This window comes from Euleptes europaea, chromosome 4 (genome assembly GCF_029931775.1).
Source record: "Euleptes europaea isolate rEulEur1 chromosome 4, rEulEur1.hap1, whole genome shotgun sequence".
NCBI classification, from domain to species: domain Eukaryota; kingdom Metazoa; phylum Chordata; class Lepidosauria; order Squamata; family Sphaerodactylidae; genus Euleptes; species Euleptes europaea.
The window spans coordinates 68,081,079-68,225,257 of NC_079315.1; the positions used below are offsets into that span (position 1 = coordinate 68,081,079).

Sequence of the window (144,179 nt, forward strand, 5' to 3'; positions counted from 1 at the left end):
GAATCTGGACAAGGGCAAGGAATACATCAAGCCCAACATAATCCAGGTATTTACAATTGCGAACTTGTCATGGAAGACATGCACAAAGGACCTGGAACTGTGCAGAGAAGATGCTGAACATCAACCTTCTTGAAATCAGGGGAATTAGACTGGCTCTAATTAGATTCAAGGACGTGATCAGGAACAATGATGTCTTAATAAGAACATAATAAGAACTTGACAGCACTTAATACACACACAGAGAGAGAGCATGCATATTACTCCCATTCCGTAGTTACTCCATTGGGATGCCCATCAGTTACAGGATTCAATTCAAGGCTTTGGCTGTCACCAACAAAGCCCTTCATGGCCTTGGATCCTCGTATGATTACCTCTCCTGTTATGCTCCATCACAACAGCTTTGTTGATCTGAGCAGGGCCTTCTGTAGGTGTCACCCGGCAAATGGGGAAGATCAACAACAGCTCGTACACATGCATTCTCTGTTGTTGTCCCACCTTATGGAATGGCCTTAAGCAATGAGCTGTGTTTGTGAATAATAACCTGAGGTCCCAGAGTCCTCTCACAATGCAGCTTTCCTCAGTAATTCAATCAGACGCGCAATCAATATCATCAAGCTTCTGTTTAGCCTTTGTCAACCCAGCCCAAGCCAGTCCTCCTCTCAGGTAATTCAATCACCCCACCTAGATTGTCGTGCTGCACCCTGACCTTGCATGCCCATGTTTGAACTTCCACTTTAAATGCTCATCTGTTTGAACTCATCCAAAATTAAAATGCACAATAGTAAATAAAGCTCTGTACCTCTGATCTAAATCTGCTGCAGATCCTAATCACTACACAGAATTGAGCCAATGGCAGAATTTCCCACTGAAGTTTAGCCATTTCAGATCCTGTAAAAAGACATGTCAAGACCTTCTAACTTTGTAGTTGGTTCTGATTCTGGACATTCTTCTGCTGAAATCATTAGATTTCCAGCCCCTTCCTAAACCTTCTTCCTTATAGTTGGTTCTGTATTCAAGTCTTCTTTACCCCAAATTTGCAGTTGGCTTGCTGAATCACTAAACTCCCTTGTTACACATTTAGACCTGCATCTCTCATCTGTATTCCTAATTTAATAGTTAGTTTTAGATTATCCTTCTCCCACTCTGCACCACAGCACATCACTCTCTTCTCTTCCAGAAAGGCAACATATGATTTTCCTTTCTCCTTTTGTTTCTTGTTGGACACCTCATTTGCTAGGACTACATTACTGTATTGCAACATTGGTTTATATTTTTGCTTTTCTTTGTATTCAGTTTGTCTCGCTTTTTATCTTATTAATGGAATATTTTCATATTTGAGGTTCTCTCTCTCTAAGGTTATTTTTTCTAGAAATATTACCCCAGAGCACATGTATAATGCATATAGAATTCTCTGCACATGGCAGACTGGGCAAGGTCTGATTTGTGTAACAATGGATCTTGCTCACCCTCCCACCCTGTCTGTCTATCTGTCGGTCTGTCTCACTCTCGCTCTCTCACACACACACTGGCCAAAATAGAGGAGAAGGATAATCATATAATTTGTGTTCTATGGTGTAGGGCAGGGGTCGGCAAACTCATTAGTCAAAAGAGCCAAATATCAACAGTACAACGATTGAGATTTCTTTTGAGAGCCAAATTTCTTAAACTTAAACTATATAGGTAGGTACACTGTTTATTAACTTAATAAACTTTAATTAAAGTTTTAAGTCTTAATTAAACTATAGGTACACTGAATAAAACTTGATATCATACTTAATAGTGATCTTATTTATTGATAAAAATTAAATTGTAAGTCCCTGCCATTTCCCCCTCCCCGTCTGGAGTCCTCGTCTGGAGGCCTGGTCTACCGCCATAAAAGCCTATTGGTAGACCTGGCCTCCGGCTGAGTCCCATTGGGAGTCCAGGTCTACCCATTGGCTTTCTTGGCAGTAGACCTGGCCTCCGGAGGCCCATAGATGCCAATGGGTAGACCTGGCCTCTGAAGGGGGACTTTTTCCCCTCCTCGGAGTCCAGGTCTACCGCCAAGAAAGCCAGTGGGTAGACATGGCCTCCCAATGGGACTCAGCCAGAGGCCAGGTCTACCAAAGGAAGCCTGCCCCGCCCAACAGCTGATAGACGGGGGGGCCAGGAACCACCGAGCTGCCTGCCCAGCAATTGCGCGGCTAGAGGGGAGGGGAGGCTTTAGCCTCCCAACCATTGAGGGCAAGGGAAGGGGGACCCGGCCATTCTCCACGGGGGAGAGACAGCGCGCCCGCTCGCCCGCTCTCTCTCTCTCAGGCGCGCCGGCTCCGCAGCCCGGCTGCCGGCGTGAGTGGGCGCAAGAGCAGGGGCTCCGAACCAAGTTCAGAGAGCCGCACTCAACGGGCCAAAGAGCCGCATGCGGCTCTGGAGCCACAGTTTTGAGACCCCTGGTGTAGGGTTCATCTGTTTTGTGCATGCAACAATTAGGGTTGCCAGGTCCCTCGTCTCTACCACTGGAGGTTTTTGGAGGAGAGCCTGAGGGCGGGGTTTGGGGAGGGGAGGGACTCCAACGCCATAGAGTCCAATTGCCAAAGTGGCCATTTTCAATTGCCAAAGTGGCCATTTTCAACCTCACTGAGGCACGGAGACCCCGGACGGGTCTTATCACCTCCACCTTTGAGGCTTACTAGCCCTTGAGTAGGAGGAACCGACTGAAGAAGCTCCACTTCGCGAAACGATCACGGATCTAGAGGGGTCGTCTCTTCGTTTTCATTTTCTCTGTTCATTTTTCCTCGCTTGACTTGTGGATACGAGGTCCGTCCTCTGCCTACAGACATTTTCGTTTCTATTTTCATTGGGATATTAACAAGAGGTGACGTAACCTCTGTGTTTAACCAATTACCGGAACTTACCGCCGTGAGGTGACGCTACCTTTTCTTTTGGTCTCCAAGGGTAACGTTCCCGCATAAAGACATTACAGTTCTGGACTTGGGTGATATGTCCCGGTTGGGACTTTTCATTATTTTCTACATTTCTTTTGGTTGCATGTTGTAAATGTGTTACTGGCTTGTTAGCTCCGTGTAATAACCTGTATACTAGTTAGTAAACGTTACTGACTGATTCTTAAGAGCCCTGTGCTGTTTATCTTTGCTAATTACACTAGTATCCAGCACAGTTTCCCTGTTTGGCTTAGAATTATTCAGTACCTGGAGGTTGGCAACCCTAGTAACAATGTGATCATCAAGATGTAGCTGTTTCTGTGATTGTATTCCTGAAAGGAACATTATTTATAGGCAAGGACATTTCTGACATTTTTACAATGAAAAGGAAAAAGTGCTCTCTAGTGAGGAAAAACTTCGATAGTAACATATGGTCTATGGTGACATTGAGCCAGATTGCACTGCACCCTTTCTTGTGGTGAAAAGAACCATAACTAAGAGCACTCATTAAAAAACTGTGGAGTTAAACATGGCCAACTCAAGGTTGAATTGTGGCCAAGGTGAAAGTTTGCAAGATGAAGATTGCTGTGATTTCAGATTAAGGCATCATGTTCTGCTAAGGGTAACTCAATCAACAGTATGCAAGCAATTAAAACCATAGACCTATACATGAATAAGCTGGTAACACATTTTCCCCAAACTGAGCCTACAGGTGGGAAATCTGAGAGAGTAAGAGAGATAGAGTGAGAGAGAGAGAGAGAGAGACCATTTGAGTAAGATTACAATACATTTTGATTTCTCTTCTGGGAACCAATAAAATGCAAATATGTATAAAGTCCAGGATTTGCTCATAATGGATTCAAGCCAAACCAAGGACATTTAAAATGCTCTGAATGGCTTTTTCAATAGTCCCTGATTATTCTGAATGATTCTGCTCTGCCATTGATGAAAAGCTAAATACAAGATCCCCAAGTAGGCTTGAAAAGTTAAATGCTCATATTCTCCTTCAGTCACACTCATAAAAATGAGATGCAAAAACAAACATAATGCTGCACATCAAGTAGACCTACTGCCTGTGCTAAAGCTCTTTGAAAATGTCATATATTCTGAATAGTCAGGTTCATTCTTATGGAATGTATGATTAACAAGGTGACAGAAAAGTACTTTCAGAAAGCCTTTGAACCCTTTTAACATCTCACAGGTGTCAAATTATGAACAAACCCTGTTAAGTTCAAACTGAGCCCACTCCCCGTTTAGCTCAGCAGTTGGAAAGTCAGATCAGTGACAAGCATTTCTCACCATGGGGCGTAAAAATGTGACCTTGGAAGGGAGCCAAGTCTATGGGCAAAACTAGCAGAGAGAAATGTAGTAGGATTCCTCTTCAAACATTAGTCAGACTTTTCACTAGTTTCCATGACAAAGAAAGTCTGGAAATGTCAAGTTCTTCCTACCTTTCTAATGGGCTGTTTCACCTATGGAAAATTGTGGAGTTGAGGAAAAAGCCCAGAACATGTGAGATAATATTTTAAATTTAAGTCAGCCACAATTCAAAATGAGTACAATTTTTCAAGTTACGTTTAGATAGTACAATGTCTGTGTTTCCCTCTAGTTTCTGCCTCCTAAGAAACATGAGATTCTGAATGGTCTTGAGTTACAGGTATCCCTTAACCAATTAGTGTTATATTTACAAAGGTGATCCAGTGTTGATTTACTGCCTTGACCTTGGAGGGATGCATGTGAGCTTTAAATATTTTACAGTGTTATTAAATTGAGGACAGTTTAAACCAAGTTTAGTGCCTGCTTCAGGTCTCTCCCCCTATTAAGATTGCCTGCAATATCTGCAGATTGGCCCACACTTGACTGCTAGATAGATAGATGTATTAGTTAGAGCAGGAATTGAGCCATTCCATAAACATATCAAAATTGATCTCAGGGGAAAAAATGAAAAACAAATCATCAATGTACCTCTTAAAGCCCAGTATACAGTTATTAAAAGGGTGGTTGTGATGGAGAAATTGACCCTTTTAATGTTTATGGAATGGCTCAATTCCTGCTCTTCCATCAAATTTACAGGGAGCATACATTCCCAGAGAATTCCCTATTTGGACACTTTGGTCTATCATGGTAGTGAGGGCAAACTGGCCGTCCAACTATATCGTAAACCCACTGACAGGAATGCATTATTGCATTTCTCCTCCCATCACCCGAAACATCTTAGACATAATTTGCCTTATGGGCAATTTGTAAGAGCTAAAAGAAACACCACTGAAACTAGGGATTATTTACAGACAGTGGGGGATTTATCAAAAGCTTTGGCCAGTAGGGGTTACCCTCCTAAAATTATTAACAATGCCCAATCCAGGATTAATGGAGTAGATAGGCAAGATTTATTGTATAGGGAACCAAGAATCAGGAACGAAGTACAGCCAATTACTTTTGCTTTTCAATACACCCACTTATCTGGACATATTGCAAGCATCGTGAAAAAACACTGGCACCTTTTGAGGGAGATTCCAGGATGCGGGGCTCCGCCCCGTATAGGCTTCCGCAAAACGCAGTCTATCAAAGATAAGATAGTGCATTCAGATATATACAGGGATGTTTCAGGCAAATCTATTGTGGGACACTATAAGTGCCATAAATGCATGGCATGTAATCTATGTCTTGAAGTCAAAGAACTCAGGAGAACTGATAGTGATTTTGTATTCAAATTGCAGTCTTTTACCAACTGTGACACGCGTTTCTGTGTTTACTGTTTGCGCTGCCCGTGTGGCAAATTTTACATAGGCTCATCAATTAGACCAATTAAAATGCGCATATTGGAGCATAAATCCAGGATACGGGCCAAGATAGTATCTGCCCCGGTTGTAGAACATTTTCTCGAGATGCACCATAATGAAAATGAGCTTCGCTACTTTGTAATCTGGCGACTGCAGAGGAAACGTTTCAATATAGGTGACAACGAAAGATTGTTAAGGCAGAAGGAGGCTTTCTTCATTCACCTTTTGAACACGATGTCTCCAAATGGATTAAACCTGGATAATGATTTTTCTTGCTTTCTATAGGGTAAAGCCGATGTTAAAATGCTGCTAAAATATACACTGTTACTTTAAGAATTCCAACCAACTACCCACCACAAATTGCATTATTGGGGTTGCCAGTTTGTGACCTGAAGCATTACTCTTTACCCTTAAATGGTGGACTATATGGTATTATACTAGGATTGCCAGTTTTAAGGTTGCCAAGCTCCAGGTGGGGCCTGGAGATTTCTTACTTTCTATAGGGTAAAGCTGATGTTAAAATGCTGCAAAAATATACATTGTCACTTTAAAGAATTCTAACCCACTTCGGGGATGCATCATCAGCAATACCTGGGTTTTCCTATGTATCTGATTAAGACTCTGTTCTAGTTTACTAGCTGCACTATGTGATGTACTTTACTGATGTCTGATTGCTCATACTTACCCTGTGTGGGAAGGAATGATGAATATGTAACAGCACTTTTGTATTGTAAGTATATTGTATTGACTCATTTTTAATAGTCATAATCTTTATATATTTATATACTGATGGTAATATATTAATTTTTAGAAGAACTGAAGAAAGATTTCCACTGCTGTGGATCTGAAACGGCCGTATCCATCGATGATTGTGGCTCTATATGAACTTTACACAAGGATTACAATATTAGCATTCATTTGGTACTCAGTTGAGACCTTTGGAACTTCCTCTATATATTTGTGGTACTCAGTTGAGACCTTTGGAAATTTCTCTACATTTTTTGTGTGAACTGTACATATTGTATATAATTGTGTTGTATATAAGTCACGTATATGGTCTATGTTTCACCTCAGTAGCTTATAAATATTTGCACTTTGTGTATATACAGTTTCCTGTACTGTTTTTCTAAACCTTTTGGTACAAGTACAGAGGTGCCGTTTTTCTCCCAGTACCTGGAGGTTGGCAGCCCTACACCAACATAATGATGTGGCTGGATTTGTTTCAAAAGTCTGGTTAAGGATTTCCAAATAGTGGAGAATAAAGAAAAAATGATATAATGTAATCAGCAAGAGAGTAAAAAACAATCCATTAGAAAGCCTGTGTAAAAAAGGCAGTAAATAATTGATTTGTGAGAAAATATTTGTTTCAGCTGTATCTGTTTATCTGAGATGTTAATTTTGTGCTACGTATTGATGTGCAGAAGTGCTCTTTCTTCCCCCTGCTTCATCAAAACAATCCTTTACTATTACCGTAAGGCAACTAATCAATATCAATTAGTATTAATCATGTCACCAGGTTTGTGTTCTTGGTGCTCATTTACCCAGGAATAAGTTGAGGTGTTTCAGGTTATAGCTTAGGACTGTCAGTCTTCTCCCCCCTTTTCTTCCTTCCTATCCCTCTCTGGCTCATCAATATCAAACTATTGCCTCTCTCCCACTATAGTTTCACAACTGATGTCACTCTTGTAAAGAACTTAAAAAAAAAACTCCTCTCCCTTCCCACAATTTACCTCATTTTAACCAGTACTAAATCCCTTCTGTTTGTACCACCCCTTTCCCATAATGCATAGCACTTTATGGATGATGATCCCAACATCACTACTCTCTGTCTACTCCCATTATCAAAGATAACATTTACACAATGAATACAATATATTAAGGTGGCTTTAGGCAGCTTGTCATGGATATCACCTGAAGGACCACTTCCTTCTGTTCCTGCCAGCCTACCAGTTTAGATCATCTTCCCAAGCCCAGTTCTCTGTGCCTATAGCTGCAGTGGAGAGGTGGGTGGCTATCAGAGACACGTTTTTTTCCCAATGGTGGCACCTCACCTGTGGAACATCCTTCCACCTTGAGGCCCGACTGGCACTGTTTTATATTATTTTATTTCATGCTGTTTTATGCCCCTGGCTTGCTTTATTATTGATAATTCTTACTGTTGTTTTAATGATTTTATTGTATTGTTTTCATTTTGTGATCTGCATCAAGCAGATCTCTTGAAAGGTGGCATAAGCATTTTCTAAATAAGTAATAAGTAAGAAATGTATGTATGTATGTATTTACAGCATTCATCTGCATTAAAAATAATGAACAAATGACCCATAAACCCAGCCTAGATATAAAACTAGCATAAAACAACAACAAGCAGCCTAAAATATCTTCCTTTATAAAACAGTTCTCAGTAGGGTTGCCAGTCTCCAGGTGGTAGCTGGAGATCTCCTGCTATGACAACTGATCTCTAGGTGAAAGAGATCAATTCAACTGGAGAAAATGGCCACTTTAGAAGGTGAACTCTAAGGTATTATGCCCCATTTAAGTCCATCACCCTCCTCAAACCCCACCCTCCTCAGGCTCCACCCCCAAAATCTCCAGGTATTTCCCTAAGCAAGCCATAAAATTATAAAAAAGATGGAACCCCTCAGTTAAAAGCCTTAATGACTGCTAGGCAAGCCTCAAGGCTGAGGGTGTGCCAAAGGTAAGGTGCCCCCACTGGAAAAAAAACCCCTTTTCTGCTTGCCACCCACCTCACCTCTGCAGGTGGGGGAACAAAATTCAGGGCTTGGTAAAAGGATCTAGTGGCTGGACAATACAGAAGGAAATAGCCCTTCAGTTACCCCAGACTCAAGCCATTTATGGTCTTCAACGTAACAACCTCCATTTTATATTTCTCGGCACAATTCAATTACGTGTGCCGGTCTATTATTCCTCAGGATAATTCCTGGTTATTTGGGGAGATATAGAAGTCATGGTGCTACAGTTCTACGCACTTAAAAGATAACTAGTCACCTAAAGATTATTATTCCTTGTTGCGAAAAGTGGCAAACCTGCAACTCTGTATTTGAAAGGCAAAACTTTACCCAGTCTGACTATACAACAAACAATGGGGAAAAACAACTTAGTGATAGTGTTACAAACGCTGATGGGGAAAAAAATGTTAAGATCCACACACCTGAAACTGAAGTTTTATTACATAGCAAAAAAGAGAGAGAGAGAGAGAGCCACATAGCATAAAATGGTCAGTACACAACAAAGCCATGCAAAGGAGACAACTATGTACATTCAAGTTTTCCTCTGAAAGGCCTGGATTTATGGTGGTTATGACTGTTTTAGAGTGTGATCATTTTCAACTATAGAAGTTTTGAAATGAGCCTAGTGAGATGCCTGCATAGATGAAAATTTAATAGCTTTTCACCTGCAGCAGCTGCGCAACTGAAGAGCTTCAACCCACTGTAAATATAACAGCTGGTCCAGTCAGTATTCATTTATAGAATGGCTTCTTATAATACAAAGTAACGCTATAAGGGTCCATACAGAAAATGCATTATCTACTTCTGTAGAACCAGTAGCAGTACCTATATACATTCAAATAAATATGTGCTTTCCCCAAAGCCACAAATAATCAGAAACATCAACACAATCTTTCACAAATGGTTTTCCCTGACTATTTTGTATTCCTTTTCTGTCCACACTCCATAAATCCCTCATGATAACATGTATTTTGGAATAGCAACAATTCTTCCCTAACTGCTAGCTGAAGTCAGTCAAGCAACATGGGGATTATTTGGCAATTGCTCTAACATGAACTATGTAAACCATTTGATAGCCAAGCTTTATCATGATTTATTATCCTCATTATTATTATTTTTACATTATGCTGTGATACATTTGTGCTGATATGACCCTGTCGATATGAAAATGCTACCTCAAAGGATGAGGAAACCATTACCTACACACTCATGTTTAACGATGTTGAGTTGAATCCCATGATCAGTGGGTGCAAGGATTCTCAGGGCCAAGGGTCCTGGTTGTGTGGCTGCAGTGGGGAGAGCTCCGTGGAGCTCTCCCCATTGCAGCCACACAACCAGGACCCTTGGCCCTGAGAATAAACTTTCCTGGGACTGGAAATGAGTGGAGCTCTGCTTACACAAAAGGCAAAAAAGGGCAATCTCATTCTTTTCCCTCTCCCCCCTACAGCCACCTGATCAATTTGGCTATTAGTACAGACAAGTCCTTCAATCCTAGAAATAAAGATTCCCAGGATTGGAAAAGGCTCTAGGATGGATGGGAGGAGCCAGGCGGATCCCAGACCATCAGTGCATCAGATGGCTGTGTCACAGGCTTTGACATATTGGAGCACATTAACATGGTATTAATGTTGTACATGTGCAGAATTATTCAGAATATAACACAACTACACATACAAACTACAAGGTACACACATACAAACTACAAAAGATATATAGCAGAGGTTTAATTTCCTTTTAAAAGAAGGAAAAATAGTCTTTGCCATAGAGGCTTCTGCTCATAATACACTGTCAAAGGTTACAATGACATTGCAGATTTACCATAAGAATATTCTGCTTATTTCCAAAGACCTTTCTCAGCAGTTTTGATAATGAGAAACCATTTCTTAAAATAATAAAAAAGTCTCATAAATGACTTCAAGTATACTCAGGTTCACTATGCTATAATGATGTAATGTAAACAATATATTGTATTTTATGATTTAAACATGCAAACTTGATGCTAGAAATTAATGAATGGGTTCATTCTAAGCGTATTTTTCTGAGGATGAGAATGATACTAAAATTGAATATATAGAGTGATCACAAAGCTCAAAACCGATTGTTTATAGTTTAGCAAAATAGCCTGTTAAGGAAGGAAGTCCTCATTTGGTAATGCAAAGAGAGGCCACTGAGCATGTGCAATAAAAATGCTGACTGCTTGAGAATTAGTTTCTCAATTAGTTGAGAATTAAAGGTGCCTGAAACAGTATAAATACAGGCACAGAGAGGCTAGAACTTCAGACCTCTCTCAGAGGGTCTCAGAAGAGGCAGTTGGTAAGTATGGCTTTACAAATATATTATTCTAGAATGTGAATTAGATACTTTGAACTAAATCAGACTTCTTTAACTGTTATATTTTAAGTGTTGGATTTTAAAACTGAATAGTATGTAGAACTTGCTTGCTTTACTGTATACATTGTTACTGAATATTAAGACTTTGTAATACTTGCATATACACAATTACATTGGAGTACATCAGTAAAAAGACTTACTTTTTAAGTGAGTAAAGTAGTTAAGTCCTGCTTAGTAGGTGACTATCTGAATAAGATAACGTACCACTTCTCAGGAAGGGGTCAATTCTAAGAGTATAGTCACTCGAAAGGCACTGACCTGCTTCAGCTGGCAGAAGCAGATATACAAGCAGATCGACCTCCCATTAGTAGTTGGCTATGAGCCTCTAAAGGACAATGCAGAGCGTTGGGCACCACATGGATGAAAAGCCCTGCAACACAGGTAGCTGTACCGAGGATGAGAAAGTGGGGGAAATGACTCCCCTTTCTTGTGCAGCCCACTTTGCAAAGCAGATGGGAGGAGCCATGTTGTTCATTTTTTCCCTACATGGTTCTCTCTTTTCCTATTTTGACATTTAAATCACATAGGTGATGCTAAGAGAAAATGAGTAAATGACCCAGTGAGCTTCATGACCGAATGGGGAATTTGTATCATTCAATCAATCTTTATTTTACAGTCATTTGACCAAAAGAAGGAATTCGTATCTGGTGTCTCAAGTAATAGTCTGACACTCTAACCAGTGCACCATGCTGGCTCAACTTCTTTTTTATCATTATGATCACAGTTACAACAAGAAAGTCCATTCACTTGCACTTACAGTCCAACCAGTCCAAGACCAATCTGAGGCTCAATTTGTTGAAAAGTCAAAATAGGCAGAAATGCTTAATATATCCGATGATGCAGAACATGTATTTATGTATTTATTTACAAAATGTATAACCCACCTTTCTTCTCAATCAGGGCCACCAAGGCAGGTAACAGTTAAAAACAGAGCATTATAAAAGTACATCACAAAACAAATTAAAACAAAACTAAAATGCATATAAAAAACACAAAGACAGCAATGCAAACAGAAGGCAGAAAGGAGGTGTCATTGAGGGAGAGCCAAACGAAACCCCAAAAAAGTCAATCAACTGCAGGAGACAGTGATAGAAGGAGCAGATGAATATCGTTGGGGAGGAAGTTCCATAATTTTGGTGTCATGACTGAGAAGGCTCTCTTTTCAGTTGGTACCCATATAACCTCAGAAACTGGGGGCACCCAAAGCACGGCCTCAGAAGATGATAGTAGCCGTCACATATTTTTGTATGGGATTAGGCCATCCTAAACAGTAAGAGCTTGAAAGGTCAACTTTAAATATATACAATGAATGCTCTCCCCCATACTATCTCCCCTGAGTGCCTCCTGTCACAAACAATGATCCAGACCATTCACGTTTTCAGTTTTAATCACCCTAAATCAAGTGCCTTCCTTCTTTAAAAGGTCCACCTTCAGCTTTAAGAATGTAAGGCAAGTTGTATTTCATTTATTTTTCTTCACCTTTACACAGGATACTGATCAGTACCCTTTTCCCACAGATCCTATAGAGTCTGCCATGGCTAATGTGTTGATGAGAACACTGAAATCAAGGGTAACACACTTAAGATTTCTTTATTTATAGTCATGACACTTAATGCCTTCCCATTCTAGTACAAAACTCCAGTTTTGAGACTGTGTACCTAGTGTTGTGATTGAGAGACAGGACTGAGATTCTGTAGGTGTACCACCACCCTGCTGTCCAACAGTCACGCTGCCTGAGCTGATAGAGGTGGTCTCAGGGGTGGTGTAGAAGACAACTAGGCTGGTTGTCCTAGGAGACTTAGACATTTGTGTCAAGGCTATCTGGTCAATAACAGCTCAGAATTTCATGACCTCCAAAAATCATGGGCCTGTCTCAGGTAATAACTGTTCCTATCCTTTGTGCAGGTCACACTCTTGATTTGATATTTTCTTCCGGGCAGGGAGAATGTGATCTGAGGGTGGAGTATTTGATGGCGCTCCATTGTCTTGGACTGTTTGCTCAGGTTCAGACTTTCAGGGATACCAAGACTCGACATGGATGGGGGAATCTATTAAAATGATTCACCCCTGGAGCCAGATAGATCCAAATGGCTTTCTGATGGTTCTTGGGAATTTTCCTTTTGATATGGTTGGTACTCCTGTCAATGCCCTGGCATGCATATACAGTGTTTTCCACACAGGCTACTGCTTCCACACAAAAAGGTCTGCCATGTCATCATATCTTCATACAAAGGCACAGAATTCAGGTTCTAACTGGCACTAGTGAATCAGTCAACATGATGTCTCAGAGTGCCTACAACAAAATCCCTCAGAAGCCACCGATGCAAACCACAACTGTAAAGATGAAACTTCACAGCTGTTATCAACAAGTGGCATTTTCCAAGCTCAATGTCCCTTTAAGGATTTCTCTATCACACACCCAGTGTATGCAATGGCCAGGTGTACTGATACACTGGTTAGTTATGATACAGCTAATGCCCGCTAGGACTAATCACAATGACCAGAGCTATACAGCCTGATGGACTCTCTCAAAGCCTCCAAGCTCATGAAGCCCTATTTCAAGGAAATGGGAACCTTCATGACAAACAAGTAAAAGTCCACACCAATGATACTGTTCGGCCAGTAACTCTTCCCTTCAGCATCAGAAAATTAGTTGAAGAGCTATCTCATCTAGAACATCATTAAGTGTGTAGGTGGTACCATGCCTTGGGTCTCTCCGATATTAGCAGCCCCCAAACCTAAATAACCAGGTAAAATATGAATTTGTGTGGATATGCACCTAACCAGGCTATCAAATGGGAGAGACATATTACTCCCACTGTGGATGACATCATTGCAGATCTGAATGGTGCACAATTCTTCTCAAAGCTTGACCTCAGTGCTGGTCACCATCAGCTGGAGCTTCATCCTGAGTCCAGATATATCAAAACTTTTTCAACACATGTGGGACTTCACTGCTGCAAAGTGCCTCAGTTTTGACATCTCCTCAGCTGCAGAAATATTTCAGAATGTCATCCATGAGGTTGTGGCTTGACTTTCAGGGAGTTTGAATGTAAGCAAAGATCGTTTGGTATTTGGTACCACATCTGAAGAACATGTCATGCACCTGGCTGCTTTTTTACAATGAATGTATGAGAATAATTTGACACTAAGCCCAACCAAATATGACCTTAAAACACCCGCCTTAGAATTCTTTGGATACATCTCTTCTAAAGATAGCATTTCTGCTTGCCTAGGGGGAAAAGGTGTTGGCCATAAATAATGCTGCCATATCCACAAATCCTATGGAAGTTCCCAGCCTGCTAGGCCTTGCAAACTATTGTGGTAGATTCATACCTAGACTGGCCACAATTTCATAGCCTCTCCAGCTTCTCACAAAGAATGACCAACCATGGGAAGGGTCAGAAAAACATCAAACTGCTTTTAATGACTTAAAGAATGCAAATGATGTAGTCATGTCATATGCTTTGCTGCACGCAAAGAAACTGAACTTTTGGTAGATGCCATCCTTGTTGGCCTGGGAGATGTTCTCACACAGACTGATCCCATATGGTCATATTTCCATCATTGTCTATGCCATCGAAGTTCTCTCAGCCCCTGTATTCTGAAACAGAGAGGGAGGCTCTTGCAGTGTCTAGGCTTGCTCTCATTTTCATCTGTACGTATATAGGTGTCCATTCACATTTATAATTGATCATAAGCCTCTAGAACCCATGTTTAACAATTTGTCTTTTCAGCTACTTGTTCACATTGAAAGATGGATGCTCAAATTGCAAGGATATGTCTACAGAATTGTTAATCATCCTGGTAAAGAAAATCCAGCAGACTATTTTTCAAGACATCTCATATCTGCACCAGTCAAAAATCATGAAGTTATAAACACAGCTGAAGCACATGACAACTTTCTTCTCTCACATGCTGTCCCCAAAGTTCTTTCTCTTCAGGACATAGAGACTGCTACATGTGCTGATTCATGAGTCCAGATGATTGTTAAGATTTTCCATAACGGCCAATGGAAAGATGTTCTAAATAATCTACAATATTTGACTTCTGAGAACCAAGCAATCATCTGTTCTTTCACTACTATTAGGAATGAACTTACTGAAAACAACCTCCTCCTTCCAGGTAAAAGGTTAGTTCTCCCATGTTCACTGGCTCGTGAAGGTAACCAAGGAGCAGCTTTGTTAAAAGAGAAAGTATGGTTTCCTGGAATCAATAACCTCACAGAACAACAAGTAAAAAAATATATATTTCTTATTTATTTACAGAGTTTGCATCCCACCTTTCTGCCCTTACAAAGTCCACCAAGGCGGCTAACAATTTAAAACATACATGAGAAAATACCATTTTAAAACAAACAAAATTACACACACCAAACACACATCATTAAAACAATTAAAAACAGAGTTAAAATACAAATCAAACATAAAAATAGCAATTAAAACATTGGTTAGGAAGGAGGGATCACTGAGAGAATGCCAAATGAAACAAAAAAAAGAGTATTCACCCATTGGCAGAAGAAGCAACAGAAGGGAAAAGATGAATCACTCTGGGAAGAGAGTTCCAGATCGTTGGTGCCATGACCAAGAAGGCCTTCTCCCAGGTTACCACCTGCCTAATCTCAGAAGGTGGGTAATCTCAGAATCTCAGAAGCAAAGCCTCCAAAGATGACCATAGTGGTGGGGCAGGTTCATAAGGGAGTAGATAGTCCTTCAGGTACGCTGGTTCCAAGCCATATAGGGCTTTGAAGGTCAAGACCAGCACCTTGAATTGTGCACAGAAACAAATTAGGAGCCAGTGTAGATGGACCAAGACTGGAGTTATAGGGTATAACTACCATATAACGACCCCCTCCAGTCATTTAGCCAGCATCCAGAAAACGCAGGCAAAATGCATGGAAACGCGCGGGGGGAGAGAGGCAATTTCTGACAGTGGGAAAATGCATGCATAATCAAAACAAAGCCCTGCAGTAATTGGGCAGGAGTGACCACGAGAGAAACAGCCATGCATGAAAGGCCAGTGTGGCCTGAACTGTGAATGTAGGTATCCATAGATCAACCCATACTTGAGAAATAGCTATATAGATGGATTTGTGATTCTGTCCCCAACTGACCCTCAAGTAGTCATGTGCATCTTGAAAAGATAATTTTCAGAGAGAAAAGCATGACAAGATGGTGATCGTGGCTAAGGAGTTTTCAGGCAGGTGTACATTGGATCTTGAAATAAACTGCATAGGTGAAAGCACAATGCAAATACCAAAAGGTAATATCCTAGAACACCTTTCACCTTAACAAATGCCATGGGAAATCAAGCTTCATTACTATGTATCCCTCCATCAGATGGGGCCAGCTGAGTTCAAGGCTTATCTCATTTGGCTTCTATAGGGAGAAATTCCCTCTGGCATTTAATAATGTTGTAAGCAATGGATCACACTTCACTTCTCATCATTTCCTTCCATTACCCTCCCTATTCATCTTTCAAAACCAAGGAACCAAATTGTCTGGGGGAGGGGAGGGGAAACATGCTATAAAAAAACAAACCACAAACTTTCTTGGAATAAAATGAAAACTAGGATCTTAAATTTCTAATGTGTTTTCAGATAGGATTCAACACATTAATACCAATTGCTAAATAGTCAAGTATAACTTAAAAGCTGGGAAACAGAATTTTCTTTAAGCAGCAGCTGTGAACAACCAACAGTACTATTGCATTATCTATAACTTCAGTCATACAAAGCTCGAATGTTTCTTGATGTTGATTTAGGCACCTGACAGATTACAAACTCTCCAAAAAATGGACTCTCTTCTCTCCTTGGCCTCCAATTAGCTAGAAACACTGTGCACCTTCAGCTTGAGTGTTCAAAAACCAAAGGCAGTAAAATTGCTCTTTTGTGGTGCCTGTGGTATATTTATTGCATACATTACATTGGAACAGTTTGCTTTTTAAAAAAATATGTATGTGTTTTTGTTTAATTTTATGGGGTAGAGTCCTTGCTTAATTAGTTCTCTTTGTTCATTAAAACTGTAGACTGCATAAGCTCCCTAGTCCTGAAATTAGTTGCTCCCCTCTTTGTGTCTCATTGGTAGTAAATGGATGTTAGCTCAAACACACCTATCTCTGCTAAGAGCAGAAACCTGAATGAGTACCCTATTCTTACCTGCAAGCAAAAGAGAACATCACATGATGTCAGAAATGGTTTTGTTTGCCCTTTGGGTCTCCAGAACTAACATCAGTCATGGGAACAATGGCTGAACTACATTAATATGCAATGAAAACACCCAGTGGAAATTCCTATCAAAGAAACAGGAGGCATTTGAGAAACTATTGTTCCGCATACCTGCAGAACTTGATACACCTGATGAGGCAATCTCAAGGCGGATCTCTGATTAAGTTCCACTTAATCCAGCAAAAACACTCCAGATATTGTCATGGTCCAGCCGGGTCCAGGGGACACTGAGGACTCCTCTGATGAAGAGTCAGCCGGCAGCCCTGGCTTCGATCCCCAGCCTGTGGCTGAGATTGTACAGAGAGAAGCCGCCCCTGCGGGGCCAGACCAAGACCTGCATCCAGGAACTAGCACAACCACCCCTCAACCCTCCAGCTCTGAGCTGGCTGCAGAAAGTCAGCTGCCTGTCTGCTCACCCCCCTCGTCATCAGAGCCTCAGGAACAGCAGAGGCGGCAAACACATACGGCCTTAGACAAAGTGCCCGCCTAGCAGCTCAGTACCGACCCAGCACTGACAGTGGGGATGAGTGTTTGCAGGAGCAGGTCTGTGGTGGCTGGCAGGTGGCTGCCTGAGTGGCGTCCTGTTTGTAAGCAGCTGGAAAGGGCGTAGCTGTGTGGCAGCAACACATTTATCCTCTCCCGACCTTGCTCTGAACTGTTTGCTTTATCTGGACCTCGGCTTGAACCTTCGGACCTGGCTTTTGGTATACCCTTGGACTTGCCCCTGTGAGGTTTGAAACTGTTCGTTGTGTGTTGGGGGCTCCTGACAGATATCCTTCCAAAACCCTCCGGCTAAAGGTTTACAGACTGAGAGTGGGTAGGTGGGTGGTCAAGCCTTCTGCCAAATTTAAGAACTATGTGATGGGTTAGCGGTAAAGTTGAACACCATGTGAATCAAGGGCTAGTCACCCCTACTTCCGTATCTTTGTCATGTTGAAGTAAGTCCCAACCCTTTATTTCAGAAATCTACCTGGCTGGATGCCTCTGCTCGCTCCGACACCCTCCCCCACTTCTGCCTGCAGGGTTCCAGCCATCTCCTGGGCCTCCCTGGAGGTCTCCACCCAACTTCCTGCTTCCATTTCCCTCAGCTTGTACCCCCTTTTGAGGTCATGAGCCAATGGTACAGTCCCTGCTTGACCACAAGTGGCATCCCATCACTTCTGGCCTGGCCATGTTTATATCTAACCAGGCCAGTCAAAGCACCCAGCCACTGTCCAAGACTTTGAGACAGCAAGGTAGACTTCCCCTGACTATGGAAGATTCACTGATTTAGCAATTTGCAATAATCTCTTTTCCTTTCTGTAAAATGTATTGAAATGTATTAGGACAGCAAGGGAATAGCTTGTTGCTGGGCAGAATATCTCTGTGTGTCTATGTCTGTAGTAATTGGGCAAGAGTCATGAAGGGTTACAGTAAACCATAACAAGAACTGGGTGAAACTGTTACTCTACTGCCGCCTCAATGTCTGGAGTGCTATCAGCCTACCCTGAATGTTGATGGGTTGTCATATCTTGAATTTGGATAAATATCTCTCCCTCAATACAATCGGGGCTCAGAGATTTCTGCCCATTAGGGCCTCTGAGTCAGCAGCTGCAAATAAACTGTTTTCTTGAAATAACGATCTCGGGTCTCTCTCTCCCCCCATGAACCCTTGTTTACCACATCAACTTGCACACCCTCCTTCCTTGCAACTTCTTCAGGAGAAGTAGTCTTTAAGTGGGCCCAACTTCCTTGTAATTCATACAATGCAGAAATGAAGCCCAGTGTAATTGGTGCCAGATCATTGCTTGAGCCTAAATTGTCTTAAAAATATAGTAGCAAGAGGCCAACTGGAAAATGGCAACCTTACAATAGTGCTCTGGTGAGCTTCTCCACTTCCTGACTTGCATCCAGTTGCATAGCAATACATTTTTTCCCCTGCAGAGTTATCTAATATGTTTAGTTTGGTGACCTATACCTAGGAATTGTGGAATCTTCAGAAAAACATTTTCAATATATTAATCTCTTTTCTATGTTAACTTTATCATTCTAAACATCGTCCTTGACTTTAAGGCATTTGAACACAAGAAACTACCTTATATTAAGTTAGAATATCAGTCCATCTAGCTCAATATTGTTTCCTCAGCAGCAATCACCTACTATCATTAACTGAAATTGCTAGAGACTAAATCTAGGACTTCTTCGTGTGAAGCATGTACTCAGACACATAGCCCCCAAGGGAGATAGGCAAATTGTTCAGTTGTTTAGCAAATTTCTGTAAGAAATAAAGAATGAAGTTATAAGCAAGACTACTGTAATTGCTGGATACAGATTCTGAAAGATACCACATAATACCATATACTCAGCCTTAATGTAACATTGTTTCTACTAATTGCTTATAGTGATACGATCATATCATTGTTTCTGATTTTAACAGTGGAATTAGCATATGGCTCATTAAAGCCACCAAAATAGATATAATTGCTGTAATTGCTTAATGAATAATAGTCAGGGACTTTATTACCTAATATTATCTCTAAGGACATCTCCAGAGGACATCTCTAAGCAAGTTATTATACTGTGAATGAGACCTTCTGATGAGATTTCTCTAATTTCCATGCCTGACCTCCCTCTCTTCTCCTCCTGAAAATGGTGAAATTCACTATTTTCTAGGATGCCTCATTTTAGGACATACCATATTGAGGTTATCATTAAATACATTAATGAAATCAAAACAAAGTAAATATATTGTAGTAAATATTTACAACAAAAATTATGTTTAATGTTAAACCCCTTCTACTATTATTATAATAAGCCCACTGTGCCCATATCCTGTGAATTGCCAGCAATGTTTAGCTTGGTAAATACCATGACCAGTAAAGATCCAGTATGGTAAAATAGGTGGATTGTGGCAAGAGTTCAAATCCCTATTTGGCTGTGAAGTTCATTGGATAGCCAAGGGCAAGTCATTATATTGGATCTGAAAACTCCCTACTGCTAAGTGAGTTTTCTTGTTGGACAAAACCTTCTGACTTAGTAGAAGGGGAGTTTAAAGTAATCGCCAGGCCTCTGATTTATTAATTTAGTATGTTTTTGTCCCACTTTTCTCTCCAGTGGGGACCCAAAGCAGCTTACAAAGTATTTACTTAGAAACCAATTTACATAAAAGATCCATGGGCTTCAGCTCGCACCTGGCTACATCAAAGCTGCAGCAAGAGAGAGCAAAACACTCAAGCTGGATGTTTCAAGATGGCAGCCATCTTCCCTCAATTCCCCCTCATGCTATAGTTCCATAATGCCTAACTATAAACAACAGTTCAGATGGAGACAGAACTATATTGCTCCAGAGTACAAGTTGGGAATCTGCAAAGTCTCACAACACAGAGATTAATTATATATGGACTCAGGATAATTCCATGTTCTTGCAATGAAATACCAATTGACATGAAGAGAAAAAAGGATGATTCAAGAACCATTTGTTTGCATTTCACCAAATAGCCACTTTCACATAGCATTGATCTTCACCATTCTGAACACGTGTATCAACAGGGGTATAACATCCAAATCGCAAGATGTCATAGTCCCCCTGTGCACCACATTGGTCAGGCCCATCTGGCATATTGTATGCAGTTCTGGAGGCCTCACTTCAAAAAGGATGCGGATAGAATGGAGTGGGTGCAGAGGAGAGTGATGAGGATGATCAAGGGCCTGGAGACCAAAACCAAGCCCTACCAGGAAAGGCTGAGGGACTTGAGAAAGCTCAGTCTGGAGAAGAGGAGATTGAGAGGGGCCATGATTGCTTTTTTAAAGTATTTGAAAGGCTTTCACTTAGAGGAGGGCAGAAGCTGTTCCTGTTGGCAACAGAGGATAAGACTCCCAATAATGGGTATAAATTATGAGTGGAAAGGCTGCAGGCACTGGCTGGACATTATGAAAAACTTTTTTTTTTTTACAGAAAGTTTAGTCCAGCAGTGGAATTGACTGCCTAGGGAAGTGGTGAGCTCCCCCTCACTGGCAGTCTTCAAGCAGCAGCTGGACTAACATTTGTCAGGGATGCTTTAGGCTGATCCTGCATTGAACAGGGGGTTGGACTAGATGGCATATATGTACCCTTCCAACTCTATGATTCTATGATGCCTCAATCTTTATATTAGAATCATAGAGTTGGCAGGGACCACCAGGGCCATCAAGTCGAACCCCCTGCACAATGCAGGAAATTCACAACTACCTCCTCCCTCCACACCCCTAGTGACCAGAAGATGGCCAAGATGCCCTCCCTCTCATCACCTGCCCAAAGTCACTTTTTTTATATAATTTTTTTTATTGCTTTTTCCATAAAATACAATCTATCTTATTCGGTATTCCATAAAGTTTATCATTCTATATATCAGTAAATAACAATATATAGCTTAATGCATACCTTCATTAAGTACATATAATAATAATTTCGACTCCCCCCCCCCAGTTTCCTCTAACCTATTCTTAATCTAGTTACTCCTTTATAATAAAAATTGTCTATTCACACTAGTCTGGTATATACTTATTTATAATTCTCTATTTGTTTCTAACATCCATTATATACCCATATCATATATAACCTAATCACTAGTTTTATCAATTAAGATTAAAAAGGGAAAAAAATTAAAATGCCATTAGGTTACATAATAGCTCCCAAAATAAGGATAGATCTATAAATTCATCACATTAATAAGTATGTTAAAAAACTCATTATTATTCTCCCACACCTCCCCATTCTCCCATCATTTCAATACCCTCCAACCCTTTAACCCTTCTTCTTGAACGACTTTTTCTGTCTAAGATTTCCATTTGTTTTTTTCTTGTTTTCTTGGTATGGTCTTTTGGTGACCATGGTGTCCTGTTACTGCATCTTGCAAACTTGAATTTTCATCTTGTCGTGCTTCTTCTTGTCCTCTTCCTTGGATGGAATCCACCAGTTCTTTATTTCTTAGTAGAAATTTTTCAACCTCTGCCAATGAGTTGACAGCACATCTGATCTGTTTATAAGTAAAAGTAAGACCTTGTGGAGTTAGCCAAGCATACTTTATTCCATTTTTTCTTAATATCATAGTGAAGTCTTTGTAAGCGTTCCTCTTCGTAACAAGGTGGCAAGGTATATCCTTTAGCAGTATCAATGGTACGCCATCTACTGAGAGAGAATTATCAAAGTGGGTTTGCATGATAGTGTTCTTCATTCTGAGATCATAAAAACTAATCACAATCTCTCTTGGCTTTGATTTCTGCATGTTTGGAGACGGGGACCCTGTAAATCTTTTCTATGGCTGATTTAATTTTTGATCATTTATGTGGAAAATGTCAGCAAGTGACTTTACCATGGTCTCTCTGGTAGCTCCAAATCTTTCTGCGAGATTGCGTATGTGTAGGTTAGACTCTCTCGATTTCATATCCAAAAATGCAAACTGGTCCTTCAGAATCTCTTCTTGTGATTGTATTTCTCCAATTTGTTTTTTATATTCCTTAATTTCCATTTGAATTTGTTTTTGCTCATTCTCCACTTTTTTTACGTTAATTTCCATCTCATTCATGTCTGTTCTCATTTCCTTCACTTGGTCTTTAATTGTCTTAATCTCATTTAGAACATTGTCAAATTTCTGGTCAATAAGTTGAATCATTTGCTTTGTTTGTTTTTGAATTTGGTTGTTAATTATTTCAGTGTGCTGTACCAACATTTGCTCCAGTTCTTTGTAATCCATGGTTCCCCACCAAGCTGATTGTTGCAGGGTCGGGTAGTTTTAATGTAACACAAACCATAAAGTTTCTAAGTGCTCTAGATAGGTTTAACAATACATCCGGTTCTTTTAGCAAAATCTCTCTCTCAAAGTTAAACGTGGCAGGAGGACTTCTAAAAGCAAAAGTGCATCAGATCGGAAATAAATCTTCGTCCCTCCCCCTTCCAACTCAGAGCCTTTAGTCACTGCATGCAGTGTCACTCAAAGCGTCTGTTGTTATGTCTACCCGTAAATAAGATTATAATTCCACAATCAGGTTAGCAAACGTTCCTTTTTTTCCAGGTTATTTCATGATCTTGGGTGGGGGGGAGGTGCGGGTTCTGTAGCTAGTTTAGCAGGCTCCTCAATCTTTCATAATTAAAAAGTAAACAAAAGGAGTTTTTGGCACTTACTCAGGTGTCGGATGCCGGGGTTTCTGTTTTTTAAAATATTTCAATAATTGGTGTTTGGTAGAGGAGATCCGAGCCTGGCTCCATAAAGATGCTCATGGCGATGGTTTCTTCCTTAGCCAGTGGGACAAACATCCAGATCTCCCCGGGCTTCGTTCCCGAGGTAAGTTTGGGAGTCAACCACACTTCGCGACTGCAGGAATTTCCTGCTCCACGTTCCACCATTTAGGAACGTGTACGGGGCACTGGAAGAGTGTCTCTAGGTTCTCTCAAGAGCTCTTGAGAGAAGATGTGCTCGGGTCAGCCATCATACCGGAAGTCCCCAAGGTCACCTTTTAACCACCTTTTATCACTGAAACTAGTATTTAGCAACATTACATTTTTAATTGTTTTTATAAGTTTTATCTGTGTTTAGCTTGTGCTCTTATGTTGGTGTTGGCTGGTCTTGGATTGTAATAAATGAAATTATGACGATGGTTGCATTTGACAATGATACTGTGCTACTGATAGAAAGTGAAAATTCAGATAATACAATAAAAGTGAAAATACAACACAATGAAAATTTAGAGCAGTGATTCTCATGGAGTGGTTTGTAGGGTTGCCAACCTCCAGGTGGTTAAAAGGGGGGCAATACTCTCGTGCTGTACCAATTATCAGCTTCTGTTTTGGTGATATAATCTAATGATAAAGCTTCCTGAATAACAGTATGGATAATGGTAGAAACAGAAGAGGTAGGGTCGTGGAACAATTTTAAGTAAAAGTTAGTGTCTCATAACTGCCGAAGGCACTCATTGACATAATCTTCGGTATTTAAAACCACTATACCGCCACCTTTATCCACTGGCTTAGTAGTGATAAGTGGATCTTTCGATAATTTATCTAATATTTCCCGATCTGAGGAGTATAGGTAATTACCACAAGGTTTCTTCTACTTTTCTAATTTCTCGATATCTTTCATAACTAGTTGGTGGAAAGTAGCAATCAAATGATTCTGGCTAGGTGGCAAGAAAGTAGATTTGGGCTTAAAAGCAGAAGAAGCCCTGTTATCACCCTTGAAATAATCTTTCAACTTCAACAACCTAACCAATTTATATATGTCAATACGAGTCAATATGAATGACTTTGCCAAATTTGTAGTTTTGTATGTTTCTATGTAAAGATGTGGCACATTGTTTTTGTGGCTTTAGGTTGAAGTTAGGTGTACTTAGCAAATCAGGACTTTGAATTGCACTGTGTTGGTAGTATAAATAAGAGTAAAATACATAAATAAATGCTGCATTATCAGTCTTTATTGTATAAACAAAAAATCATTCCAAATATTGATGAGCCATAGCGGCTGTGATTTTTATTCATCCTCCAGATTTTATTCAATCTCCTGCTATTACAACTGATCTCCAGCTGATAGAGATCAGTTCCCCTGGAGAAAATGGATGCTTTGGCAATTGGACTCTATGGCATTGAAGGCCCACCCCTCAACAAACCCTGCCCTCCTCAGGCTCCACCCCAAAAACCTCCTGCCAGTGGCGAAGAGGGACCTGGCATCTTTAGTGGCTTGGGAGTCCCATCATGCCATCTATGGCTCTTCTGAGCCCTGTTCCCCCATGCAGCAACTGCTCCATGTTTCAGGAAAGTAGGCAAAACCTTGCCTGTTGTGGCTGGCTTGTGGATGGTAATTGGTTCCCACCTTGAAGCAACTGCACCAGTTGACAGCCACCCTGAGATGCTAGTGCATACACCTACTCTGTTTGTGGTGAACACAATATCAGGGTTTATGTAACTCCCGCAAAATATATCTACAACACTGCAAAATACAATATGATGATATTGCAAGTAGAGCGGACACTTATTTTTGCCTGTTAGAGCAGTTTTGAGGCTCCTGCTATGGCAAAATCTCTTGGGTATTTCAATGGAATCCCAAAGATCTGGAACACATTCAGCAGTCAAAGTGCCCACCACAAATAGGGGAGTCATGTGAGCCAGTAGTGCTACAGATAAGCAGCCTCACATGTTTTTTTAAAAGGCTGGAGATACTGAATTACAAGCTATCCAGTCCCTCTTGTGTGCGTCAATCCTTTTCATTAAAAATCCCAGAATGGATGCAGAGTTCTGAAGGATGCCTAAAGTTAATTTAATGTTTAATTAATTCCTCTGATTTCACATAACAATGCATGTTCAGCTAATTAGAATTTCAGACTGAGTGCTCATTTGCATATATTTTTCATGATCAAAAAGAAATCAAATAATAAATTTCGTAAGGTGCACCATTTTTCTCTAACTCAATTAAAAAGCAAAGATATAATATTTCTGATGAACACAGCAAGCATTATTTATGGTACAGAATATATTAACGACTGATAACATCCACGTTCCTTTGCCTTTTCAGAAGAATGTAACCAAAAACTAATTACCCTGTAGAAAAATCTTTTATCAACTTCATACATTTTTCTGTGTAATCAACTACTTTAGACAATGAGGATGGGCAATGCCATCAGGCGCATGACAGAAAGCAGCTCCTATTTTATAGACAAAACACAATGGGAAAAGTTGGAGATAGTTTGTTCCATTTTAGTTGCGCTTGCCATTTAGCAAAGCACATATCTTCAAAGTGTGCCTCTAAACTTTGTATTCAGTTGCTTGAAAAGCTTTGCATCTCTCTCTCACACACACACACAGCCTTCACAACTACATCTCACAAAGCAGTGCTGCTGACAAAACCCGTATAGATCACATGAATGTGGATCAGAGGTGACACTTTTCCTCTGTAGCAGCCTCCCTAAGGGGAAAAAATGCAAAAGAGAAAAAGGTCACTTGAAAGATCTGAAAAAGGAGGGGGCATTTTAGGGGGGGATGAGAATATAGCCTTCCCCTGGATAGCCTCTGTAGCAGCACTTCCTTCATTTCTTCCCTTCTTCCAATTCCTTTGGAACTGGCACTTCTTCACTAATAAGGCAGTTGCCCACCCGGATTTTTCTACAGCTACAGCCCTCATTATGTATGGGTGTGAAAGCTGGACAATGAAGAAAGCTGTTAGGAAGAAAATAGATTCCTTTTGAAATGTGATGTTGGAGGAGAGTGTTGCGGATTCCGTGGACTGCCAAAAAAACAAATCAGTGGGTTATAGATCAAATCAAGCCTGAACTGACCCTAGAAGCTAAAATGACTAAACTGCGGCTAACGTATTTTGGTCACATTATGAGAAGGAAAGAGTCACTAGAAAAGACAGTCATGCTAAGAAAAGTTGAGGGCAGCAGGAAAAGAGGAAGACCCAACAAGAGATGGACTGACTCAATAAAGGAAGCCACAGCCCTCAGTTTGCAAGATCTGAGCAAGGCTGTCAAAGATAGGACATTTTGGAGGACATTGATTCATAGGGTCACCATGAGTTGGAAGTGACTTGACGGCACTTAACACACACACACACACAGCCCTCATTGAAACTTGGTTTCCCCACTATGACCTCTTCTATTATATTCTTATTCTATTTCTTCCACACACATTTCCTATTCTGGCTATGGTGTAGGGGTGTGCATTTGATAAAAGCGAACCAAAAAAAGCTGGTATTTTTCAACACTTTTTTTAACCGGAAAAAAATGGCAGTTTAAGCTGTAGCTAGCAATCGTGATCTTGAAAAAGCCAACCACCCCCACCACTGTGGCTTTTTCCAGGATCGTTTCAGGAGCCCCAGATATAGCAGTAGAAATGGAAGAGATCCCTTTAAAAAAGAAAAAAAATTGCTTCGGTTGGCACATTTGGCCAGGTTGCCTACCTTTCCTCAGCTCCATTGTAGCACATGGGAAATCTTTCTGGGGGGTGTTTTTTAAGGTAGAAGCACCAAATTTTCAGCACAGTTGCTGGAGTCTCTCCTTAGAAGCATTCCCAAGTTTGGTAAAGATCAGGTCATAGAGACCAATTTTATGGTCCCCCATTTTTCTCCTTTGTTTCCAATGGCGCCCTCTTTGGGAGCCCATAAAATCGGACCCCCTGACCCAATCTTTACAAAACTTGGGAGTTCTTCTAAGGAGAAACACCAGCAGCTATGCTGAAAATCCGGTGCCTCTACATTAAAAAAACAGCCTTCCCAGAGCCCAGGATTGATTTCCCATAGGCTATAATGGAGCCAATTTTTTTCAGATTCCCAACACTCCCTCAAAAAAAAATCATACTGGTATTGGAATTTGGGAATTTCCAGGAATCCTGAACATTTTCAGCTCAAATATATCAGGATCCAAATTTTCTCTTTGCACACCCCCAGTGTAGTGGTGGTGGTGGTACTAGCTTTCTCTTTTATAAATTCTGCCTGTTTCATCCCCTGCCACACTGTAATTTAACCTGAAGTTTATTTCCTATAAATCTACTCCTTCCCTTTGGGTATATGTGCTGCCTAATATGGTCTCCTGCCATGGCGTGTGGCTCGTCATTCTTTTTCTTAAAACTTCCCACATTTTTCTTTAGCATTTTAACAATAAGTAGAAGTTTCCTAATGACTGTGAGCTCTAGAATCCACCTTTAGGCTAATTTGCCCTTACTCCAGAAATAATCTTTGATTTTTTTTTCTTCCCCAAGAACTTCTCTGGCCTCTGTTCTGTGAAATTCTTTTTGTGGAGTTCCTTCTGTGGAACGTTGCCTTATCTCCTTCAACTGCATAGAATCTACTTTCCTCACACTTTGCATCGTCATCCTTCCATGACCAGATGTTCACTAATGTAGTGGCTTCCTCTTTTATGACTTGTACCCATTCCTATGATTTTGCACCTTCAATATTCAACTCATCCCTGTCCTCTTTATCAAGGCATTTGTTCCACTCTTCCTAAAAATACTCTAATCCTGAGCCTTGGCTCCACATCCTTGCCAATTTATTTCATGCATGTGTTTATACACCTTTCAGAAACAGAAGCTGGCAGATTTAGTCTATTATCAATTCACTGTATCTTCCCATCATGTTTTATGCTACACAACCCTATCATCACCATCCTCATCCACACCAACTGCAGAAGCCCTCTGCATCACTTGATGGCCCACTGCACCCCTCCTTGTTTTTAGTAAACAAATTCAAACTATTAATTCTGCTCTTCTTCACCTACCAGTTCACCCTTCTCCTGTTCTCCATCACTTAACAATTTGACTAACTTGTTGCCTTGGCCTAACCCCTCCATGCAGACACCCTTGACCTTACACACACACGCTTTCTCCTCCTCTTGGCATAAAAAAATTGCTTCTCTCCTCTGACCTCCTTCCCCACTGCATTCAAACATGCTACTATTTTCCATGTTCTCAAAAAGCCATCCCTTGACAGGTACCCTTTCAATTACTATCCTTGCTTCTTCATTAGGTATCCATGACTTTCTTCAGCTGGTTCTCGTTTGAATTGTTCATTTAATATTTCACATGAGATGTGTCACCCCTGTATCTTATCTGTATTTGGAAAATTTCTATGCTGTCACTCCAGGAAACCCACCCAAGGCAACTTACAAAATATAATAGAAACATAAATCATAAAAGATTACAACTCACTATTCAAAACGCAGACATTAAAACAACATAAAACATGAAGCAGCTTAAAACATTTCTTAGACTAAAAACCAGACTACAAAATGATGTTAAAAAGATCAACCCCTTAGTAAAAAGCCTGGACAAACAAATGTGTTGGCCTGGAGCCTAAAAGAAAGTAGTGTAGGCGCCAAGTGGGCCCTCAAGTGTAAGGGTATTCCATAGGTGAGGTGCCTGTCAAGGAATTGTACCTCAGTCCCTTGCTAACATTTTGGTTCACTGTGGATTTAACATCAGGAGGTTACTCTGTGACATCTGGATTGCTCTTCTTTGACTTGCAAGGCTGAGAAAGTTCCATCTCCAGGGGAGTTAAGCCAGCTATCTCCATTTTATGGTTATACTCCCTAAACTGCCAAGGCCACCCTCTCAATGAACTCCACACCACACCAATGAGTTCAGTGTCACCCACGGACTGGCAGGAATCTTGGAAGTGCAGCCAGGGATTCACACTAGTCTGTTATACTGTGACCTTTTGGTCAGATGGCCGAAATCAAATACGTCATTACTTTAATGTTTATCCTTGAGAACTGATTGGGTTATTGAACTCAGCTCACTCTGAATTTCATAGATCAAAATGGCTACTTTTGCCTAAGCAAACCATGGTGTCCTGGCCTGCTTATCGGCAGTATGGCCCATCACTCTGATCTTTTGATTGTTCCCTAAGGCATGATGCTGGAACTGTGAATCCTTGAAACTCTGAAACTTGGACTGTGATACTATGCTGGAAAGGAGTTCAGCTTTTGAGAATCCTTTTGGAAATTGGAAACATAATTGCCTTGCTTTTTGACATTGCCTGGCCTACATTTTTGCCTAAGTTTGAACCAAAGCCTTAACTGTGTAGTTAAAGTTTGCATTGTGTGTGTGTTAAGTGCCATCAAGTCGCTTCCAACTCATGGCGACCCTATGAATCAATGTCCTCCAAAACTTCCTATCTTTAACAGCCTTGCTCAGATCTTGCAAATTGAGGGCTGCGGCCTCCTTTGTAGAGTCAATCCATTTCTTGTTGGGTCTTCCTCTTTTTCTGCTGCCTTCAACTTTTCCTAGCCTGATTGTCTTTTCTTCTCATAATGTGACCAAAGTACAATAGCCTCAGTTTAGTCATTTTAGCTTCTAGTGTCAGTTCAGGCTTGATTTGATCTATAACCCACTGATTTGTTTTTTGGGCGATCCAGGGTATCCGTAACTCTCTCCTCCAACACCACATATCAAAGAAGTCTACTTTCTTCCTATCAGTTTGTATTATAGCTTTCTTATTCTCTGTGTTTCGCCACTCACATATTTGTCTTGTAAACCTGCACAGTTTTTAAAATAAACTTCCGTAACGTTTGCTTTTGTGGCTTATTTGACTCTTCAAGGCTTCAAGCAGGGTTACCAGGTCCCTGTTTGCAACCGGTGGGAGGTTTTGGGAGTGGGGCCTGAGGAGTGTGGGGCTTGGGGAGGGACTTCAATGCCATAGAGTCCAATTGCCAAAGCGGCCATTTTCTCCAGGTGAACTGATCTCTATCGGCTGGAGATCAGTTGTAATAGCAGATCTCCAGGTAGTACTTGGAGGTTGGCAACCCTAGCTTCAAGTTAAATCTAGTTCTTTGGGCCATGTAGTCCACCTACCAGAGCCTTGTTTTGTGTTACCCACACTGCAGTTATCCTACCTCGCAAGGTCAGTTTTGCTTATTAAATCTTGCAAAAGGTTGGAAGTTTGCTCTTTGGCTTCTAACTGACTTTGAGTCTTGGAAAGAGCTGGTGGAACCCTGCTGGGCTGTGAGCTCTATTCCAGACTTGATAATTGTGTGTTTGCCACAAACCTAAAAGAGAACTCCCAGGGCAGGTTGCTCTGCAGCTTCTCCGCAGTGCCACTACTGAAAAAGCCCAGAGGGTGTTCTTCAAGTACCCTGGTCCCAAGCCATTTAGGGCTTTAAAGGTAAGAACCAGCACTTTGAATTGTGCCCTGAAATAAAAGGGCAGCCAGTGCAGATCTTTCAGCACCAGAGTGGCATGATCCCTGTATCCCAACCCAGATGACAGCCTGACTGCCACATTTGGAACAACTGAAGTTTACAGACCATTTTCAAGTGCAGCCCCATGTAGAGTGCATTGCAATAAAGTAGCATAGATTAAAAGTGATGATGATGATGTAATTGCAATCCCCAAACAGAAAAGAAATAAACATTAATAAATGTAATATGCAAAGTCTCAAATGGATGGAATAAAGAGCTAAATGTCCCTATTTTGCCAAAACCATTTTAGGGTTATGACCCTAAAATTTATACCTGTTGTTTCTATAGCCCTCAATTTATGACTTATTCAGCAAACAATTATTTAGGATATACTGGCGACTACAATGCCTTTTTCGTAAAGGACTAGGTAAAATGTCTGCTGGTTTGTAACTTATAAGACATGCCTCTTAAACATATGCTTTAGGCCTGTCCAGTTATTCAGTCTTTTGGGGAGGAAGGAATGACTCAGCAATTTTGTATTAGAATATTAAGAACTTAAGAAAGGCCCTGCTGGATCAGACCAAGGCCCATCAAGTCCAGCAGTCTGTTCATACAGTGGCCAACCAGGTGCCTCTAGGAAGCCCACAAACAAGATTAATTGATCTTTGAGCAAGCCTATGTTCTTTTAAACTATTTACTTGTCTCCTGGAGGCTGATGGTCAACAAAAATGGATCCTCCGCCCCCCATTTTTGCCGTCAAGTAACAGCTGGTTTATGGCGACCCCATAGGGTTTTCAAGGCAAGAGATGTGCAGAGGAGGTTTGCCATTGCCTGCCTACGCGTCACATCCCTGGTATTCCTTGGAAATTTCCCATCCAAATACTTGCTAGGGTTGAGACAGAGAGTGTGTGATTGGTCCAAGGTCACCCAGTAAGTATCCATGGCAGAGTGGGGATTCAAACCTGGGTTACCCTGATCCTAATCCAACACTTTTACCACTACACCATGCTGGCTCTCTGGGCCATTATTGTTGCTGAAGGACTTATATTACAACACTGGAGAGATAAATGTCTACCTCCCATAGGGTTGCCAGGTCCCCCCTCTCCTCCGGCAGGAAGTTTTTGGGGTGGAGCTGAGGCATGGATCGTGTGTGTGTGGCCACGCCAACACAATCGCATCACTTCCAGTTTACACCCGGAAGTGCCGCATTGCAATGGGCCTTTTACCACTCAAACTCCCAGAAGTGCCACATCACAAGATGCCTTTTACCCCTCAAACTGGGAGTTTGAGTGGTAAAAGGCCCAATGCAATGCAGCGCTTCTGGGTGTAAAAGGAAGTGACGTGCCACAGCGTGCAGGCGTGCATGCACACTTGCCCACCGACCCTCAGCTGGTGGGCAGGCAGCTGGGTGGATTGGCGGGATTTTGCCCGCCACCACTAGGCACTTGACAACCCTAACCTCCTATAATCCAATGGATTGAGGACCTTACAACATTTGAATGTATGGCATATACATGACAATTGGGCATGGACGTATTTTTAGATATTTGGAAATATAACCTGGATGTGATCAGAACATGGATCACTGTGGCCAGAGCATGATTTTGAGGAAGCTGGCATAACACCTGCCGCTGATAAAAGGTACCATGTACCATGGAGGAGACTTTGGCTTTCAAATGTAGGCCAGAATCCAGCAGCACCCCCAAGCTATGAACCTACTCCTTATTATCCCATTGTTCCTCTGAGTTGCCTCCCTATGTATTTTACAACAAATTACTGATCTATCATTCTTGTTGCCCATTATCCATCACGGCCTGCTCTTGATGTCTTGCATATCTGATTGCTTCTTAATATCCCCTCTCATTTCCCACTCAGTCTTAAAGTGGAGACTAGGAAAAATAGATCAAATCTGAAACACTAAAAATAAAAGAAATACACTTAATGTGTATTTCACTTCTTCTGCAGATGAAAGAAAAAAGTATTTTCTGGGATTGTGGGAGTTTCTACATTTTTATGTTAAAGAAGGGCATAGCAAAGGCAAGACCACAGATCCCAGGCAGGCAGACATTAAAAGGGAAGAAGAGCTACCATGCTATTTCAAAATGTAATTATCCCAAGAGTAGTGATGGACATACTCGACAATCAAATTCCTCTACCAGGCTGAAATTGGTTTGGTGTGTGCCACTACATCCAAGTTGTCTTTGAATGCATTCAGAAAGTGCTAACAAGATCGGGGAACCAAGTGTAAAATTAAAATGCTGGTGCCTCTTTCTAAGGCTGGGTGAACTTGACAGAAATAAAAAGAATCTTAACCAAAGCCCAGTCACACAGCAAGAAAGCACTCATAAATTCTCCTTCTAGAAAATACATCCGTTCAGCTCCAGGTACCATGTGTTGTATGGTCAGAAGAAGGTTTTGCAGACAAGATAGTTGTTGATCCATGGGCACACATCGCCACACATATAGCTCACAATCTTTGTGATGCGATGACACAATATACATTTGTTTCCAGTTCTTACACAGATGTAATGAGGTACCTGGTTGTCCTTTCTTTTTCCAAGAACAGTTTAGTGCCTACTCTAATAAGAGTCAAAGAAAGATATGAGCTTTTCATTTCTCAGAAATAAATGTTCTCCACAAAGGACAACAAGCCCAACATGGAGCAAACATTTCCAGCCAATTTCCTGCCATTTATATTCTGTAAAGACTTTGACAATCAGTTAAAGAGAAGAGTGATAAAATGGGTTGAACTTTGTAATGTTTACCAGATTCAAAGTACAAAATCTGTATAAGCCACGATTTTAGGGACAGATAGCGAGTATGCAGACTAACCTCTAGGTGAATTGATAGGGTCAAGGAAGCATGTAAATGGACAAGATGTAAATGTAAGGGAAGAAGTGTGACTGTTGCGGGAAAAAAAAAACAGGACTTGTTTCTGAAACCACAATTGCTATGCTCACTAAAGGGTGTCGAACATTTTTGTTTGGATATCATATAGATGTCATTTGGTCAGGCTGGACCATGTGTACCAGCCCGCAGTGGATTCACCAGCCCAAATCGTTCCTGGGGGGAGTGTCTGCCTCAGCTGGCAAGCCCACAGTGGGCTTGCAAACCCAGATCAGGAGTGGGGGATGGCTGCCTCGGCAGGCAAGCTCACAGTGGGTTCACAAGATCGAGAACGGGGGTGGGGAGGGGTAGCTTCCTCGGCTGGCGAGCCCAGTGTGTACATTGCCCTCCCCAGGAGCCCCTGACTTCACGGGTGGCAGGGAATGGTGATCTGCGCACTGGGCTGGATCCCCGCTGCCTTGGCTCAGGGGCCGAATAGCAGCACTCAAAGGGCTGGATCCAGCCCGTGGGCCTTATCTTTGACACCCTTGGACAAGACCATGCTTTTAAAGTCTATGCTTTTAAAGCTCTCTTTTTCAAGTCTTCCAAAAACTTGTGATATTTTGCTCTTCTGTAAGGACAGGAAAATGTTTTCTTGAACCAATCTGTTAACTTCTGACCCAGCAAAAGAAAACTGGTTTTTGTTTGCTTGTTTTAGCTTTCAGAAAACATGAACAAGATACCTGCATGATCAGCCAATGGCAAGAGCCACTACTTGGAGTGTGCATCCTCCCTCTTCATACCTGAATACTATGCCACTTCTTCTTTTACATTAGGCAAACAGCCTAATGGATGGCACAGCCAACTTTATGAAATACCAATTGAGTGCTGTAGCCAAAGTTCAAACACATTTTTCTGCAACTTTGACCTTAAGTTTCAGAATTTGAGTTTGGAGTTTTTGAAGTTCAAATCCCCCCTCCCCAAGATTCTGAGAGGCCAGTAGCATTTTAATTTTTTTCTCTCTTTCAACAAATCGACTCCCAGTTGCAAAGGCAGTGTGGGATACAACTTTTTTTGTGGGGGGGGGGGGATAAAACTAAAAGCCAAGCACTCACGCTCACAAAATTACTTTCAGTTTTCCAGTGCTGGGTTAAGTCTTGATTAATTCTAAGACAATCAAGTTTACAGCCTGCTTAATGAATACACTGGCTGTTTTAGATAAAACCTATAATTCCATAGGTAGGAATGGTGAGAACACAAAAACTGACTTCGTTGCAAGTTGGAATGAGGGCAACTGGCTTGGAAAGGAACATGTTCCTTTCCTCATTCAGTACTGTCTGAAAGCTCTTTGATTTGATTTATTGAATTTATACCCCACCCTCCCCGGCCGATGCCAGACTCAGCGCAGCTTCCAACAAGAGTACACTGTTATAGATACATCAAGACATAATGCATTAAATTAAAAACTAAACTCATTTTAAAACATACAAGTGCCCTAGTTTAATACCCCTGTAAAATACACCAAGGAGGTTAGCAACGTTAAAATTCTGCAAGGCCAGATCCCTCCAAAGAGCCCACCGGCCAAGGCCAGGAGGGCAGACAGTATCAGAGATGGAGAAGGTACCCATGAATTCTCTGCAAGCTTGCTCTGGTTCTGACCTGACCCCTGTGTCACCCATGTGGACCGAGAGGGGATTCGCAGGATTGAAATATCCCACGGGACTAGGCTGCAGTAATAACCAACACTGAAAGAGAATCCCCCCATCTTCAAAGTTACAACCACCAGGATGCACTTCAAAAGTGTTCTGAAACCTGAGGAACCAATTAACCTGTGCAGCCCCTATAGGTTGCTTCACAGTTTCACGGAATCATGACTTAGTGGAATTGAATCAACACCAGCCAATAGAAATGGTATCCACGAGATCACAGATGATTTTATTTCACATAGCACATGGCAAAGTTTAAATAGCTCACATATTCAAAGCCAGCTACGACCTAACAAGTAGGAACTTGTTCCCATCCATTTTTAATATGATTCCTTACTTAATAACGAATGCACCAGTTGTCACTGAAGTGCAGGTAACTGCTGATTCCTAAGGACAGCTCTTAGGTGCAGTGAAATCCTCCAGAATATCCTAATGAAGATCAAATCCACTGTCTCAGAGCCAGCAGCATGGAACTGAGGTGACCCTAAGAAACATATTATGAGCCTTTTCACTTCTATTCTTGCATATTATTTGAAGGGTATTAAATGGGTCACTTAAGAGCTGTAATTCTTCAATTGGCCTGCTGAAAATGGAAATGAATTTCAAAAGCCTTCCATAAGACCATAACGACAGTCTACAGGGGAAAGGCACAGAGCTCTTTCTAGAGACAGCAGGCAAAACTTATTTGGACAAATTTACCAATTATTCAATAAAAAAGCTTTTTACATACAACTCTAAATCATTGCATTGCTTTCTTCCTTTAATAGGCAGACACTGCAATTTAAGAAATGTTCCTGAGTTGAATTTATTAATGTTTTTGCACACACTGCATCTTTCTTTCTGCTTATATAAAACATGCCTCAAATGTTGCCCCTTACAATGGTATATCAAAAGCTTGCAAGATGAAAAACTTTGCACTTAGGAAAGCATGTCATGGCTTGGATCCAAACATTTCCAAAGTGGAAAGATTTCCATCTGCAGAGCACGACTTTCTCACCTCCGCCCCTCTTGCTTCAGCCCAACATGCTCCCATGCTGTTCTTAAAAGGTAAAGGTAGTCCCTGTGCAAGCACCAAATTATTATTGACCCATGGGGTGACGTCACATTCCAACGTTTACTAGGCAGACTATGTTTACAGGGTGGCTTGCCACTGCCGTCCCCAGTCATCTACACTTTACCCCCAGCAAGCTGGGTACTCATTTTACCGACCTCGGAAGGATGGAAGGTTGAGTCAACCTTACCTGAAACCAACTTCCTTTGGGATCGAACTCAGGTCATGAGCAGAGGTTGGACTGCAGTACTGCAGTTTATCACTCTGCGTCACGGGGATGCAAAAAGATGTAAAACAGAACATTAGCTAGCCCCCCAAACCCAATGCCATTCTGCTACCATTCCCCCTGCCACCCCCATCTTGATGCTGAGACGTGCTTGCCTCCTGTGAATAAACAAGTTTCTGAGCAGAACAGAAAAAGCAGAAAACCAGAACAGGAAGTAGCACCACATCTGATATCATCCTATTAACTGGAGCAGAAAAACAACAACTGCTGGAACATAAAGGCCCTGCTGGATCAGACCAAGGCCCATCAAGTCCAGCAGTCTGTTCACACAGTGGCCAACCAGGTGCCTCTAGGAAGCCACAAACAAGACGACTGCAGCAGCACCATCCTGCCTGTGTCCCACTGCACCCAATATAATAGGCGTGCTCCTATTATGCTCCTGGAAAAGTCCAACATAACCCAAAACTGACACTTCAAACTATTAAGCAATGACCACCAAACCTCATCAACTGGCCTTTCCTCACAACAGACTGTTACAATTACCACAGCCAATTACCACTCACAGGTTCTATGTCTGTGATTCAGATGTCTCCATTCAAGTGCTTACCTTTATATAGCAGTTATTATCCCTTTCCCCTTTTAGAGACATCCCAGTTTCATCCTATTCTAGCTCATGATCATCACTATCCTGGAAACACATCCGGTCTCCAGCCTTGTCTCCTTCCGTTCCCAAACTACCACCTTTTTTGCCCTACATCAGAAGGATCCTAGACCTGTATACAATTATAGGCATCAAATAAAGGGGACCCCTAAAGACTTCTGTATGAAGCAGATTCAACAGGGTGCTGAGTATGGGAAAATCATAAGAAAACCTGAGAACCAAGCAACCAACTCTGAGAGGACCCAAGTTAAATGATAGCTGAAGAGGCAGAAGGCAAAGTTTTGGGTACCATGAGGGATTTTTTTTTAACCCATTGGGAAAAACATTGAGTGTTAAAGAAGAAGAGTTGGTTTTTAAATGCCAACTTTCTCTACCACTTAAGGGAGACTCAAACCGGCTTACAATCACCTTCCCTTCCCCTCCCCACAACAGACATCCTGTGAGGTAGGCAGGGGCTGAGAGAGCTCTAACAGAGCTGTGACTTGCCCAAGGTCAGCTGGGTACCCAAGGTTGAGCAGAATATATATATATATATATATATATATATATATATATATATATATATATATATATATATGTATATATGTATATATATGTATGTATGTATATAAATACTAAAAATATAATTTATTCAAAGTGCTATGTAAAGGTTAAAAATATTTAAAAACATTAAAATAGCACAATGGCATTTCCTAGGGATGATATCTGTAACCACATACCAAACGCGTTTCTGCCTATTGGACCTTCATCAGTGGTTAATAAAAACTGCTCTACTAGGTTGATACCTGCACACATCGTATATGAGAGACATATACAAACCAGTATTACAACTAGAACCAATCGGGCCAGATGTTTGAGTAATCGGTAATAGATTTTACAATCTATATACGTGACATGCCTGGTTTGATTTGAACTGTTTGTATATGTATTTATTTATGTCTGTAAATGTGTGCAGGCTTAACATGGTTTTTATTAACCACTGATGAAGGCCAATAGGCTGAAACACATTTGGTATGTGGTTACAGATATCAACCCTAGGAAATGCCATTGTGCTATTTTAATGTTTTTAAATATTTTTAACCTGTACATAGTGCTTCGAATAAATTATATTTTCAGTTTTTATGTACATATATATATTTTTTCTTTCTACCCAACCTTGGGTACCCAGCTTCTATTTTCAGGTTGAGTTTTATTCCCCCCTTTTTGCTTCCACTACTTGCCCAAGGTCATCCAGCTGGCTTCGTGTGTAGGAGTGGGGAAACAAATCCAGTTCACCAGATTAGCCTCCACTGCTCATGTGGAGGAGTGGGGAATCGAACCCGGTTCTCCAGATCAGACTCCACCACTCCAAACCACCGCTCTTAACCACTACTCCATGCTGGTTAGACTAAAATAACATACCTTTGTCCCCATCTCTGATCAGCAGAAATGAATAAAAGAACAAGAATGAGGGTGGTATCAAAGTATGCTTGATTTTATCATGTTTAGACTGATATAGAAATATATTAATTACATACATTTTAACTGGAATACGTTCTGAGGAACAAATATAAAGGCTCAGATTGAACATTAACCTGTCACAGCCACATCAGCTATTTCAGCCTAAAAGTACCAAGGCAACTTGCACATTAGTGGTAAAGTCTATCAGAAGGTATCTAATGCAGAATTTGCATAAGGTTTTAGGGTGTCATTCTGTAGAGGGAACTGCTCCTTTCTTCTTCCTAGGCTAATTCAATCCAGCAGGGAATTCACAGCTTTGCGTAGTCTTTGAGAATCGTCTCCAGTTTCTGGCTCAGCATGATGTTTCCTTTAACTTTGAGTTTTCCAGAGAAGAATGCCTACAGCAAGAAGAGGGGGGAAACAATTAGACAAGTCAGTCTGCTCTGTCAGAGATGCTTTTTTAAAGCAGTCACAGGAGAGACTTTAATTAAGTACCAAGTGGAAGACCAAACTAAACACACACACAGAACCAGAGGTCAAACCTACTGAAATCACCAGGATTCACTTCCTTCAACTAAATGAAACGAACACAGTAATTTTGAACAGTCACTTGCAGGCGTTCTAAGGTGTTATGCACATTGCAAAAATATAATTGGGACTACTACAGAATTTCAGCATGTTCCCCCAGTACCTTCAAAAAACAAAAAGGTGACAGGAAACACAGCACATCACCAGATTCATACCCTCCAATTCGCCCTTGAATTCAGCATCTCTACGGTTAATGGGAAATGTAAAGCTAACCAGCCAGTTGAATCCTGTCTTGCTGAATGCTCTCATGCAGTTGCAACTAGAGGCTTGACTGCGAAGAGACACTTTTTTAGCAGGTAGTTCAACCATTGCAATTAAATGCGTTACGATGGCCTGATATACACCACACCTGAATGTAAGACTGCTTCCCATGTCATTTGATTAACATCTGGATCAGGCCTATTAAACAATTAGCTGTTGTCAAGGCTGTAAGCTCCCCTCCAAACCCAAGAATGACCACATTGCTAGGCCACTTAGACTAAGGAATATTCTGGTCCAATCAGGGTTGGGTTAGTTTAACCAAGTTAAGAAGCTCACAGGAGAACCTGAGAAAGGCATGCCAGGTGTAGGGACATAAAGAAACAAATGGGACAATTAATATATTTTCTCCTCCTTTCCCATTCCCACCACCTATATACTCCATTTGCAATCACTATGTGCTGATTCCATGTGGACCATGAAATTTATGCAACTATCAATGAAAGTTCTGAAAACATGGGAAACCCCCAGGTTTCAGAAAAATTCAACTCTGTACCCCCCAACCTTGCTAGTGATGTCTGCACATGATTAAAAAAAGCTAACCTCCCTCCTTTAAACATGGTCTTGGTTGCCATTTTGGGTTGCCAACCCACTGCTAGGGTGAGGGGTAATATCCTCTCCTCCAAGCCCTCACACTGAATCATTAGCCAGGTGGCCTCTGTTTCAATTGTGGCTGCCACAGCAATAAAACTATGCTTGAAGTCTCAAGAGATCATGCCTTATTAACACAAAAGCTTGCCTGAAACTGCAAATTGGTGGCTGGAGGTGATAGCCAGGAAGAAGATAAATTAGCAGCTCAAAGGAAAAGGTGACTAGAAGAGAGAGTGAAGGGGAAAACAGGATTGCTCTTTCTCTCTGATTCATCACAGGTTTCCCAGTTGTAATAATACAAATTTCAGTTTATGTTCTTGCACCATCTGAGAACCATTTAATCTAAAGTATTACTTAGGCATTATCTTTTGTAGTTTATTTATTTTGCCATCAAGTTGCAGCCAACTTATGGAGACCCCATAGGGTTTTCAAGGCAAGAGACATTAAGAGGTGGTTTGCCATCACCAGCCTCTGTGCAGCAACCTTGGACTTCCTTGGTGGTCTCCCATCCAAACACTAAACAGGGCCAACCCAGCTTAGCTTCCAAAAGCTGATGAGATCAGGCTAGCCTGGGTTATCCAGGTCAGGACTTTATAGTTTTACTGCATGTCAAATCAGCCCCATCAGAAAATGAATGTCCTGTATCATAAAAATGTTCCACTACGCAACCCTCATCAAAACAAAACTTTAGGATCCAGAAGTGAGAATGAGCTCTAAATTCACGTGGAGCTCCTGCACATACTGGCTTGCTTATTCACATCAGTAGAAAAGACAACTTTACATATGTTTCTTTGCGCCGTCAAAACTGTCCACTCTGTTGAAAGAAAAGAAGGGAGCACTTACTGCAATAGTTTTGCTGTTGATGAGGATACTGCCTTGTATTGTATTGTACTGCCTTGTTGTTATCTTCAGGGGTATCCAGTTCATGAGGCACACATTTAGTTGTCCGCATATGAGCAAAGTTGTAGCATGTGACTTATGAAACTTTCTAAAAAATCTATTTTAGCAGAATAGGAATGATAATAATGTTGTCCAAGATGACTAACAGTTATACTCATGGAACATGAAGCTACCCTAACTGTTTTGGGGTTCTTTCCAGTATTTCTTTAATTGCCTATTAACTAGATCTTGTACTGTAACATTTGCATTCAGGTTAACAGGCAAGACTTGACTGCTGCAGTGTTAACCAGGTCCATACCTTTTGTGGATTGATGTTGCCAAGTACCAGGTCCATGAAGTCTTCATCTGACAAGGTGAAAGTGGTATCTGCTTTACCACGGACGGGTCCTTGATATAACTCTCCAGAGCCATTCTTCAAGTCAATGGCTAGAGAAATGGAAGGTTGAAATAGGAGGACAAAACAAGAATAAATGGAAACAGTACTTGTTATCTCTGTCTAGTTCATCTGCGGCAAAAAAGGACAATTTAATGGAGAAAAATATAGGTGAAAACAATTGCATACACAACCAGGGAAAATATATCCTTAACTTGCATTTGAATTCAGATGTGTTTAAAATATTTTAAAACAATGGTTAAACTTGAGTGTAATATTAATCTGAACAGTTCGAAAACTGCAGATCTCAACAGGTTCGAAGTGGGGAAACTATTCCCATTAGCACCTGGAGCAGATTTCTAGCCATTAAGTTCTTAAATTATTTTAATTTATTAACACAGAACTAATAAAATCTACCTAATTATGCACATCCTGTCCAATCATTACAATTACCCGCTGTGGCAAAGCTCTTCTGTACAGAGGCTGGATTTATGAGACAAATACACCTTCTGAATCATCAACACAGCACATGGGTATTTTTTAATTTCATTCACAGTATGACAGACATTTTCCATTTTCACAGTATCCTGCAATCCACCTCAATTAAATATCTGAATGAAGAGGCTAGGCACATGCTTCAATCACTAATTTATTTGGGAAATTCCCTCTGTTGAAACCACTGGTTAGAGCCATGAAAGTGCATATGGAGACCTCTACATGTAGTTTTACAAAATTTATTCCTTTAACAGTTTGAGATGTGATACAAAATGGAATGGTGATGGGGGGAGGTATTGCTCACAGAAAGCAAATGAACGAAGAAACAAACAAATTATGGGCGAAAACGCATGGTCGCTTTAGCCTCCTTTACTCTCTGTTTCAGCCAGGATTCAGCGAAATGCATGCGTTCGATCCTGGCTGAATCCTGGCTGAAACAGAGAATAAAGGAGGCTAAAGCGACCATGCGTTTTCGCCCTGTGTGTATGCATGGAGACTGTGTTAAACAAAATGATCCCAAACCTTGAGCAACCTAAAAGCATTAAAAAAAAAAAAAAAAAACAGAACTCACAAAAGAGCAATACAGTTAATGTGTTGGATTCAGTGACTACTTTCTGTTAATCGAGATGTCTTGCTCCAATGGAAGGTGCCTTGTTCAGGCCGAGGACTACTATTAATTAGCAGAAGGGAATCACTGGATCCAACCCAGCAGCTATTAAAAATTAGGTTATTAAAACCACTTAAGCACTTTCCTAATTCAACTTCCAATTATGTAAAAGTGATCCAAGCAAAAGCAATAGCTGTCCTAAAAGGGATCGACTGCTGCAGCATTTTCACAGACTACACTGAAGAGCCACCTAGGAAACTCATCTTTGATTAGCACTCTGAAGTACTGGTGGATCATGATGAGGGAAAGACAGAATTTACCAACTTCCTTTATCAAGAGAGCAACATATCTGTTCAGAAAGGTGATATATATTGCTTAATACTGAACTCTTGTGCTTGGATAAAGGAAGTCCACAGTGTTAAAAAGATTTTATTAAGTATTCTGTATCAGCAAATCCAGTAGAAAAGCTGGATTCTTTCCTCAACAAAGCAATGACAGCGAAACATTGCAAATAAAAATATTAATTGCCCTGGTTGTAAGAAGGTGGGAAATTCCTATGAACTTTTGCAAAACAGTTACTGCAAGAAATGATTGCAGTGTTCATTTAATCTTTTTGTGATGTAAATCAAAGCAACATTTCTTTTCAATATGATCCATAGCTTTCTTTCGCATGCAGATGGATCGTTTTCATTTAACAAAAACCCACTTATCGAAGTGTTACAATGTGCGACACTCTCTTTCATAGTGCTGTTTTGTTTTCAAGTATTATATTTCATGCACACCATACATCTTAGCTAAGAATCTACACTTTCTTTAGAAAACAATTCCTCAAAGTGTCTGTTTTCCCAAAGTCCCATTTCCTGCACAAGATGCACTGCCAAAATGATCTACTACAAAACCTATAAACTGTCAGGCATCATGTTGCTTGAAATGGAGAATGTTACGGCAAGATTTTGTTTTGCCAATTGATATTCACATTTTGCAAATTTCCATAGCAGTGTCGTCCTCTCTTTCACCCCTCACAGAGCGCAAAAACCCATTAAAATGTTTGAACGCAGCTATATTTATTATTTCATTTATATCCCATCTTTCTCCACAGTGGGGACCAAAATGAGTTTATATCATTCCCCTCTCCTGACCCCAGCCCCTGCCTTGTGCTAACAGAAATCAAGGCTGGCAATACTATTGTAGTTGCCTAGCGACGGCCACTAAGGGGATTCATTTCTTAAAGCTAAAGATGCTTCTATTCTTTTGAGGAGCTAACCTCCAAGTATGTGTGTGTGTGTGGGGGGGTCCCCTTAAGATTTCAGATTTTTGTGCAAAGCTGGCACTTTTCTCAGGTTTGTTGAAAGAGCTGTCTTGTCAGTTCATGGCTCCAGTCTCCAGATTTATGTAACCTCAGGTTTGGCCATGTTGAGAATTAGATATATTGACAAGCGGGGAACCCACAAGGAACTTGTAGAGGGGCTATCCCAACCCCCCTGCCTTTGTTTTATTCCTTCACCTCCACCTCTTCTCTGTCATTCATCTCCCCTCTCTCTTTCTCCCCAAACCCTTTGTCCCTAACCCCCTCTCTTTCTTTCTCTCTCCACCCATTCTCTGTTCCCCCCCACACACACCTCCAGCATCCCCAGCTTGGGGGGAACAGTGACGCCCATATCCTCTCCACTGCCTTCTGCATTTCCAGCTTGGTGGGGAGTCAGTGATGACATCTGCCTCCCCCCTGCCTCCAGCATTCCCAGTTTGGCAAGGGTGACAATGGAGACTTCTGCCCCCTGCCTCCTCCAGCGTTTCCAGCTCACGGGGGGGGGGGGGAGCTGTGGCAACTACTACACCCCTATGCCGTCTCCAGCATTCCCAGCTCGGGCAGGCAGCAACGACTCCAGCGTCACCTTCCACCTCCAGTGTTCCCAGCTCACTGCTCTGCCGACTTTTCCCACACCCACCGCACTGTACTCACCCCATCTCACCCTCTCACTGCTTTGCCTGACTACCCTGCCTCTTCCTCAGTGGTTTGCCTGCTTGCCTACCCACCACTATTCTGCAGACCATCCTCCTCGTGTTGCTGCCTGTCTCGTCATTTCAGCCTGATGCAGGCCTGATGGGGGGGAAGGGGGGAAGAACTGGTGAGGTTGCCTCTTCTGTTCCAGACCAAAAGCCAGTTTTTGGCTTTTGGCCTCTGATGCACCATCATGGTGAGCGGCTTTTCCCCCACCTCAGATGGGGGGGGGGGAGAGGGAGTCAGTTGTAGAAGGCAAATCCAAGAGAGGTGCATTTTGAGTACAAGTGCAGACAAATATTCCTCTGTTTTAAGTGACCCCCTTAATCCCCCCCAAGGTTTCCCATTTTTCTACAAACCTGAGGGGATCTCTCACAATCCATGGATTTAGATATCCACAGATAGGGCCACATTTCACTATCAGAATATAAGGTGATGATCTACAAGAAGTAATCATCCTACAAGGATGGTTTTAAAAAGTATTCATATGATAATATAGCCACACTATTAAAAATTAAGACTTCAAGCTGATGGGAACTATTTATGGTACACAGATGGTTTAGCAGTAACAAGTGTAACAATGCAATCTTGAGCAGTGTTACATACTTCTAAGTTCATTGAGGTAGATGAACTTAGAAGGGTATAACTCTAAGACTGTGCTGTGAGTATTCTTGAATGCAAAGCGCTCTGAACATCTGAAATGCATTCTATAATTGCTAAGCAGTCATGTCTTGATTACCACATCAAGGTCTTTTCACAAGACCAGTTTACCCTAACGAATACTGGAGACATATCCCCCCACCAAGTATGCCTCTAGATTTAAAGAGGGAGAGGGGTGAATGTGTCTCTTTATCTGATCTCAGATTCATTCCATGCAGTCTGTAATGGAAACCTTATTGTTAATCAGTGAGCTGTTACCTTTTATGGGGGGAAAAAACATCTCTTGCTTCCATTGCAAACATAAATTCCTGTTCACGCATCCCAACAACTGAGGGCTAGTAATGAAATGAAGAGGCTGGCTTGATATGAAATGGTATGAGGGAGGAGGTTATAGTCAATTGCACAAGCAATAAAAGCTTTTTTGGCACTTGTGAATTTGGAAAAAATAAAACCATTGGCCGTGTCAACCTAAATGGCAAATCATTTCCCTTCAGAGCTGCTTCATATCCTTCTTTGTTTGACATTTATCACCCTTGGACACTGGCATCTTCATCTAAAGCAGTGGTTCCCAAACATTTTGGGCTACCACCCTGTTGGTTCCACAAACTAAACCCCATGCCCCCTCCCCTATCCTATAAAAAGCTTTATTCAAAATAGGGGGTTGCATAACTCACTAAAGATGATAATAACAATAAAATTTCAAAACAGTAACAATTAATTGCACATCTATTCTTAATCAATTTAAAACTTTTTAGTTGAAATTTATTCAACAAAACGGATGAACTTGATCCAGTGGTACCAGCTCTTCAAAGTCTGGAAAAAAATTCTGATAGTTTCCAGCAAATTTGCCAGCATGGTGTCATAGCTTGATCCATTGTAAATTAGTGAATAACACAGCTGAAGGGGCCCACCTCTAGCACCCCCTGCTGCCCTCTTGCCTCTTAGTGCCCCCCTAGGTAATCCCACCCCCAGGGGGTGGTACTGCCCACTTTAGATTCTAAAGTTTCAGTTGGCACCAATAGCATCAATGAGCTGTAGGGGTCCAGAGTAGATCTAGTGCTGTCAGCTACTGAAGACTGTACAACAGCAGAAGGGTGGGAGGAAAGTGGTAATTAAAAATATCAAAGCCAGGGTAAGCACAGCTGTGACACAAATTTAACAAAGGAAGAGGGCCTAGCAGGAAGGCCAGGAAAATAAAGCACACTGTCAGCTGAGGCCTGGCAGACCTCTGTCTACTTGCAAACTAATATTAACTAGAACCTGAAGAGAGAAGCAGGGTGAAGAAGAGATCCTGAGAGCCAGAAGCCCAGTATCTTCAGAGTTAACTAAAGGCTTGTGACAAAGATGGTTTGTCGACATCTCTGTTGAAAAAACCATTAAGATTAGAAAAAAGTCTTAAAACAAAAGCTACAACAAAATTTAGCTAGCTGACATTTCTCCATCTAATTGTCACTGAAGATCGGGGGATTCTACTCTCTTGAACAGGATCTTTAAGATTATGAAAAAGGAAAAGGACCCTGATAGCTTGGCATGACTGGAACAGGAAGAATGCTGAGTAACAAGGTCTCATACAGTCTATAACAAGACTGAAAGTCCCCAGAAATGTTTACATACTGTGATCAAACCCTAACTATAGCCTATGCAGCAATTTTGTTCTTCTATTATCCCACGAGAACCACTGACCTATATGGCTTTAGCATTTTGTGAGCATGTTTGTGTGCGTAAAGTTTTATCAAGTTGCACCTGACTTTACTAGCACACGTAAGGTTTCAGGTTTGAAACCTCCCTCTGCTGAAAAAAGAAAGCTTACTAGGTCAATCAAGATAACTGCAGTAACCATTACTTGCTTATTTGAAATTGACATTATGTTGTTTTTATTTTTGTATTAGAATCAATCGCTTATTGCTGAACAGTGGGATTTCTGAGGGGGTCATTTTATTTTCTTCATATTGTTCAGAAGAATAGGTTATTTGTGGTGATTACTATTCACCAAACAGAGTCCCAAAAATCTGGGATCCAAATCCAGATTCAGAATTAATTAGTCCAAAATTAATCCAAATTTTTTGACGTGCACACCCTTGCTACTTCTAGAAACAAAGGAAAGAGATCCAATGGACTCTTCTAAGTACAATACAAAACGGAGTCACCTGTTGCCTCAGATCCAGTGCTCCCTCTCTAAACCTAGATAGAACTCCAATAAAATAGTTCCTTGAATTACTTTCTGAATAAGTCCAAATATTGTAGAGTCATGTTCTAATGACACATTATATATCTGTAGCCATGGATGTATGTTACTTAAATGAAAAACTCCTTTTAAGCACAAAAATGTGTGTGCTTTTCTTATCCAAGTGCTTCATAGAAGATAATGTGACTTCTGTTTGCAAAATGAGGAATGAGTTCTATAGTGTCAAACATGTAAAATAAAAACTGTGCTCCAGGGTGAGGGAAAGGGGCAAGAGAAACAACAAACAAAATAAAGGCTTGTATCTTATGAGATCTATGACTGGAGCTTGACAAAAGGGACTTCCCAGAGCTTTCTTCCCCATTGCAGGCCACTGGGACTACCCTAAAAATATATTCCTGTGGGTCAGCAGACTCCCAAGAATAGCATAGGAGGGAAAAGTGGGAAGTGGAAACTGGGAGAAATCATCCCCACATCCTCATCCAACAGAAATGACTTTCTGCTGTCAGAAATGAATGGAAGGATACCAGCCAATTATACTCAGCATTTCTATAGTGTCTGAACCAAACACAGAAAAGCCATTTAACCAGAAACCACAAGCCTCAGCAGGACTGGGGAAAAGATGTTTAGTTTTGCTGCTTCGTAATGAACACACATTGGTCAGGGCTGTCCAGAGTTTTGCAAGTCCAGAGTTTTAAAAGGTATTGTAAGCAAACCACCAGGCTATAGTAAACAGAATGAGAAAGTTGCTGCTGGGGATTGGCAATGGGAGGGGTGAGTTAATGAGACAAATGGTTTACTTGCATACTTCTAATATACCTTAGTCTTTAAGAAAGGCCCTAAGCAGATGCATGAGAAAAGGGGGAAGGAGGATCTTACACAAGGCATTTGTAACAACCTAACTACTTAGGGGTTTTCCTGACCCAACAAGCCAGATAGATGGATCTTTGAGAAGGGAGAGTTGGTTAAGGGTCAACAAAGCCCAACTGAACAAAAGCGTTGCTACCATACCTAGCAAACTAGGGATTTGAGCAACTAACAGCTCCCACTTCATTAAGGAATGCTATAAGGCATCCTATAAACTAATTAAATCTATGGACTTACTCCACTGCACAGCAGTCTTGTTGTCCTTAGTGATGTTCCACTGAAATACAGCATTTACTTTCTTCACCAGTTGGTTTCCGAGTTCTTTGATGCGACGACCAATTTCTTCAAACACAAGGTCACTCTGCAATCCTGCTGCCTAATACATAAATGAAGAGGTCCTGAAGGATTTTACACTACCCTCGCCCATATTCTAGTGTTCACTGCATGTGATAAATTCTACACTCTTGGTTTATATAATAATTTTATGGCCTCTTATTAGGACATCATAAGCAAAGAGAAACCCAATTTTAGAAAATATGCTGCCATTTGCCATACAAAGATGCATACAAAAATACATTTTGCGTACAAAGATGAAATGGCTTGGAGCTAATGACAAATTATGTGAAATTAATGTACAGCTGAAGCTCTTGACAACCATGCAGCGGTTAAAGGCTAAGAATCATGGCCAACCCATAATGGGCAAGTATTACTATGTTTAAACGGTCAGAAATTACGTGCTTTAATCCCCACACTGCATAATATGATTGCATAGTGCAGTCACACAATTTGGTGTCGGATGCAAACTAGGGCATCACCAAATTCTCTACTTTCATTCAGGAAAAATTCACATTCCTAGTACTTGTAGCTGTGAAGATAAATGTGAAAGTTTGTGGGGACAAGGCCGGCTGAAATCTCAGAAGCTGGAGGGGGCAGACTGGAAGCTGAGCAAAATGTCCAACAGTCAGTGTCCTGTGTGAGACTTCATCCTACTCATCTAAATGACAACCCAAACTGTGCAAAATAAGCTGTCACTGGCTTGATTTACATCATTTAGATGGCAGAATTTGGTTTTTTTTAATGAAAAACTTGGGCCATTAGTGTAGAACAGCAGTTCCCAAACTGTGCTCCTCTGAGCACTTGGTGCTCCGCAAAACATCTCCTAGTGCTCTGTGAAGAGACTGGAAAGAAAAATAAATAAAATAAATATGACAAGATCTAAAAGTTGTGAATATTTGCAGCCATGAACTGTGTGTAGGTAAGTATCAAGTAGAAATTATTTAGCTCCTGCAGTGTACTGTGAAGCAGTAACTATAAAGGGCTAGTCAGAGTTCATTGTGCCAAACTCAAAGTTTGCCGCTGTTGCCCATCATATTGGTCCTATAGGTGCAATATGAAAATTATTCCTCCGTGACGAATCTCTCTCCTGAGAAGTGCTCCATGACTCAAAAAGTTTGGGAACTGCTGGTGCAGAGTATTTATTTTAACCTCAGAAATCTGAGTCCTGGATCGAGGCCCACTGGGAAGCTAACATTGGCCCTAGGGAAAATGGATCACAGCGATCCCCTTGCGCTTCCTTTGTCCACTTCTCAGCCCACCACTGGCTAAGGAAATGGCTTGCAATTCAATCCCGTGTGTGACTCCTCAATAATAAGTCTCACCATATTCTATGGGGCTTACTTTCCAGAAAAGTGTGTGTAGGACTGTGCTGTAAGGCACGGAATAAAATGGGACTAACTTCTGTGTTTGCTTTATAAAACTATTCTGCCATAATAGGAAACAGTGCATAGGCTGCAAAATGATCACTGCAAAAGAACAACCCTAGTTTCAAAAACCAGCCCATGCAGCGTTTTTTGTGTTGTTTTTTGCAGATAAACCAGCTTTGGATAAACACGAAAATACACACAACCCACACACAAAGAGCAGAGGGAAGGGACTTGCACTCCAGTTCCTGCTGTCCCAGCTAGCTCTGCAATATAGGGACTGGGGAGAAACAGCAGAGGGAGAGGGGGCAACAGAAATTCAGCCAGTGCTGGAAAGGCTGCAGACGGCACAGGCAAGCCTAGCTTATGGCTTGCAGGTAAAAAAGGAAGAGGGCAGCCTGCATAGCTACCCAGAGGAGATGGAACAGCAGCAGGCTAGGCCAACAGCCTCCCCACTCAACTGCTCTTTGTGCAAAACAGCAACACAAGAGAGAAGAGAGCCATCACTGCCTGGGAACACATGAAGCTGCCTTATACTGAATCAGATTCTTGGTCTATCAAAGTCAGTATTGTCTACTCAGACTGGCTCTCCAGGGTGTCAGGCAGAGGTCTTTCACATCCCATGCTTGCCTAGTCCCCTCCATAGCCAGCCATTTAAAAAGCCACCTTTAAACTGTCTCTTCTCTTCAGGCAAGAGGGTAAAGTCCAGAGCAAGCTGAACTGGCCAGGGACTGGCTCTCTTCTCTTTGCGTCCAAGTGAGAACCCCACTGATGGAGGAGGAAAGGGAGCTCAGGTCGTCTCACTAGGAATTTCCCTGGGAACTTAAGTGCCCTTGTACTGGATATATCACACTCACACACAAATCATGCTCCCTCTACCTGAACAGGCTCCTTAGCCAACGGTTGATCAGAGGACGGTGTCAGATCCACATAGGCTCCTGCAATGGCAACCTCCCCAGTCTCTTTGACCTGTAAGTTTTCCCCACAATGTCAATGGGTTTTTAGCCAACACAAAAACAAGGCTCATAAACAAGTACAATAGTTACACTTTGCAACAAATGAAAAAATCTGCTTTGCAGAAAAAAATCACAGGCAGGAAATCATAAGGCTCTTATAAAAATGAACAAACAAAAGAAAAGGAGGCTTGAAAGAATTAGAAATCCTCAAGCAACTTGTCCTAAAACTAAAACAATTGTACTTGCATCTTTCATAGGCATGAAAGAAAATATCTAAGAACAATTAGTGACAACCTTCTGGTGGGTAAAAACCACAAAAACAGTTCCAATTATTTCACATATTAAATGCAGATTTTTCAATGAAAGGGCTACACGTTTGAGCCAATCTCAGTATTATTTGTCGGAAATCACATCAAGGGAAGGCTGCCAGCATTGAACGAGCTTTAGCTATTTAATTGAAATCTGTTTTTTAAACAGAGAAAATGTTATTTAAAAAAATTACTGTAAAAACTATTGAGCAACAGTCATTTTCTAAGTTTGCTTGCTTGTTATGGCCTTTTTATGAAACATTAAGGGGGGGGTAAGGCAGTGAAGAAAAAGTAAGATCTTAGACTCACATTTTTAAAAGATGCCAAAGGACTCAAAGCCAGGGGCAGTATCAAAAAACTCTATTTAAATGCATTTTGAAAGACACCAACAAAGGCAGAGTGCGCTTTTTAAAAAGGAAAGTGTTTCAGGCACATGAAACTTAAGATTTTGAACAGCCCGTCTATTTCTTTTTTCCAGATCCCAATGTTTGGGTAATGAGAACTTCTGAGAGTGGATAACCGATCTGGAGCAAAGAAACTGCATTCCAAATACTATGAGGGGCACTACACTCTTATGTGTTTCTGGATGCCTGTAAAACAGAACTATTTCTACTATTCCATCGACAATGACTCCTAAACCCAATCAAACCAAAGTCATACTTGCATTTTTTTTAAATCGCCAGAATACAAGTATGTGCGCTTCTCATGGCAGTAGACAAGGTCTCAAACAGCTTTTTAACTGTTCAATAAATAGAAATATTAGCTAAGCGCAACTGCAAATGCTTAATCTCCAAAGAAATGAGTGGCATTTATTATCCCCCTTATGCCTCAAACAGCATCTCAAAACACCTAAACACTCACCCTTAAAATCTCTCAAGACCAGCCTTCTGCTTCTAGCAAACCACTTACTTTTCACTCCTTACTGAAACAAACTCTAACTTCCTGTAACTGAAAGGAATGCACATTTTACTCCTGTTTATGCCTGCTTCCACCACCCTTGTGACTTGGCTCTCTTATGCCATATTTTAGATTGGAAACTTCTTGGAGCAGCAATCTCTCTCTTGGTATTCTGTTAAGTGCCTCTCGCACTGAAGGCACTGCACAACTAATAAAGAGTAATAAAATCCCAGCGCACGTGCACAACCATGCCATCCTTTGCAGGCTGTTCTTATTCAAGCCATCACAATTCTGAACTTCATGCTCTGACCTTAGTTTGAATATGAATTCTGTTGCCTTCCTTCCACATCTCTGTTTGCAAAGTTTGCCCCGGAAAGACTGGTTTTGCAAAACGAATCTATCAAAAGGAAAGATTAGAAGCATTTGTTTTATTTTGAAATAAAACACAACTGTATTGGAGCCAGTCAGGTCAGTGGAGCTCTGCTGATTAAATGGAATTTTCCCAGCTTCTGCTGCAGCCCTCTCAGACCCCAACATCCTGCTCCTGAGTAACGGGGAACCCCCAGGAAAAGTGCCAGGGGCAGGCTGGGATCTGCACAGGGATGGGGGAATTGGAAAAACTGGCCCCCACCCCTTCCCACTGACAGAAACACCATTCATTAAGTGAAAATGACCTTTGGATCCTGCCCGTTAAAAACCATTCACACCAACTTTATCACAGCTCTCATACATGCATGTATTCTCATGCAAACAACAAGGCATAATGCACATTACAGAAGTCAAGGTGAAAGGAAAATCTAACAGATGTGGCCTATTTGGGAGATTTTTTTAAAAGGTCATTAACAACAATGAAGAAGAATCATATGCGGAGTCAAGCTGACACTAACTGAATTTGTTATAATACCTTGTTTTACACCTACATCTCTCAGATACTGTGGATGAAAGTCATCAGCACTCTAAATCCAAAAAAATATTATTCCTGTGAAAACATACACACCTTAATTGCCTTGAACCTGGCTGCATCGTTATTTGCAAAATGTTTCAAAACATGCCTGGCAGCAAATCCAAAAGAACAAAGTCCATGCAATATGGGCTTCTGAAATCCTATTAAAAGAGCACAAACATAATTGTTTCATTTCCTGTTTAACATGTTAATATTACACACAAATAAACACAAACACAGAAAGGATCATGTGTAATTGTTCACACACACACAAATATTTATACAGTGGTGATCAGAAGCACTGGAATAAGCAAGCCTAGGCAAATGAAAGAACTGTTCACACAGGATAGCAACAAGAAAACCGTATGTGCTAATCCCAAAGCAAATGTGGATAAAGGATATGTCAAATAATTGATGTTTAGATAATCAGCCACAATGGTGGATGCAGAATGGCTGAAGTATGAAAGAAATGCTAAATTTCAGATTTAAATATATTCTATTGGCACCAAAACAGTTCTTCCTATGACCACTAGATTGGATGTTTTTGATAAAAAATATCCAAGAACAAACATCGAATGTCATCAAACACTGTTGCGCATTTAACATTCTCCAAAATCATGTACAATATTGTGGTAGTTCTCCATACCCTCCACAGACAAGAGTAGCAAGTGACCTACTTTTGCTGTTGATTCAAAGGACAGCATTCCAAAAACAATCCCCACGTCAAATTTAGCAAGCTCACGGAACATTTCAGCTTCCATTTCTTAAACAGAAAGACTCCATATGCCACATAGCAAACCATGTTTGAAACTGAAGGAACTTCCAAAAATTGTTTACAATATGGTATAAAGGTCCACTGTTGAATGGGGGGGGGGAGGTTCTGCTGGCCATACTCACTATCTTAGAAAAATCTACAAGTAGGTCTCGGGAATCTTGCTGCATAGCAGGACACATGACAAGATTCTTAAGGAAGTGTAATGAAATATACTGAAAAGCAGCTACAATTTGCACCTGAAGTGGCAAAATTAGCTGTTGCAGATTCATGAGATTACCATCTCTTCTTAAAAAGTTACCAGCCTCAATCTTAAAAGCTTTGGGGATTTATTTTCACTTTTCTATCAACCTTCAGTTCTCAAACACTAAAACAACAAAAAAACCTTTACTTATTTCATGAAATCCAGTAGAAAGGGCACTTTACAGCTTACCCCCAAGAGCAGCAAAACCAGGATCAATGTGTAAAGGATTCCAGTCCCCACTAAGCCGATATAAAGCAGCCTATGCAGCAAGAAAAACAAGACAAGTAAAGTTAGCAGAGATTAGAATAACCCTACAGTTTTATGATGTTAGTTACTACCATAAACTGTGTGACAAAGCACACCACTGGTTTTCCACTAAAACACTGGGGGTCAATTTCAGCCACGTTCCCTGCCAAGGGAGGCAGGCTGAATGGAGATACAGAAGCTGTAGACAGGCTTCTCATTGCCCTTATTATTCTGGTGTGGCACTTGTCCATTCACATGGAAGGAGAAAAAAGGAAAACAGCGGTTATGCCCTCTGGTGATGTCTCCGCATATGTGTGCTGTAATGCAAGCTTCAGCCAAGTGGAACCAGTAATAAGATGATTTCTACTAAACATGCCGAGAATTGCATCTGGACATGAGTTAATCTAAGTATTAAAGATACTAAAGGAAGAATTCAGTACACTAGGAAAAACATCATACAGGAAAAACTCGTTGATCAGAGTATTTTTTGGAGGGATCTTAATGATAGAAACAGAGGACCAAACTGCTGGTTAAGCGCCACAATTTTTTTAAATCAACTCTCTCTGCCATAATTATTTACTGAGATGACATAGATAACAAGCATATTTTTGTTATCCACCCTAATTTTTTCAACCATGAAAAATCTGCAGTTCACAGAGATGACATGGTCCTTTGAAGACAATTTGGGAGCTTCAGCTGATTCAATATGTAATGATTACGCTGCTAGCAGGTATCAGTTACAGGGACTACACCACATTTTAAATGACCTACTTGTGAAATACTTAATAACTTATTCCTACTACAGTGTCACCCTCATAAAGATTGGAGAGATAATCTGGACAGTGGGCAAGAACTGTGTGTCAGTAGCAAGTTCCGCAGACCAGTCACTCCCGCCTTCCCTCCTAACAACAGGTTTCATCTCCTCCTTGATACAGCACCATTAATACACTTTACAAGAAAAACAAATTTGTGGCCACTTAAGATGTTAAATTTAAAGGGGGGTGAGGAAGAAGGGAAAAGCAGGATTAACCAACAACGGAAGAATCAAAGAAGAATGTACAGTGTCCTACAGAACAGAGGTGTTTTATACATTATGTATAATGAACTGACAGATTGGGAGAACAGAATTCTTGACTGTAACACTTCAGCCTGCAGGTGAGGTATTGTTTCTTTGAATGAATGTCCCAGGTACAAATCTCCTAGCATGTACCCAGTTAAACCAAAGACAGAGAACACTATACTAAATCTTTCTTCCTAGCTTATTATGATTAAGGAATATTTTACAGTAGGGGGGACATTTTGAAATATAGCCACTACTTCCAACAGGCAGGTTGACGTGGTATAGCCCAGGATTCTACCCACAGCCTACCACTCCATTCTGCAGTGTACAGAATAGCTACCCAACCTGGTACTTGTGTTGAAAGACAGGAAAGAGAATTCCTGAATGACCTCAAAAGAACACAGGGAGAACGTGAAAGGTAAGCTCCTCACACTGGGGCTTCTCAGAGAGCAGAGGAAAAGCAGCAGCTTTCACTCTCCTGAAGTAACTCGTGCCCAAGGGCAAAGATTTCACACAGAAATGAAATCTTCAAGCACGCAGCTCAGACTGAGGACAAGAGCTGTGTGTTAGGGATTCATATATTACATTATTAGAGAAGGAGAAGCCGGAGGGATGCTTGCCATTTCCACACCAATAAATACTAAGCGGTTCATTCTTCGTCCAGTGTGTTCTGCCAAAGCAAGCATTTGAACCCGAGCCATCACAATAAGCATTTTATCTCCAATTGGAGAGGCGATAAACAGACACAAATGAGCAACTTGGGTAAGATTAACTATCATTGTTTCACACTAAGCATGCATTTAAATTTTTTGGCTAAGATACTGTTTAAAGTGTTCTAAATTAGATTATGGAAATGCACAATTACACAGCCAAGTCCTACCTGAGGCACTCTCTCTTTATCATGGTTTCTATTGGTGCTAGAAACTGCTGCTCTCAAAGATGATGATACTGACAAAGAGTAATCAGCAAGAGCTGAGCAAGATGTAACTTGGAGTTTATGGGAAAAGTCACAAAGGAGTATAAAATGAAGCAACCGTCTCATTAAACAAAAAAAGCTTTCAAGAATTCGAATTTACTGAAGATGCAGTTAAATGAAGATTATTATGCCTCTTGAATGATATACTTTTACTCCTTCAATTCTATTTAGATACCTGAAGGACTCTGTAAACTAGTTATTAGAAATACTTCAATGTGTATCCACTATTGCTAGTATGGCTATTGGTTAAACAATGGATGAGTTTTTGGATGTGGCTGGACAGATAACTTCATAGAAAATGTATGATACTTTGAGGCACGGGAGAGGTAAAACAGCATTTACAACTATACGCTTTTTAAAAATCTGTATGACTCGTGTTGAATTTGCATGTTGTGAAATTCTTTACCCTTTCACTGCTTTGATGTAAACATTTCAGCATTCTTTGAAATATGCACGTCACACACCCTCTGTCATTTACTATTAAAAGTCTGGCGTGTTAACATTTGCACAAGGACAAATTCAGTAGTAATGAGATCCTGCTATTCAATCATATTTATAAAATTTCTAGCCTACTGCTTTCTTTCAAAGAAAAAGGAGAGGGGGGAGAAGCAGCACACTTGAAGCATGATGAGTGATTTTCTGGAAATAAAACTAGTTGTTATCCTAATGGTCTTTGGATGGTTTCCCTCTGATTTTCTTTTACAGCTCTGTTTTTGCATTTCTCTACACCTAAAGGCATGATCTGGCCACAGCGATCCATGCTCTGATTAAATCCCGGTTAGATCAAGGTAATGCACTCCACTTGGGGCCACCTTTGAAAACGGTCCAGAAGTGTCAGCTAGTCCAAAATGCAGCAGTCAGACTACTGTTAGAAGCTGGATAAAGGGATCCTATCTCGCTGGTGCTGAAGGAATCTGCAGTGATTGCTCATTTGTTTCTGGGCATAATTTAAAGCGCTGGTTCTTAACTTTAAAGCCCTATGGCCTGGGGCCATGTGAAGGGCAGCCTTCTCCTGTACTGTCCACCCCCACCCCCAGTTGAGATCTTCCTCTCAAGCTCTACTCTCTATGCACCTCTGTCAGAGATGAGGCGGGTGCCAACCAGACACGGGGTTTTTTTTAGCAGTGGTGCCTCACCTGTGGAACACTCTTCCCCTTGAAGCTTGCCTGGTAACTTCACTCCATTGGGTAAACAAATGTTTTTATAATTTGTAATTAATCTTTAAACAACATTTTTATAGTGTGCTTTTATCCTGCACACTATTCAATTCGCTTTAAGCTGCTGAGTAATTTATGTCTTTATGCTCTGGCTAGATTTATTTAACATTTAATGGCTTATTATGTATTATTTTGTAAGCTGCCTTGGGCAGGCCCCCTGGAGAGGTCACACATTTTCTAAGTAAACATCAACATGTATTTGTATTATCAGAATTTCACACACACACACACACTTACTTCTTATTGGTTTATCTTTTAGATACATTTTGCACCCAAATGTATCTAAGGATATCACCGCATTTCCACATACAGAGCCCCCCTTCCAAAAAAAACCCTGAGATGTGATGGACTGAGCAACAGTGACTTGCTCAAAGCCACCCAACAAACTAATGGCTGAGCAGGCAAAGTCCATCAGTTCCTGCTGTCCAAGCCCCAAACTCCACCTACTATTTCATCTGACTCTTTAGATCTAATTAAGTACCTCACAGATAGGGTACAGATAGAGCTCTCCTACTTTTACAACTGATCTCCAGCCGGTAGAGATCAGATCACCTGGAGAAAATGGCTGCTTTGGCAACTGGATTCTGTGGCACTGAAATTCCTCCCCTCCCCAAACCCCGCCTCCTCAGGCTCTGCCCCAAAAACCTCCCGCTGGCGGCAAGGAGGGACCTGGCAAACCTACTCTCAGAACAGAAAAGGGAGCCTGGCTTCCCACAGTTCATTTAAAATCCGTATAGTTAGATTTCACATACTCAGATTCAAATGATTCCATTGTCTTAACAGCTTTGGCCTGCAACAAGAACGGGTGTTCCATCTATCACAACCAAATTAGTTAAACCATATTGATGGATTTATTGACAACAAATAAGGATCTTTGTGAAGTTTTACATACTGTCTTTCAATGATCTTTATAGCTGCCACATATTGTAGGCTAGTGGACCTGTAAGCGTACATATCACAGATGGGCGGGATGAGGACAGCTGCTTGCCCACAAGGCTACGTGGTAAGTTTGTAACTGAGGTGGGAAAGCGTACATTGCAAGTACCTTTACTAGGTTCCACATTTCACTGAATTCAGTGGGATTTGTATCCAAGTCAATGTGTAACTGTGCTATAGCACAGCTACAAATAAGAGAACTGAAAGTACTTGGTACACAAATGAAAAAGTTTAAAACTGCCTTTCATTACACTCTGAACCATCACTGCCTGAAAGCATGCAGGCTTATCCGACTTCAAAGTTCCTTCAGTTTTAAGTGGCTCTTGCTGTATATAGCAAGAACTTTGTTATGAGACAGACAGGCAGACGGATGGGTATTAAAGACCAAGCTAGACATTATGTCTGCCATGAGTTGGGCTGGGTTCTCTGATCCATTTTACAGACAGATATGACACTGGGGAACTAACATTACTAAGCTTTCTTGGGTGCAGTTTGTCTTTGGAATGTGGCAGGAGGAGAACGAGCGTTGGCCTTCTTACCGTGAAGGCTCCTTCTGCTCTGAGGTCCGGATGACATCTTCTAAAGTGGGTTATTTCAGTCACATACTCTGGGAGGCAGGAACAAAGATCTTCCTGTCTATTTCCTCGTGAGGGAAATAGCCCCCCCTCCTCTTCAGTTCAATACTTCCCAAGCTATTAATGTACAGGAAGGAAGCATGATAGAACAGAAGACCATAGAGTACATGTAGAGGATACGTCAGTACAGGACTCTAATATGGAAAAAACATAGATATATGTGGTAGGATGTAACTGGCCAGTCAACGGACAAGGCAACAAGATAACAGTAACTTTTTTTTTTTTTAATAAGAATAGCCGAACATGAGAATAGTGGAAAAGTTTCCACCTGGGTGGGCAAGACGCCCTCTGGACCTCAGAGCAGAAGGAGCCTTCATGGTAAGTAGGCCAAGGCTCATTCTCGCTCTGAAGATGGAGGGCATCTTCTAAAGTGGGACCTACAAAAGCTAAGTCCCTGCCTGGGTGGGTTCAGAATCTTCCTCTATGGACTAAAGGACCTGCCTTCCAAAGGCGGCATCTGCGGAGGCATAGTCATTTAACTTGTAATGGCGGACGAAGGAGGATAAGGAAGTCCAAGTAGCTGCCTTACAGATTTCTTCCACTGATGCCTGGCGGTCAAAGGCTGCGGAAGTTGTTGCACTCCTGGTGGAATGAGCTGTAATGGCCTTAGGAGCTGCAGATAATTAAACAGGCAGTCTGTAAACACTTAGAAAGAAATGCTGTGATCACTGACAGTCAACATGGGTTTCTTAAAAACAGGTCATGCCAAACTAATCTCAAAGCTTTTTTTGATAGAGTGACAAGTATGGTAGATGAAGGGAATGCTGTAGATGTAGTGTACCTTGATTTCAGTAAAGCCTTTGATAAAGTCCCCAATAATCTTCTTGAAGCAAAGCTAGTAAAATGTGGGCTGGACACTGCTACTGTTAGATGGATTGGTAATTGGTTGACCAACCGAACCCAAAGAGTGCTCATTAACGGCAGAACTTCATCCTGGAGAGGAGTGACCAGTGGGTTGCCACAGGGGTCTGTCCTGGGACTGGTATTATTTAATATTTTTATAAATGACTTGGATGATGGAATAGAGGACATGATAATTAAATTTGCAGATGACACCAAGTTGAGAGGGGTAGTTACTACCCCAGACGACAGGGTCAGAGTTCAGAATGACCTTGATAGACTGGAGAGCTAGGCCATAAACAATAAAATGGATTTCAATAGGGAGAAGTGTAAGGTACTTCACCAAGGCAGGAACAACATAAGGCACAGGTAGAAGATGGGAGATAGTTGGCTTGGCAACAGTACATGTGAAAGAGATCTGGGAGTCTTAGATCTGGACCACAAACTGAATATGAGTCAACAGTGTGATATGGCGGCTAAGAAGGCAAATTCAATTCTGGGCTGCATCAATAGGAGTATTGTGTCTAGATCAAGGGAAGTAATACTACCACTGTATTCTGCACTGATCAGACCTCACTTGGAATACTGTGTCCAGTTTTGGGCTCCACAATTTAAGAAGGATGTTGACAAGTTGGAGCGTGTCCAGAGGAGAGCGACCAGAATGGTCAAAGGTCTGGAACTTATGCCCTATGAGGAGAGATTTAAGGAGCTGGGTTTATTTAGTCAGGAGAAGAGAAGGTTAAGGGGTGACATGATAGCCATGTTTAAATATTTGAAGGGATGCCATGTTAATGAGAGAACTAGCTTGTTCTCGGTTGCTTCAGAGACTAGGACATGGAATAATGGATTTAAACTAAGAGAAAAGCGATTCCACCTAAACATTAGGAAGAACTTTCTGACTGCGAGGGCGGTTCGATGGTGGAATGCGCTGCCTCGGGCGGGGGTGGTGGTGGTGGAGTCCCCGTCTTTGGAGGTCTTTAAGCAGAGGTTGGATGTCCATCTGTCAGGAGAGCTTTGTTTGTGGGATTATCCATGTCCTAGTGAGATTATTCTGTGTCCTAGTCTCTGAAGCAACCGAGAACAAGCTAGTTCCCTCATTAACATGGCATCCTTTCAAATATTTAAACATGGCTATCATGTCACCCCCTAAACAAACCCAGCTCCTTAAGTCTCTCCTCACAGGGCATAGATTCCAGACCTTTGACCATTCTGGTCGCTCTCCTCTGGACATGCTCCAACTTGTCAACATCTTCATCTGAGTATTGATGGGGGGGGGGAGTTGCTATTGGAAATCTTCTGTCATGTCCCTGGAGTAGGAGGCCTTCAGGGCAGCCTTAGTGGGTCAGTTGTTCTGGGGTTTTAAGTCCCAGGGATCGGCCACACCAGGTGCATCTCTAGCTCGCAGAGGGGGAGGGGATGAAGGGGCATTCCCCTGGGAGCACCCCCTGGATAGATTGGGCGAAGGCAGCTGGAGAGACTGCAGGCCCTCTAAAAATGTCCCTCTAACAAGGCCAGCCAGTTAAGATCTAAGGGACTATAGTAAATCAACCGGAAGGGGGAGGGGTACGTTACCCTTCGTTGACTCCAGGCTGGTTGTAGGCATTGGGGGAGACCCCTATAAAAACCTGTCCTGCCTCAGAGATTTTTAAAAAATTGTTGTTTTTATGATGTTGTGCTGTTGTGTACAACTTAAATTGGAAGCTACCTTGGGTTCTGCTGGGCAAGGGAAAGGCAAGGCAGAAGCATTTGAAGATTAATAAACTGAAAGTTGTTTTAAAAACAAAACGTCACGTACTACAGAAAGAAGCAAAAGAGCTGGGTTGAGTTTTCTACCCCTTTTCATTCTTACGAAGGAAAGACTCCTATGTTTTGTTCAAGAATGAACTCAGCGGGAGGCCAAAAGCTTCATGTAAGGGAAAAGAACAGGGGCCATATGGTTCTCTGGAGAGTTCGCAGCATTTTGCCATCGTCCTGCAATCACTATGTTGGCTCAAGGACACTTCTGAGAGTGGTCCAAAATGGAATTAGCTCTGCCCGCTTTGGGAGTAATCCCAGTAAGATTATCTGTTAGATTAACAAACAACAGTGCAGTGAATTAAGGCCAGCCCTCTTGTGTAACTCTAAAACCCCCTGGAAGGGCATTTGAGGTAGCATAGGAAGGAAAAGGAAGATAAAAGCATGCCTGAAGCATCCAACTAAGAGAATTTACCTGTGAATAAACACTGAAAGCGCTAGTAAAGCAAAATGAACACTGCAACAGATTTATAGCCTTTTCACAATAAGATAAAAGATTTTTTTAAAGCTCCAGACATTTTTACACAGTAATTTCCTCCAATTTGATGAAATTCTGCTTACACACAGGAGAAAGAACAGTATGCTGCCCTTATGGGGGTAACATTAGAAGTCCCTAAGCTTGCAAGGGAACTGGGAAGCTCTGAATGATAGGCCTATGGCTGAGGACAGCTACGGTTTCCATCTTGGCTGGCCTCCCTCACTTCCCTCTTTTATCCTACCTAGTTTATATTGTTTTGATATACCTACCCCTATTCCTTATTCCTCCCCTATTGAGGCTGATTCCTTCCTTTATTTCTCCTTTTGGTTTGGCACCCACCACTGGAATGATTAAGGGCGCCATTAGAATTTAGAATTTTTAAAACGTTGAGAATTTTTAACTGAAATTGTGATGTGATGTTTTAAATTGTTATAATATGTTGAGAACTGTCCTGAGCTGGGGTGTTGCTGGGGAGGGCAGGATATAAATCAATAAATACATAAAACAATACATAAATAAAACTTCACCCACACCCCACCCACCCACACAAAGTTTGCTGGCACATTATGCTTTCCTGCCTGGATTTTACAGTTGGCTCAGATACATTGTTAATGTGGCATAGTTGTTGTTTTTAAAAATTTTATTTTAATTCGCAAAATATGAATTGCTTTTAGTTGCTGCTTTGTTGATTTAGATAACATATTCTTGCCAGCTGTTTTATAATGATTTTAAAAGGTTTTTTAATTGCTTTCATTATACCTAACTAAGTGTATTTGTTGAAAGATAATACAAAGGTATGTTAGATGAAAAACAAACTATAAGAATTGGCATTTTTTATTCATTAACCAAGAATAGAAGTACATATTTGGTTGGAGAATTCACAAATGAGACTGCAGCATTAGCTGGACAAAACAGGAAATTGTTAGCAATGTGATGCAAAGGAACAAAACTATAAAATGCAAACCACAGTTGAAAGTGATTCTCATTCAAATCTAATTTTATCACTATCTGTTATATCCACTTCTAACACTGCAAGTTCTTGGGAGAAGGTTAACAACTGAAGTTCATTAAAAAATTCAAATCTCATCCTTAGGAGAAATAAGAAAATATAAGAGCCATTTATTACAACAAGTCAGTATTTAAGTATTTTGTATTTAAGAGGTGCCAAATGGTTGTATGCGATCATTTCCTCTTTACTGTAGATCAACACTCAACAGTGGTTTTTTTCCTGTTGCCCTCTGGTGAAAGATGTTTCTGAATATGGGCTTAGGGGAAGGGTTAATAGTAAAAAAAAATCAATCAGACATGTGTCAGAGAATGCATTTTTCAATAGCTTGATTAATCCTTTGGTGGAATCATTCTTAGTTCATTGATTTAAAACATCAATTTCATAACTGGCAGGAAAGAGTAATGAGATGATACTCTAAAGCTCTATAGCCATACATAATATCCCCTGGGAGGCTCAAATTGACTGATTCAGCTCTCCACAAACAATTTAAATGCTTTTGGACTCATTCTGATCTTCTGTCAACATCTTCATTTTATTCTGAGATTTGTGGAAGCAAACACAGTAAGTAGTGCTCACTTTATGAAGTAGTAATAGGAACAGAGGCGTGTGTGTTCTTGCTCCTTTACAACTGAACATTTCTTTCTCAGTTTTTTTTAAGGTTATGGAGATATGCAGAAACAAAAGAAAATTAATCCAACTTGATTAGCCCATAAGTAGACCGGATCCTAAATGCAATCGATAGTGCACCAGAAGAAAAAACAGGTATTCTGTAGACAAGTGATGGCACAGAAAATATGCATAGAGGATTCAAAATGACAGACAGGCTCCATGGCGGAACTTCAAAATAACTGTACTGAGCACAATTCCAAGCTATCCAGCAGAGACGTTAATTTACTGCTGACACCTTTTTAGCCCACTCTTGCTCCATGGAGCTCAAGGGGGTTGTGGGGGATATTCCCCTTCTATATTCAAAATAACCAGCAAGATAGGTTAGGTTGAGAGACAGTCCAAGGTCCTGTCCAAGGTCACCAAGAGTGCTTTGTGACAGAGCAAGCAATTGAACCGGGGTCTCCTCCAAAGTAAGTCCAACACTATCACTGGTTATTTTGTGGCACAAACTGTTAATCATTTTTATTACACAAACTGTATATTTTTGTACTTTTTCAGCGACAGTCTCAACAGTTTCCTTTTATAAATAAATACAGATCTTACTGCTTTATCTATTGAGGAACCAAAGATCAAAAACAACAACTGCAGAAGGTCTTCTTCCTTAGAGCCTGTGTTTTCTGACAATCACCAAGGGACAATTCATACACCAGTCACTTACTAGTAGTTTGTTTTCTGTCTACTAAAATAATGTCTTCCTTTCGGATAAGCTACCCAAAAAAGATGTGTACAGAAATAATTACAGCAAGCATTCACTGTATGCACATATAAAAGGCAAAGCACCGGGTCATTCCTGACCCATGGGGTGACGTCACATCCCGACGTTTACTAGGCAGACGTTTACGGGGTGGTTTGCCAGTGCCTTCCCCAGTCATCTTCCCTTTACCCCCAGCAAGCTGGGTACTCATTTGACCGACCTCGGAATGATGGAAGGCTGAGTCAACCTTGAGCTGGCTACCTGAAACCAACTTCCGTTGGGATCGAACTCAGGTCGAGAGCAGAACTTGGACTGCAGTACTGCAGCTTACCACTCTGCGCCACGGGGCTCATTGTACATGTACATATGCACATATACCTATTTGTTTAAGGCATTTTAAACTCACCTTTCTTTTACAAGGACTTAAAGTAGATTTGAACTTCTTTTTAAGAAGAGGGGTAGCTATATCAGTCTATTGTCGCAAAACAAAACAGAAGACCAGTGGCACCTTAAAGACTGACAACATTTGTTCCCATATGAGCTTACATTAAAATAAAATACAAACCAGGATACACTGGACAAAATAAAAATTAACAACCTGCATATACAGTAAATATGCATAAGAAACCTCAAATCCAGCCATGAACAGTTCACAATTAACTAGCTTCCAGACCACAAAATAACTACCCCTCCAATGGAAAGGCTCTTTTAAATACCTGTGTCTTGCACTGCTTCTAGAATGATAGCACTCTCAGGAAGCCCTTTCCACGGGGTGGGAGGCCTCTCAAAGAGAGCTCTGGCACAGGCAAAGCCATCTTAGCTGGTCTATATATTGGCAACACAGGAGTATAGGTGGAAGAAAGTCCTGCAAATGTGTGTGCCCTAAGCCAAGAAGGGCTTTAGCCAGCACCTTGAACTGAACCTCAATAGAGTACTAATGTAGTAGTCTCAATGCTGGTGTGATATGTGAGTTAAGGCAGACTCCAGATAGTAAACGTGCAATGGCATTTTTACCACTTGAAGTTTCTCAATTGTTGTCAAGAAAAGCCTCACAAAGCGTTTGTTGCAACGGTTTAGCCTCAAGGTTACTGTAACATGGGCAGTATGATCCAAGGAATACTTGGCGGAGTCCAAATACTTTCTTTTTTTTTTATAATTTTTTTATTGTTTTTATAATAAAACATAGACAAAAAGAAAAAAAATTAACAATACATTCATAAAAGAAAAAAAGAAAAAGAAAAAAAAATACATTTTCAGCGCACAACTTATCCACTAATACAATATTTAATACATTAAGTTCCATCGTGCCCTGAATCCAAATCCCAACCACCCACCACAGTGCCCTTCACCAATGGACTTCCGATGGAGTGTTATGACCTTACCAAATAAAATATTTATGATTATTATATTTAAAATCATATTATACTATAGTTCGTTAACTATACTTTTAAAATCCGTTTTTGCCACTTTATCCCAATATGCGGTAGCCTTTGACCAAGTAAATTTAAATTCCTCCATGTCTTTAACATGTAAAGAAGCTGTAATTTTGGCCAACCGCATATACATCCATAGTTTTTCTCTCCATTCTTTAATTGAAGGTTTATTTGCTTGCTTCCATTTTTTTGCAATTATAAGTCTCGCAGCAGCAAAACTATATTGACATATGACTCTGTCACCTTTATCTAAATCTTTATTTGAAATTCCCAATAAGCAGAAGGCGGGGTCTCTCTTAATTGTTGACTTAATCAAATTATTAGTTTCATTCAAAACTAATCTCCAAAACCTCCTTATTTTTTTACAAAACCACCAAACATGCATATATGTACCTATTTCTGTACCACATTTCCAACATAATGCTTCATCTTCTTTCTTCATTTTACTTAACAATACTGGAGTTATATGCCATCTATAGAACATTTTATACAGGTTCTCTCTTATTTCATTTGAGATGGTAAACTTAAATTCTTTTTTCCATAAATTTTCCCAAATATCCAAATCTATATTATAACCTAACTCTCTCATCCACTTCAACATCGTCGGTTTAATCCTTTCTTGTTCTAAATTTATTTCTATAAGTAATTTATATACCCTCCCTATCAATCCTTTATTCCCCTTAGAGAGTATAATCTCAAATTCCGATTTAGTTTGATTAAAACCCAGTTTATTATCTTTATTAAAAACATCTCTTAATTTATAATACATAAACCAGTCTTTAATCTGCAGTTCTTCTTTTGATTTCAATACCCATGTGCCTTCTCTATATTCTAACATTTCTCTATAATTATTACCGTCCAAATTTAAGTGTTTACCCCTTCTCAAAAATGCTTCTACAGGATTAATCCAACCGGGAGTTTTGCTTTCAAAAACATCCTTATATTTATTCCATATTTTTAATAAATTTTTTCTGATAATATGAGAGTTAAATTCTTTATTTACTTTCTCCTTTCCATACCACAAGTAAGCATGCCACCCAAATCTCAACTTAAATCCTTCTAATTCTAATAATTTTGGGTTCTCTAAAAGAATCCAATATTTGATCCAGGTGAAGCATGCTGCTTGGTAATACATCTTCAAATCTGGTAGACCAAGTCCTCCCGTGTCCTTCAATTCAATTAAATTATTATATGCAATCCTGTGTCTTTCTTTACCCCAAAGAAATCTCATAATATCTTTTTTCCAAACATCAAATATCTGTACACCCTTAACTATTGGGAGGTTTTGGAACAAAAAAAGCATTTTAGGTAATATCATCATTTTAACTACTGAAATTCTTCCCCACAGTGATAATGGCAGTTTTTCCCAACTTATCAAATCTTTTTTTATCTGTTGCCATTGATTCACATAATTATCTTGAAATAGATTAAGATTGTTATTTGATATCCATATACCTAAATATTTAACTTTGTTTTCAATATTAAACCCCGTCTTTTTTATTAATATTTGTTGTTGTGAGAGAGTCATATTCTTAGTTAAAATCTTAGTTTTAGTTTTGTTAATTTTAAAACCTGAAAGCTTTCCATAAACCTCCAAAATTTTCAGAGAAAGCAATCACTATGACATCTTAAATAACTTTATTCCATGTCACTTGATTGTTCTCCAACTCCTTTCTTTTAATTCCAAGTTCTTGCTTAATAAAGAAAACTTTTTGCAGTGCGTCACTCAACTGGCAAAAAGCCAAAAGTTCCAACACAGAGCGTAACGAGACTATAGATAGTTCTAAGTTCTGTCTTTAATAAACAATACTGCCACACACCCCAAGTTGATATTTTAATTAAAAAAAAAAATTCCTTGTTCCAAGTTTAAAATAAATCGGATCCCACCTCGCTTTCTTCTTGCTGTGCCTTTAAGATGGCGCCGGCTATGGAGCTGAATCCCATCTGGGCGACCGCCGCCGATTCCATGGCGGCTCTCGCTCCTTTGATGGGTCCGCCACCGGCACCCGATTTAGCTTCCCCTCTTACACCGAGGGGAGCCGCTTGCCGGATCTTCCAAGGGCTAAATGATCGCCCTGCGGCAGCGAGGCAGCAAGAGCGCGGCTCCGCGCTTGTGGCGGGGGGGGGGGGCCGTCCGACCCGGAAGTCGGAGTCCAAATACTTTCGAAAGATGTGAGGTGTTTGATATTACTGAACATCAGATTTTGAGAACTGTGGAAAAGTCAGTTTGGCACAACAGAAACCATTCAATGACCATGAGAAGATAGTGTGGTTATGATGAGCAAGAGGGGGGCTGTGGAAAGATGGTTGCTACTCCGAAAGGCTAGGCTGTTGCTCTCTTCTCCTGCAGGTACTGAAAGTCTGGGCACGGCCACGGGCATGAGCTCAAAAGCAAGAAGAGCCTCAAGGGGATCTTGATCTGTGGCTCTTTGTCCATAGCTTGCAGCCCGTGGTCTTGTCCTCTTTGCTTTTTATACAGTGTTTTATGATAATTTGTAAAAGTATATTTTCCGTAAGCTGTTTTGGGAAGTGGGATAAAACTACACTAAATACTAATAATAGCTAAAGCCAGGCCCCTGGGCAAGCACCAGGTCATTTCTGACCCATGGGGTGATGTCACATCACGACGTTTACTAGGCAGATTATGTCTATGGGGTGGTTTGCCATTGTCTTCTCCAGTCGTCTACACTTCACACACACACACACACACACACACACACACACAAGCTGGGTGCTCATTTTACCGACCTCTGAAGGATGGAAGGCTGAGTCAACCGGCTATCTGAAACCGACTTCCGTCAGGATCAAACTCAGGTTGTGACTCATGAGCAGAGCTTTGACTGCAGTACTGCAGCTTACCCCTCTGTGCCAAGGGGTTCCAAATAATAACAACAGATCCAGTTTATACTAACAGCTATCAATAGGTGTAATGATAGTGTTTAACTGCGTTAAGCACAAGCTGTAAATACACACAAACATATATTGAGTTTCCAGCATGCAACCAAAAACAAAACAAAAAATTATAAAAGCAACACAGCCTGGAGTCTTTTCCAAAAAAATGAACAAAACATATTTACAAAACTAAAATGTACCTGATCGACTGTTGTGACATCAGTGAGTACAGCATCTGGTGGTCTTTTAGGTGGGCTTACTGGGGCCTAGAAAAATAATAAATAAATAAATAAATACACACACTCCCTCTTTAGTGTAACAAAAAATATCACACATAAAATTTTATTATTTCAGTTTTAACAAGGGTTGTTATTTAAAACCAAATTAACACTGACATAGGAAGTATATTCTCAGTACAATGCACTACATACTAATTTATAAATAAAATTTATTATTCTTCATTATTATTATTGCACATTAAGCTGCTCTCAGGCCACGATGCAGCCCATGCAAGCAGCGGCAGCACCTCAACCAACTATGAGGAAGATGCATTCAGACAGAAAACAAAGCAATTTTCACTTTCTGGCTGACACTTGTGCGAATTGTCAATGGAGGCCACAAATCCCACCCATGGGCCTTTTGTATACATATTTACTGTGTGTATAGTAATGGTCCAAAGTCACTATGAGTCAAGCCAAAATCGTAACCAGCCTGAGACCCTGGAGAGCTGCTGCCAGACTGAGTAGACAATACTGACTTTGATGGACCAAGGGTCTGATTCAGAATAAAGCAGCTTCGTGTGTTCATGAATCCTCCACTGCTGCCACCTCCAGATGCTGTTTCTCATTCCCCTGCCACCACTTTGCAAGAGCAACATTTGGGGTAACCGGGGAAGGGTACAGAAGGCCGAGGAACTTCTCCTGACTTCTGTTATAAGCCATAAGCTTTTCTCTTCCTCAAAGCGGTTTATAATTACCTTCCCTTCCTCCAACAGGCAACTTGTGAGGTAGGTGGGGCTGAGAGAGTTCTGAGAGAACTGTGACTAGCCCAAGGTCAACTAGCAGGCTTCATGTGGAGGAGAGGGGAATCAAACACAGTTCTCCAGATTAGAGTCCATCGCTCTTAACCATTGCACCACGCTGAGCTTTCTCTGAGAGACTTCCAACTTACCTGAGAAATTATGAAGTACCGTATATACCCGTGTATAAGCCGACCCGCGTATAAGCCGAGGTGCCTAATTTCTCCCCAAAAATGGGGAAAAATTAGGCACCCGCGTATAAGCCGAGGGTCGGCTTATAACCCCTCCCCCCCCGCAGACTTACCTTCTGGGCTCCTGGTGGTGGGAAGCGGCGGATCCGGCGAGGGTGGCCTTCCTTCAGCTGCAGGAGGCCCCCCCCAGGCCGCTCCTGGAGGCTTGAAGTGGTGCGGCCCGGCGGGGGCGGCGGAGCAGCCTCCCCGCTGCCGCATGGGGTCTCTGGAGGCCTCTCCTGGCCGGGAGAAGGCGGCAGGGGCGGCCGAGCGCCCTCCACGCGGCCGCTGGGAGGCTCTAGAGGCCTCTCCCGGCCGGGAGAAGGTGGCGGGGGCGGCCGAGCGCCCTCCCCGCAGCCGCAGAGGGCCTCTAGAGGCCTCTCCCGGCCGGGAGAAGGCGGCGGGGGCGGCCGAGCGCCCTCCACGCGGCCGCAGGGAGGCTCTGGAGGCCTCTCCCGGCCGGGAGAAGGCGGCGGGGGCGGCCGAGCGCCCTCCCCGCGGCCGCAGGGAGGCTCTGGAAGCCTCTCCCGGCAGAGAAAAGATGGCGGCGGTAAGTTCTCTCTCCCTCCTCCCTCCCCCCTCTACCGTATTGACCCGCGTATAAGCCGAGGCCGGCTTTTTCAGCCCTTTTTTTGGGCTGAAAAACTCGGCTTATACGCGAGTATATACGGTAAGTCACAGTAACATTGCTTATCCCCAAGCCAAGTTTCACAGTTTGGTATTATAAGAAGCTTTCCGCAGGCAGTGCAGAATAATTAGCAGTCAACCATTATTTCTGAATGAATATACCTATGTACCTAACACAAAGCTTTACCTTGGCTTTCTCTGATGATCGTTTTCCACCAAAACCTCCCGCTCCAACAACAAAGATGGAGAACTGATTGTAGCACAAAAGATCTTTCCCAGAGTATGTGTAAACTATGCAGAATCAGAGGGGAGAGGCAATTTTAGCCAAACATGAAGTACTCCTTTCAGGGAAGAAAAAGGCCGAGAATGGCATGCAATGCTTTCTAAGGTACTTCTAAAACTAGTTTTTCTCTAAATAACAGTGGATGTGTTTATTTTGTGCACAAATAGTATTAAGCTAGTAAGAATCTCTGAAGGCATGTACACAAATACCAAAATAGTATTAATACTGTACATTTAAGAATGAACATAAATGTTAAATAAGATTTTATTTTTGTGAACTTGTGACAATGAGTATCATAAGGGCAACCTTACCTTAATTTCCTGGTCCAGAGTCAACTCAAACTTAATGTGGCAGACATGGACTGCCAGCAAATACCATAAGGTATGAGAAGGGAGAGTGTTTCTCTGAAGGCAGATGGCAACTCAAGCTTCTTAAAGACATATGCTGGAACCATGGTGCTATGTTTGATGGTTGTACACTCTCTTCCCAAGATGGAAGCAATAAATGATTTCATCTTCAATGAAAACCACAGTTTGGCATTATAGCCACTCCAAACTAGGATTTCAAGCTAAACAAAAACCATGGTTTGCAATCCCTCTTTGGAGGGGGTTAAGAACCTGTTTAGCCATTCAGATTTAATTCAACCACAGCTTCCACTTAAGTGCATTAATCAACTCGAACCACATGAAAGGAAGCAGCATGCAACTTGGTGTTACATCTGAACCATGCCACAACAGATAACAGTCAGGAAGACATAATTAATTATGCCCTCCCGATGAGTTGCCATTATTAATTTACAGTCCCACAACTTCCCTTCAAACTTTTCAGTATTCATTTCTGAAAATAAAGACTGGCCTAGGCTGTTCCTTAGCTCCTTCTGTTCCTGGGATTATCTGCAAACACAGGAACACATATGGGGAAGGGGAGGTCTGCTGCCTCCAGGGGCAGACTGAGAGGACAAAAAGGCCACGGAAAGGGCCCCCATCCCTTCTTGGAGGGAGGCCTGGCTTGGGTGAGTTATGCGCTGCTCCTGGCTTGGTTGCAGCATTCCCAGGTGACTTGTGCAGCATAGGTTACTCTGCCAGGCCAGCCAAGTTGACAAATGAAGAGGCTCTACAGCATTCCTGCTTACAGGAACCCAACTACAGGGATCTTCCATCCCTGCCTAGAGGCAAACATCTTTGCAGAATAGTTTTGCTGGCCACGTCCTATCCATTTTGATTTGTGAATTTTGTAACCAGAATCCTATGGAAATGCAATATGTATCTGCATGAAGTCCTAGAAGTCTCTACTCAAAAGAGTTCCAAAACTGCAAATAAGCAGATATCCCAGCATGATGGACCATATCCCAGCATGATGGACCATACATATACAAACACAAGACTAAACTTATCATTTGTTGGTCGGATCCAGAGAACAAAGAATGGAATCAAGGAATAGACCTTTTTTCTTTACAGGCAGAATAGTGGGTTAGGCTGGGAAGAAAAACCTTATTTAAACCCTTCCTTGGCTCTCAAGTTTGTTGGGGTAGTTTTAAGTTAAGTCACCATCCCTGCAACTGCCTGCAAAGCTTTTAAGAGTCATGAGATCCTAGGGTAAGGCATGACATGCAGCTTCAACGGGGAAAGTTAAGAGTTTGCACATTTTCCCTTTGAGTGTCCTACATTTTTAGGCCAACTCTGATAAGCACAGCAATTGCTCTTAAAGTATTGCAACGTAACTAGAATGGCAAATTTGGATTCTTTCTTCTGATTATTTGCTGATAGATGAAAGCAAAAAAGTTACCATCTAAAAGTATAACTGCTCCTGAGCCTTTATCAAGAATGTCAGCAATGGTGGGTTCTGAAATTAGCTTTCCTAAAATTGAAAATGAAATAAAATACATGTTATACCAGCAAGCAAGAAGAGGGAAACTATTTCATAAACCTACACAGAAAAATCAATAGCCACCTTGTTAAGATATGTAATACAAACTTAACACACTCAAATGCATGGGGTGGCTTGAATTTGAGACAAGAGTATCCCGATACACAGAACTGGCAGAAAGTCTTTTAAAATATTAAATAGATACAGGTGGTAAAAGACGGACTTTTATTCTATATCCATGGGAATGTAATTAAAAAGTAGTTGTTCCGCATACTCACCTGATGTTGGCAGTGGTTTATACAATTCTAAATATTGCTCGCCATGTAACACCTACAGAAACATAAGGAGCATTTTTAACAGAAGTTACTATTATTTTTCACCCAATTCTTGAGTAAGCAGTTTTAAGAGAAATAAACTGTTCCATTGAAATGCCTCTTAAAGTGAGATTACTTAATGGTATACATTTTAACTGTGCTAGCCATGTCAACAGAAATTAGATTTATTTCTGTATACAAGAAGAAGCAATTAGGGCTGTTGATTCGGTTCGGCCCGAACAGAAAAACAGCCGAATTTCTCTCAATTCGATGGTTTTTCGGTTTGGACGAACCAAACTCAAAAAGGGGGGGGAACCGGGGAGCCAAATTGGCCGAGTTCGGGGTGTTCCTGAATAAATTTGGCTGTTTCGGACCCTTTTCCCCACCCCACGCGCCTTCAGGGAGCTCCCGGCCGGGAGGCGCAGATCTGTTTAAAGGGCACCCCGCGCCTCTCCAGGGGAGCCCCTTGAAGGGGCGCGGGGTGCCCTTTAAAGAGATCTGTGCCTCCCGGCTGGGAGGCACAGATCTCTTTAAAGCCCCCCCCCAGTCCTGCCGGGAGTCCCGGCAGGGCTGGGGGGGGGTCTGGAAACCCTCTGCGCTCTCTGCGCAGAGAGCGCAGAGGCGCTTGACAGCCCCCTGCCTGCCTTCCCGGGAGGGGGGGGTCTTTAAACCTCTCTGCGCTGCCTGAGCAGACAGCGCAGAGGGGCTTGTTTAAAGGGCCCCCCATGCGCCTTCAGGGTGCTTCCCTGAAGGCGCGTGGGGGGCCCTTTAAACAGATCTGCGCCTCCCAGCTAGGAGGGGCAGATCTGTTTAAAGGGCCCCCGCGCGCCTTCAGGGAATCCCCCTGAAGGCGTGCAGGGGGCCGAATTTTCCCCCGAACTCCGGATCCCCCCGAATTTCCGGGGATCCGAAGCGGGGGAGTTCGGACTTCGGCACGGCCCGAATAAAAACAGGCCGAATTTTGCCGAAGCCGAACTATACCGATTTTTTTTTCAACAGCCCTAGAAGCCATATCAGCCCCAACAATATTCAGCTTTGGATGCTACTGCTTGGAGAAACATGGCCCATGGGTAAAAACAGTATCATTTTCTCTGGAAATGAGGTAAAACATAGAAGAAAGTCAGATTCCCTACCCACCCACCCACCCACACACACACACCCCTCAAAATGAGGCCACTGTTTCTGAATGTTGAGAAGAAAGGAATGTTGCTAGAGTGTTACGGTTATCTACACTTTATGGCCTTGCATGTCTGTACTACTTGCACGTTTGCATGTACGCAAAACCTTTGCTAAACTTGTAGCATAGTGTTTACAGAAAGCACAACCCCTTATTTGTGTCACAATATACAAAGTATGTCCAATCTATTTGTTCCTTGATATCAGAAAAATGTGATGAACAATAAGACAGCTCAATATTCACCAGTGTGAGATGGTAACTAGGGCTGTTGATTCGGTTCGGCCCGAACTGAAAATCAGCCGAATTTCCCCTGATTCGGCGGTTTTTAGTTCGGGAGGAACCGAACTCAAAACTGGCGGGCAACCGGGGAGCCGAATTCAGCGAGTTCGGGAGTTCACGAATAAATCCGGCAAATTTGGGGCCGTCAGTAAGCAGCATAACCGTCAGTAAGCAGCATTCTCCTCCCCCGGCCAATCAGTGGCCAAGCTGGGTCTTCTTCTGGCCAATCAGTCAGGATTGAGTACTGGAGGAATCAGCTGATGTGCGGCCCGGCCGGGGAGAGAGAGAGAGAGAGAGAGAGGGAAATCCTCGTGTGTGTGTGTGTGGGGGGGGTGCTTGTGCACATTCACTCCTTTCTGTGGCTGCAGGGGGCATATTTTTTGGGGTACAGACACAAAACTTTCAGCAGAGATTCAGACAAGCCTTCTTAAGAGACCACCCAAGTTTGTAAACATTGGGTCAGGGGGTCCCGAGATATGGGCTTCCCCCCCTTTTTTCTTTTCATGGCTGCAGGGAGCGCATTTTTGGGGGTACAGACCCCAAACTTTCAGTGGAGCTTCAGATGAAGCTTCTTAAGATACCCCCAAGTTTTGTAAACATTGGGTCAGGGGGTCTCGAGATATGGGCTCCCCCCTTTTCCCTCCCCCCCTTTTTCCATTTACGTGGCTGCAGGGGGCGCTTTTTTGGGGATACAGCTCCCAAACTTTCAGCATAGCTTCAGACAATCATTCTTAAGATACCACCCAAGTTTTGTAAAGATAAGTTCAATGGGGGCAGAAATATCGGCTCCCCCCCTTTTCTCTTTCCGTGGCTGCAGGGGGCGCATTTTTGGGGATGCAGATCCCAAACTTTGAGCGGAGCTTCAGACAAGCCTTTTTAAGAGACCACCCAAGTTTTGTAAACATTGGGTCAGGGGGTCCCGAGATATGGGCTTTCCCCTTTCCCCTAGTGGGATGAATGGATCAGCTCATCCTGTGTGCATCTCCAGAGCAAAACGTCCGTGCCTAAATGGAATCATCTTGGATTACCCAGCCCCTCCTCCCACCCCTCCTGATGGAACAGAAGACAGCCACAGTAAGACCCCTTTGGGGGCTTTAATCTATAATTTTTCTCCTGTGTGTGTGTGTGGGGGGGAAGCAGAGTCTGTGTGTGTGGGGGGAGGGAGCAGTTTCTGTGGGGGGGGGAAGCCAAAAGGGGCTTTTGCCGGTTCTGCCTGGGGTGTGTGTTCCCCCTCGAGTCTCTCTCTCCCTGGTTTGAGGGGGGGTTTCAGTTGTGTGACTTCAAGTTTTCCCTCGGTTAGGTCTATTTGGATACTTGCTGAAAACTGGTTTTCAAATGGTGACTTAAAGAATGCATTTTCCTGGTCCCCGGTCCGATGCAAAAGGGGAAATTCTACCCCCTCCTGCTCCTGATTCATAGCTAGCATGCCTCTGTTGCTTTCCATGGTTTGCAAACTCCCGGGTGTCAGGTGTTGCTTTGCACAGTTGCAAAGGTGTTGCTTACAAGGTTGTGTTGCTGTGCAGTCGTGTTGCTTTGCATTACTGTTGCAATGCTTTGGAAACTTAGCTGTTTGTCAGGGCTGGGAGCTTTGTGCGTGGGCGGCAAGCTCTGCTCAGACATGCTCATTAAGGGTGGGGGGACCCCTTTCGGGGCCCATATCTCAGCCCCCCGACTCAATCTTTACAAAACTTGGGGGGTCTTTCAAGAAACGTCCTTTGAAGCTCTGCTGAACGTTTGGGACCTCTACCCCCAAAAATGCCCCCCCAGAGCCGCAGAAAGGCGCGGTTGTATTTTTAATGGCTTTATTCGGCCGAATTTTTTTCCCGAACTTTGAATTCCCGCCGAATTGAACGGACCCGAAGTGGGGGAGTTCGGACTTCGGCATATCCCGAATCTAAACGGGCCAAATTCAGCCGAATCCGAACTATACCGAATTTTTTTTAATTCAACAGCCCTAATGGTAACATCATTAAGCAGTTTTGCACTTAAGAGTTACTTCCTTGCAGTTACAGTAAATTATGTTGAATCAAGCTCTGCTCTGAACTTTCAATGAAATGCAGAATGGGGTGGGTGAGTTGTGCCAGGTTACTTAAAATCCAAACTACATCCAGTGCTAACTCAGATTTTAACAAACTCTTCCAACTAGTAAATATGTACACGGAACTAGCATTCCATTATCTTGACCAATAGTTTCATACATGTAGTCTTTACCAATAGTTTCACACAAGTCTCCATTTTTACTATTTACCTTTGTAAAATCAATGTTGAGTCCTGGAACACTAGACAATCCCCCGTCAAGCATAGAGGCCTGAGCCGGTATAACACCAAACGTAGGAAGACAACAAAACTCTTCACTCCCTTCAAACAGGAATTTCAGGTGGTCTGGATCTTTTGTAGACATGCCCACACCAAGCGCATACAAAATTGGCTGCAAATGACTGTAACTGTATTCAACAGATGGCAACTTCTGACCTACAGACTTTGCCTGTGGAGATTAAACACAGAATTACACATTAAGATTTTACTAAATTAGATATTTACCTACTGCATCCTAAAAAGTCAAACAGCATTACATTAATGACAACTAGTTTCCAGACTCCAGGTGGGGCCTGGAGATCTTCTAGAACTGCAACTGATCTCCAAACTGATCAGTTCCCCTGGAGAATATGGCTGCTTTGAATGGTGGGCTATGTGGCATTAAACCACATCGAGGTCTCTCTGTTACGCCAAGTACAGGGGCCTCCTTTTATTGGGGGAAATTAGCAGGAGGCCAATAGAGCTTTGCCAGCACGGGTTTCTCAAGAACAAGTCATGTCAGATTAATCTTATCTCCTTTTTTGAGAAAGTTACTACCTTGCTGGTTCAGGGGAATGCTGTAGACATAGTTTATCTTGATTATAGTAAGGAGAAATCCTGCCATGGAACGGCAGTTGGATCTAGGGGATCCATGTACATTTTTGTTTGGGAGTGAAAGCCTACAGAGAAGTTTTGTTTAAACTTGTCATTATCAAAGTTAGGCACTCCTCCAGCCATAGCTACCTGCTTGGATACAGTAGCTAGCAACTTTTTATGGGAGACGTATGATTCAAGGTTTTCTCCTGGTCCCTGTCTCTGAGAAAAAGAACACGTCACTTGTTTGGCCAGGCCATAGAAGTCTCACCATTTCCCGCATCCAGTTAAGCTGGTTTAATGCAGGAAGGTTTCTGGCAGTGATGGCGGACTTGAGAGCGGAGGCATCTGCTCCAGAAGCACAAGTCTAGCCAGCTGAGTCAGGTCCTCCCCCTTGGCTGTAGGGCGAAGACAAGAAACAGCTGTCAGCCATGCAATCCCAGGGTCCCTGTGTAGAGGGCCAAGCTGGTCAGCAATAGCCCTCGCTTCTGTGACCTTCCAATTAATTCTCTCCCTGACCTCCTGATTTTCTACTCTGCCATTAGCTGTGGTCCTGGCTATACTTCTAGTCACTACTGAGTAGAGCGGACTTGGGGCTTCTTCTCAGTTGGGATTAGGGGGGTTGCGAGGGTGTCCTCTGGTAAAGACTCAGAAGGATCAGTTACTGGCAGATCTGTAAGAGTTGCTCTAGGGAGACCTAATTTTTGTTTTAACCTGCTAATTTCCTCTTTGCACGCTGTGTGGTTTACTTCAGCATGCTGGGACTTAGTTTGGCCTGATAGGTACTGGGCTGCACGTGTGGCTTGGGCTAGCTGCTCTTCCAAAGCAGCAGCTCTTTTCTCGGAGGTGTCTGCCCTGGCTAAAGCATCCCCCAACTTTGGTCTATTCTCTTGGGCTGCGGCAACATAGCTCCCTTTGTCTACTAATAATTCAATTTTTTCCTGCTCTTAACTTCTCTGCCTCCTGCTCTAGACATTCTAGTCTGTCTGTGGTTTCTTTCATGGCATTAACACTGTCATTAGGACAGCTCTAAAGGCCCCAAGCTGTGAATAGGTCCTTCTTTGAACCTTTTAAGTTTTTATCTTCACATACATCACATAGATCTTCAAATCTCAAGATCTGAAGGGGATCTGGGCCCTTAAAGGATCCCAATTCCCAGGGGTTGTTGCCTTTCTCTACTACCCATTTTTCTAATTTGTCTAAGTGAGGACTGCACTTAAACATTGTTGCTACAGTTGTGATAAACTGTTTTAACTCTCTGGGAAGTCTTGGCAGAGGGTCAGGCACATGCGCCTCCTCTGAAAAGACTGACTTTAAACTCCCTAAGGGCCCAGCAGATACACAGGGGCATTCTCCCCGCCCCCATCTCTGATGAGACAAAAATCTCTGAATCGAACTCTTTCTCTGTAAAGTCTTGGCCCCCACCAGGATTCCTACCTGCATTTGGCAAGGCCAAATTCTACACTGCAAGAGTCGCAGGAAGAGTAGGGAATTTTTCTTCCTACCTTTGAAAAGACCGACAATTTTGGCACTCAGTAGGGCTTGGGTTATTTACTTTACCCAGTCCTGAAAAGACTAAACTGCGATCCCTGCTCTTAACCAGCAGCAAAAGGGGACTTCTGCTCTTTGCCTAACAGACTTCCTGTCCAGAATTATATTTTAAAGAGAAACGGACTGCTGCTCTATTTACTAAGCAGGCTTCCGCTGGGGGCACTCTGCACTATTTAGAATCTCTGCTCTCCTGGCCGTTTTAAGAATCTGATGGTGGGTACATTTTTAAAGATGTTAGCTCAAATCAAAGATCCCTAGTCCTATTCAGAGGAACCCAGCCCACAAATTTCCTACGGTCCCTACAACCCTCCTACACTTGACCATTGACTCAAAAGGATGAACTGGGTTGACCCCTTGCCTTCTAAACTACTCACTTGGATAGTCTAAGGGAAGCTGACCAAACACTGTCCAAAGGATGAAAGGCGAAGAAGCCAAAGGGATAGAGTCCACCCCGATAGATTGCTCTGAGCACAAGCACACACTTTTGTTTTGTTACTTGGTTTTCCACTGGTGGGGTCTCTGGACATGTTTCGGAGAGAACGTGTGCCGCGACTCACACGTTCTCACAAGACAGGGTCTGCCCCAAAATTCTCCACCAAATCTGTTACACCAAGCACAAGGGCTCTCCTTTTTTATATATAATTTTTTTATTGTTTTTACATACTGATTAACACAATCTTAGTGATCACTATTTTGATTATAACAATTTTCTATATTGAAGTACAGAGAAAAAAATAAGAGAGAGAAAGAAAAAATAGAAAAAAGCACTATTTTATAATAAAAAAGATGGATTAGATAATTGGTATCATTTTTTTACTTTCTTTAAAAATAGGTATCATTATAACTCCTCCATTTCTCCCAGACATCTAATAAGTATTTATTATGTTAATGACATTAATTATTCTGTTTTTGTCAAAGCCAAGCCATTAATCAGTCCCTATAAGGGCTCTCCTTTTATTGGGGGAAATTATAGCTGGGGACAGATAGAGCTTTGCAAGAGGCTGGCGTGGGGATCTTTAAACCAATATATATGCCAGATGAGCGCACCAATGGAAAGGTTCCCAATAAAGAGGCTTTTAATGAATTTCATGGGTTTGTGAAAATCAAATTTGTCACACACACAAAATTCCCAACACATACAGAGCTAAGAAAGCAAAGGCTTGAGGGGGTGGGCACAAGGATAAGAGGGCCCCGGGGGGGGGGGTTACAGTTACCTTCTGAAGAGTAAGGCCCCAGATAGAGGCAGCTACATGAAAAGTTAGTAACTACCAGCATTACTGGCAAGGAAAATGATACATGCAAGTATTGTGGCTCACACTTTGGATCCAGGAAAAGTGGTAGCAATTTGCTGTGGCAAAATCGGCTATATTTATACTCCTTAATGTAGCTGAAGGGTATGTCTCACTGCGCCTGGCAATGGCTGGGAATGGCTGGTCATTGCCAGTGACAAAGGCTTGATTGCTCTAGATTGGATGAGGAGGGTACAGAAGAATAGAGCCAGGGTGTAAGGCTATCAGAAATGATGTCTAGATACTTGAGATTTCAGTACCCAGGCACTGAGTTATAGAATTGGAAATTGAGGTAGGATCTGGAAAGGTGAGTCAGAGTTGCTTGGCTGGCTACAGGCTGAGATTGGGATTCCATCTGAATGGGGTTGGCAGATCTGGCAGGGTGTGTCCTGTCTACTGCAGGAGGACTACAGAAATGCCAAATACTTGTCAATTGTCTCTTTGTTTGCCCTGCACCTCCGGTGTCTTCTTGGGGGAAAGCATGGTAAAACAACCTTGGCCCAGTCAGCTCTCTGCAGCATTGGCACAGATGCCAGGAGACCCCTTTTGTCTCTGGCTACACAGCACTGTTCCATCCCTTGCACACTAGCGCCAGTCCTGAACACCTTGCTGGGTGGACCAGTGTAGCCTAGGGCCTATTAGCATACCATAACTTCTCCCACCCCTAAACTCCACCCTCTACTTCAAAAACCTAACCTGGAGTTGGCAACCCTACTGACAGTTATAAAACTTGCCTAGGGCCAACAAGGAACATCTTTAGATGATCAGATAAGAAGGCGTTCAGAAGCAGTAAGAGTTGATTACCTGTCCTTCCAGACAGACATCATGGGGCACAAATAATTAAGTAGAGTTATTTCAACTTTTTAAGTACTAGTAACTTTGGTGGACTTTATTTGTAAGGCTGTAACAGAGCATGTACAACACCAGGATAACTCATTAAGTCATATGCATAGAGTTTAATAGACCTGGACTAGAGTAACCCTGTGGAAAAGTAACTTTCACTGAAAGTTTCAATTACATTTAAATCTCAACTGGGAAGGTTAATCTGATTCCACCCATCAAAGGGCTTACCAAACCAGTTAATTTCCAGGATTCAGCAACAGCCTAAATAAAAAAACCTTTCCCAAGTCAGGAATAACATTACCGTGTTGAAGCATTTTTTTACTTACAGAGTCCAAGCCTGAAGAGGCTGCTGATCCAGTGTGGCTGGTGGGATTCAGTGAGACATCCTGAGAATCTATTTGGCTCAGTACATCATGCAGTATGGCGACTGAGTCTGGAAATACAGATAAACACAGTGAAAACTTACCATTATTTGCTGATAATATTGACATTCTCAGGAAAAACTAAAGAAAACAATCCAATACTACCATCACAATACAAAATCCCAATAAGAAAATGCTAATGATATCACTTGGGTGTGTGTGTGTTAAGTGCCGTCAAGTCGCTTCCGACTCATGGCGACCCTATGAATAAAAGTCCTCCAAAATGTCCTATCTTTGACAGCCTTGCTCAGATCTTGCAAACTGAAGGCTGTGGTTTCCTTTATTGAGTCAATCCATCTCTTGTTGGGTCTTCCTCTTTGGTATAGAAGTCTTAACTCTACTTTTTACTTATTTTTTAAAAAAATTATTTACACTCTGCCTTAGGCCAGTTAAAGGAACAGCAAAACCTGCAAGGGTATAAACATTATAGACATACAGTAACAAGCTAAAATCAATGCACAGTTACAAACTAATGCATGCAGCCAAAAACAATTTACCTGCCACCAAATGCCCTTTTAACAAAACAGTCTTACATCTTTCTGCACATGGCAAGTGAAAATGCCCATAGCACCCACCCAGGCAGGCCATCCCAGAGAAACTGATCTATTTACTGAGAATGCCTGTGGCCTAACCACTGCCAAGTGGATAGTCGTAAGAATACCACCAGATATCTATCTGAAGAGTGTAATTGGCGCGTGCGAATATAGTGGGAGAGACTCTTCAAGAGGTACCAAGGCTACAGGCCATGAAGGTCTTTAAAGGTAACAAAAAGCACCCTGAATTGAACCAGAAGCAGTCAGGCAACCAGTACCGTTGATGCAGCACTGGCATTATGGGTTCCAAGCAGCTGATCCCAGACAAGAGCCTCGCTGCTGCATTTTGTACCGACTGATGCTTCTGCGACGTCTTCAAAGGCAGACCCCTGCAAAGCATGCTACATTAGTTGAATCTGGAGGTTGCAATGGTGTGGATTAGCATGGCTGGATCAGCAGAGCCTAAGAGCAGGGCCAGCCTGCGAACCAGATGGAACTGGTTCTCCTAGCAACGGCACCCTCTTGCTTATCCATCAACAAAGCTGGGCCCAGAAGAGTGCCTTACAACAGTGCATGTACCTCCGACTTAGCATGTTAGTGTGAACTTGTGTTTCGTGCTAGGGAGACTTGAAAAATAATTCATTAACGCGCACCACAATTAAAGATATAGAAAACTACTTGACACTTAGAAGTAAAGAACTGTTGACCAAATAATCTTCGCTGCAGTTATACTAATGGCCCAAGCTAGCCTGATCTTGTCAGATCTCTAAGCAGGGTCAGCCTTGGTTAGTACTGAGATGGGAGACCACCAACGAAGTCCAGAGTCACTACACAGAGGTAGGCACTGGTAAACCACCTCTACGTCTCTTGCCTTGAAAACCAGAGGTCAGCTGTGACTTGACAGCGCTTTCTAACACTACTATTGTTATACTACACTTGGTTTAGCTTTCTTCTCTCTCCCTGCCTTCTTTCCTGTGGGTTAGATCCAAATATGCCCTCCTGCTTCCACTCAAACAGAGGGACTGGAATGATGCTTGTGCAAGAAGTTGAGGGACAGCTGACAAACCTCTGGCACAAGCAGATGCATATGAACCTTAACAGAAGCTATTGTAGAATCTGGTTACTTCCATTCCGGCCACAGTTCTCTAGATTATAACCTCTGGTGTTCTTTCATGAGTCAATCACCACAATGACAACACTTTCATCGATACACCCATGAACTATAACTTGCTGTTCTTTATACAATGTGCCTTCTGATTCCCTAACCAAGTACATGATACCTCAGAAACTTTACACATCATTCAAAACAACGCGACAGCATTTTTGAAACCATCTTCTAAAAATGGCCTTTTCTTAATTCTACCACTCTGTGCTACAAAAATCTTTTGTCGGGGAGGGGCTGTGGTGCAGTGGTATCTGCTTGGCATGCAGAAGGTCCCAGGTTCAATCCCCAGCATCTCCAGTTAAAGGGACTAGGCAAGTAAGTGATGTAAAAGTCCTCTGCCTGAGACCCTGGAGAGCCGCTGCTGGTCTGAGAAGACATTACTGACTTTGATGGACCAAGGGCATTCAGTATAAGGCAGTGTCAAGTGGTCATGTGTTATCATGCTCTCTACTGGCTCCTTTCATTGCATACTTGTAGATTCTACAAGCACAACTAGCAGTATAAATAACACTTCATTACCTGGTATTTCTTTAGCGATAATAACTGTTTTGTATACAATTTTATTCTCCTCTTTTTCATCATGCCTTGTGTTATGTATTAATTTCCATAATGAATACAAATGGGGGAACGGGATGGGGAGTGCTACAGGACAGTGTATTGACCTTCTGCTGTCTGGCAGAGGAATCTACAGTCCTAACTCCAGCAGTCGATTTACAGCAATATTTTAGCAGTTGAGCAGGCTGAGTCATTCATGTTATGCAAGGTCATACTTCCAGGGTCTCCAACTACGATGCCAAGGAAATTGGATTATGTGAGTTATCTGAAATGCAAGTGCCTTGTAGGGCTTACCAGCCTGGGCATTAACAGCTTGACAAGTAAAAAAAATAAAAGCCACAGACGGTCAGAACGCTTTCACATATAAATTATCAGTGAATTAGGAAAGCAGTAGTCTAACTCTTGCCAAAACATGTAGAATCAACATGTGTACAGTGGCTAGAGTACTGGACATGTCAGAGAAAATCCAGGGCTCAATACAGTATGAAGCAGACCAAGCGCCCTTGAACAAGTTACATTCTCTCCTTCCATCACTCTGAACTTTTTGGCAGGATACAAAAGAGTGCAGCAAGGTTGGAGATGCAGTCTTCGCCTGCTGAAGATGTAACACTGTTGTTTATCATTTAAGATCTATTTTCATGCATTGTGTATCCACTTCTAATTTAGGTTACACAGCTGCTTGTGTTTGCTTGTATTAGATGCTTCCTTTAAATACAGTCAAGCACCTGGAACTTGAACAACAAGGCAAGCTAGACATATGCATGCATGCATTATGTTTGACTAACTCATTTTTTCCCCTTTATAAAACCACATTCTCTTCCGGCAGAATACATAGAAAATACACTAGCGACAACCTTCTCAACTAGGGTTGCCAACCTCTAGGTACTTGTCAAAATCATTTTACATATACAAGATCCCAAGATTTTCCATCAAGGCACCAACAATGAAAGAAACCAAAGTCCAATCACATTTCTTAATCTTAACAAAAAAGTGTACTGAAAGTCCTAACACAATTGTGTTCAAAAGCCGTAATCGAACGGCAGAACAAGTCCCGTGGCCAGGTGGGGCACAAAGTCCAAAGGGATGGGAGAGCACGGAGCCCCTTGCTCCGCAGCAAAAGCAGAAGTACTCACAAAGCGGCCAAGCCGCACCGAGGGCAAAGGAAAGCGGTGGGGCTGCACAGAAACTGGAACGCCCGGAATGCTCATATACTCTCAACGTTGGTCTCCTGGCTGAAGAGACACGCCGGGGACGGGAGTCTCCCGGAGACGGGGGAGGATGGGATGTAGAAAAGCCCCAAAGGAACAGATGTCACCGTCAGAACAACAAAAGAAGAACACGTGAAGTCCAACTCGACGTCACCTCTAGGTTGGTCAGCGTTTCGATGCTTCGTCAGCTAGTTGGTCTTCCTTCTGTATTTTATGGTTTTTTGTGGGCCAATTTGCCCATTTTACTTTAATTGGGCAGATAGCCTCTGTGTGCAAAAGGAGGACCTGCTCCGGTTCCTAATCTGACGTATACAATTAAAGTAAAATGGGCACTGGTGTTCTTTCCTTATGCAAAAGCAAGCTAGCCAGCTGTAGCTCTCTGCCAACGGAGCAGAGCTGGAAGCAAGGTAGACTAGGCTAAAAGAGAACACAGTTTAGAGAACTTCAAAGCCAAGTGTGGATCTGAACATGCACTGCCTACCCCAAACTCATCATGCTAGGTGCTGATGTACACAGCCTGCCATCTCATGCCACAATAAACGTGTTAGTCTATAAGATGCCATGAGACTCTTTTTACTGGTCTCCAAATTAGCTTCAATACAAACAGCTGATGTTGAGCATCAGTTAGCTTAACAATAACTTCTCTGATACTTCTTGGCCAAAAATTTTATTCCAGTGGGGTATGCACAAAATCTCTAATTTTGTCCTTCCATTACCAAGGCTTAAGCGCCATTAGAGCATCATCGTTATAGAGGGAGAAATCAATTTGCAAAATGACACAGCTTGACTTTCATTGCTTTTTAATCTGGGGCAAATCGGGAAAAATATCAGACCACACACCAAGAGTCTAAATATCCACACACCATTATGACTCTCATTTTACGCTTCTAAGTTAGGGCTATTCCTACAAATGATAGGTAAATGCTTACGCTAATTGGTATTTTTTGTAATTATATATGATGGTTTAGTATATAATAGCTTTTCACAGCATTAAATTACTTATATTAATGCTGGTAATAGTTTTTAATGAAATCTTTGGGGACGGCTTGAACTTGAAGATATAAAGGAACATAGTTTTCATTTTTAATATGAGTACTCTAATTAGGTTTCCTTACTTAACAGTTCAGTGCCTTGAGGCACAGAGGAAAGGGGCTCTCTTACCAAGGGAAGCTTTCTAATGTTGTTATACTGAAAAATTAAATGAATTAGTCTGACAGATTTCCACAGCATTTTTCCTGCCTCTTTTGCTAATTCCCATGGATAAGAGATTAAACAAAGACACTCTGATCCAAATCCAAGGCCTTATGTTCTAAGAGCAACCCTGCTTAATTCTTGACCTAGCCAAAAATTTAAAGACATCCAGAATTTTAAAAGGCAGTTAAACATTTGGCAAGCAAAATATACGGTGGAATTACTCATTTTGTGCATCAGATGTTTTGATTAGAGTTTGCCTTATCAGAATATCCAATACATACAATTCTACAGAAATGGGTAACATTTGTTCCATTACAGAGGACAGTGATTTACAGTATCTATGAATCAGCTGGCAGGGAAGGGGAAAGAGTACAAAAATGGGTCATCTGGCCCATTCTAGTTTACAAAACTAGTGCTTCACATGATCTGATTATTATATGGGACCCATATAGTACATTATAACAGAAATCAGTATGTGGTGTTTTAGGGGATGGAGAGAAACAGACAGGCCTACTGCTTCCCTGCCCATCCTAATCTTCTAAATTCTTTCACAGTACTACCATTGTCAAAAGGTAGTTTGTGTGCTCGCCTTCTCTATCACAATGGTTCCACGGGCATAAGGCGAGCATTCAAATTCCTTGTAGGGGGAACTGCAAGAGGTGATTTTCTACTATTCTTTGGCTAGACTTGAGAGTTTGTCTATTGATCAGCAGACAACCCTGGTTGGATGACTTGTCTGCTGCCTACTCCTAGAATGCAACATAATCCCCAAAATTCACAAGTGTACTATAATCCCAAGGATAGATCCTTAAACTGAAACTTTCCTGGAGGACTAGGACAACACTTTACAGTTGATTAGACTACTGGTCCATCTAGTCTGGCCTTCTCGACTGTGACTGACAGCAGTGCTCCAAGATGTCACTCCAAGAGACGTCTTCTCTAATATCTGCTTCTGAAATAATTTGGGATCTACTGTATCCAGAGTATGTGCTCTGAAATCACAAGCAGCCATTATAGCTCACTGAGTTAGGATGCTCCCATTGACAAAAAAACAATTCCTATTCGGGCAGATTTGACAACCATAAAGCCCCTTCCAGCAGAGTTGTGCAATGAAAGGTAAATGTTTAGCTATGAAAATGGTTTGCCTGCCACCATTCTCAATCCTGCCTTAAATCAGAAGGTTATCATCTGCAGCACAATATTCTGCACACAATGTTAAACTTCTGCATATGTTCATTCATTTATTCATTAAAAAGCCAACTGCACATACATATTCTCATAGTATGTTCCTGTGGCACCATCTTCTTCACCTGCCACCTCCTTCCCACCTGCTGTTCCCTTTCGTAATTATTGACTTACTTATAAGATGACTCCCTATGCATGACTTAGTGTTGGTTAATGGAAAAGGCAGGCAAACAAACCACACCTGGAAAAATTCGCACAGGCACACTGCATAGCCTCATGGGCATTTTAAGTTTTTCAACCCACCCCTCCCATACACACACACAATTTAGCTTATTTATATGATGCATCCCAATTACGCAGCCACAAAGAGAGATGAACTTCAAGTTATCTGTGCTCAAAAATGTCACGTTAATTACCCATCCCTGACCCTGGGCAATATATATCTTCATCAGATATCACAGAAGTTCTGTATGCCAAGTGCACAAAAGCTATCACAAGATGGAACACAAGTTTTAAAAGAAACGTATTTACAAATGCATGAGATGCCCTTGAAAATGTCTACACAAGTGTTCAGTTACTCAAAGTAGTGTTCAGTTTGTACTCTGAGCAAAACTTTGAAACAATTCATTGACTCAAATTTCAATTAGCATTTTGAGCATTGTAAGTTTGAATATCAACAACACTTGTGCAGTATCCCTGATGAAAGCAACATTTTCTGGCAGATGTAACTCAATACCTGCAGTTGATTTAATATCATTGGCTTGTTCTGTACATGTGCAATCTGGCCTTTACCCGTCTTGCTGTCAGATTATTACTATTCTTCAGAAAGTAATAGGTCAGAGCTACAAAGAGCTTATTAACTGAGCCAGAAAACTTCTGGAGAAGCCAAATATTCTGCCCTCATATGCATTCTTACAAACCCCGATGCTACTAGAAGTGCAACAGAATTCGTATAACATAATGTTAACTATTTCTAAAAGTATAAGGAAACCATATCAATGTTATTTCTTCGGGTTCTTCCAAGAAGAGAACATCATAGTATCATTACAAAAATAGAGAATTAGAATCCCATATACCTTGGATAGTTCGAGGTTTGCTGGAATTATTGAAGTCACAGATCTTTTCCCATTTATTTTGCACTGTTTCTGGTGTCATCGGATGGTTCTTCTGTCTGACAATAGCTCCCTCAGATCGTTCCCACCGTACTACATAAACAGCAACAACAGGAGACATTTAATGACCAGTCAAAATGTGCAGCATCACCAGTTTCTTTTCACAGCACTGATTTCCTTGGGAAGGGCAAACTGCATAAAACTGCTTACCGTACCCTCTGAGCACAAGCGGACCCAAATTTTACATTTTCCAGAACCCCCATATCACTGTTCAGAGTGAATTGGCTGTATGAGCAGTATCATTAAAGTAAGAACCCCCATACTTGTATTCAACAGTAGCCCCATACCAAGCATTACATTCATCCTATAAATAAGAAGTGATGCTAGGAGGTGGGTCTGCCACATTTATTGCTATCTGCAGCCTCGACCACCTTGAAAATGACAGTGAGTGACAGTTAATTAACTACTATAAAATGTCTCGTTTAACTTCAAATGACATCCAATTAAATGCTCCAACCTTTCACTGACTTTCTTCCAAATACCAAAGACCAGTCAGCTTCTAAAAGAAAGGCTATAGAACGTTTGTGAAAGATGCTCATCTGGATTTTCAAGGAAAGGCATTTATTGTTGTGGACACCACTAAGTATAAGCCACTGCCTTCAAAGAATAGCTAGGCTAGCAAGCATTTGCACGTGACTAAAGAAATAAACCAGTTCTTTTCAACTACATGACTGAATATTCATCTTAGTCTAATGTCATCAATACTAACCATGAGTTAAATCTAATACATTTACTTTTATTACACTAGTATTAAATTGTGACAATTGTGTCTTTTTGAAGGGTTAAATCAGATCACCATGACTTACATTTTCCAATCCATCCAGCTCCAACCTGTGATAAAATAATTTTTGAGTCAGAAAACTTCAAAAAGCAACTGATAACTAGGAAAAAACTTGCATTTCTAATCAACAAGGAGCAAACAGTATCTTTCATGTTAGCTAAAATGACAGAACTAGCAAACTTCTACAAGCTTTGCTTTTTGCATTTTATTTCTTGATCATATGTTGACTGTAAAAACAAATTATTCTGGGATTCTTAACACCTGTGCTTACCCTTAATGTTATTTGACTAGGTTCAATGTTAATATTATTTTCTAAGACACAAGAGTAGTATATTTAGTTATGATTATATTCTCAAAATACTCCAGAGCACTCTGGAAACCTACTGCCCCCCTTAGTCCTCAAATATGGAACATTCTAATCAGACTCCCACCCTTGCGAACAGCAAGCAATAATATACATGCCTTCAGTAGATAGCAAACTTACCTAAACATGTTTTTATTTCTAACCCCTTTACCAGTTCATGAGACCCATGCCCATTCAAAAGTAGGTTTCGACATATGATCTCTCTCATACACTGGTACAACAACCTGGGTGAATCTCACAGATGTCATGGTGGCCGTGAAGTCCTGACTCTGCCCAGACATAGTACCTTCAGTAAAACTTCACCAGATCAATAAATCTAGTGGCAGTCTCTGCCAGCTCAGAAAGAGCACCTGCTGGTAATCTAAATGGACAGTAAAGCTGCAAAAGCCTCAATGTACCTCTGTCATCTAATATAAGGTAATACAATCAATGTCAACCAATATTTGCACCAAAAATCTGCTGCTGCAGCAGCAGAATAAGCAGAAGAGTTGGCTTTTATATACCAACTTTATCTTTTAAGGAGAATCAAACCGGCTTACAATCTTCTTCCCTTCCTCTCCCCAAACAGATACCTTGTAAAGTAGGTGGTGCTGCAAGAGTTCTGAGAGAACTGTGACTAGACCAAGGTCACCCAGCTGGCCTCATGAGTAGGAGTGGGGAACCAACCCAGTTCTCCAGATTAGAGTCCACCGCTCCTAACCAATACACCATGCTGCCTCCTAGAAGGAGAATGAGGGCTAAACTAGATGATATGGTGTCCCCGCAGAAACTGCCACCATTTTATCTCTGAATTCCCTCACTTTACAAATGCTGCAGGGGCCCAATCATGCTCAGGATTGAATGTGGGGGGAAGAGGGGCTCCTTTCTCCCTTTACGGGCTGTTTTCAAGAGGCCAAATACCCTCACAGGGAGTAGGACTTTGAAAATGGTGTGGGGGGAAGAAGAGAGGAACCCTTTCACCACCAGCACCCTGATCTTGAATAGGATCAGGGCCAAGCACATTTGTAAAGTGAGGAAATTCAGAGGTAAAATAGCAGTGGTGGCCCTGGGGAAACCGTATCACCTACTTTAGCCCTCACTCATGAAGCATAAGAACCACCTGACCCGCCCACGTTCAAGGCTGAAACACTGCATGCCCAGCAAATGTTAACGGAGAGAGAAAGACATTACCAGTTTCTTCCACACAGGTTTTGGTTAGACATGCAAGGCCAATAGACACACAAAAGAAAGCAATGTAGTGTGCAGATGTTATATTTCACAGATGTGGTACTGGACAACATCAAGGTTGAATTACGAGGCTCTCTACACCCACATTTCTTTGATTGGGTCATAGACTACATAAATGTTTCTACCGCCAAAGCTCCCAAGCTCATTTCTCCACTCCAGTACCACACTAGACAAAAAGGATTCTGATGCATTTAAGCCTCAGCAATTCCTCTGGGAAATAATTTTATACAAGACAACTAGGGCTATAAAAAGCTGTGACTCTTCTGCAATGCAACACATTTCCCAGCATTATTGTACATTTAAATCTCTTTTGTATAAATGAGATAGAGCAATGTAATGATAGCACAGCAGTTAGCATCAGTATTTTCAGGTCAAGGGGCAACAGTTTATGCTTAAGGTGAGTGCTGAAAACCACCGTTACCTTCCAACATAATTATCATGTGGCAAAAAATATTTTCAACTTTACCCATCACATAAGGATGGGCTTACAAAAGGATAAGATTGCCAAATTCTGGAATAAAAGCAAACACTTCAGTACAAGCAAACAAATGAGGAGAATATGATGGGCCGTGAAAACAAGTCATTGCCAGAAAAGGATAATAAAAGGGTATTACCTCAAAAAGTCCACCATTCTCCTGACAACTCTCATGGCAAAGCCAAAGAACCAAGGGAGCCACATAGTCTGGCTTGAAAGCATCCAGCATATCTAGGTTAGACAGACATTAAACAACATACGCTTTCATTTACAAACAACATGCTTATATAGTAGAATTGTACACATTCAACAGTAATGGTCAACAACAAAGTAACTGCTAACACTTGTTAATCTGCATGCCCACATTCATACATCACAGATAACTGGAGTTAGTGTATAACTGGAAATCCTGGCATGAAGAAGGGCGGGAAAGGAAGGAGGCATGAATAACTGGCAACCAACTGGGTTTGTAATATTGTCGAAGGCTTTCACGGTCAGAGTTCATGGGTTTGTGTTCAGCCCAAGTTAATGCTTGTTAAAAGTGAAATTTTAACATACCCAAAGTTGTCTTTCTAGAAGGGTATAAACTGCAGAATACTGAAATATCACCCAATAGCTCTGTAAACTGCTACCCAGCATAAAACATGCTAAAACGATCCGTTCCAGACATGTATTGTAAGTCACCTATGGGGATTGTTGAAGTAAATAAATAAACCTATCAGCTATGGTGTGGCATTCTACATTTGCAGCCTGTCTGATATATTTCTGCCATGACCCTGAACATTTTAGCAGTTGCACATGTCAAGAAACTGATTGCAATGCAGTTTCATGCTCTATTCAAACATTGTTTCAGGCTGAAGGCCTAGGAAAAGATGGGATATTTTTTAATGAAACTTAGAAAGCTGTGACTTGCAGAAACTTAGACAAGAAACCAGGTGCAAGGTGTTATACCATCACCTGTAATCAACTTCCAAGGATGCCAGAGCTGGGAAAAGGCATTACATCTAATTTGCAAACTTAGATTGTAGTGGGAGAAGAGTCTTTGTTGAGGGGGCTGGGCCCAGCTGCAGAAGAATCAGACATGTCAGCAAATTCCTCTGACCCCAGGTCACATGGCCAGCAACAGGCCCCTATAGTTAATTGACACAATCAATTAGACATTTGATTGGCTAAACAGGATCAGACCAATGAAGGTTTCTGGGCGTATAGCTCAGACTCTTCAGTCTAGTTTTGTTCCCTATCCCTGGTTCCAATTTGGTCCCTGCAACCCGCATGGTCCTCATGTTTGTGTCTTGTAGCTAAGTCTTGCTGACTGGAAACCTGAACCTTATCCTGGATTTGACTTTGACTGCTGAAAGACTGCCTTTGTGATAACATCTTGTTATTGGAACCAATGCTTGTAATTGTGTAGTTAGTGTTTTTATTAATGTTTTTATTTTTGTCCTCACTGTTTTTATTCCCATTCCTTGCATAATTTTAATCACTTTAATTATATTTTGTGGTGTCTTTGAATTCAGGAGGCTTCAATCTGAATCCAGCACTTTGGCCTGGATTGGCTACAGTTATAAAGTTAACTATTTTGTGAAACACACCTTTTAGGCATCCTACCTTGTGTGGTGTAGCGGTTAAGAGCGGTGGTTTGGAGCAATGGATTCTGATCTGGAGAACCGAGTTTGATTCCCCACTCCTCCGCATGAGCGGCGGAGGCTAATCTGGTGAACTGGGTTGGTTTCCCCACTCCTACACACAAAGCCAGCTGGGTGACCTTGGGCAAGTCACAGCTCTGTTAGAGCTCTCTCAGCCCCACCTACCTCACAGGGTGTCTGTTGTGGGGAGGGGAAAAGAAGGTGGTTGTAAGCAGTTTGAGTCTCCCTTAAGTGGTCGAGAAAGTCGGGATATAAAAACCAACTCTCCTTCTTCAAGGATGACTTTCTGAATTTTAGTCCCAAGAAGGCCAGAGGCTTGTCCCTTGGATTCTGGTTGTATGGATAAACAAAGGGACTGGTGGCAGGCTACCTTGCTGAGGGGTGAGGATTCACACTTTAGTGTTTTGTAACTTGTTTTGCTACTTGCCCCCAATTCCAAGTGTGTTCTTGGAGGAGACACTCTTGACAGTACATGCCTGCTATAAAGTCAGCATGAAGTGCAATCTTAATAATGAAATTATGAATGCTTGTTCAATACAGAAATCTCTGTGTGCAAGAACAAAGATGACAAGTTAACCCACCGAAATATATTATGTTATGGATTTTCAAAGAACAATTTAAACTTCACATGTCTCACATTATCTCATAGTTCTCTCAAACATGAGAGCCATTTTACAGAACAGCAGGAAATCCATGTCCAATTAAAGGCATCACAGCTGTAGCCTGCAATAATTCAAGAGGATGTGGGAATCTCCCACATAGCACAAAAAGTGCTGCAGATGTCTTTTCCACCATTTGAAAACCGTTAACTCTACTTGTGTCAAATCTTAAAAGCTTTGACTGTTCCTTTCTAAAGCACTATGTACCTATTAAATTGGCACAGCTGGCTCCTCAAAAGCACCATGTGCAGCTTTTGTGTGCATGCCTTCAAGCAGAGAGCTAGGATTTGTGACTCTGACAAAGGGTTAATAAGTTAACTTATCTCACTCGAAAAAGCACAATGCTTTCAGCAGCTACTTGGAGACGTGTTCAGTTCAAGAACTGGGCTCACGATTCTTAAGAGAATTTTGGAAAACAACTTCTTCCAACTTATATGTCGTGTTTCTGCATACTTATGCAAGTCTGTAAGTGCTAATATATCATTTTGCTGTACTTAATCAGTACCCTTACTAAGGTCCCAAAGTAGTGAATAAATTATTTAAAAATCAATAAATTCCAATAAAATATAAACAGTAACAATATGAACTGCTTGCATGTCTCTCAGAAGCATGCTCTCAAAGAGACTCCAAGAATGGAAATGAGCTGAGAGCACGTGCTCATCTTCTCCAATCATCCCTGTCACAAAATAAAAGAATTAACTAAGAGCCAAAGGGAGAGACATAAGTAAGGAACAACAGTGGTCATACATAATTGCAGTCAAGCACAGGTGATTTCAAGGAAAGCAAAGGGTATGCAGTCCCTTGGGCATCTCATTGATCCTGGGTCCATTTAATCCGCCTGCTCTACAAAAATAGTATCCAAGAGCCCCTTGGTTTCAGTCAAATTAAATGGTTTTCTATCTGTCTGACCTCCAATTTGTTCAGCTGAGATTAATCTGAGATCCTCAAATATATTCCCTCTGAAACCTACGGAAGCCTAAACCTGCTCAACTACTGGTTGGACCTGGCCTAGCACTGTAACTAGTCTAAAAGCTCATCTAGTCTAGCAGCCAGCCAGGTGCCCCTGGAAAGTCCGCCAATAATGGATGAGAGCGACTGCAAGCCTGCCCATGTAAAGCACCAGGGGAAGAAAATTATACAGCTTGTGAACTGGATGTTGTATTTTTAGATACTGAGGCTATTAGTAATTACTATACAGATCCTCCATTAATTAAGTCACTTTTTAATTCCCATTCAAACAAATAGGTAACAATAATAGGATTGTCTCCTAATTTAGCCATCTAGGAAAAGCTCCTTCAAAATGGCTCCAGCTATCCCCCAAACTTTGTGAATATGAAATATCCAGTAAACTTTGAAATATCTTGCTTGATTCAAGTGACAGATGATATTCTATGAAATGCTGCTCCTTGCTGGAGGAATATCTGAACCACCTGGGCCATGTATTTGTTTGCTGGTTTCTTGGCTGGACCTAAAACTCAATCAAGAGCCGAAAAAGAGTTGAGCAGATTTAAGTTGTTTACCTGGAGGCATGACCGTCTCAGTCAGTCTGGATCCTGCAGTAGGAGCAATTGTGTTACAATGGATGTTGTACTTCCTGCCTTCAACTGCAAGTGTGTTTGAAAGACCTAGAAGACCAAGTTTGGCAGCACTGTAGTTTGCCTGACCAAAGTTGCCATAAATTCCAGCAGCAGAGGAAGTCATAATTATCCTTGAAAGGAACACACAAAACACAAATTCCTGAATTAATACATCATAGTAACAAGAGCTCTGAGAAGTGTTATCATGAGAAGTTTAATCATGTAAAAGCATTTGTATCTAAGGAATAATCAGCACTAGCTCATTCATACAACTACAAAGGAATATTCAGATCTTTAAATAATAAGATATTTTCAGCACAGTATAAGTGTCAGTGCCCTGACCTGGATGGCCCAGGCTAGCCTGATCTCTCAGATCTCAGAAGCTAAGCAGGGTCAGCCCTGGTTAGTATTTGGATGGGAGACCACCAAGGAATACCAGGGTTGCTATGCAGAGGAAGGCACTGGCAAACCACCTCTGTTAGTCTCTTGCCATGAAAACCCCAAAAAGGGGTCGCCATAAGTTGGCTGCGACTTGACGGCACTTTACTCACACATAAGTGTCAGTAAGAAACCTGAAATATTGTTCTCATTATAATTTTTAAGTTGGTTTAATTCATACAACGTACCAAAGTTGCAGTGATTAAATTTACACGCTCACCTCACTGTTCAAAAATAAATGACTAGGTCACATGATAATATTCCTTCTATTGGGTGAAAGGACAGCTAAATCCTTATGTTTTAGTTTAATGTATGGTAACAGTCATATTAACGGCACAAAAAGTTGGACCTGCCTCACTAATTTAGGGAGAGCGCAGAGAACTGTGGTCACAAATGGAATGACAAATGAAAGCTAAAAAAAAATCTACCTCTAAATAGAGTTGAGAAGCAGAACCAGGAACATATACCAATATTTTGATTGTACATAATGGCTTCTTCATTCCATATACAATTTAATTATCACTCTGGGTGAAGAATGGTAAGACAGTATAATGGAGAGATAGCAAAGCAGCAGATTCTTTCAAGTTTTCCTGGCTACCCTTTAATGCAATTCTAATGCAATCCTATGAAAAGTGACTCAGGTCTAAGCTCACTGAAATCAATGGACTTACACTGGAGTAACTCTGTACTACTGCATTGTTAATCCATTTGTAGACTGCTTTATCCTAATGCATAGACCGTGATAACTGAAGGACCCTCAGAATTAGATGACCCAGGTTCCTCTGCTTTCAGAGATGCAGAGAAACCCCATGCGATAGGATCAGAAGGAAACCCAGTCCTGGACTATGGATGGAATTTGCCTGACATAGCAGGAGAGGCATGAGTAGTTTGATTAGGTACACCTCTTTTTAAAAATCTGTCTTTAAAGGCTGCTTTAAACATGTTTTTAAGGGCATATTCCGAAGAATTTGTTGAAACGTTGCAAATGATTTCTGGCTACCATGAGGAAACTGTTTCAATTGTTACAAACGGCCTTGGGTATTTCTTGCAAAAAGAAAGGAAAGATGCAAATTTGCCAAGCAGCAACAAAATTAACAGGTTCAGACCTTACAAGGAAACAGTTGCATCTAGCATAGCCACAAAGTATTTTTCCCCCTCTTATTAATCTTGTATCCATATGCAGCATGTTCAGCAAGCAGCTGAACCCATATTCACCTTCCAAAATTCTGGTTCTTCATATGGTTCCATGCGGCTCGGGTTACCAGGAAGGATCCTCTCAAATGAACTTTGTGAATGATATCTAGGGGGGAAAGATTCGGCAATTGTATTAGATTATTCTTGAAAGTGGAGAAGTAAATGTAAAAAGAAAAATGGGCTTTGCTATTTAATAAACTCACCCCAGTCTTCATCACTTATCCTAGTGAATGAACGGTCCCTCAGTATGCTAAATGGACAAAAAGGAATAAAATGATCAAACTGAACAAGAGGATCATATAACTGAAGACTAAAACAAACAAAACCGATCTACTTACCCAGCATTATTGATCAGAATATCTGCAAAAAATGCATATAAGATATTAAGGTACATAAGCGCGCACCTACTTCTTTCCAATTTCATTCATCGCTACCTTATTGCATTTAATATTGGCATGCACCAAATCTGATTAGTCCAGAGAGAAAAAACACACGTGCTGCAAGAGCACCAAATGCTTAGTGGTCGTGGCCCACACAAGCATTTTGCTCACAGGTTATTAAGTGGTAATGGGTGTACAGAGTGAAAGGACAATTTCATATATACACTTGGAAAATCTTTCTTGGAGAAAAGAGAATGTGAGTGAATCCCACAATTAGTGCACAGATACTCATCATCAATTTTGGTTAACCTATCACATTTTTATCCTGCTGTTCCTTTAAGCAACTAAGAGCAGCGTGCCTGGTTCTTCCCTCTTCTACTTTATTATCAGAATCTTGTGAAGATTAGGCTGAAAGCAGGTTCAAGTAGCTTAAGTTCACCTTTGTGGCAGAACAAGAAGCCGGAGTCTTACGCTCTAACTATATGACACTATTACCACATATACAAATAGTAAGGCGACTAAAAATCTAAAATGAAGAGGGGAAGTTGAGGGGAAAGCTCCAAATTTACTGTTATATATAGATCCTTTACAGGGTTTATTTTAGGTATTTGGATTTGTATGCACCATTTATTAACTTTACTAACACGCTATATCTTTCTACCTCTTTACAACTGCAATGGTATCCACATAATTTTAATCGATGAAAACATTTTTTTGGAATGAACTTTCCTGCGATCCTAACAATTCTAGCCATATTAAACAAAATCTAAAATCTTTCCTCTTGTTAAAACATTATTTTCCTCCTAGCAGCATGGTTGTGGCAAGTCTACAGTAAAAAAAAATGAGTTACAACCAAATATACTGAAAAAAGTACAAGAAATTCTGGGAAGTAAGTTACTGTAAAGATACTTCACAAAGAATTGCAATTTTAAACAGCCTAATAAAAGTATTTCTCCGTTCTGGCAGATTCTAACTTCCAAATGTTAAAGCGTAATATTTTTTTAATGGAGCAATAGGATACAAGGCCAAGGCAGGAGCTTCCAAACATCTATCTCCCCACTGATTAATCCCCATAACTCCATAAATCATACCTATCTTCCCAAACGCCTCCAGTGCTGTCTGTACAAGCTTCTCACCAGCTTCCACTGAATCTGTAAACATCAGTTAAGGAAAAACAACATCACTCAGTCACAGAAACACAGAGATCTCTTAAAATACAGGTAATACAAAATAGAGATTCCCCCATACACACAAACATACACACACACAGGACAAAGAGGGAGATGTATTTTGGGCCAGACAACATCTAATTTCACATGCAATAGAACTGATTTTAGTCACATATGCAGTTGGACACAAGAAAGAGGCAGTTACAAATACTGATGGGTATAAAGCCTGTGACTACGGCTATTCTGCAGCTATTGCAACCATGGCTCCCAGCTATACTCATGAGCATCTCATTCACATGACACCTTGTTTATGCACACACATATGCACAGGTGGACAGGATGGTTTGTAGACAGAGAACAACATTGAGTTGGATCCAAAGTGGCCCCTGGCATGGATGGAAGACACTTCCACATTAGAAGAGCTGCTGATCCATTCCCTGGATTGGCTTCAGCTCAGTGCATTGTGCTCCTTTCTAGTGGTTCTTCACCATCGGGAGTGGGGGGGGACGGGACGACAAGTCACTGCAATTGGACAGTGATGCACATGTCGTACTTTGGATCCAAACCTTATGCGACCTTAAAAGATAAAGCACATTTTAAGCACTGAAAAAATAAATAGAGATGGATAGATTTTGTATTGATTGCTATTTAAGTGACTCAATTTGTCATCTGTGGAGATGCAGGAAACATACAGCTCACGGTTACTTCTGACATCAGAATTTAAAGTCAGAAAAGCACAGTAACTAATTGCTTTAAAGATACATGAATAAGTCACACAAGAAAACTTAACAAAAAATAAATATTAAAATATCAAACTAACGACCTAAGACCTGTAAAACATAGATCTTCCCAGCACTCTTTGCATACATTAGAAGAGCATAAGTCTTTCTCAAAAGACATACATTATATGGTAGGAAATGTAGGTTTGTCATAATAAATGCAAGTACTGGGAGCAGCACCAATCCCAACTCCACAGAATGAGTACCTAAGATGAATGTTCTTCATATGCACAGAAATGTCATACATTTACAATTAGAAATGTAATGAGTGAAACAGTTCTCCGGTATACTTTATTTTCTTTCAAGTGCAATATTAGAAGCCACTTCCATATCACAACAGTAAGCACATTCAGTCCAAGAGCAAGAAGCTACCAGGTAGGACATATTTAAGTCACCTCCGAGAATGCATGCAATATAAAGGAGCACAATTCCATTAAATTATTAGGTAGAATTAGCAGCTCTCAATATCTGCCTCAGGACAAGTCAACTAAACTCCTACTTTTTATTGCGTGCTTACAAAGCAAATAATTCAGGTGCCACAAATAAAATAGGATGGGAAGTAGACTGACCTATAATTTTGGTACCTTTGCTAAACATTCAGTGAGGTGTAGTGGTTAACAGTATCAGACTAGCATCTGGAAGACCCAGGTTGAAATCCCCACTCATGCCATGGAAGCTTGCTGGGTGACCTTAGGCCAGTCACACACTCTCAGCCTTACCTACCTCATAGGGTTCTTGAGAGGATAAAATGACGGAGAGGAGAATGGTGGAAGCCACTTTAGGTCCCCATTGGGGAGGAAGGCAGGGGATAACTGAATTAATAAACAAACATCCTGTTCTTTTTTTTAAAAAAAGGCTTATGAGTCATCACTCACACAGTCTACCTAATGCAGCAATTCCCAGATGATCATTGGGCTTTGTAATTTGGCCTGCTTTCCATACTATTTGGACTTCACTTCCAAATCAGAGACCAGAACCAAGTGATGAGTTTAAAGACATTCAACTGGACAAACACTGATTTAAGCTCTCATGTGACAGACGAAATTTCAAGGGAACTCTTGAATCAGTCAGCTTCAAACTAGTGGTAATTTGTATTCTGTGGTAGTCAAATATTTATTTCTGGATGCAAACATTTTTATTCAGGGGGAGAAAGGAAAAACCTACCATAATTAGCCACTGCTTTGCCACCTTTGGCTCTTATTTCTTCAACAACTTTGTCCGCAGCTGAGGAGCTTTTCCCCTGTCCCTTGAAGTCACCTCCAAGATCATTCACTGCATAACACAGAAGAAAGAAAGAAAGATAAGGACCAACTGGTACCGTATCTGGTACATGAGTCTCCATTACCGATAAAGCATTCTTCCCATTCTTTGGTCTCCAAGGATGATTCAGATGCTAGTTCAGTTGTGTGGCTGCTGTGGACAAGAAACTTGCATGGGATAGACTCCAGGTACTGATCTAATATTTTCATCCTTCCTGTGCTGGCAAAGCCAAGTTGCAGGGCTAGAGCTTGTACTAGCATCAATTCCATCATGTCTGGCCCCAGTTCAGCTGAACATCCCTCCCCAAGGAAATGTTATATACTTAATCTTGTTGTGTGTGTGTTAAGTGCCGTCAAGTCGCTTCCGACTCATGGCAACCCTATGAATGAAAGTCCTTCAAAATGTCCTATCTTTGACAGCCTTGCTCAGATCTTGCAAATTGAAGGCTGTGGCTTCCTTTATTGAGTCAATCCATCTCTTGTTGGGTCTTCCTCTTTTCCTGCTGCCCTCAACTTTTCCTAGCATGACTGTCTTTTCCAGTGACTCTTGTCGTCTCATGATGTGACCAAAATACGATAGCCTCAGTTTAGTCATTTTAGCTTCGAGGGTCAGTTCAGGCTTGATTTGATCTATAACCCACTGATTTGTTTTTTGGGCAGTCCACAGAATCCGTAACACTCTCCTCCAACACCACATTTCAAAGTAATCTTGCTACTCGTATTGTTTTTGAAGGCTAATTTGGGCAGGGGGAAATGGAATAAAATGTTAACAACAAATGAGGCAGAGGAAGAGGCAGCAATGGATTCATCTCAGAAGACGTTAGTGAGGGCACAATCATTTATTACACTGCTCAAGGTGGTTTCTCCATAGGAATTCCTGGGAACATAGTTAATCAAGGATGAAGTAACCAGAACAAGGGTTTCTTTAACTTTGAGAGAGCACAGAGGCTCAGTGGGTTCTGCCTATACTTTTTTGAGATCACTCCACTCTTCAATCATAGATCATAGCAAGAACCGCTAACCAGACTGGTTCTGATGTTTCTATTGCTTCAGCTACACTAGCACAATTGGAACACTTCATAGCAAGCCTCCCAAAGCATAGGGTTGCCAACCTCCAGGATCTAACTGGAGATCTCCTACTATTACTTCTGATCTCCAGCCGATAGAGATGTTTACCTGGAGAAAATGGCCACTTTGGCCATTGGACTCTATGGCATTGCAGTCCCTCCCCTCCCCAAACCCTGTCCTCCGCAGCCTCCGCCCCAAAAACCTCCCAGCAGTGGCGAAGAGGCACCTGGCAACCCTACCTAAGCATGAAAGCACTGGACCAGTGAAACCACTTTTTTCTATTTTGGGCAATGACAACCTTAAAAGCACTCACTAATAATTACTTCTTTAGAGAATTATCACTATGATCTTCATTTCTTCCATTATAGAATCCAAGGCGACATTCCCAAGAGGCCTCCCACCCAGGCCCCGTCTGACCGGACCTAAAACTCCTAGTTTCAGCAACATTGTGGCATTATGTGTCTGCCACAAATACTTTACAAAGCAATGCTGCATACATTGACAGAACAACAAACCCCCCACATTATATAACAGGCCTACTTTTTAAATGCAGCTGCATACGAGCAGCGGACGCACCCTATCTCCTCAAACATGAAAAGCTCAAGTCAGTACTTCAAATTTAAATCATGCTGTCTGCATTTAGAAATCAGGAGCAAACGGCTTTAGAATTTTAATTAACGTGGCTTGCCTATGAGCATTTATATATGTTCTCAAATGTCTTTGCAAACATTAACACCAGAAATACATTTAACCACACAACATGCATATAGACTAAGAGTGGGATTGTCAAAGTTCTGACAAGAGTATCAAGGATGAAGAGAACTACCTTGGGGCCATATGCAGGCCATCTGTTGCCTATGTCTGTGTGAAAGCATAACGGATTGTTAAACATAAGAGTCCCAAGCGTCCTGGATGCAAAAATTTATTTTACAGGTTTTTCCCCCTACCCTAGTGTACTTAGATTCTATATTCAGACAGAAACAGCAATTGTTTTTAATCCTTCTCTAGTGAGTTGCAATTCAGTACTTTAGAACCGCTGAAAAGATGCAGGGGCTATTTACATGTTTGCAGACACAGATTATATAATAATAAAAATGCAAACCAACTTATCTAGGAAGAGAGCTTAAAGGAAGAAGGTGAATTCTACTTGCAGAGGTTTTTTTATGGTGCAGCATTACCCCCATGTGGTTAAGTAACAGAATGCAACCTACTGTTTGCTTCCACTGCGTGTTCAATAATTCATCTTAGCTGATGGAGCATGTTAAAAATATGTCCTCAGACTTGAGAAGACTTCTGAATTAAAGGGTAGCACAAAATAAATATCCTCGAGCAGAAGCCTAATTATTACTCCAAAACTATATTGCTATTTCAAATATTAAACAAGGCTGCTAGATTGGGTTATTTTTCATTGGAGAGAAAAAAAAAGTCCTGCAGATTGCTTGCTGCGGCAGATATTTCTAATTACAGCGAGGAACAAGACAGCAACAATTAAGAAAACACGCTCCACGGGGCCACGCATGAATGGGGAAAAAACACACACAACAGCAAACAGAGCTCTGGGTGTCTTTCACCACCGCAACTCCTACTGCCAAAGCAAAAGCTAAAAAGCTTTGGCTGGATGCACAGTAATTAGGCAACTAAGCAGGCAGCCTGCACAGGACCCCCTACTACAACTCCTTGTAAACACGTGCTAATCTTGTCCTCGGTGGGCATCCTTCAGGTCCAGTTACTAACATTTGGAGGTCTAGCATATAAGCTAGAAGGGTTACAGCAGGAGTTTTTATAACTGATGCCTTTTATCTGCAATCAGACTATATGACTACTCGTTTCTTTTTGTCATAAAATGGGTGGATGCTCAAGACCCCAGCTTCATGTGGCAAAGCATTTCAAAGGTTACGAAGACCCACAAATATCCGGAACCACAACACAGACAATGAAACTGATAGATTTGAGAGAGTATCATCGTTCAAAGAGTGTACTTAATGCGTACTTAAGCATTTATGTACACTTTTAAACCAGAGGTATTCTTACCAAGTTTTCTTTAAAACAAAGAGCACATCCAAACATTTAAAATGGCATGTGTTACAGTTCTTATGCCACTATTGCCACTTCAGATATGTATATTGGGGGGTGCATACTGGGTACATGCCCCAAACATGCACACACACCCCGATCTCTATGCACATGTACAGCTAGCCCAAAAAATATTTTTATACATGCACCATTACATGTTCATAGCAGATTACTGAGTTGTTCCTTTTCATCTATGTGAATTTCAACATCTGAGCCAGAACCATTTTGCCTACTGAGATGCCTGTAAGGTTCCTGACCCTTTTAGTCCTTGGAGGTGCAATTTTTAGAGTTGTTCCCCTGAATGGCAACTCTAGACAAATACTGACATGGACCTGACCAATGCACACACACTTCAGGAGCAGCCCTACTTTCTGTCACATCCCATACGAGCTACCTAGGATAAGCAGACAAAATAGGACATTTCCAGAGGTGGTAGCCAAGTAGTGGAATTTTCTGCCTCGGGAGATCTGAGACACCCGTCTGGTCATATTCAAATGACCAGAGGTGGTGGTGGAGAGGAACATTGCCTTGCCATACATTTTACAAGAAAGATTTTTAACCTCAGCTCTGCATGAGGTTTTCATTATTTTTGCTGCTGTCATTTCTGATGTTGTTTTGTGTTCTGATATTTTCCTTTCCTTGTTTTTTCACAGCTGCTACTTTTTAGTGTTATAACTGTTAACTTCTTGAACACATGAACACACTGCCTTATACTCAATCAGACCCTTGGTCCATAAAAGTCAGTATTGTCTACTCAGACCGGCAGCAGGTCTCCAGAGTCTCAGGCAGAGGTCTTTCACATCACCTATCTGCCTGGTCCCTTTAACTGGAGATGCCGGGGATTGAACTTGGGACCTTCTGCATGCCAAGCAGATGCTCTGCCACTGAGCCACAGCCCCTCCCATTAAACTTCTTTGAAAGTCTGGATGGAAAAGCAGAGCAAAATGTATCACAGCTATTCAAGAGTGATGCCGACATATATTAAAATATTCACAAGAGAAATGTTTAACAGTCTGATACACAGAGCGGCTGGCGATATAAAAGGCAAGCCTTTTGAATTCAAACATAGGCATAAACTAGGCCACATTAGAAAGCAATAAATTTGAGAGCCCACTCAGCAGCAATTCAGGCACCTGCATGAAAGCTCACTATGGAGAAACTTCCCTTGGATCTAAAAAAGCAGAGTGACATGGCGGTTACAACACCTTAATGAAGCGTGTGGACACAGCTAAAGATCCCTGCAAATGTTGCCACCAGGAATTGCATAACATGAAGCATGCAAGAGAGATCTACAGAATGTTAGGGCACATTAACAATCAGTTCTTAATCTTGACTGTCTTGCAGATTGGTGTAGCACATAAGGGAAAAGTTCAATCCTTATAGTACTTACCGAGAGGTCAAACACTAAGGACCGTGCAAGAGTGAAACTCTGGTAATCAAGACTGAAAACACCAAAGCTGCTTATCAGCACTGGAGATTATGTGAGAGAATGAGAGGCTGATTTTAAGATTTCCGCAACAGCATTTACAATACGTTTGCTAATTTGATTCTTGATTTAACGCCCTGCTTTTTTCCTCACCAGAAGGTGCTGTGTGGCAGCAGCCTTACACAGTGGCGATCTCTATGGAAGAGAGGCAGGAATGGCCCAATACACTGGGTACACCTCAAAAGCAGACTTGCTGAAGTACAGCTGGCCTTAGTGCCAAAAGATTCTGGAGCATATGCCATCTAGCACCTGAATGATACCAGCTTATTTTCTACCAGCTCTAGAAAGCCACAAATGCAGAAACTAGCACAAGACTAGCTGAATGCACAAACAAACTATGGTACAGCAACAAAGTGCTGTGCAGATTTCTGGCGTCCTGGATAGTAGCTCTTTAACTGTCTTCCACCGTAGGTTACAAAACACTGGTATGGTTATACATTAACCTAAAACGACATGAGGCAATAAGAGCAGAACTGACACCTCTGCTGAAAATGCCTAGTTTTTTCCTGAAAATTCTAAAAAAAAGTCTGAAAAAGCTAAGAAACCATATTGGCAGCTATAGAATATAAAGCTGGATGCAAGAGGATCCTGTTCTAGTGCTCCACAGCTTGTGCTTTGGGGGCATATTTTGGACATAGTTAAATAAAAAATGAAGCTGGTTTGCATTTAAATTAACTGCGAACACTTCCAGAGTAAGGCTATAATCCAAAACAGCTGTTAACCCCTATTAAAAGGGTCTGCATGCCCAGCTCAGGCACTGCAGCTTGCTCCAACAACAGTTTAAATGGGATGAGAAATTCCTGGAGCTGCTGCAGGGAAAACTGAAGAGACAATACACGACAACATGTAGTCTCCCTGTGCATGGGTAAGCAGCTCCTTCGGATCGCAGCTACTCAATCTGCGAGTCAAAAAAACAGCCTAGAGCTACTGAAGAGCTGCTTGGCAGCAACACAGGAGCTTTGCATGCTGCTAGAGCTGCAAATGTCAACAAATGAATGGGACATTTGTTCTCCAAAAGGATAAAGCTATGCTAAAATATAAAAGCTGAGGTTCCTGGACAGGCTTATAGCACAACTCTGCAACTTCTGGACTGCCTGAGAATTTGAGCAACACATTTCCCATGCCTAGGTACACACCCTTAAACAATTCAGATGACGCTCCAGACTATGGTTGGGAAGCTTGGAAAAGAGCCCAAGGCTCACATATTCCTCTCCTTCTAGGGTTGCCATGTCCCTCTTCATCACTGGTGGGAGGTTTTTGGGTGGAGCCTGAGGAGGGCAGGGTTTGGGGAGGGACTTCAACGCCATAGAGTCCAATTTCCAAAGCGACCATTTTCTCCATGTGAACTGATCTCTATCGGCTGGAGATCAGTTGTAATAGCAGGAGATCTCCAGCTAGTACCTGGAAGTTGGCAACCTTATCTCCTTCAGTATAACCCCTTGATTGAATTATTGCCAGTATAACAACTTAATTTCTAATAGCTTTTGTTCATTAGGTATTTTCTGCCTTTAGGAAGGCTGGCATTTGATTTTCTTGTCTTACACCTCAAGGTGACCTCTGTAGTCACTTCATGGTGAAGAGTGAACCAGGGCATGAGAAAAGGTCAGTCAGTACATCTTGGAATTGTTGTTTAACATGACCACTGCCACAAAAATCTAGGGTTGAATATATACACTTTGTCTCCAAGGCTGTTTGGGATGTGCTCAAGTTCACAAAGTAATATTGCAAATTAGCAGCTTGGTGTCAGTAGGGTACAAAGTAAAACATACTCAACTCACTGCTCCTTATAGTGTCAACAACATTTTGTTGTGCAATCTAACAATCTTGTCCATTACAGGACTAAGTAAAAATGTTCTCTCTAAATAGGATGGAATGATTCCTCCATACAGATGAATGGAAAAGGCCACCCTCCACATAAGCTCCTGCAAAACTACAGCTATTCATTACAGGAACCATCTGGCCCTGTGATGACTTTTCGCCTGGTTCCCAGGCATTAAATTATGCATAGAGACATAAAAATTCAGTATTGGCCCAACAAATGCTACATAAGCACCAGTGGAAATTAGTTGCTGACACCTCAGGGCATAGTAGTAGCGTCTGTCTGCCTAAACCCATCTACTGACAAGCAAGTCCAGTTCATTGCAGTGGAACATACTGGCATAAGAAAATAGGTTTAGGGGTTGCGGCCTGAAGCTTGGAAGTATCACCACGTGTAACGGGAAGCAAGTGAAAATAAGGCAATAAAACTTGGTGGAGAACAGAAAGGCATCAGCACTGCCGCTGTGAAGTAAAAACTGAAACTATTCTACCACACAGATTGGGTATACCCCTCATCACATCTCATTAAACAGGAAATTAACCAGAGCCATTGCAAGGCAGCAGCATCTGATTAGGACCAGGAAGACCCAGGTTCAAACCCCTCACAGACCCAAAGCTCTCTAGGCCAGTCGCTTACTCTCACCCTAACCTACCTCGAAGAGCTGGTTTGATGACCAGGAATTCATTTTTATTTAGCTGTGTCTCCCCAATGGAGATCCAAAGTGGCTTGCATCATCATTCTCTCCCGCATTTTATCCTCACAACCTCCAGCCTAAGAGGTAGGTTAGGCTATGAGAAAGGGACTGGCCTGAAGTTACCCAGCACGCTTCCATGACGGGGTGGGGATCTGAACCTGGTCTCTCATTTTCTAATCTGAGCTCCTAAACACTATACCATGCTGGATTGCTCAATAGGTTGTTCTGAGCTCCTGGGAGGGAGGGCAGGGCGAGAAATGAGTTCATCATCCAGTTTACAATGAAGTTTATGCATGGATGCACAAATTATCTTGACTTAGCAACTCTTCAGTTGCCTTTAATGCAGCAGACAAAGTAATCCCTGCCCATCAAGGCTGACTATATGCAAAAGCTCATGCCAAATAACCTTTATTTCATGTAGATTTCCATAATATTACAAACAGTATTCTCTAAAACAGGGCTTCTTAAACTTTTTCCACTCGCGACCCCTTTTTGTCCAAGAAATTTTTACGCGACCCCAGGTATATAGGTATATAAAACAGGTATACAAACAAAGAAATTTATTTTAAAACAATTCTTTGGTATTTTTTGTGATCCCCACATTCAGTTACGCGACCCCATATGGGGTCATGATCCACAGTTTAAGAAGCTTTGCTCTAAGACACCCTGTGCAAAACTTCAAGTGGCTTTATTCTGTCACAAGTAACTTTGCTTTTGGCTAACGTTAATGTACAAATAACTAGCTATAACTACCACTTAGCAATCGGTAAGTATCCAGCCCATAAGTATGAGCTGCACTTCTGGCGGAAGGCTGGACCAATCAGCATTGTGCAAGACACAGAAGTGACTCCACATACACCTCTGCCATGCCATCAAAATTAGGTCAGGGAAGTTTCAATAGAAAAGCCGCTCAGTAAGGGAGCTGACCTTCAAAAGTTCAGAAAGTAACTATTAAGAAAAAGTGCAAAGGTTGACAGAATAACTTGTAGCATTTCAACTCACAGTTATGAAGACAAAGGTTGCTGGCAGAAGATCAAAAGGTGGACTTACCAACCACAGAAGCTCCTCTTTCAGCAAAAGCCAGAGCATATGCTCTGCCCAATCCTAGCAGGAATGAAAGAGAAGGAAATTTTAAAATTGTTTTAAAATCAGTTTAAAGAGAAAATTACATGACTAATGAGCAAAATTCATTCTGAAGCTGCCCCAGATAGACTAGGGCAATCAGATAATGAGGTTAACAACCTCAGAAGCAGAAGGTTAATGCTAGAGATGCTCCAGCTTACTCAGTGGTCCTGTACCCAGAAAGGCCATCCCGATGAAGCTATGCTTATGATCTAAGCGAACTGTACTGCTTTTGTCTTCAGAGCTCCTTGTAATAAACTGCAAAACATTTGATAACCAAAGTTCCCAACCACACTTTAATCTTGCATAATAGATGAAGGGAAGAAACATCTTTGGGTTAATCTATTACATACCAAGTTAGTAGGGTTGTCTTAAAAGTTTAACATCAGTGAATATATAACATTGTAAAGCAATCCAATTTTGTTTCCGCATATCCCTCTCTCAACCTTGCTACTACTGATAATTTAGTGACAAAAACTCTTTCAGCGGCCCAGCACTCTTCGAAAGTTTACGACACACGGACAGAACTTTATAGTTTCTTCCCACTGAAATGAACTTGTTTCCAAACCAACTAAGAAGAGCACTTGGCTAGGCAAAAATAGGCTACATACAAATTCAAAGAAGAGCCTTCACAGAATAAACAATATTCCTTTTGTTGTGCTTATTTGGAAGAAGGCTCTCAAGCCACTCATCCAGGAAGAACCGCTGTTAAGTTGAGATGGCAACAAAGTGTCCTTGTAGCTAAAGCTTCCTAAAAGTATGTTGTAATTCAACACCACTTTTGTAGATTTTCAGAATTCCCCAGTGCTTCCTACAGTGACGATTGTGTATCCGCTATTTGTTAATGGAGCTTTCTACTGGTAGAATTAACTCTATTTTTCAACTGCCACGTGTGATGTGATACCCTGGTGAGTGTCACATTTTTATGTGCATCTCTGGTAGGTCATGAACACCAAGTAGTCTTGCTTGCAAGCACATGTTACCCAATTCTTTAAAAAGAAAGAGCTTGTTTAAAAATATACTGATTCTAACTGACAACCAATGTGGATTGTTTTTTCAAAGAAACAGGTGTGCACACTGTATATGACACACAAGACCCTCATATGCATATAAAGTTTGCATGGAAAGGGTAATACATAAGTATCTTCACAAGAAAAATGGCCATTTTCAAAAACTGTAGAAAAAGTTTTAAGAAGTGAACATTTTATGAGATTTCGCCTGCATGTTATTTCTCCTGCATTCTTAAGGTCTTGTTACTATAAGAGGAGCCACAGCTCTATGGAACAGCACTGGATTTATACTTAGAGATCTTAGATTCAATCCACAGCATTTCTAGTTACAGATTTCAAACAGCAGAAGAGGACTTTCAGTGTCACAGTCAGTCAGTGTAGACCAGCAGTTCCCAAACTGTGCTCCACCGAGCACTTGGTGCTCCATGAAACATCTCCTAGTGCTCCGTGAAGAGACTGGAAAGAAAAATACTACTGTCATTTGATTTAGTATATAGGTGCTAGGTGAAAATTAGTGCTCCGTGATTAAATTCTCGCCTAAAAAGTGCTCCATGACTCAAAAAGTTTGGGAACCGTTGGCATAGACAATACTGGGCTACTCAGGGAAAGGCAGTTTCATATGCCCATAAGGCTTTGAACAACAGTCTGAGATAAACACTCTTGTATAGTCATGACAAAAATTATAGTTTTCATACATCCCACCATTAAGACCGAACTTACCATAAACATGTGACAACGTGTCCGAAACTATTTCTTTAGAAACACCGTTATGCAAATAAGACTTAATTATATTGAAATACACAACCTGTTTTTCTGGTACCAAGAAGTACTTGCTTTTTTTTTTAAGTGTGTGGTAAGAACAGGTAGTACAAGGAGGAGATACTGGTCCTACTATGTTCCTGGCCAGATTTGCGTGCAGAAAGAGATCAGAGTAAGACTTCAGATTTGTCTGTATTTATTGCAAAAATCGCTATAATTACTGAAGGATTTCATGCGTGGACCTCTCCTGCCAGGTAGACTTGAACCAGTATATCCCACATTCAAAAGTTCCCTGACCAGGGTGCACAGGAGGGATAACCCCTTTCCAGCTTTGGCCAGGGAGGGTGGGCTATAAATTGGGGGAAATAACCAATAAAATCAAATAAAAATTCCAAACAAAGACATACCAGCACACTGCATTACAAACTGTTACTCTGTTAAAAAAAATTTGATTTGATTTTCACTCCCAACGTTACTCAGCAATAAAGCTTGAATGTCTACTTGGCTGGCCTGTAAATGTAAGTTTAAAAGTACTCAAACTGACAGCTTTCACAAGTTTTATGAGTGGATAGGGACTGTATATATTAATTTGTTAAACTGGTCAATTATAATAAACCATGGCGTCTTTTCAAACAGGTGAAAACAGTACTTGGAAAAGCCTTGTTAAAACTAGGAGGCAACATTCATAGGGATGTATATTGTTGAGCAACTAACAAAATTAACCCATGAAGATTAGACTTCGTAGATATTAAGATTTACAAACAAATTTAAGCAACTTGCCAATAATGGAGGCCAGTGCCAAACTTACAAACAGCATATTTCATCAAAGGAACATCCAAATAATTTGGGCTCAGTCTTTCAAGTATTTGGGGATATTAATATTTAAAGCAAGTACCGAAACGATACTAACAAGTGGAATTAATATACAATTGATTTAGGACTCATTTTTTTTGTTGCCGTAGTTCAAAACCCTCTGGGTGTACTTGTATATTCTGCAGTCCTAAACTAGACTCAAAACACTTTGTATTGAGGGCACGCAGCTTCCAAGTTCAAGTCATTCTGCTGAACTAGCTAAAGTTGTAGGCATAAAAGCGCAATCTGAGTTTGTTATCTACATTTGATATCTTCCCTGGCAGTTGCTTCATCCTTGTAGTTTGATTTAACTCACTCCTCCCCATCAGCTACTTGCAACAGCCCTGTGACACTGAAGCCAGGAACATTTCCATGGGAGGTTTTGCCCCTCTCTAGATGCACATTTTCCCCATCCAAATTCTCCAAACTCAAAAATAAGCCCCCAATGCAGTTTTGAGAATTCAGATGGGAAAAATGTGCATCTGTGTGTGTGTTAAGCGTCAAGTCGCTTCCAACTCATGGCGACCCTATGAATGAAAGTCCTCCAAAATGTCCTATCTTTGACAGCCCTGCTCAGATCCTGCAAATTGAAGGCTGTGGCTTCCTTTATTGAGTCCATCCATCTCTTGTTGGGTCTTTCTCTTTTCCTGCTGCCCTCAACTTTTCCTAGCATGATTGTCTTTTCCAGTGACTCTTGTCGTCTCATGATGTGACCAAAATACGATAGCCTCAGTTTAGTCATTTTAGCTTCTAGGGTCAGTTCAGGCTTGATTTGATCCAAGGCAAAACCTCCCATGCATAAATGACCAAAGACTACAGCTTCGGGTCTCTTCTTGCTTGTTCCCAAGTTGTTATTCCTTCTCGTTTGTGAGTTACTTAAGAGAAGGCAGGGAGGAGAATAAAAGTGCCCAGAATTTACTCTTGTTGGAACATCATGTTGAAGAGAAACTTCATAAAAATTAGGTATGAGACAGAGAGGGAGAGAGAGGGAGGGAGGGAGAACTGTACCTCATTTGGGAACGCTCAGAAGCACCTGTCAACTACGGGGCTAACCAGATTTTTTTAGCATGGTCACTCGACATATTGGAACAAACTGGCAAAAATGGATTTTACTATTATAATTAGTGAGTTATAGAAATTAGTTTTAAGATTTTTATATGTTACTGTTGATAGATATTTTTGAAACTGTTAAGACACTTCTTCGGAAGTCGGGTGATGGGTCACATTTTGACGGTGGGCGGAGGGTTGAAGGGGTATCTTTTGGGTTTTAAAAACTTGGTAATTGTGAATGTATTAATAAGTAGTAGATACTGTTTTGTATTATTATTTTTTTGTATTACTTATTGCATTTTTTTACGTTTTGTTATAAAAATTAATAAAAATTCATTAAAAAAAAGCATGGCCCCTCGACGTCACTTTATAATTTAACTGCAATGTTTTCGCACCACAGATCTGCACACAGGTTCCTTTCCTCTACTTGTCCTGCAGCTGTTTGCGATCCAGGACCCGACGGGTTAACGCCCACCCGTCTGGTTTCCCTTTCCCCATACCCGAAGAAAAGACTCCCAAACCACCCAAGTGGCTGCTTACCTCCGCCGGCACCAGTCACCAGGACCACCCGCCCGTCAAACCTCAGCGGAGACGCCATCCCGCACCAAAGACCCGCGCGCCTTCTGCCCGAGCAGCCTGTCAACACGCAGGGCAAAGATGAAGTGGGAGAGGAGGGCAAAGGGCGCGGGCAACGCGCGTGCGCGTCGGGGCGCGCTGCATCCTGGGAAATGTAGTTTGCGATCGGGAACGAGGGGCGCCGCTGAGAAAGCAAGGGGCGGGGCCGGGGAGCCTAGGGGATCACAGGGCAGCGTGTCCGCAGGTTGGGCTACGGCGGTAAGCAGGGGCGGAAGCTGCCGCGGGTTGGAGGCTTCCGGCTCTCATCTAGAGGTCAGTTGGTTGCTATGGCAAGGAGGTGATGAAAGTTGCTGAGGCTTTTGCGAAGGCCTCGTGTGCGGGTGAGATGCGCCCGCAGAAAGCCCACGCGAGTGGGCTGGCAAGTACAGATGAACCTTTGAAGCGTCTAACAAGAAAAACAGGATCCTTGCGAATCGCAAGTTTGCATGGATACTCAAACCAGCGGATGTGCATCTTTCAAATGGAAACGGGCCTGGGAAAGCATCCTGGATATTACAGAGAGAGTTTAATACCGGTCCAAGACCAGCATAAAAACATACCAGATATACATACATCACATAACACATACAAAAGTGCGTCCCATCCTGGATATTGCCAATTCTATCTTGAGCGTGATGCCGTTTAATTAACCCAGAAATTACATTCTATTTAAATTTGTATTAAACTGTATTTTGGTTAACTACATTTTGTCGCTTTGTGCTACAAAATAGAATGGAGCAACGGTTAAGGATATGTTAGATTACGCAAACCCCACTAAGTTAACTTAATGGCTAAATTTGTGCAGCATCCGGAGGCTGATGTTGGTCCCCAGTTTCTTATCTGTACTGTATAGTTCTGTTTACAAATCCAATCACACATACTAATGATAGTTTTAAAGCTGTGCACCGCAAAATAAGTTTTGGACCAGCACAAATCATTCAGAGGACTCTGCCCTAGAGGACCAATGCTGTTTCCTAGTCCTAAGCCTAGTTTTTGCACTTGCTGTTCCCAAATAGGGCACTGTAGGTTTAGAATCTGGGAGTTGCTGTACCACAAAATAAACTTTGACCCACTCAAAATCATACACTGGGGACTGTGCACCTCAAGGGACAGTGCCCAGTCCAAACATTGGTTCTGGCACCAAGAGTTCCTATTTGGGATGCCCTCAGGAAGCCTATATGAGTATGGGGGTTACCGCACTTCGTATTCCCAACGATGTATTAAGAGTTTGACAATGTTGTAAAAAACATTGCTTTAGAAGGGTTTTTGGGTACCACAGCTTATAAATGGATGGACGACGTCTTCACAGCTAAAGGGGCCAAACAAAGTGCGAACAGTATTTTTTATAACGTTTTCAAACTCTTAATACATCACTGGGAATACAAGTGTGGTAACCCCCTAAATTAGAAAGATGCCCGAAGGAACTGGAGCAGCAGCATGCTTTCTACACACTAAATGAGCTTTGGATTGCTCCAGATCATACATCTGCAGACTCTAGAGGCAGTCTCCTGCAAGAGGACGTGTTGGTACTTGATCCAGACTCTGGTTCTGGCATCACCCCCAGACTCCAGATGTGTGATTCAGCGTGTTCTAAAGTTCACTTTGGGATGCTGTGCATGCAGCTGCCCCAGATTCTTACTCAGGCATCTTTCCAACATAATCACAGAGCCTTCTTGGGGGGCATCAAAGATAGAAACTTGTGGTGCCAGAACCAGTGTTTGGACAGGGCACCAGTGCCTGTCAGTCACATTGTAGGGGACAGTCTCCAGAAACTGGGGATGAATGATTCAGGGTGGTCCAAAGCTTATTTGGAGGCTCTTCTTATGGTCTCATGCTACTGAGAAATAGTCCCACTGGCTATCCATTTGTTTCTGGGCATGTTATAAATAAAAGCAGCATTGACTTTAAAGTAGGATGTACCTACTTCTAAGTCAGTCAGACCACTTATATCACCAATGTTCTGGTACAGAGATTTAGACCAGTGCAGAGTGTCCTCCTTACCCCATCTTTCTAATGAGTCATGGTATTTTAGTTAGATTTGAAAATATATTTAAGACAGTAGTCACACTGTCCAATGCAGTATTCATTATTTTCAATGTACAATTTAAGCTTACAATGGCCCATGATTTATTACAGTAGGTGGGCAGCCCATTCCTGAAGGGGAGGCAAAGCGCCTTAGGAGCTGGCTTGACCCTGCACCAACGTAGGTGCCATCTTATCACGGAATATAGTGGCATCTATGCTGGTGCAGGGCAAACACACTGGCATCTGGGCACTGCCAGCCCCTGCTGCCAGCACAGCCATCTGGCATGAGGGGCATTCCCTTTCGCCTTGTGAATGCCCCCTTGAGTGGCAGCAGGGCTGCACCACCTTTTTGGGTGGCACAACCCCGCTTTATACTATGGGGCATTTCCCCCTTATTTTATTTTTTAAATTGCTTTTTTTCTCTCTGCAGCAGCCGATAAGCCTCTGAGGAGGCAGCGTGGCTCCGCCGCTCACAGCCACTGTGGATCTACCCCCCTTCAGGATTGAGCTCAGAGTCTGGAGAAAGGAAGGCTTCTTATCCCTATTTTATAGCAAATGACCAAGAAAAGTAAAGAAGCCCAATCTTTAATTCCTTTCTAAAGAGTGGTGAACAGTCAAATCTCTCAGGAAGAGAGCTGCATCATAGAAGGAAACAGAAGAGACCCAAGAGCTTTTAAAGGCCTATATTTTTCCTAAGTGATCCTGATCATAAGGCTGACTTAGTCTTGGGAAACAGGTGTCACATTAAAATATTATTTAATTAATGCATGATCTGATTTATCCTAAGCACACCCAAGGACAGGGGAAATTACAGTTTCAAGTATTTTCAGGAGAATGGTGATGCTGGTTGCTATTCTTCGTCCATGGTTTGAGAGAACCATCTTCCAGACACATTCTGCAGAGTAAGGACCTTATGAAATGGTCTACTCTGAAGTAAGTCCTATCTTACCCAATGGAACTCACTGCCAATAAATTGCCCTTTTAGTTACAACAGTCTGCAATCCGAAAACATACCTTTTCCTGTGTACAATTTTTGACTTCCCCAGATTGCCTGTGGCTTTTATTTTTGGGTTTTTCTTTAGGCTGATATGGCTGTGTTCAAGCTCTATCTGATCATAACACCGGATAACAGAAAATTACATCCCCAACATACATAGAGACAAGATAGTAATCACCAGAGTGAACACAACTCTATTAAAAAACTATTGTTTTCGCCACTAGGGGGAGTATCATGCTACAAAACTAGGATTGTGCATATCGATAAACCTAAACCCAAAATTAGCCATTTCGGCAATATTCACATTTCTGTTTTTCCAAATACGAGAACCTGGGAATAAAGCTGAAGCCAAATAGCCAATCGCCGAATCAGCCAAATAGATATTCAGCTTTTTTCGGCTTCGGCTTTCCCCAGGCTTTTCCCTATGGAGATTTTTTAAATGAGCTCTGGGGGAGGCATTTTTGGAGGTAGATATCCCAAATTTTCAGTGTAGCTTCTCCTTGCATGAACCCCAAAGTTTGGCAAAGATTGGGTCAGGGGGTCCGATTTTATGGTGTCCGGAAGGGGTCAACCCCCTCCTCCATAGAGGGGTCAACCCCCTCCTCCATAGAGAAGCATTGTAAACCCCATAAAATCAGACCCCCTGTCCCAAACGTTCCCAAACTTTGGGGTTCATGCAATGAGAGTCCCTTGAAGCCATGCTGCCAATTTGGTGACTCTACCTCCAAAAATGCTTCCCAGGAGAAAATCGGGCTCAATAAACCCGAACCTGAAATTTACTGGGGTTTTTTTTTTGTGTGTGTGGCACAACTCTATACAAAACGTCCTTTGCAGGAACAACCACTCCCTACAGACCTTGTTCAGGCATGTAACTGAAGCATCTATGCCACCTTCTCAACTTTTATGTTAATATTCAGAGAATCCATTTTATCACTGGAGAAGGATTTCAAGCTGAAAGATAAAGTGGATATGCACTGAGGGAGACTCTCAAAACACTGAAACAAATATATTCAAGAAAAGGGAAGATTTGTATTTTTACTTCCTAACAGTTGCAAATTTAAAGAGATGGACTCACTGTTATCATATGTACTTACTCCAAAAGCAAGAGAAAAATGCCTGCATGGTTTTGTTGCATTCTCCTTTACTGCAGCAGCAGAAGAAATAGCTAAAATCATTCTAGACCAGTTCCAATGCAATATATCTGAGGCCAAGCAGAAAGCATGGCAACAGATTTGACACCTATTAATACCCATCCACACAAGAGGAAAGTATAGCAAGAGAAACTGCATCAATCATTTAAATGTATAGGTATCTTTTTGACTGTGTCAACTGTCTTAAGGTGGTAAATAACTGACCTCAGAGACATTGTGTCTATTTTGTAAGTGTGAAAAGATGAACTCGCTTGTCAGAATTTAAAGGCTGTATATATCCTGATGCAGCTGATTGCTCAGGCCCTGAAAGGCCTAGTAAGAGAAGAATTAAGTTCTGTGGAAGAGGCATAGCCCATGCAGAAATATAAGCTGCAGAGAAAAGGCATTATATATTGTGAACAAATACACTGGGCATGTGTAAACAACTCCCATAGCTATTTAGCTTATCACACACTTTAATTTAAAGTCGGTTGGGCTTGATTCAAGCAGGCAAAACTGGAAACAGGTTTGGGCGTATCAAGCATAAGAAAACGCTGTATTATTTCAGCTAAAATGATAAGATAGGCTTATGCTGGCCATTGGCTGTAACAAATAAACAAACAATGATAAGATAGGCTTGTTTTTTTTTAAAAAAAATACAAGTCATTCACTACCAATTACAAAACAAAAAAAAGAACACCTCTCCCCCAAGTTTTCCCTCAACTGCCCCATGGCCCAGGAATCCTTAGGCATACAAAACAGCTGGTTTGTTCTTCTATCCTTACTTGAAGTAGCACAAATTGGCTGAGGGAAGACTATCTGATTTCGGAAAGCCTTCGGTTCTAGGACTGGATTTGTCATCACAGCACAGACGAGCACACAAAATTGTGTTTGGCAAGAAAAACACAGTGCACAGTTTATGTCCCAGGAGCCTGGCTTCAATAATAAAAATAGGTTCAAAATATCCTAGTGACATTTGACTTGTGTGACTGTGCTGGGACAAGAGGTTTCAGTGCACGTCAGTCTAAAGCAGGGGTCGGCAAACTCGTTAGTCAAAAGAGCCAAATATCAACAGTACAACGATTGAGATTTCTTTTGAGAGCTAAATTTCTTAAACTTAAACTATTTAGGTAGGTACACTGTTTATTAACTTAGTAAACTTTAATTAAAGTTTTAAGTCTTAATTAAACTATAGGTACACTGAATAAAACTTGATATCATACTTAATAGTGATCTTATTTATTGATAAAAATTAAATTGTAAGTCCCTGCCATTTCCCCCTCCCCGTCTGGAGTCCTCGTCTGGAGGCCTGGTCTACCGCCATAAAAGCCTATTGGTAGACCTGGCCTCCAGCTGAGTCCCATTGGGAGGCCATGTCTACCCATTGGCTACTTGGCAGTAGACCTGGCCTCCGGAGGCCCATAGAAGCCAATTGGTAGACCTGGCCTCTGAAGGGGGACTTTTTCCCTTCCTCGGAGTCCAGGTCTACCGCCAAGAAAGCCAGTGGGTAGACATGGCCTCCCAAAGGGACTCAGCCGGAGGCCAGGTCTACCAAAGGAAGCCCGCCCAACAGATGATAGGCGGGCGGGGAGGGAGGAACCGCCGAGCCGCCCGCCCAGCAATCGCGTGGCTAGAGGGGAGGGGAGGCTTTAGCCTCCCAACCATTGAGGGCAAGGGAAAGGGGGACCTGGCCATTCTCCACGGCGGGGGGTGGGGACAGTGTGCCCGCTCGCCTGCTCTCTCGTGCTTGCTCGCTCTCTCAGGAGCGCCGGCTCCGCAGCCCGGCTGCTGGCGCGAGTGGCGCGAGAGCAGGGGCTCCGAACCAAGTTCGGAGAGCCGCACTCAACGGGCCAAAGTTTGCAGACCCCTGGTCTAAAGGCTTATTTGATCACAGTATTGATACTAGTCATTGCTCTTGGGAAACAAGGAACTCGTTTTGTCATTAAAATCTGAAAGCTTTGTGCCTAAAGCTAATCATGGCAAAAATAGCAGCTAGAGCATGTGCTGTAGTCTGTAATTAGAATAGTTAATAAATGGCTAGTCGTGGAATGGAGAGAAAGGCATCCATTTTCTGACATGTTAAAGAGAAAACTTCCACTATAGATAAAAACATGAACAAATTGTCTCACTACAGTAGCTGTTCGAACTGTGAATCACGGATGTTACCTGGATCATGTGTGTCTGCAGTACCACTGAAGGATGGCACAACCTTTGTATAAAAGAGGCAAGTGGTTAAACAGTCTTTTTGGGCCTCTTCAGAACATTAGAATATGTATTTTCTGAAATGATTATCCTAGTAATACTGCCTGTCCAGGATGCTGGTTGATACAAGGGCCAGAAGCAGATCACGTAATCAGAACACTAGTCCAAGGTCAGGCACCGTTTTATTCCAATCCAATTCCTAAGCATCAGTGTCAGAGGGGGATGACCCATGACACCACCTGAAGCACGTCCTCTGTGATACCATTGTGGAGTGTCCATATAAACCATAAAACATATTTTCTTGTTTAATTTGCTTCATTTTATTTGCTTCATAGGTTTACAAACTCTAGAAAGTCAAAGATCTTCAGACAAGTTTGTCACCATCATGAGTTGAAAACCTGTTTTCTGAATTGATAGCAAGCAAGTACGTATTGTGTGATACCTTGTGGGAAGTTCTTAACATCAAACCGGCAAAAGCAAACATTGAGAAAGCAGTTATGCTGCTTGAGTATGGGATAGGTTTGCTCTATTTGGTAGGTAGAAGCAAGCTTTGTATCTATAGCACATAAACATTTGGTTTTGCTGGTAAGAAAAGGTAACATTTACTAGCTAGGTTAGTGTTTGAGAAAAACAAACCAAAATTAGTAAGGTAATCCCATGTAATAGATCAGTGAAATTTAGGGCTGCAGTATTATAAAGAGTTCTTACTGGGGCAGTACAGTGGAATGGGGCAATCATGTGTTAAGAATTAACAAAATAGGTCGCATGTGGCTTGAATAAATTATTCTGTAGAACTAAGGTGGTGGACTACAACAGCTACCAGCATCAAATTAAAAAAAATAAAAGATTCACCAAGGAGAAAGGAACTTTGACTTACCATGAAGGTTCCTTCTATTTAGGGCTGTCAATTCGGTTCGCTCCGAACTGAAAATCAACCGAATTTCCCCTGATTCGGTGCTTTTCTGTTCGGACGGATCCGAACTCAAAACTGGCGGGCAACCGGGGGGGCCAAATTCAGCGAATAAATTCGGCCAATTCGGCCGTCAGTAAGCAGCATAACCGTCAGTAAGCAGCATTCTCCTCCCCCGGCCAATCAGTGGGCAAGCTGGGTCTTCTTCTGGCCAATCAGTCAGGATTGAGTACTGGAGGAATCAGCTGATGTGCGGCCCGGCCAGGGAGAGAGAGAGAGAGAGAGAGAAATCCTTGTGTGTGTGTGTGGGGTGCTTGTGCACATTCGCTCCTTTCTGTGGCTGCAGGGGGTGCATTTTTTGGGGTGCACACACAAAACTTTCACTGGAACTTCAGATGAAGCTTCTTAAGGTACCCCCCAAGTTTTGTAAACATTGGGTCAGGGGGTCCCGAGATATGGGCTCCCCCCTTTTTCTTTCCATGGCTGCAGGGGGCGCATTTTTGGGGGTACAAATCCCAAACTTTGAGCGGAGTTTCAGACCAGTGTTCTTAAGATACCCCCCAAGTTTTGTAAACATTGGGTCAGGGGGTCTCGAGATATGGGCTCTCCCCCTTTTCCCTCCCCCCTTTTCCATTTATGTGGCTGCAGGGGGCGCTTTTTTGGGGATATAGCCCCCAAACTTTTAGCATAGCTTCATTGAATTATTCTTAAGATACTACCCAAGTTTTGTAAAGATGGGTTCAGTGGGGGCAGAAATATCGCCTCCCCCCTTTTCTCTTTCCATGGCTGCAGGGGGCGCATTTTTGGGGGTGCAGACACAAAACTTTCACTGGAACTTTAGATTAAGCTTCTTAAGGAACCCCCCAAGTTTTGTGAACATTGGGTCAGGGGGTCCCGAGATATGGGCTTTCCCCTTTCCCCTATTGGGATGAATGGGGCAGCCGATCCGATCCTGTGTGCATCTCTCCAGAGCAAAACGTTCCGTGCCTAATTGGAATCATCTTGGATTACAGCCCGTCCTGATGGAACAGAAGACAGCCACAGTAAGACCCCTTTGGGGGCTTTAATCTATAATTTTTCTCCTGTGTATGTGTGTGTGTGTGGGGGAAAGCAGAGTCTGTGTGTGTGTGGGGAGGGAGCAGTTTCTGTGGGTGGGGGGGAAGCCAAAGGGGGCTTTCGTTGGTTCTGCCTGGGGTGTGTGTTCCCCCTCGAGTCTCTCGTTCCCTTGTTTGAGGGGGGAGGTTTCAGTTGTGTGTTGCAAAGGTGTTGTTTAACAAGGTTGTGTTTGCAGTTGTTTTGCTAATTTCTCCGCTGTTGTCGGGCTGGGAGCTTTGTGCGTGGGCGGCAAGCTCTGCTGAGAGATGCACAACATTAAGGGTGGGGGGGACCCCTTTCAGGGCCCATATCTCAGCCCCCCCTGACCCAATCTTTACAAAACTTGGGGAGTCTTTCAATAAACGTCCTTTGAAGCTCTGCCAAAAGTTTGGGACCTCTAAGCCCAAAAATGCCCCCCCAGAGCCGCGGAAAGGCGCGGTTGTGTTTTTAATGGCTTTATTCGGCCGAACTTGTTTCCGAACTTTGAATTCCCGCCGAATTGAACGGATCTGAAGTGGGGAAGTTCGGACTTCGGCACGTACCGAACCCACAAGGGCCAAATTCGGCCGAATCCGAACTGTACCGAATTTTTTTTGTTGTTGACAGCCCTACTTCTATTTGAGGCAAGGACCTCCTGATGTTTGCATACTCCTTCTCCCATAATCCCTCTGGGGTCACCATAAGTCAGCTGTGACTTGATGGTGTGTGCGCATGCGCACACACACACATCCTGCCTCCAGATGTTGTGGGAGGAGTACCCAAATGTCTGGATGTTCTCTCCTCAAATGAGAATCGGTTTGTAAACTAATAGCTAAATATAAAACTTCAATTTTCAGGGGGGGAAACACTTGTGACTGCCAAATGGTGGGAATGAAGAAGGATAAAGATTGTCAGCTTCTCACATACATCCGGCTCCCCACCACTGAAAACAGCATTATACTTTAAATGGATCTATTGGATCTAACCCAGCAGGAGTTTCTTATATTTTAATGTGTAATTGCCAGAGGTGGTTCAGAGAATGTATGAAACAAAAAGGAACCAACCAGGTAAGTATGACTAGATTTATCCTCATTTCTGAATTCTTAAGGTTTCTATTCAGAAGACGGCTTTGGTGCAATTTTAAAACAGCTATACCCAGCGCCATCTAATCTAATTAGTTCTGCTACATAGCTCAAACCCCACACCTCTTTAACACCCAGCCTAGTAGAAAGTTCTGGAAATCTCAGGCACTTGTGATATTTGGGCTGGACCTAATATAAGATATTAAATGATCTTTGCCTCTGAAGGAAGGAGCTTTTTTCTCTGAAGCAAATCTCATTTAGTGAGAGGAAGTCCTAGGATCCAACATATTGTGCTTTGCATAAAATGTCAGAGTACATGCGTGTAGTTGTTTTGTGCTTGAAGAAATGCCCATCTATTTCCCATCTACAAGATAAAAAATGTCATTCTCTTTCCAGCATCTGAATTCATACCATGATTTTTGTGTCTTGTTCACTTCAATCCAATGTTTGTATATAAGGTATCATTTAATTCAAACAATGACCATGAGGAAACTCAAGAAATCAGATATATTTTTCTGACAGAAAAGCACTTATATGTTGAAAAATATGGAACAAGGCAACCACATAATGCAGAAATGAAAACAATACTTGGTCATTTGTCAATTGTCACCACAGTTTGGACTGAATTATGTTGCACCTACACATATATTTTAGGATTTGCTACACAATTCATGCACAAAATGTAGAGTGCACACCTTTTTTTTTTTACTAATTAAACAACAAAAATAGTACCAGAATTTAAGTGAACAGCATCTGGTCAGTTATTCTTTGTTGTCTGAAGTGTACAAGTTTTACATTTTCAGCATATTTCACTTTTTGGATATTCCTGTTTAATGTATATAATTATCTCATTTCAAAAGCTGTAATAGATTGTTCTTTTTTGCATATTACTGTACAATTATCCTAGGTTATATACACTGATTTCTGTTTTTAAGGATAATGATCAGAATTCCACTTAGTATTTGTTTCAGATACCTACAGTTGCTAACATCATATTACCATCCATACCTTCTCATGAGGATTGCCATTTTCTGTCACCTCACTCAAGAGATTTATAGTGATCAGATATACATACAGAGATAACTCGTGTTACAGGCTCTCTCATTCACTGTCATAGATAGTCTCAATAATTTACAACTTCCTCTACAGAAATAAGCAAGTGGTTTTTGTAGATTGAAGAATTTCATATACATGCTGTGCAAGCTCCGAAACATTATGGGAATACATGTAAATAACCAGTTACTATTTAATTGCAAACCCTTCAAGCAGTGGCAGTAATTTTGGATTAAGCGACCTTTGTTTCACAAAGATGTATATTACTTGCAGGAGAAGGGAGAAAACACATGTACATGTGTGCTTTCTTTGACAATAACACATGCTGTCTTTGATGATAACACTACTAAGCATGCAGGTTTTCTGACCATCCTTTATTACTGTTGCTAATTAAAAACAGCAATAATTCAGAATCAGACAAGCCCATATAGGACTGCCAGTTGCCCGCTCACGGTGGGCAACCTTCTGCCTCCTTCTGCTCTTGAGCAATTGAGTGGTGGAGGGCAATGGCAGATTCAGCAACATCACTTCCAATTGCTGGCTCTAGGACACTAGGAATTTCCCCAATCTCTGTGGTCTTTACCATAGAGATTAAGGAAACTTCTAGAGCATCACTGATGCAGTGACATCAATTCCAGAATTGATACTGCCGCATCAGCAATGCTGTCCCTTCCCATGCACTTTCCCCCCAAAGCCCCCAAATCCACCTCAATCACTTGATAATGCAGAACTATTGTACTACAGATTAATAAAGCAAAGTTTGAGATTAAAGTCACACGAGGAAGTCATTGCTTCAGAAGTACATGTAACAAAGTTTAGAGCTGGGTTAGATGGAAGCACTTCCTGTGAAACAGTACCCCTACACATTAGACTCATGGCAGGAGCTTGAAGAACTAACACTACCAGCACGGAAACTATGTATATGCAATCAAGCAGAGATGTTCAATTACACCAATGTGCTTCAAGTTTGGCAGCAGCCTGCACATTTCAGAAGTGATTGGGTTGTCCCCAACTATTTTATATGTAAACCAGCCCTAAGAAACAAAAGACAATGTGACCTAAGTATCTATCCAGCATATATGAATCTAAATTAAAATAGTTTTTGTAAATGTAAATCCAGTTATGTGCCATTGTCTTAAATCCTACATATAAAAATACTGTTTTTTTTATAGATTATAAATATTTGTCTACAAGAAATATGCATTTGAATTTTCTAGCTATACAATATTCTTGCCTATTTAACAAAAAGGCCAGTTTCACTTAAGCAGTCCTATTACATGCCTTTATACTTCACATTTTAAAGCAAAGCACTGCAAAAAGCATCACTGGAAACAGCAATGGGAGAATTCAAATAAATGGGTTCACTGGTAAGAGGTTTTATAATATTTTTTTTGATATTTGAGACATTTGTCTCTTACTACTATACATGTAACTTCCCCCACACACCTCCCTTTCCTTCATGAAATCAATTACATAAGTCGTCCGCAGTCTATGAATATATGATCAGTCTATTGCAGTTATTTATATATTTCCGTCATCTAGCATTTTGTTGACCCCATCACAAAGTTTCTGCAAGTGAGACTTGTAGGGTCCAAATGGATTGTACAAAGCAGCCAGGAATTCACAATCTGAGAAGTGATCAAAGACGTTGTTGACACGTCCATGTGATTTAGCAGTTAGGTGACGCTGAATGATTTGATGAAGAAGATCTCTGCAGTCATTCAACAGTTTTGACAAAAAGTTTCTGTCAAAGGTATAATCTACTTGATGGAAGCTTACCACAGTTTTAGCCAGCTGATGAACCTTCTTCTTGAATTTCTCCATAAGGATGATCTCATCTTGATTGAACTGGTTATTTCTGTAAAGGATTGCTAACTTGATAACAGTTTTGATGAGATTTTTAATTATTTTCTCTGCCTCCTTCTTGTTTTGTGTGTATTCCTTTGTCACTCTGTAGAGTTCATCCAACACATCACTGCTAGTGTCATCTATCAGAGCATTTGCTATTGATTTGGATGCCATTTTGCCAAGAATTTTCTTCTGGGCCTGAACGGCCAAACCTTTGGAACTGAAGACATCTGTTGCCACTGAAAGAAAGAGAGAAAGAAATATTAACAATGTAAATTATGTAAATCAAGCCAACTTCAATAACTGAAAAATATTTTAAATAACCTATTGAAATCAATATTTCCAAAAAACAAATGTTAATTTATTGTTATTTATTGTTATTTATTGTTATTTATTGTAGCTATTCAAATTGTTGGTTAACAATTAACCAGACAATTACACTAGCTACAAAATTTTAAATATATATATATATATTTGAATTTTAAGTATTTTAGAAAATGGTATAAAATAAATTGTTATTTAATACTCTTTGGTTATGACTTGGGTTGTTGTATTTGGATAGTTTAAAAGATCCATAAATACTACAGAAGTAAAACATGTACCCGAAATACCACATAAAATTGTATTAATCTTAAAATATTTGTTTCCATTTCTCTCTTCTAAAAATTGTGGTGCTAAGCATTTACTTATCAAAGAGTGTCATGCTAAGCACAGCTGCACCATTCTAAGTCCACTGAATAGGGCTGCCAGTCTCCAGATGGTAGTTGGGGATCTCCTGGAATTACAACTGATCGCCGGCTGACAGAGATCAGTTCACCTGAAGTAAATAGCTGCTTTGGAAGAAATTGAAGTCACTTCCCTCCCCAAACCCTGCCCTCCTCATGCTTCACTCCCAAAATCTCAGAGTATTTCTCAACCCAGAGCTGGCAACCCCACCACTAAAGTTAGGGTTGCCCTCTTTGCAACCGGCGGGAGGTTTTTGGGGCATAGCCTGAGGAGAGCGGGTTTGGGGAAGGGAGGGACTTCAATGCCATAGAGTCCAATTGCCAAAGCGGACATTTTCTCCAGGAGAATGATCTCTATCGGCTGGAGATCAGTTGTAATAGCAGGAGATCTCCAGCTAGTACCTGGAGGTTGGCATCCCTACCTAAAGTCAATGGGCTTAGAAGGGTGTAACTCTGTTTAGGATAGCACTACAACTTCCAGAGGAAGGGCTGATAGTTACTGGGAACAACTATGTTTTACCATAAGATTAAAAAATCTATAACTTGAGAACTCAGTCAGTTGCAGTGTTTCTGTAATCCATGTCATTTTCACAACACATTATTTTATTTCTATTGAAAGGTTTAGCATTTAGGGCCTAGGGAGCCATGAGGCAGTTAATCAAGTTGCTACCCCCTTGGTCAGTCTGGCCTACAGCAGGAAAGAAAAGTCCTAAAGCTGAACTGAGGGAACTGCTAATTTCTTTGCATGCCCGAGTGAGAGAAACAAAGCATCCAGAGCAACAGCAGAAAGGGCCATTGAACAGCATACAGGGAGGAAGCAGCCCTGCACTTCTTTAAGTTAACACTTGGGACTTCCTCTTGCTAGAATCTGCCATTTTTGGAGTGCTCCTTCTAAAGTCAGTTGCTGTGTTCATAGCCATTATGATTCAGTTTTACCTCTAGTTGTAAAGTTGCAGGGTTTATTATAAGTATTTGTTACCTAGAAAACCTTAAAATCTTGAATGTTTTTCCCCTTCTGAAGCAATTTCACATTTGCTTGCCAAGCCACAGGGGTGCTGTCATTTATTGATTTGAATCCCCCCTCCCAAATCTCCAATTGGAGAAGGTAATTTAGGAGAGGGATCTGCAGCCAGGGTTGTGCTGGGTTACATTTAGATAGTTAAAAGACATCAAACAGGGGATCAACTCCATGAAATACTAGATTGTATCAAGCCTAAACATGTCATTAAAAAAATATTAAGCAAGATATTTTCTCAGGGTTATGTCTTTTGAGCAGAAAATCAGTTTTTAACTTACTGTGCTTGATACTGGATCACCAATACCCTTTTCAGAAAATGTAACTTGAAATGAAATAAAATGCAAGTTTAATGGAAATATGTTTAAAACCAAGCAATTTGTATCACTAAATAACCAAAGCTATAATCAGTTATTTATTCTCTCTGTTAAACATCATTATTACAGAGAACAAGTCCTGCGTACTCATGTCCATTGGAAATGAAAAGAAAACAGCTTTTCACAATAGTCACAGAGTCTTCCCTCTGGCAGAAGTATTATGCATGAACCAAATTTTGCTTGGGTGAGATACACATAAGATTTATTCATATATTTACTTAGGCTTGAGAACATTTGTCCTGTATTCATGGCTGTACATAGTTACATTGTGAGTTCATCCAGAAACAAATTCTGACTCAAAGTGATGATTAAAACTATTGTTTGCTCTTTTGGAGTAGTCCACAGGCTTACATAAGAGATATTTAATTCAGGGTTGATTCATGCATGGGTTTCTAAGATGGTACAGTCTACTTGTAGGAATTGTCCCATATTTCATACAGAAGAGTTTGTCTAAAAATCCCTTCCCTGTAAAAAACTGAACACATTTTAGTACACTAGAGAGAAGACCTAAGAAAGATTCTTTCATGAGATTACAGGCTATATATAAATAATGCATCAGGGGGCTAATTTCAGACAAACTCTTCTCACCTGAAAATGGGGTAAAACGATTCTACTTGTGTATACATGAGTAGGTCCAGTCTGGCCTTCAGAAAGATATGGACCTTGGATTCTGTAACAGTTAGAGGAAACTCTGCTGTCATTCCCTAATAACTACATGTATATGGATTACCATCAATCTTTATATATACATCGTTCATATGGCTGATGGAATGTAAGATTGAACTCCCTTTTTCCCAGCCACATCTGGAAAAATACCTCAAATCAGATTCTAGAATTTGGAATGTTTCCAAGACAGACTACTGATGCTCACAACAAAGATTCTGCTATTAGTGCAGTATAAATAGTTTATTTTATAGTTCAAACCATTTGAGCATGTCTTTTTCATAGATGAGAACTGCTCACATGCCAGAGAAACCATTGTGATCTATTTTGAGAGCAGCAACTGAGATCATATTACTATATTTTAACCATATGCATCTAAGAAAGAGTAAGAATACTCTAAACTAACAAAAAAGACTATTCTAACACTTTATGAAAAATAAGTATGTAAGAGTCACTCACATTTGTTTCAATTAGTATTTTCCTCAGTGTCCCCGGTTTTCAAATTGTCAGTTTTTGAAAATCACATGTTACTATGTTGGCATCCTCATTTTTTAAAACTAAAAGACCCTGAAGAGCCCCTCCCTGTCCTCACAACAAAACAGACTTACAAGAGTGTCAGGGGCACTTTGTTGAAGAGTTAATCCAGAATTTTTTTTAAAAAAATTACTACACAGACAGATTAGCTCTAGTAGTAACACTTTTGCTTGACAATATATTACTTATCTAGAATCACTGCTCATGTACTAGCAGGAATATCCCAGCCCAGATCTACATCTTACATGTTAACCAGAATCTTATAAAACACTTATACTATTCTTTTATCAGCCTTCACAACTTTGCAGTGCTTCATTTGTAGACAGAAACATATATATTTTTGTACTTCTGAAGTATATCTGAGGGAAGCCTCTGATTTGGAAACTTTTTCTCCTAACACTTGAGATATGAATTGAAAGTTACTCAGTGGTGAGAGAAACAGACACTGTACCAAGGAGAAAGTTTCATCTGTCCTCACTACCTATGTTTTATGGCTTATCCTGGTGTAGAACAGAACATAGGAACGTAAGAAAGGCCCTGCTGGATCAGACCAAGGTCCATCAAGTCCAGCAGTCTGTTCACACAGTGGCCAACCAGGTGCCTCTAGGAAGCCACAAACAAGATGACTGCAGCAGCACCATCCTGCCTGTGTTCCACAGCACCCAATATAATAGGCATGCTCCTCTGATACTAGAGAGAATAGGTATGCAGCATCACTAGTATCCATTTTAACTAATAGCCATGAATACCCCTAGGGTTGAGTTCTTAAGGGTACCGAAACAACTGAAAATTGATATTTCTTTTTTTCCCCCCTTGTTAACATGTTTATTAATAAAAATGGACAGTCAACAATATATATATATATATATATATATACACACACACACACACACACACACATACACACACACACACATATATATATATACACATATACATATATATATACATAAACTAAAAACAAATAGTCGTATAAAAAAATAATATGTATAAAATCACATAAAGTTCTTTACAGCTCTGCATCAGTAACCCCTTCTCACTTAACCATAACTATACCTTCTTATAAAATGGACATCTCCATTCTTTGAATCATTCTTGACCATAAAAGGACTACACTATTAATATCATTATTTTTTGGTAAGCAGCTAGCTTCACTAAAATATACACTTCTTTTATTTTTGATATCCTATCAAGTATCTTAGGGGAGGCTTTCTGATTCTACTAGCAAAGACCATTCAAGCTGCAGTTATCATATGTAATGCAACTATCCACTGATCTCCCAGGATATCAGGAAGACAGTTCAACAACAAAGTTTCTGGCTTAAAAGGAATTTGCTTTCCCAATCTGGATGACATAATTTAAACAATCTGTTTCCGAAAGGCACAAATGAAAAAAAAATCTGCATTGTTTTCATTACAAAACCAACACCTATACATTTATACCACTTATTATAAATGTTTAAATCAGGTTTAAACATCATTTTTAACAAAATCAGATACATACTGGAGATTGAGATTTTACTGTCTGATATGAACAGTTTTTCAAATTCTGTTGAAGTTCTTACAATAGAGTTACCGCACCTTAGCAATTCACTAGGTCTCCTCTTACCTGGTATTTCTAACTGATATTTCTAATTTATTTTTTTCCATTTTGAATGTAAAAGTTTCACTTGAAGAAAGGAAACACCCCTGATGAATAAGTAGTGTTCCAAGACTGACACTTTCAGTAGTAAAGTAATTCACTAATTAAGTAGCAGCTGTGAAAAGAGAAATTCTACCCAAAAAGTTCAGAAACAGTCCTTAAATAAACTTCCTGTGCCATCCCTAAGTAGAATTATACTCTTCTCAGCCCACTTACTTCAGTCTACTTAGAAGGGTGTAACTCTGCTTAGGATGGCAATATAACCTTGATCTACGCATGTAAATCCACTGCTTGTTAAATGGACCTGCACTTCTAAATGAGTCATCAGATAAAATGCTCATGTCTCCTCATGCTCGTAATTCCTCAGAGCCAGATGATTCTCCCTTCCTTTTTGCAAAGCTTCTCCTTTGTTCTGATTCCCACACACACCGTCTTGGGCACACTCTTGGCTTCCCCATGAACTGCTTTGACTCTGGGCTTTCTGCTATGGAATTCCACCTTCTTCAGCATCACACACATTAATTTAATTAATGTAATTTACAGAATTTATATCACACCTTTCTGCCATCACAAGTCAGCTGTGACTTGACGGCCCTTTCCACCTCCACCATGCCAAAGACAGCCAGCTCTGTGTGTCTACCCCTGTACTTCCTCCTATCCAGTTCCACATATATGGCTTCCATATTTCAGGTCCCATCCATACAACTATATGCCTCAGTTAATATTCATAAAATCTCCCAGGTTGCAGACATGTGGAGAAAAATAACAGGTATCCAGAGATCATTTACTACTTTCCCCATGCAACTACTTTGAGAGGAGGAGGTTGTATGGACCAGGGCTTAGTACTGGATTTTGGAGCCTAGACAGCTGATGAGATAATTAACTGCAAGATTTGTCTCCCAGAGTTTCTGCTGTGTACCATACGCTCACACATGCAGAATAAAAAACTCCAGTAGTCCAGAGATAAGAAACTCTCATATAAACTAGTAGCAGTGGCTAAAGATCTTGTGTAGTAGTAATGACTTCAAACTTCCTGCACAGAAATTACTTCCCAACAAAACCCTCAAAGTAAGACAGACTGACCCTTCTGAAAAAGCCGCTTGAACTCCATCCTGATTGCTAAAGTACATTTATATAGTTAGCTCCTGACTGGGTCAGGCAAAAATTATTATTTTTCTTCTGCCCATCAATGTAATGCTGACAGCTAGGTGCCATTCCATTTGTTGTTCACGTTGACCCTTCAGAGATCTAATGAGTGAAGCCATTTACCCATAGGCTTGGCAGGCTGAAGCCTAGGGCCTCAAAATCTTGGGAGCCTCTGGCCAAGGTGTATAATATGTTTTTTTCAATCACTACGATATTTAACAATAACATCTTATGTCCCTTAGAGGAGGCATTGTGAATTGCACTATTTTAAACACCCATCATTATCCTCGGCTTCAGTGAATTTTGTTTAAAACATTAGCCATGAGGGTGGGGGATTGGGAGGGGCCTCACAAGTGGAATAGCCTAGGGCCTCTCTTCGTCTAAATCTGGCACGAAGTGAAGCTCACTCATCCCGATCACCTGTCCCAGCACTTCCTCCATTCTCTTGCACAATCAGACTCTGCCTTGCTGCCCTCTGAACTAGCCAAGCAAAGCAAAGAAGCAAAGGCAGGCAAACCTAAAATAGACTACAAAGACTCTGTGAAACTATCTTCACCAAATGCAAACTTAACTCCAAAGATGAAAAGAGAACAAAATCATGTTCTTGTTTCAAACTGCCTGTTCATATCTATTTCAGACATGAGTGAGTAGAAATATTATAGCACAATAGCATCCTGACTATATTAAGCCATATGCTCCAGGCACCTGTTTTCAAGCTTCCATATAGTTCATGCACAAAAACTGGCTTCTGTTATCAGCCAGGCCCCATTAATTCCTAAACTGTTGAAGATGACAATCTTCAAGCATAGGACTCCTTTCCTTATCATTGCTTAACTTGTTTGTACAAGCAAAACAGGAGAAATACTTTTATGAGAGATCATAAGAGATATGAATGTCTGTTACAAATAACGCAAAAAAAAAAAAAACACGGCCTTTTTATAAAGCTCTGTAAAACCTAATTTTTCAGATCTGGACCAGTTCCATGAAACATCTTGACATCACTAGATATGTTACTTCATGGTTAGAAACCCCTGCATTCGTATTCTTCTATGTGCAATATTGGACTTTGTACAATATCGTTTTGTGGACAGAGAACCTATTTGCTCTGCCATGGGCTTTTTGAAAGTTAAAGATGGAGGTTTTGGCAACCTATTTGGTTGTGCACCCAAAGCCTCTGACATGGCTAGGGTTGCCAGGTCCCTCTTTGCCACCAATGGGAGGTTTTTGGGGAGGAGCCTGAGGAGGGCGGGGTTTGGGGAGGGGAGGGACTTCAGTGCCATAGAGTTCAATTGCCAAAGTAGCCATTTTCTCTGGGTGAACTGATCTCTATTGGCTGGAGATCAGTTGTAATAGCAGGAGATCTCCAGCTAATACCTGGAGGTTGGCAACCCTAGAAATGGCCCAGTCAGATTTTTCACTTTTTTCTTTGAAAATTGCAGACTGCTTTCAAAAAATACTATGTGGTGGAAGGACTGTTCTTACAGAAACACAAGTGTAAAGTACCCCAAAGGCATGCACAAATAGCTATGCAGTTCTTTAAATACTGAATTGAAAAGTTTACCTGAGACCCTGGAGAGCTGTCGGCAATCAGCGTAGACAGTGCTGACCTTAACAGGCAAAATGTCTAACTTAGTATAAGGCAGCTTCATGTGCTCATTAACACTTTGTTCAAAAGCAGGAGCCAATGGTCTGACATTATTTTAAAACATAGATTAATCATATGACAGCTTCATGTGTTCATGAATATCAACTTTGTACCCTGTGCCATTTTGAAGAGATCTATAGATAGCAAAGTTGAGAAACACTTGGAACAATTTCAAGTGCAGATATTTATATCTTGGATTCTATTGTTAAACTAAGATTCTGCAAAAATCCTCAGTTAAAACTGATTCCAAGTGAGCTTTCTGCCAACCAAGTTCACTAGGATATTAAACAAATCTATCACAGAGGTATGGATGAAGTTGATAGTAGTATAACATTCCAAAGTTAATGTTTGCCAATTTTATATTTGCTCAAGTCACCAAATCTACATGATATAGTTGTCAGGTGTTTGTACTAGCTTAAGTTTGCAAGCAAATAGATAAAGCTTACTAGACCACAAAACACGGTTATGCATGCTGCTGCCATAAACATACACACATATCTCGGAGTATCAATAGAAAGTCTGGTATGTTCCATAGTGAGGCTGGCCATAGTGAGTGAGCATGGGAATATTGTACTTAGAAGGATTGTATGGCCACAAAAGAGGGGTCACACACGGTGACTCTCAGGACCAGTGCACATATAATGATTGCTGTAGTTTAAAACACATTTTACCTGAGGCTTCCAGGTTCCCGAAACAGTGGCCTCCCTCTATAACAACAGACAGTACACTACACTTATGAGCCACTGCATATAAGTAAGTTTACAATTCAAAATAAACTGCTTCCAAATGGCTACCCATCTGCTTTCAGGCACAATTCAAAGTGCTGGTTCTAATCTTAAAGGCCCTGAATAGCTTGAGGCCAAGATATCTGAAGGACCATCTCCTCCCATTACTATCCAGCCCACCAGTTAAGATTTGCCTCTCAAGGAGGGTTGCCAGCCTTCAGGTACTAGCTGGAGATGTCCTGCTATTTCAGCTGATTTCCAGCTGATAGAGATCAGTTCACCTGGAGAAAATGACTACTTTGGCCATTGGACTCTATGGCATTGAAGTCCCTCCCCTGAAGTAACTAAAGAAGCTGGAAGAGCAAACGGAGCCTAATTATTATCCGGAAAGCCCGTCTTCTTGATCTACTTCTAGCCGTGGGTCTCTGGAGATTTATCTGGTCCACTTTGCACATAAGGAGGAAGATACATCACTTGGTTCTTTAAAGACACGGACTTCTTGATTTATCTGTTGAACCTTGTTGACTTACCTGTTGAACTCTTGGGTTTGCCTTTACCTCTGTTGGAAGGTTGGGTTCTGTGCAATTGCTTATAGAATATTATAAAATATTGTATGAATACTTTCATTTCTATACATTACTGTCATGTTTGATAGAAATTCATAGTGAACATAGTATATAATATTACAATAGCCTAGTGTTGTAGTTTTTGATTATGTGTTGTTTTAATGGCTAGTGTCTTTCATTGTAAGCAGCATTGAGCAACACTTTGAAAAGGCAGCATAGATATATTATAAATAATAAATAAAATTCTCAACTCAAAAATAAAAAGGGGCAAACAAGCAAATGCAGATATCCACTCCTGCACACACAAAAAGCATGAGCTGGTGTCAAAGTATTAAACCTATACAGAGTAGTCAGTTATGGCTACATATCATCTCCATGCAAAGCAATTTTTTTTTACATCTAACCATATAATTTCTACATCACAGATCACAGTTAGCCATCACTGTTCAGTCCCTAGAACTGCCAGCCCATCTCTATAAAACCAAAACTCACATTCAAGTTACACACTAAGATAATTGTTATATGAAACTCTGATATTATGCAATATAACTAAAAGACAGCAGTTACACCAGTATTTTGAAATATAATTTGTCCAGATGTTTAAATAATGGAAAACACATTGTTTGTGATGTAAGATACAGTTTACCCAACTTATATAACTTCTGCTACTGTTTTTCAGATCCTGGCTTCATTGCATTTGCAGTGCTTGTTAGTGATTCTTGGAAAAGCAAGTGGCAATAATTTAATGATATTATTTAATAGATTTCAAACTAACACACATTGGGTTTGGTTCCATTTCCTATTTACACCACTGTTAAAGTAGAGATAGAGGTAATTAATTGCTTAAGCTACTTGATCCTAACTCTTAGGTATGTTACAAAGCAGCTTGCTGAAACAGATAGAGAACATAGCATTACTACCAACACAATCACAGAGAGGTCTGAACAAAACTACATACACAGGTATGTTTCATTTTCTTCTTTTTTTAGAAACACATACCAAAGGACAATTCAGCATAGTAACATAAGCTGGTGAAGATTCTGCATTCATTGTAACTGGTTTGTTGAAGGGCAAGTCCTGGTGAGCAAAACCCAAAATGGCTTCTGTAAAGGTAGATCCTGTCTCACTAACCTCATAGGTCTTTTTATGCATGGGTTGGATCTCCCTGCTTGGACCTGGGTTCATTGCACATTAAAGTAACCTGGGTTGGGGGAAACTGTATGCATTGGCTTGAATGATCAGGGACGAAATTGTGTGCTAATCAAACCATGAATACAGAAAAACATTCTCCCAAGCAAGTGTAAAGTGATGCATATTGGGGCAAAAAATCCCAACATTACATTAGGGCTGTCGATTCAGTTCGTCCGAACCGAATAAACAGCCGAATTTGCCCTGATTCAGCAGTTTTCAGTTCGGATGGTACCAAACTAAAAAAAGGCAGGAAAACGACGCACCGAATTCGGCGAGTTTGGGGTGATCGCCGAATAAATTCGGAAAATTCGGGGTCTCCGAATCAGCAGCATAACCGTCAGTTAGTAAGCAACTAGCAGCATTCTCCCACGGCCAATCGGTGGCCAAGCTGGGTCTTCTTCTGGCCACTCAGTCACGGTTGAGTGTATGAGCCCAGCTGCTGCGCAGCTCGGGGAGAGAAAGAGAGTGGGTCTGTTTGTGTAAGAGAGAGATCCCCATAAGGGGGGTGCGTGTGCACATTGGCGGCATTCCACGGCTCAATCTTTACAAAACTTGGGGGGTTTGCAAGAAGGGCCCCCTCAAGTTACCCTGAAAGTCAGGGACCTCTACCCCAAAAAATGCCCCCCCGGAGCCGCGGAATGCCGCCAATGTGCTTTAAGTGGCTTTATTCCTGTGGGCGGTTTGGGGGGGGCGACCCCTTCCGAGCACCATACCTCGGGACCCCGACCCAATCTTTACAAAACTTGGGGATTCTTGCAAGAAGGGTCCCCTCAAGCTACCCTGAAAGTTTGGTACCTCTACCCCCCAAAATGCCCCCCGGAGCCGTGGAAAGGCACGGATGCATTTTTTAATGGCTTTATTCGGCCGAATTTTCCCCGAATTCGGAACTTGGTGCCAAATTCCACGAATCCAAATCAGGGGAGTTCGAACTTCGGCATTTCCTGAATGAAAACGAGCCAAATTTTGCCGAATCCGAATTTTACCAATTTTTTTTTTTCAACAGCCTTACTTCACATATACACTGATGGGATCTGTGCTGGCAGCGACAGAACAAGAAAGGGATCTTGGGGTGGTAGTGGATAACTCAATGAAGATGTCAACCCAGTGTGCAGCTGCTGTGAAAAAGGCCAATTCCATGCTGGCCATAATTGGACAAGGAATAGAGAATAAAACTGCTGCTATCATACTGCCCTTGTACAAATCTATGATGAGAACACACTTGGAATACTGTGTACAGTTCTGGTCACACATCAAAAAGGATATTTCAGAGCTTGAGAAGGTGCAGAAAAGAGCAACCAAAATGATCAGGGGACTAGAGCAACTGCCCTTTAAGGAGCAGTTAAAATGCTTAGGGTTGTTTAACTTGGAAAGAAGGTGGTTAAGGGGAGACATGACAGAGGTCTATAAAATTATGCATGAGAGAGTGGACAGGGAGAAACTTTTCTCCCTCATAACACTGGAATGTGGGGTCATCTGCTTAAGCTGGAAGGTGACAGATTCAAAACAGATAGAAGGAAGTATTTCTTCACACAACACATAGTTAAATTGTGGAACCCCCTGCCCCAGGATGTGGTGATGGTTGCAAACCTGGATGACTTTAAGAGAGGTGTGGACATGTTCATGGAGGAGAGGGCTATTCATGGCTACTAGTAAAAATGGCTACTAGTCAGGATGCATACCTATTCTCACCATGATCAGAGGAGCATGCCTATTATATTGGGTGCTGTGGAAGACAGGCAGGATGGTGCTGCTGCAGTCGTCTTGTTTGTGGGCTTCCTAGAGGCACCTGGTTGGCCACTGTGTGAACAGACTGCTGGACTTGATGCCCCTTGGTCTGATCCAGCATGGCCTTTCTTATGTTCTTATGTGAATGCAGAGGTATTGACAAGAACACCCAGATGAGTTTTCTTTGTACCTTCCTCCATCAGCTACCATTATCACAGTATTTCCCCCACTGTACCACTGTGGGAGATTTTTGCTCCTTCAAACAGTGCTCCAGTTTGGAAGCAAAGGTGAAAAAAATCCATGTGGAAGCAACAGCAGACTAGTTCTGGATCTCCATATTTCATGGTATGCGCTTAATTAAAATGGAGCTCAGTTGCTGCCAGTCAGCTCAAAAGCTCAATGCTGTAACTAAGTCTGATCAAGAGTCCTCATAAATGTTAGTCAACAGGTACGTCCCAAGAGATATTATCATTCATCCAGGTTGAACACATGAACCTACCTCATGCTGAATCAGACCAGTGGCCTACTGAATTCAGTACTGCCTACTTCTCCAGGGTCTCAGGAAGTAGACTTTCACATCACTTTCTACCTGATCATTCTAATTGGATATGTCAGGGATTGAACTTGGAAGTTTCTACATGCCTAGCAGATGATGTACCGCTCAGCTACAGCTCCTCCCCAACAAAGATTCACCTTTGTAAGGAACAAAGAGACATCCAACTGCAAAATAAAATAGGTAGGAATCTTTGGACTTGTTTTGAACCATTTCTATTTTTTTTATTATAGTAACCCTACGTAATTTCTCTGAATTTGGAATTTTGTTGTGAAAAAAAAATCTTCAAAAGCAAAGACAAGCTGCCACTTTTCTAGATATTATCTGTACAGCCCACTAGATCTTATAAATGTTGAGCCCATTTAGATCTATTAAATGTTTTCCTGGAAACTCAACTGATCCTAATGCTTAATCATGAGTAAATGTGCCTAAATAGCAACCTTTACCAGTATGCTGCATTAATTAGTGTCAGACTAGAATCAAGGAGACCCAGGATCAAATCTGCCACAAAAGCTTGCTGGGTGACCTTGGGCCAGTCACACTCTCTCAGTCTAACCTATCTCACAACGTTGTTTTGAGGATAAACTGGATGAGAGGAGAACAATGTAAGCTGCTTTGGGTCCTTATTGGATAGAAAGGCAGGGTACAAATGAAGTAAATAATAAAGTGACTTTGCAGTCTAACATCCATACATGTTCAGGAGACTATAACCAATGCCATAGCTTTGATCTTGGAAAAGTTTATTATTAACTTATACAGTAGAGATTTGGGTCTTTAAAAAGAACAATCCTAAAACCAATGTGTAAATTATTTAGGGTGGGAATTAAGCCCTATACTGGTGTAACTCAGAGATAACCCAACCTTGTTCAGTTCTGATAAAATGGCCAGAAATGGATACCATCAGGTGAGAAGTGGGACTTAGAAACATAGAGCTGGAAGGGACGTCAAGGGCCATCTAGTCCAACCCCCTGCACAATGCAGGAAATTCACAACGACCTCCCCCCACCTTCCTATGTGACCCCTGCTCTATGCCCAGAGGAAGGCAAAAAACAACAAAACAACAACAACAAAACCTTTCCAGGATCCCTGGCCAACCTGGCCTGGAGGAAAATTCCTTCCTCACCACAAAATGGTGATTGGCATTACCCTGGGCAAGTAAGAAAGGGCCTTGAGAGCCGAGCACTGACTCATCCCTTCTTGCCCTTCCTCTCATTATCTGCCTAAGTTCACAGAATCAGCATTGCTATCAGATGGCCATCTAGCCTCTGCTTAAAAACCTCCAAAGAAGGAGAGCCCACCACCTCCTGAGGAAGCCTGTTCACTTAAGAACTCTGTCAGGAAGTTCTTCCTAATGTTTAGCTGAAAACTCTTTTGATTTAATTTTAACTGCTGATTCTGGTCCGACCTTCTGGGACAACAGAAAACAACCCTGCACCATCCTCTATATGACAGCCCTTCAAATTCTTCAAGATGGTTATCATATCACTTCTCAGTTGTAAGGAAACGGATTGCCTATCTCCTGGACTGGTCATGGCAACCCAAACAGATGCGTGCCACCACTGTTCCAGACACGCACCAAGTCCCAAACGCAATGGGGAGGGCTCCCGCGCCTGCCAGTGAAAACTGACAAGGAGGAACCATGGGCAGAGAAGCCTCTTGGAGAGAACCAGAGGGAATCCATCTTCTCTGACCCAGTCTCAAGCAGGCTGTCATTTTGCGAGACATGTCCAGGCACGCACGCAGTCCTTCCCCCCCTCCTCCTTCACATGCATGATTGATGACCCATCAACAGGCATCAAGATAGCAGTAATGAAGGATCGCTCCTCCGGCTATGCAGAGTGACGCACCCTGGATCCAGCCATACACGTCTTTGTCCAGCTCGTTAACCTCATCTGCCGACAACTCCTGACCCTCCCGGAATTGCGCAAATCAAAGAATAGTTTACTCAATTACCCAATTGCCTCACCCCGGCAGCTGACCATTAGGGTCTTTGTCACCTTTTGTCACACGGGAACCATGAAGGGGTAATCCAATCACCCCGCCCCCAGAGAACAGTATATCTGGGATCCACACTATCCATACCTTACCTTAGGTCTTTCCCTTGCATACTTGCTGTCACTGTGTCGGTCTGGGCAGCAATGCCAGACCACCCAGCTTTCCAGCCCCGCTAATTAAGCAACGGGAATCCATACCCCTTCTCCCTCCTTTAGCTGCATGGAACCCAGGAGAACTCCGCTTCAGGACAGGTGCAGTATAACCCATCATCGTGGGCCTGCCACATTGGCAACTGTCTCTCTACTCCTCCCTTTTATTCCTAGACTCTGTATGTTGGTGTATGATATTTGAGTGCTTGTGCACACATTTTATTAAGTAAAACTCTTGAAACTAAATCCACTGCCTTGGCTTTATTCTTTGAATCACGGTTTGGACTCCCGTAGACATAGGTTTAGATCCTGCAGGTTATGCCCAGTGCCGGTTATTGATTTGCTAATTTCCCCATAAATATTCATAACCGAGCAATTTGGCTAACACAGTCATCTTCTCTCCAGGCTAAACATACTGAGCTACTTCAATCTTTCCTCATAGGACTTGGTCTCCAAACCCCTCACCATCTTCGTTGCCTTCCTCTAGACACATTCTAGCTTCTCAACATCCTTCTTAAACTGCAGCGCCCAAAACTGAACACAATACTTCAAGTGAGGTCTAACCAGAGCAGAGTAAAGAAATACCATCACTTCATGTGATCTGGACACTATACTTCTGTTGATGTAGCCCAAAATCGCATTTGCCTTTTTAACTACCACATCACACTGCTAACTCATGTTCAGTGTATGGTCTACTAAGACTCCTAGGTCTTTTTCGCACATAATATTGCCAAGACAAGTCTCCTCCATCCTATAGTTACGTATTTGATTTTCCTACCCAAATGCAGAACTTTACATTTATCTCTGTTGGGATTCGTTTTGTTAGCTTTAGCCCAATTTTCCAGCCTGTAAGATCATCCTTTATCTTGACTTTGTCTTCTACTGTATATGATACCCCTAACAACATCTAAGCATCCTTAGCTCCCTTACAGAATAACATTATGCCATCAAAAAAGTAGCCATAGCTAACACTACAATTGAGCTCCATTAGAGTTAAAAACAAATCCTGCCCCATGCCCCATACTACACCAATTGTCCTTTCACCATGCCTACATATAGTCATGCAGCAGCTTAGAGTACCAATTAATTCTTCATGCTCAGATCATGACATATGGGGTGATTCAAGTCTCAGAGAAGGGATCTTGGGAGGAGGAGGTAAGACCTCCTGGACCTCTGGAGATGATTTCCACGTCGATTCCATCAGGCAATGACATTCTGGATCTGACAGATGTTTCTCCCTCTTCTTGTCCTTCTCCTTCAGTTTAGGCCATTTAGTAGGCGATTCCGATTAGCATCTCGGAACCAGTGAGGAAGACCGATTCCAATGAGTCTTTGGTTCCGAGCCATGATTTGACGAGACCGATCTCACCAAAGCGGCTGAGGAGGTCTTAGAGGGAAGGGTCGGTTCCAAGGCAGGTATTTTCCTGGGTTTCAACCGACTCCAAGGCTTGCTGCCACAGCACAGCCTTCATTTTTGCTACCCAATCATTCCTCGCCTCAGTGGTGAATTTTTGGCAAGCCTTACAGGTAGCCACATTGTGACCCTCGCCCAGACAAAGCAGACATAGCTCATCATTCTGGGTTAGTTTGGCACTGCAGTGAGTGTACCTTTTAAATAGACTCTTTTGAGCCATCAGAAAGAAGGTCTGTTCCTTTCCCAGGACGAAAAGGACTCTTCTAAGAAAAAACTCACAAGAAAACTTACAGCTCGGCTAGACGCGACTGACTCCGATAGTGGCAAAAAAGGAAGTGAGGGAAGGGGGCACGGCATGCTGGAAGCACGTGATGATTCAGGAGGGAATGCCTCACAGCTCTGGCCCACTGCGCCCCCAGTGGCTAAAGCTTGTAAAACCTCTAATGGAAGGCCTGCACAAGCGCAGTCCCCTATGTGGGACTGGACTGGAAGACCAAAGATGAACCCCAATCGTGATGCTATTCAATAAAGGTTTGAATTGTTTCAGGGGCCACCCACAGCGAGCAGGTCGGCCAGTGCAACATTTCAACTGTACCTGGGACTCCTTCAAGGTTATATTATAGCTAACCACATGCAGGACAGGAAACCAAGGATGTCAGGCATCTTTAACCGGTGCTGTTCCAGAGCACTATGCCTTCCTCTGCAATCTTTCTAGCCCTGGTGCATTGTGAAAACCTGCTCCTCAAGGCATTATTTCTTCTATGGAGGTGAGGCCATGGACTTTCCTCTTCCCAGTGAGGTGTCTGAGGATATGGTTGAAGTAGCAGTGCTTCCTTCTATGTGTTCTGTTTCTCAAAAAGATACATGTTTGCAAGAGGGAATTCTTAGCCCTGTGTGTGGAGCTCCGGAGAGTGTGGTAGTTTATAGGGTGTGACATGGTGCTCCCTGCAGTGGAAGGTGCTGTGTTGCCATTGTTCCTGCACTCGTTCTGTTCTGTGGGTGGCAAATTGACATCAGGGGGGCATGCTGGCATAGTTGTGGGTGGGTTGACTGCTTCCATATGCTGCTCCTGTAATTGGTGTGCATGGGTGATATCACTATGGACTCTAGTAACTTGCTATGCTCTATGCTTCTTGGAGTAGGGCTGGGAGGCATTTCTTTTTTTACCTACAAGCTATGCTGGTGCTGCTTGAGCATCTAAGCCATAAGATTTAGCTGCCCATCACCTTAAAGTATCTTATCAAAAGTTATATTATTATCGAGCATCTTGATATCAATAAAAATCAACATCAATAAAAGAAGGGTATTACATTGAAATATAGGCCAGTGAAAATACTGGAGAGGACTGAGATCCATCTAGCATCTTTTCCTTTCAAAACTTCTGTGATTCATAGAAGTCACTGTCCATAAATCATAATAGGAAGCTATGGGGGAGGGGATATATCATCACTACCATCAATAGGTCCTTGGAGTATTTTTTTCCTATAATAACATGAAGGCTGTTTACATCCTTTAATGTGAGTGACTGTATTCACACAATTACACTTACTTTCGGAAGCTCTAGAAGCACTATATGTAAATTAGGTGAGAACTTCATACTAATGGTGCAACTGAAGCAGAAGGAAGGTTGCCACACTGCCCAATAGGTAGGTGCACATGTTGTCATATTTTGAACAACTGACTGCAATCTTATGCAGAGTTACTGCAGTCTAAGCTCACTGATTGTAATGAACTTTCACTGGGAGTATCACTGGGAGTAACTCTACATAGGACTGCACTGTAAAACTCTTTTCAGGAAGAAAGGTCCAGTCTTTACACACTAGTGTGTTAAAATCAGTTATAGCATTTCAGAATAGTACAAAGATTAATGAACACCAGCTTCCGTCCTATCAAAAACTGATGGTGCACTAAGAGCTGGTCTGCTGCAACACTATCCAAATGTTAAAAAACCACATAGCTGCTTTCAATCAACTAAAAGAACATTTGTTTTTCAATGGCCCACATATGCATGTATTTTTGTATGAGTTGCTCAATTATCTAGAAAAACACAGAAATTACCTAAAAATAAGTAGTAATAGAACAAGGCAAAAAACATATGGATTCTTACCCAGAAAAAATATGGTTGTAACACCACTGGTTAATGCAATTCAGCCTCCATTTTCCTCCCCTGGTTCTGCATAACCTCTCCTCAAAGCATGAAATAGGATTATCAACCTCCAGGTGGGATCTGGATGTTTCCCAGAATTATAACATTTCCAGACTACATTGAACAGTGCCACTGGAGAAAATGGCAGCTTCAGAGGGTGGACTATATGGAATCACATCCCTTCTGAGTTCCCTCCCCTCTCCAAAGTCCACCTTCCCCAGAAAGTGCTCCCAAATCTCAGGGAATTTCCCAAACCAGAGTAGGCCACCCTACCAAGGATGTATCTTAAATAACATTCAGCCTTTGCTCAAACCCTGCGACCTAGTGCTAAAAATTTGTATAACATGGGGGAGGCACTACTACCAAGTGAGATGGAAACAGTTTGATGCTAATCAACAACTAAAAAATAACCCGAAGAAGAGTTTTCTTACATGTACCCTTACCTGGTATCTGAAGAAGTGAGCTGTGGCTCACAAAAGCTCATACCCTACCAGAAATTTGTTTAGCCTTTAAGGTGCTACTGGACTCTTGCTCTTTTCTA

At 41.5% G+C, this 144,179-nt stretch overlaps 2 protein-coding genes across 2 annotated transcripts in view; both read right to left on the reverse strand.

Annotated features, from left to right (window-relative positions):
• Window positions 1–38,770: 38,770 nt before the first annotated feature.
• HSD17B4 (hydroxysteroid 17-beta dehydrogenase 4) lies at window positions 38,771–113,109 on the reverse strand. Its single transcript, XM_056848474.1, has 24 exons — window positions 113,033–113,109; window positions 108,750–108,803; window positions 100,465–100,572; window positions 98,444–98,503; window positions 97,311–97,332; window positions 97,176–97,222; window positions 96,994–97,078; window positions 95,284–95,471; window positions 91,598–91,689; window positions 89,418–89,442; window positions 88,516–88,644; window positions 81,504–81,610; window positions 76,854–77,090; window positions 73,114–73,165; window positions 72,755–72,826; window positions 70,874–70,977; window positions 69,012–69,077; window positions 54,122–54,191; window positions 52,971–53,077; window positions 52,284–52,370; window positions 50,692–50,781; window positions 48,350–48,488; window positions 41,228–41,355; window positions 38,771–38,990 (listed from the first exon to the last, which is right to left on the reverse strand). Exons 1-24 carry the CDS (start codon window positions 113,088–113,090, stop codon window positions 38,901–38,903), a joined length of 2,217 nt encoding a protein of 738 aa, XP_056704452.1. The 5' UTR covers window positions 113,091–113,109; the 3' UTR covers window positions 38,771–38,900.
• Window positions 113,110–125,038: 11,929 nt separating this feature from the next.
• The window catches only part of TNFAIP8 (TNF alpha induced protein 8), a 21,080-nt gene continuing 1,939 nt past the window's right edge, over window positions 125,039–144,179 (reverse strand). Inside the window, exon 2 of the mRNA XM_056848538.1 lies at window positions 125,039–125,667. Within this exon, the coding sequence (XP_056704516.1) occupies window positions 125,102–125,667 (566 nt within the window). The 3' untranslated portion in view covers window positions 125,039–125,101. The remainder of the gene's footprint in view (window positions 125,668–144,179) is intronic.

What these genes read in the sequence shown, in the direction of transcription:
- HSD17B4 (XM_056848474.1), bottom strand. Translation starts at nt 113,090, where the DNA reads ATGGCGTCTCCGCTGAGGTTTGACGGGCGGGTGGTCCTGGTGACTGGT. An exon ending in AGAATGGTGGACTTTTTGAG is followed by an intron (nt 89,443 to 91,597) that starts GTAATACCCTTT and finishes ATTTTATCACAG; the next exon opens with GTTGGAGCTGGATGGATTGG. An exon ending in TAAACCACTGCCAACATCAG is followed by an intron (nt 72,827 to 73,113) that starts GTGAGTATGCGG and finishes TTTCAATTTTAG; the next exon opens with GAAAGCTAATTTCAGAACCC.